General features: G+C 47.0%; 49 protein-coding genes across 49 annotated transcripts in view; 24 read left to right on the top strand and 25 right to left on the bottom strand.

The window, feature by feature from the left end:
* The window catches only part of GGS22DRAFT_40051 (putative ubiquitin carboxyl-terminal hydrolase), a 1132-nt gene extending 699 nt beyond the window's left edge, over positions 1 to 433 (bottom strand). The window contains exons 1-2 of the mRNA XM_047966995.1: positions 240 to 433; positions 1 to 174 (exon numbers count right to left, since the gene is read on the bottom strand). The exon at positions 1 to 174 is cut by the window's left edge and continues 699 nt beyond it. Of these exons, the coding sequence (XP_047816585.1) occupies positions 1 to 174; positions 240 to 267 (202 nt within the window). The 5' untranslated portion in view covers positions 268 to 433. The remainder of the gene's footprint in view (positions 175 to 239) is intronic.
* A 5111-nt stretch (positions 434 to 5544) lies between these two features.
* On the bottom strand, positions 5545 to 8386 carry GGS22DRAFT_40041 (kinesin-domain-containing protein). Its single transcript, XM_047966994.1, has 3 exons — positions 8181 to 8386; positions 5945 to 8094; positions 5545 to 5893 (listed from the first exon to the last, which is right to left on the bottom strand). The coding sequence occupies exons 1-3, from the start codon at positions 8298 to 8300 to the stop codon at positions 5671 to 5673; spliced, it is 2493 nt and encodes an 830-aa protein (XP_047816584.1). The 5' UTR covers positions 8301 to 8386; the 3' UTR covers positions 5545 to 5670.
* Positions 8387 to 9342: 956 nt separating this feature from the next.
* Positions 9343 to 10746, bottom strand: GGS22DRAFT_168625 (ubiquitin-conjugating enzyme E2 2). Its single transcript, XM_047962197.1, has 4 exons — positions 10355 to 10746; positions 10235 to 10299; positions 9940 to 10164; positions 9343 to 9876 (listed from the first exon to the last, which is right to left on the bottom strand). The coding sequence occupies exons 1-4, from the start codon at positions 10394 to 10396 to the stop codon at positions 9753 to 9755; spliced, it is 456 nt and encodes a 151-aa protein (XP_047816583.1). The 5' UTR covers positions 10397 to 10746; the 3' UTR covers positions 9343 to 9752.
* A 461-nt stretch (positions 10747 to 11207) lies between these two features.
* Positions 11208 to 13047, top strand: GGS22DRAFT_40031 (thiolase). Its single transcript, XM_047966993.1, has 3 exons — positions 11208 to 11509; positions 11566 to 12510; positions 12563 to 13047. Exons 1-3 carry the CDS (start codon positions 11357 to 11359, stop codon positions 12758 to 12760), a joined length of 1296 nt encoding a protein of 431 aa, XP_047816582.1. The 5' UTR covers positions 11208 to 11356; the 3' UTR covers positions 12761 to 13047.
* A 37-nt stretch (positions 13048 to 13084) lies between these two features.
* Positions 13085 to 15071, top strand: GGS22DRAFT_168622 (uncharacterized protein). Its single transcript, XM_047962196.1, has 3 exons — positions 13085 to 13673; positions 13727 to 14036; positions 14096 to 15071. The coding sequence occupies exons 1-3, from the start codon at positions 13345 to 13347 to the stop codon at positions 15059 to 15061; spliced, it is 1605 nt and encodes a 534-aa protein (XP_047816581.1). The 5' UTR covers positions 13085 to 13344; the 3' UTR covers positions 15062 to 15071.
* Positions 15072 to 17054: 1983 nt separating this feature from the next.
* Positions 17055 to 19009, bottom strand: GGS22DRAFT_40014 (uncharacterized protein). Its single transcript, XM_047966992.1, has 3 exons — positions 18465 to 19009; positions 18173 to 18405; positions 17055 to 18121 (listed from the first exon to the last, which is right to left on the bottom strand). Exons 1-3 carry the CDS (start codon positions 18867 to 18869, stop codon positions 17296 to 17298), a joined length of 1464 nt encoding a protein of 487 aa, XP_047816580.1. The 5' UTR covers positions 18870 to 19009; the 3' UTR covers positions 17055 to 17295.
* A 2565-nt stretch (positions 19010 to 21574) lies between these two features.
* Positions 21575 to 23174, top strand: GGS22DRAFT_40000 (RmlC-like cupin domain-containing protein). The gene has a single exon (XM_047966991.1). The coding sequence runs from the start codon at positions 21962 to 21964 to the stop codon at positions 22910 to 22912; it is 951 nt and encodes a 316-aa protein (XP_047816579.1). The 5' UTR covers positions 21575 to 21961; the 3' UTR covers positions 22913 to 23174.
* Positions 23175 to 25436: 2262 nt separating this feature from the next.
* GGS22DRAFT_168616 (phosphoglycerate mutase-like protein) lies at positions 25437 to 27619 on the bottom strand. The gene has a single exon (XM_047962195.1). The coding sequence runs from the start codon at positions 27052 to 27054 to the stop codon at positions 25594 to 25596; it is 1461 nt and encodes a 486-aa protein (XP_047816578.1). The 5' UTR covers positions 27055 to 27619; the 3' UTR covers positions 25437 to 25593.
* GGS22DRAFT_168615 (uncharacterized protein) lies at positions 27604 to 29628 on the bottom strand. Its single transcript, XM_047962194.1, has one exon. The coding sequence runs from the start codon at positions 29616 to 29618 to the stop codon at positions 27972 to 27974; it is 1647 nt and encodes a 548-aa protein (XP_047816577.1). The 5' UTR covers positions 29619 to 29628; the 3' UTR covers positions 27604 to 27971.
* A 232-nt stretch (positions 29629 to 29860) lies between these two features.
* On the bottom strand, positions 29861 to 32329 carry GGS22DRAFT_168614 (methylmalonate semialdehyde dehydrogenase). The gene has a single exon (XM_047962193.1). The coding sequence runs from the start codon at positions 31911 to 31913 to the stop codon at positions 30180 to 30182; it is 1734 nt and encodes a 577-aa protein (XP_047816576.1). The 5' UTR covers positions 31914 to 32329; the 3' UTR covers positions 29861 to 30179.
* A 52-nt stretch (positions 32330 to 32381) lies between these two features.
* Positions 32382 to 34507, bottom strand: GGS22DRAFT_168613 (ARM repeat-containing protein). Its single transcript, XM_047962192.1, has 3 exons — positions 33977 to 34507; positions 33297 to 33819; positions 32382 to 33243 (listed from the first exon to the last, which is right to left on the bottom strand). Exons 1-3 carry the CDS (start codon positions 34269 to 34271, stop codon positions 32628 to 32630), a joined length of 1434 nt encoding a protein of 477 aa, XP_047816575.1. The 5' UTR covers positions 34272 to 34507; the 3' UTR covers positions 32382 to 32627.
* A 298-nt stretch (positions 34508 to 34805) lies between these two features.
* On the bottom strand, positions 34806 to 35621 carry GGS22DRAFT_168611 (uncharacterized protein). The gene is made up of 2 exons (XM_047962191.1): positions 35232 to 35621; positions 34806 to 35165 (listed from the first exon to the last, which is right to left on the bottom strand). The coding sequence occupies exons 1-2, from the start codon at positions 35526 to 35528 to the stop codon at positions 34902 to 34904; spliced, it is 561 nt and encodes a 186-aa protein (XP_047816574.1). The 5' UTR covers positions 35529 to 35621; the 3' UTR covers positions 34806 to 34901.
* Positions 35622 to 36553: 932 nt separating this feature from the next.
* On the top strand, positions 36554 to 38185 carry GGS22DRAFT_168608 (uncharacterized protein). The gene is made up of 2 exons (XM_047962190.1): positions 36554 to 36835; positions 36915 to 38185. The coding sequence occupies exon 2, from the start codon at positions 37031 to 37033 to the stop codon at positions 38123 to 38125; it is 1095 nt and encodes a 364-aa protein (XP_047816573.1). The 5' UTR covers positions 36554 to 36835; positions 36915 to 37030; the 3' UTR covers positions 38126 to 38185.
* Positions 38186 to 39148: 963 nt separating this feature from the next.
* Positions 39149 to 40516, bottom strand: GGS22DRAFT_168605 (60S ribosomal protein L9). Its single transcript, XM_047962189.1, has 5 exons — positions 40295 to 40516; positions 40100 to 40147; positions 39770 to 40025; positions 39517 to 39694; positions 39149 to 39455 (listed from the first exon to the last, which is right to left on the bottom strand). Exons 1-5 carry the CDS (start codon positions 40338 to 40340, stop codon positions 39402 to 39404), a joined length of 582 nt encoding a protein of 193 aa, XP_047816572.1. The 5' UTR covers positions 40341 to 40516; the 3' UTR covers positions 39149 to 39401.
* A 261-nt stretch (positions 40517 to 40777) lies between these two features.
* Positions 40778 to 42716, top strand: GGS22DRAFT_39946 (vacuolar protein sorting-associated protein 26). Its single transcript, XM_047966990.1, has 3 exons — positions 40778 to 41164; positions 41266 to 41738; positions 41832 to 42716. The coding sequence occupies exons 1-3, from the start codon at positions 40951 to 40953 to the stop codon at positions 42108 to 42110; spliced, it is 966 nt and encodes a 321-aa protein (XP_047816571.1). The 5' UTR covers positions 40778 to 40950; the 3' UTR covers positions 42111 to 42716.
* Positions 42343 to 46145, bottom strand: GGS22DRAFT_168601 (nucleoporin Nup120/160-domain-containing protein). Its single transcript, XM_047962188.1, has 3 exons — positions 45418 to 46145; positions 43331 to 45361; positions 42343 to 43280 (listed from the first exon to the last, which is right to left on the bottom strand). The coding sequence occupies exons 1-3, from the start codon at positions 46040 to 46042 to the stop codon at positions 42442 to 42444; spliced, it is 3495 nt and encodes a 1164-aa protein (XP_047816570.1). The 5' UTR covers positions 46043 to 46145; the 3' UTR covers positions 42343 to 42441.
* Positions 46146 to 46372: 227 nt separating this feature from the next.
* GGS22DRAFT_168600 (DNA repair protein rhp51) lies at positions 46373 to 48085 on the top strand. The gene is made up of 3 exons (XM_047962187.1): positions 46373 to 46608; positions 46669 to 47898; positions 47949 to 48085. Exons 1-2 carry the CDS (start codon positions 46525 to 46527, stop codon positions 47626 to 47628), a joined length of 1044 nt encoding a protein of 347 aa, XP_047816569.1. The 5' UTR covers positions 46373 to 46524; the 3' UTR covers positions 47629 to 47898; positions 47949 to 48085.
* Positions 48086 to 48166: 81 nt separating this feature from the next.
* GGS22DRAFT_168599 (uncharacterized protein) lies at positions 48167 to 49899 on the bottom strand. Its single transcript, XM_047962186.1, has one exon. The coding sequence runs from the start codon at positions 49696 to 49698 to the stop codon at positions 48721 to 48723; it is 978 nt and encodes a 325-aa protein (XP_047816568.1). The 5' UTR covers positions 49699 to 49899; the 3' UTR covers positions 48167 to 48720.
* Positions 49900 to 53114: 3215 nt separating this feature from the next.
* Positions 53115 to 54248, top strand: GGS22DRAFT_39869 (Formyltetrahydrofolate deformylase). The gene has a single exon (XM_047966986.1). It carries the CDS (start codon positions 53199 to 53201, stop codon positions 54051 to 54053), a length of 855 nt encoding a protein of 284 aa, XP_047816567.1. The 5' UTR covers positions 53115 to 53198; the 3' UTR covers positions 54054 to 54248.
* A 1106-nt stretch (positions 54249 to 55354) lies between these two features.
* On the top strand, positions 55355 to 56961 carry GGS22DRAFT_39872 (uncharacterized protein). Its single transcript, XM_047966987.1, has 4 exons — positions 55355 to 55762; positions 55823 to 55851; positions 55912 to 56052; positions 56112 to 56961. The coding sequence occupies exons 1-4, from the start codon at positions 55558 to 55560 to the stop codon at positions 56481 to 56483; spliced, it is 747 nt and encodes a 248-aa protein (XP_047816566.1). The 5' UTR covers positions 55355 to 55557; the 3' UTR covers positions 56484 to 56961.
* GGS22DRAFT_39877 (TPR-like protein) lies at positions 56960 to 58468 on the top strand. The gene has a single exon (XM_047966989.1). It carries the CDS (start codon positions 57165 to 57167, stop codon positions 58317 to 58319), a length of 1155 nt encoding a protein of 384 aa, XP_047816565.1. The 5' UTR covers positions 56960 to 57164; the 3' UTR covers positions 58320 to 58468.
* On the bottom strand, positions 58469 to 59539 carry GGS22DRAFT_39876 (RWD-domain-containing protein). The gene is made up of 3 exons (XM_047966988.1): positions 59493 to 59539; positions 59326 to 59421; positions 58469 to 59246 (listed from the first exon to the last, which is right to left on the bottom strand). The coding sequence occupies exons 2-3, from the start codon at positions 59393 to 59395 to the stop codon at positions 58618 to 58620; spliced, it is 699 nt and encodes a 232-aa protein (XP_047816564.1). The 5' UTR covers positions 59396 to 59421; positions 59493 to 59539; the 3' UTR covers positions 58469 to 58617.
* Positions 59540 to 59693: 154 nt separating this feature from the next.
* Positions 59694 to 62026, top strand: GGS22DRAFT_195509 (ARM repeat-containing protein). The gene is made up of 2 exons (XM_047965679.1): positions 59694 to 60012; positions 60073 to 62026. Exons 1-2 carry the CDS (start codon positions 59763 to 59765, stop codon positions 61923 to 61925), a joined length of 2103 nt encoding a protein of 700 aa, XP_047816563.1. The 5' UTR covers positions 59694 to 59762; the 3' UTR covers positions 61926 to 62026.
* Positions 62027 to 63115: 1089 nt separating this feature from the next.
* On the top strand, positions 63116 to 63955 carry GGS22DRAFT_195505 (uncharacterized protein; the record flags this gene model as incomplete). Its single annotated transcript, XM_047965678.1, has 1 exon — positions 63116 to 63955. The coding sequence occupies exon 1, from the start codon at positions 63224 to 63226 to the stop codon at positions 63953 to 63955; it is 732 nt and encodes a 243-aa protein (XP_047816562.1). The 5' UTR covers positions 63116 to 63223.
* A 36-nt stretch (positions 63956 to 63991) lies between these two features.
* On the bottom strand, positions 63992 to 65697 carry GGS22DRAFT_39859 (RNA polymerase Rpb4). Its single transcript, XM_047966985.1, has 3 exons — positions 65145 to 65697; positions 64910 to 65037; positions 63992 to 64817 (listed from the first exon to the last, which is right to left on the bottom strand). The coding sequence occupies exons 1-3, from the start codon at positions 65327 to 65329 to the stop codon at positions 64696 to 64698; spliced, it is 435 nt and encodes a 144-aa protein (XP_047816561.1). The 5' UTR covers positions 65330 to 65697; the 3' UTR covers positions 63992 to 64695.
* Position 65698: 1 nt separating this feature from the next.
* On the top strand, positions 65699 to 66723 carry GGS22DRAFT_39857 (Sybindin-like protein). The gene is made up of 3 exons (XM_047966984.1): positions 65699 to 65937; positions 65987 to 66109; positions 66198 to 66723. Coding segments are annotated over exons 1-3 (486 nt in total). The 5' UTR covers positions 65699 to 65935; the 3' UTR covers positions 66559 to 66723.
* GGS22DRAFT_39853 (von Willebrand factor type A domain-containing protein) lies at positions 66657 to 68029 on the bottom strand. The gene is made up of 2 exons (XM_047966983.1): positions 67562 to 68029; positions 66657 to 67485 (listed from the first exon to the last, which is right to left on the bottom strand). Exons 1-2 carry the CDS (start codon positions 67850 to 67852, stop codon positions 66889 to 66891), a joined length of 888 nt encoding a protein of 295 aa, XP_047816559.1. The 5' UTR covers positions 67853 to 68029; the 3' UTR covers positions 66657 to 66888.
* A 290-nt stretch (positions 68030 to 68319) lies between these two features.
* GGS22DRAFT_39844 (Borealin N terminal-domain-containing protein) lies at positions 68320 to 69819 on the top strand. Its single transcript, XM_047966982.1, has 3 exons — positions 68320 to 68634; positions 68697 to 68985; positions 69038 to 69819. The coding sequence occupies exons 1-3, from the start codon at positions 68463 to 68465 to the stop codon at positions 69663 to 69665; spliced, it is 1089 nt and encodes a 362-aa protein (XP_047816558.1). The 5' UTR covers positions 68320 to 68462; the 3' UTR covers positions 69666 to 69819.
* On the bottom strand, positions 69785 to 71071 carry GGS22DRAFT_39821 (translation machinery-associated protein 22). Its single transcript, XM_047966981.1, has 4 exons — positions 70821 to 71071; positions 70662 to 70681; positions 70439 to 70526; positions 69785 to 70322 (listed from the first exon to the last, which is right to left on the bottom strand). Exons 1-4 carry the CDS (start codon positions 70885 to 70887, stop codon positions 69904 to 69906), a joined length of 594 nt encoding a protein of 197 aa, XP_047816557.1. The 5' UTR covers positions 70888 to 71071; the 3' UTR covers positions 69785 to 69903.
* A 1084-nt stretch (positions 71072 to 72155) lies between these two features.
* On the top strand, positions 72156 to 76221 carry GGS22DRAFT_168579 (uncharacterized protein). Its single transcript, XM_047962185.1, has one exon. The coding sequence runs from the start codon at positions 72900 to 72902 to the stop codon at positions 75894 to 75896; it is 2997 nt and encodes a 998-aa protein (XP_047816556.1). The 5' UTR covers positions 72156 to 72899; the 3' UTR covers positions 75897 to 76221.
* An 892-nt stretch (positions 76222 to 77113) lies between these two features.
* GGS22DRAFT_39747 (uncharacterized protein) lies at positions 77114 to 81534 on the bottom strand. The gene is made up of 5 exons (XM_047966979.1): positions 81023 to 81534; positions 80849 to 80944; positions 80145 to 80788; positions 79972 to 80095; positions 77114 to 79895 (listed from the first exon to the last, which is right to left on the bottom strand). Exons 1-5 carry the CDS (start codon positions 81270 to 81272, stop codon positions 77497 to 77499), a joined length of 3513 nt encoding a protein of 1170 aa, XP_047816555.1. The 5' UTR covers positions 81273 to 81534; the 3' UTR covers positions 77114 to 77496.
* A 4870-nt stretch (positions 81535 to 86404) lies between these two features.
* Positions 86405 to 87119, top strand: GGS22DRAFT_168573 (uncharacterized protein). The gene has a single exon (XM_047962184.1). The coding sequence runs from the start codon at positions 86413 to 86415 to the stop codon at positions 86626 to 86628; it is 216 nt and encodes a 71-aa protein (XP_047816553.1). The 5' UTR covers positions 86405 to 86412; the 3' UTR covers positions 86629 to 87119.
* Positions 86698 to 87119, bottom strand: GGS22DRAFT_39737 (uncharacterized protein). The gene has a single exon (XM_047966978.1). The coding sequence runs from the start codon at positions 86976 to 86978 to the stop codon at positions 86766 to 86768; it is 213 nt and encodes a 70-aa protein (XP_047816554.1). The 5' UTR covers positions 86979 to 87119; the 3' UTR covers positions 86698 to 86765.
* Positions 87120 to 89761: 2642 nt separating this feature from the next.
* On the bottom strand, positions 89762 to 91585 carry GGS22DRAFT_168568 (kinase-like protein). Its single transcript, XM_047962183.1, has 2 exons — positions 90467 to 91585; positions 89762 to 90410 (listed from the first exon to the last, which is right to left on the bottom strand). Exons 1-2 carry the CDS (start codon positions 91196 to 91198, stop codon positions 89883 to 89885), a joined length of 1260 nt encoding a protein of 419 aa, XP_047816552.1. The 5' UTR covers positions 91199 to 91585; the 3' UTR covers positions 89762 to 89882.
* A 302-nt stretch (positions 91586 to 91887) lies between these two features.
* GGS22DRAFT_168565 (uncharacterized protein) lies at positions 91888 to 94475 on the bottom strand. The gene is made up of 7 exons (XM_047962182.1): positions 94041 to 94475; positions 93675 to 93985; positions 93506 to 93619; positions 93088 to 93452; positions 93009 to 93032; positions 92670 to 92960; positions 91888 to 92615 (listed from the first exon to the last, which is right to left on the bottom strand). The coding sequence occupies exons 1-7, from the start codon at positions 94274 to 94276 to the stop codon at positions 92262 to 92264; spliced, it is 1695 nt and encodes a 564-aa protein (XP_047816551.1). The 5' UTR covers positions 94277 to 94475; the 3' UTR covers positions 91888 to 92261.
* Positions 94476 to 94936: 461 nt separating this feature from the next.
* Positions 94937 to 96306, top strand: GGS22DRAFT_39696 (uncharacterized protein). The gene is made up of 2 exons (XM_047966977.1): positions 94937 to 95271; positions 95405 to 96306. The coding sequence occupies exons 1-2, from the start codon at positions 95154 to 95156 to the stop codon at positions 95944 to 95946; spliced, it is 660 nt and encodes a 219-aa protein (XP_047816550.1). The 5' UTR covers positions 94937 to 95153; the 3' UTR covers positions 95947 to 96306.
* GGS22DRAFT_39694 (uncharacterized protein) lies at positions 96307 to 97810 on the top strand. The gene has a single exon (XM_047966976.1). It carries the CDS (start codon positions 96666 to 96668, stop codon positions 97389 to 97391), a length of 726 nt encoding a protein of 241 aa, XP_047816549.1. The 5' UTR covers positions 96307 to 96665; the 3' UTR covers positions 97392 to 97810.
* A 278-nt stretch (positions 97811 to 98088) lies between these two features.
* Positions 98089 to 101638, bottom strand: GGS22DRAFT_195502 (muts domain V-domain-containing protein; the record flags this gene model as incomplete). Its single annotated transcript, XM_047965677.1, has 5 exons — positions 100723 to 101638; positions 100440 to 100675; positions 99788 to 100387; positions 99306 to 99732; positions 98089 to 99224 (listed from the first exon to the last, which is right to left on the bottom strand). The coding sequence occupies exons 1-5, from the start codon at positions 101348 to 101350 to the stop codon at positions 98089 to 98091; spliced, it is 3027 nt and encodes a 1008-aa protein (XP_047816548.1). The 5' UTR covers positions 101351 to 101638.
* A 37-nt stretch (positions 101639 to 101675) lies between these two features.
* Positions 101676 to 102564, bottom strand: GGS22DRAFT_168557 (magnesium transporter). The gene is made up of 3 exons (XM_047962181.1): positions 102467 to 102564; positions 101839 to 102391; positions 101676 to 101780 (listed from the first exon to the last, which is right to left on the bottom strand). The coding sequence occupies exons 1-2, from the start codon at positions 102520 to 102522 to the stop codon at positions 102028 to 102030; spliced, it is 420 nt and encodes a 139-aa protein (XP_047816547.1). The 5' UTR covers positions 102523 to 102564; the 3' UTR covers positions 101676 to 101780; positions 101839 to 102027.
* Positions 102565 to 102872: 308 nt separating this feature from the next.
* On the top strand, positions 102873 to 104156 carry GGS22DRAFT_39672 (HAD-superfamily hydrolase). Its single transcript, XM_047966974.1, has 2 exons — positions 102873 to 103099; positions 103176 to 104156. Exons 1-2 carry the CDS (start codon positions 103091 to 103093, stop codon positions 103911 to 103913), a joined length of 747 nt encoding a protein of 248 aa, XP_047816546.1. The 5' UTR covers positions 102873 to 103090; the 3' UTR covers positions 103914 to 104156.
* Positions 104157 to 106872: 2716 nt separating this feature from the next.
* Positions 106873 to 107629, top strand: GGS22DRAFT_190692 (uncharacterized protein; the record flags this gene model as incomplete). Its single annotated transcript, XM_047965015.1, has 2 exons — positions 106873 to 107122; positions 107178 to 107629. The coding sequence occupies 2 exons, from the start codon at positions 106873 to 106875 to the stop codon at positions 107627 to 107629; spliced, it is 702 nt and encodes a 233-aa protein (XP_047816545.1).
* Positions 107630 to 107847: 218 nt separating this feature from the next.
* GGS22DRAFT_168551 (Methylthioribulose-1-phosphate dehydratase) lies at positions 107848 to 109169 on the bottom strand. Its single transcript, XM_047962180.1, has 3 exons — positions 108774 to 109169; positions 108074 to 108586; positions 107848 to 108011 (listed from the first exon to the last, which is right to left on the bottom strand). The coding sequence occupies exons 1-3, from the start codon at positions 108902 to 108904 to the stop codon at positions 107912 to 107914; spliced, it is 744 nt and encodes a 247-aa protein (XP_047816544.1). The 5' UTR covers positions 108905 to 109169; the 3' UTR covers positions 107848 to 107911.
* Positions 109170 to 110011: 842 nt separating this feature from the next.
* GGS22DRAFT_168550 (calreticulin precursor) lies at positions 110012 to 112589 on the top strand. The gene is made up of 4 exons (XM_047962179.1): positions 110012 to 110331; positions 110429 to 110711; positions 110771 to 111555; positions 111615 to 112589. The coding sequence occupies exons 1-4, from the start codon at positions 110209 to 110211 to the stop codon at positions 112116 to 112118; spliced, it is 1695 nt and encodes a 564-aa protein (XP_047816543.1). The 5' UTR covers positions 110012 to 110208; the 3' UTR covers positions 112119 to 112589.
* Positions 112590 to 112786: 197 nt separating this feature from the next.
* GGS22DRAFT_168548 (uncharacterized protein) lies at positions 112787 to 114283 on the bottom strand. The gene has a single exon (XM_047962178.1). The coding sequence runs from the start codon at positions 113675 to 113677 to the stop codon at positions 112925 to 112927; it is 753 nt and encodes a 250-aa protein (XP_047816542.1). The 5' UTR covers positions 113678 to 114283; the 3' UTR covers positions 112787 to 112924.
* Positions 113993 to 115965, top strand: GGS22DRAFT_195500 (uncharacterized protein). The gene has a single exon (XM_047965676.1). The coding sequence runs from the start codon at positions 114308 to 114310 to the stop codon at positions 115553 to 115555; it is 1248 nt and encodes a 415-aa protein (XP_047816541.1). The 5' UTR covers positions 113993 to 114307; the 3' UTR covers positions 115556 to 115965.
* Positions 115951 to 117172, bottom strand: GGS22DRAFT_39582 (DUF962-domain-containing protein). Its single transcript, XM_047966972.1, has 3 exons — positions 116886 to 117172; positions 116736 to 116819; positions 115951 to 116656 (listed from the first exon to the last, which is right to left on the bottom strand). The coding sequence occupies exons 1-3, from the start codon at positions 116916 to 116918 to the stop codon at positions 116225 to 116227; spliced, it is 549 nt and encodes a 182-aa protein (XP_047816540.1). The 5' UTR covers positions 116919 to 117172; the 3' UTR covers positions 115951 to 116224.
* Positions 117173 to 118645: 1473 nt separating this feature from the next.
* GGS22DRAFT_190686 (RNA polymerase Rpb7-like domain-containing protein) lies at positions 118646 to 119323 on the top strand (the record flags this gene model as incomplete). The annotated part of the gene is made up of 3 exons (XM_047965014.1): positions 118646 to 118894; positions 118976 to 119056; positions 119150 to 119323. 3 exons carry the CDS (start codon positions 118646 to 118648, stop codon positions 119321 to 119323), a joined length of 504 nt encoding a protein of 167 aa, XP_047816539.1.
* A 1302-nt stretch (positions 119324 to 120625) lies between these two features.
* On the top strand, positions 120626 to 121258 carry GGS22DRAFT_195497 (uncharacterized protein; the record flags this gene model as incomplete). The annotated part of the gene is made up of 1 exon (XM_047965675.1): positions 120626 to 121258. One exon carries the CDS (start codon positions 120626 to 120628, stop codon positions 121256 to 121258), a length of 633 nt encoding a protein of 210 aa, XP_047816538.1.
* Positions 121259 to 125576: 4318 nt separating this feature from the next.
* GGS22DRAFT_195495 (kama family protein) overlaps positions 125577 to 125740 on the top strand; it is a gene marked incomplete at its 5' end in the record, with an annotated part of 1977 nt that continues 1813 nt past the window's right edge. Inside the window, one exon of the mRNA XM_047965674.1 lies at positions 125577 to 125740. This exon is cut by the window's right edge and continues 121 nt beyond it. Coding sequence (XP_047816537.1) covers positions 125577 to 125740 — 164 coding nt within the window.

Raw genomic sequence — 125740 nt, 5'->3', positions numbered from 1 at the left:
GGCGTTCCTTGTTCCAAGCCGGGGTAAGTGGGAAAATGACCAGCAAGGCTAAAACCGGACGAGGAATATGAGCCAACAACTCGGGCTCGTCGAGCGACCAAACATCGTAGAAGGACAACTCAGAAGATAGTCCTAACTTAAGCGCCAACTGGTTCATCACCTCCGGATTATTCTCTATCATTCAACATCAGCCACATTACCTTACTTCAATACCAATTTTGCACTAATGAGCTTAATACCTAACATCACCCATGTCTTTCGCTCCATGGTAACGATGTGGTCTTGATGGCTAAATAATCCCTGTTTTGGCAATGGACGTCTTTATCTGGGTGGTTTTCGGATCAAACGTGAATGGTATAATTGTAAGATTGGCTGAGTTTAAATATTTCCAAGGTTCAATGTTCTTACTACACTACTCCAGAAGCAATCAGTTAACGGCAGGCAGCATAGATGACGTTACTGAGCTGTACCTGGCTAAGTCGTGCTTACCCCACATTTAGCCACGTGGGGGGGTTAGTTACCGATTCCACTTACTCGGAAGCCACTAGTCTACCTAGACCGTTCCTACTCCTAACCTGGAACGTTATTTGACGTCTTCCTGCTCTCATTTATATTTATCTAAGGATTTCGAAACAATATTTAATTCTAAAGTTTATACTAATAATTCTACATATTGGCCAAACTTATTCAAGTTCAACCGTACCCATTGGGTTAGTCTATCATGTCACCATAGCTTACCAGGTATGGGTCTTTAGAACACCTTCAAATGTTCTTCCTACCTCTAGGCGGAGGTTTCCTACTATTCACGGTGAATGAGTCTATAAGAATATGTAAGATTATTGCCACGGCGATTTTGATATATCCAATAGAAACTCTGAACGCTATGTTTCCTTACAAACGACCCAACTCCACAAATTGAACGACACCGATGACTGCTTGATTATCACCGAGACAAACATACATAGGTACATACAAGTATCTGCTCCTGAAAAAAGTAAATTTCTTGCAAGCTAGGATATCCTTAGGTACTAGATACACAAGTATCCACCTATCTTATAGGGAAGAGACATCAGCCCTATATATTCTGTTCTTAACAAATTGATAAATTAGCAAGTAACTAACTCCTAAAACTAGTACACTCCCAGTATTTACATGTGTGTCATAGACGTAGAATGTTGTGCATAAAGCAAGGAAACCCTCGTGAAAATTGCCTGGATAGGCGAAAGAGCGGAAATTTCCGCGACAATAGGTCTCCATAAGCCTGTTGTGTCACCTCAACTGATATGTAACACGACATCACGGGACGGGTCTCCCCAAACTAGAGTCCTTGTCCCTATGACAGGCATTACCGTCCATACTACTAACTAGGTATGTACCAATCTAAGCACGATCTTGGTCCACACCTTTAAGTTCGATTTGTTTATGTGCTGTGGAACAGATCTGATTTGCCCTTGAAGATACTGAAATCCCGAAGAGGGGAAGATCACATCCACACAGATGTCTCAGCCCTTCAATTCGCTACATGTGATGTGCTCTATATCGTAAAGCTGACCTTGTGGCTGTCTGAAAGGTGCTTAGTTCCTTATAGCTATTGGATGGCTTCAATAGAAATAAAAGCCACAGGTCTTAAGTTGTTTCAACTTGATCAGTGTCTACTGGCCATTACGTAGTACCTTGTCATAAAGGGGGAGAATGCACGTATATGAACTGAGGTGGCTGTCGTAACAGAGCTTAAAGCAGATACATCTTACCTAGTACCTACTCTTGCTCTCAATATGTATCATCACTTTAACTGTAGGTACAGGTACCTACTAAACTTCCAACACACAAGCATAATCAACCTACAGTATTACATCGTCACATAGTATGCAATGACCACACAGAATAATGATTATGTGAAAGTTATCATTCCAAGACTTATAAGATATTGATATCTCCAAATGATCATGTTATCATATCATCATATTGTAAACTATAATCGATTCGTATACATATAAGCCAAGTCAGCGACTCGACTACTAGGTATATATCTCATAAAACTGTAATTATAGATATAGGTATAGATAGGTAGGTAATTGGAACACTGGAACAGGATCTCGAAGATGCCTCACCTCGGTGGGAACCCATAGACGCGACGTTACATGCTGTCTATCGAAGTACGTACTAAGAAAGTACTAACTCGATGTCTAGGGATTCTGCCTATCGTAAATACGAGCTAAGTAAAATAATTTTGTTTTTACTTCCCGAACCGGATCTTTTTTCGGTTTTTTTTTCTTTTTCTTATTCTTTCCTCCAGTTAAGGCCTTCCCCGCAGCCTGATAGGATCGCGAGGGATGTCTAGGATGTCTAGGTACCTAGGTAGGTACCATATAACTTCCAAGGTCTTAGGAACATGGCGTCGCGGTAAATGTCTGCTTGTTTGCGGTATTGCTAGTATACTATTCGCTCGCTGCAGGGCTTTCGTTACCGCATGACGAATCTAAGTTGCAACACTACAGTGTAACTTGCTGTTGATTCAGGCCTTGGTCGATATCATTTTAATACCTGGACCTATTAAGTGATTCCAAATAAGATTTGCCAGGATCGAGCAAACAATAGAAGCGTTTTAACGAGCAGATATAGGTATTCTAAGTAGCTAGACTCACCACCGGAATATTCTTATGGTGCTTTAGTGATACCATAGTCAGGTAGGTATTTTAACCGTGAATATTGTAGATAGAAGTGAACGTTTGGTCCACTCAGTCTAGCTTTAGCATGAGAAGCGATGATCAACCTGGAGAAACCTAGCCTGTTTTGTCTTAGTAGACCCATACTGCAAATCTTTAGAGATCAGATCTTAATATGGGTAGAGGTTTTTGAAGACTCGGCCGACCATTGTAAGCGAGAGATGTGAGGACAAGGACAAGGACAAGGAAAAGGAAAAGGAAAGGAAAAGAAAAATTCTAGAATGGAGATGGCATGGTGAAAAGACTAAAGTAGAAGTATGCGCCGAAAGGGATTGTCGATAGGCACCTAGGCAATTTGGTAACTTAGCTGCAACGGTTTTTGGGGTTGCGGTCGTGTAAAAAGTTGTGTAAACCCTTGGAAGTCCAGCACACTGGATCGTTTAGCAGGGACCCGACACGGAAAAACAAAGGGTCCTTGAGGGGAACCTTGAAAGCTTTAATGACAAGGAGAGGCGAGTCTGGAGCCCCGCGCCGCTAAAACCCACTAACATCTACACTAATATCTATCAAATCTCCAAAAGCACATGATCGACCCGAATACATCCATTTCAACTTATTACGGCGTAGAATACTATTTTAACAACTTTCCTACCCTCAATCTTATAAGATCTTGAACAACATCCTACCTAGGACATTGAATGTACTATACTGTACTACCTAAGGTATCTACTTGCTTACATATGCTTAGTATCTAGTAGATGTTACATTGATATCCATTCCATAGGTACTTACTTATTCATTAGAACTTGACCTTTGTACGAGATTCTTAGCCCTATCAAATCATATCCTATCTATTTGCCTATCCGTACATCTCGTGATGCCTTGATTTCGATGATTTCCTTATATTCAGCGTAAATGTGGGCACCCTCGGCCGATATGGTCTTGGTATATGCGGCGGCGAAACCCATCTGTAGGCTGCGTCGACGATGGCCTAGATGCTTTTTTTCCACCTGTCATCGAGAAGCTTGTGCGTTTCAATTTCTCACCTCTGTCCTCTTAACCCCGAATAAGGCGCTGCAATTTCCAACGTCTCCATTTTATTTCCTATTCGTGATAATTTCCCTGCCGGGGGTTACTAAGAAGCTACCCTTTCTCAAGCTTCACAATTAGCCTCGTTATGCTTTACTGCTGATATGTTTGCTTAGCAATAGCGGTTAGCCCCTGTTAGGCGTATAAGCTCTTCCTGCTATTCGTTCTGGAGAAGCAGGCTTGCTTCCTTTTCCAAGCTCATCACCATGACATTGTTCGTCGTTAATCAAACGGAGCCCCGTCCAAGCTCGCTTGGTGGTTAGATAATATTCGTTACTAGCTCGCTAAATCCCGCCTTAAAAGAATATTTGAATAATGAGCATAGAGGCGCGAGTCGAAACTCCAATTCTTCCAGGGCAATAATTCCATCGAGAATTCTCATTTTCACCGTCTATCAATCTTTTGCCTTCATCAACATTCCACTAGATAGACCGCCTTGGGTCCGGACCAATGGCACTGATTCCGCCGTGGCGCTGAGACCGGGTTCCACCGATGAATACGACAACTCCGTCACCGCTTCATCGGTCTGTTGATAACATTTTCATCAATTAACTGTAAGAAGAGGATTAGAAGCATACCAGGGAAACGATACACTTCCCGTGCCATAAGTATGTAAACGCCGGTGACATACCCATCCTAATCTTGGATTTCTGTTATAGAGTAGTGTTCACTCTATAACATATGAGCTCAAAAGTCCAAATTGGTTGTTGTAACCCTTAGAAGCCCTTACGTATATTGATTTACCAAACACTTGTCTCCTCTCTGGTGCGTATTCTAATACGTACATACATAGCAGTTAAATCGGAAATATATAAAAAATTTTGGTGCTTCTTATACTAGTTTATTTTATTTTCATGTTTAATCTACCACATGGTTCGATCGTTATAGAAGTTTTATACTGATATGTGTAAGTAGATGTGATCATGAATAAGAAGTGTTGCCTAGTAATCACTAAATTCTACAAACTAAGACTGCGCCTGTAATACTCCGATTAAGCCTAAAAAGGACCATAATGTAATATTTACTTGCGTCCTGCCTTATAGATATTTACCTGTTGATAACTTTTTAGCTTTTCCTCAGAAGTAGCCCTTACCAATTGAAACCGTTCCTCATTTCTCTTGATGCGTTTTTTTTGAACCTCGTGTTCTATAGGTATCTAACAACCTGGTGCTGCATTTCCACCAATATATTCCCTAACTCAAGCAATGAACGATGTGATATGCCGATACGGACTGTAGGGTGCATTTTGAAAGCCTTATCAAGACTGACAACAATGTAGGGACTTTTATAATCTCAATCAATATCGAATCTATCCTTTTTGGCCAAGCTGGGTGTCTGTCTTCACATTGAACATCTTGCTATCTTGACTACCTACACAAGCAAGCAATCATACAGTCGGTTTTGACCACAGAGTATGGCATTACGCAAACTCCCCACCAACCATTCCAATGCATGCAGACAACTGCAGAACTAGTGAAAAAAAGCCATATCGTGTCGTGTCCTGTCATCATTACCCGTGCAAATAGTTTCGTCGAACCGAACTTCAATCCCTCATAATCTCCTGTCCCGCAAGCCCGATCGACCCCCAAGTCCAAGTCGGGACCAGAAACCAAGGAGGGGCGTCGGCGCGCACACACACTCATGTATATGGGGATTAATTCCATTCTGACGAAACCGCCTCTCGAGGCTCGAATATAGTCAGAGCTGCGTGGTATCGAAATAGAAAAAAAGGAACAAGGGTTAGGGAAACGCAGACTGATGATTGGGGTATAATCCTCTATCTGTACCGTGGGATGAAATCGAAACGTCTCACATGTCCTCTAGAGCATAATTGAAATCCCTACTAAACATTCTGGATTCGCCCGGCTGCTCGGTAACGACGATTTCCGTTTGCTGTGTCATTTACTCGATGTGCTTATTTCTGGAAGAACCAGCTGCTTCTCTTACCAGCATTACCTTCATTCTGCAGATTTGCAACGGTCGGGACTTGGGCGGGGGAGTCGCCACCACCACCACGAAGTGGTTTCGCGATACGGCTACCCAAGAACCCACCAGCACCGGACGAGTTCAAACCGCGCGTCGATCCGGCCTTGGCCGCCTCAAGACGCTCCTTGACGGCGGTAAGCTGAGACTCGAATCTGTTATACGTGTTAATATAAGGATAATGGCAATTAAGAAGGGCAACTGACCTGTGGTTCGCTGCGGTAAGCTTCTCTTGACTATCTTGCAACAAGCTCTCCAGACTAGAGATGCGCTCATTCCTTGCGATGAGCTTCCTCTCTGCAATGGCAACCTCTTTCTTGAGGCTGCTATTTTGTTCAACGAGCTGGCGTTGGACCTGAGTGAGCTGCTCCAGGTTCCGTTCGAGGAACGCCATCTTCTTTTGCTGGGCACGGTTGTTAGATGACCGCAGCACGTTGTTGTACTGTTCTCGCGTCTCGTCCAAGGAGATCTCTAGTTCGACAACCCTCTCGCACCTGTTTTGTAGGTCGCGCATCAAACTCTTCTTCATGACATCAAACTCGGCAATTTGTTGTTGCATAGTCTTGCCATTGGCTAGACCTGGTACACCGCTGTGAAGGGACAGCTCTGCTTGTCGTACGATACCTTGGGTCTCTACCAGCTTTGCCTTGAGTTCCTGCAAGTCATCCGGCGGGATAGGATCTCCTGAAGAGCTTTGCTCGAAGAGTGCGTCAACTTGTTGGATGGCATTTGCAATCGACTGCTCATTGGCGCTGAACACCTCTCCACCCAGGTCAAACCCGGCCATCATCTTAGCCATCTTCTCCGCCTTTTTCTTCTCCTTATCATCTAAGACGGCGCTCGTCTCTTTCGCGCTCATCTTGATATCCAGAAGTTGCTGTTTGACATCGTCGAGCTCTGTTGTAAGCTCGGAGTTCGCCTCCTTCAGAGCATCCATCGTGATCTGAGCTTCTTTACTTTCGAAGGTTAGGCGTTCCAGTTGCATTTTTGCTTCGTTGACCTCGGTTGTCAATTTCTCGTTTTCCTTGCCTAGCTTACTATCGTGGTCCTTTAAGAACGTCAGCTCTTCCTTGGATTCCTGGAGAGACTTTTCAGCCGCAGCGACAGCAGATTCCTTCTCCGCCAACTGATCCTGGAGCTCATTCTCCCTTCGAAGGAACTCTTCTCTCTCGTCCTTATCCAGAGGAAGACTTGGGGTCCCCGCGCGCTCTGTTAACGCAGGCGTTTCGGCACGGCTTTCGGGAATTAACCGCGATGGAGTAGAAGGTCGATGGGGCCTCGCGTCTGCTCTCGTACTGGCAACACCATCGGCCGCCATTGACGTGACCCATTGTGCCTTAGGAACAGTCTCTCCACCTCTCCACAACTGAAGCTCTCCTTCCAGATTCGAAATATATGTCTCAAAGGTTGTGATGTTAGATTTAGCTTTAACAAGCATAAGCTTGAGCTCTGCGGGGCTGAGTTCGGCATTGACCTTGGCCTTGTTCTTAATCGATTTGGCTCGCATACCGAATCGAAGGGTGCTCAAGGTCTCGGCATCGTTGTAACTACTCGGCGAACAATTTATGATGAGCGTAGTTCGGCTGTTTCCACCGAGCGATTCTTGTAAAATTCTCGTTAATTTCGAGTCTCGGTAGGGAACATGTGAAGATTTCCCGTCAGTAAGTGCGTTGATGACCATGCCCAGAGCACTCAAACTCTTGTTGATCTTCTTCGCCTCCTCCAAGGTTTGTCCGCTGGCGCCGGTCTTTCCCACCTTCTCACTACCAGCCAGATCAACTAAGAATAGCTGACCGCTCTTCATTGAACCAGTCTCGAGGTTCTTCTGAGAGATGGTGACAACGAAAATGGAATGCGAGCGTGATGATTCTTGGTTCATGTTGGTGGCAGCAACAGCCCTTGCGTTTCCACCCCTCTTCATAACCTCGAAGACCTCCTCTACGCTAGAGACGTAGATCTCGAGGAGTCCCTTGACGTACACACCACGGTTCTTCTCCTCGTGGACCGGTAGGTTGTCGTTCTGCGGGGCCAGAAGATCGCGGATACGCTCCATGTAAATTTCCATGTAGCTTACTCGGACAGTATACTCGATGGTCGGTGGACTAGACATGATACTACTGAAGATCTGTTCGACGATACGGGGGGTAATACCCTTGCCTTCGTCATCTTCTATACTCGTTCCCATCATCGTGTACGACTTTCCGGCACCCGTCTGACCGTATGCGAACACCGTTCCATTGTAACCGTTGAGTATGTCGTCGACGGTAGGCTTAATGGAGTAATCGAAAATATCGACCTGTTTACCTTGCATACCAAATACGCGATCAAACGTAAAAGAACCTGCGGCCTCTGCCGACTAAACTCGAAATCATATCGTTAGCACGGGTGGCGGTAAAGCGGAAGGGGGATTCCGCAGGTAGGCGGGTAGGCGGGTAGACGCACATTCAAGGTACAGGTATCGAGGCCATCAAAAGTGACGATAGGCTCTCCGCCCGATGCCAACTCGACCTTATTCTGCGGACGAAAACGGGCAACGACCTTGATACTGTTTGCGCTAGCCATGATGACGTTTTGCGTTGGTATACGGCTACACGCAGGATAATATGTACGAAGGGGGAGAGGCCTATTTCATGTTAGGAAAATAGGCCGGGTCTTGGTTAGGTACAGACGCAGCTCAGCCGACGAGACGGCGAACGGGTCAAAGAATGTCGAATAGGGTACAATAAGACTCGTCCTTATGTTGTGTTATCTTTAAATGTTATGTTTATGTTTGAATGAGGATTGTTGCTTGTTGCGGTGTTGTGAAGCGCCGCGTCAATTTTGTTGGAGTCGGTGTTCGTAGTTTGTAAATTGTAGATAGTAGATTGTAGATTGTATTGGGGGGAAAAGAGTCCTTCACGTTTTCGCTACCTAGTAGGTTTCGGTCGTGCCTGAAGTTCGAGAATCGAGCACCTAATCCAGGGGAAGTGGCAGCTGCAACCTGCAAGGAAACGAAAAGCCACAATTCTAGCGGTATTGAACATGTACTATTGCTGTACCCTCATGCGACAGTGCACCTAAGATTCACCTAAGCCAAGCTTTTAGTGACTTTTTAGTGACTTAAATGAATACAGTACATACCCCTCAGGTACGTATCCCTCAATTACGTTCCAAGGTTGCCCGGGTTGCTGCAGCAGTGAATTCAAATCTTTATTCATCCCACCTTTTAAGAAGTGACTTGGAACTTGGAACGCGTCTAATCATAACCTTGGAAACGATAAACTCAATATTTGTCAGTGATAGATGGCATGTATTTACCTTGGTAGGCATGTGAATACAATAATTGCATATCCATACGTATGGAGAACACAGAAGCATGATACAACACGCCATCCAACCCAAAATAATTAAGGACCTGACCCGGCTTTTATTAGACATGTGGACTTCTAAACCCATGCAAGTCTGGAAACTTTTTACTGCAGTTCATGCATTCATTCAAAACAACCTGAAAGCCTACTATCCGAATCGTATCTGCATACCTGGTAGGAAGTAGGAAGGTAATCAACTTACCAAGGCACAACAAGACACCAGCTGAACAATTTGCAAGGTTCATCTCCGTTCAATGTTTGGGTCATTCTTTGTAATTCATCGCGAACTAATTAACTACGAAGAAAGCATGTCCGGCATTCCCTAGCAAAGAAAGAAACAACAACGCCGGAGCTGATGCGGGGACCTAGGAAAGCAGTGGCTAATAAAATGATCATTTAAGCGTTAAGGAGAAGTCTCCCAAGAGCACAATCAGCCACCGAAATGCGATAGCCCTTCCTGTTCGACGCCTACCAAACGCCAAACCCTAACTGAAGCCCCTCGCAGACGACACTTGCCATAAGCCGAAACGGCATCGCTATATGCCACAATGTTTGTGCAAGTTCCAATGTTCTGAGCGTCATCATCCCAGCCATACATGAATCATGATCGAGAGGTGTCCTACACACCTCAAGCTGTCTGATCACTGCAGAAAGCCCAGGCTCTAGCTTAATCTTCCCAACTCTTCTCCACGGTCTCGCGGACTCGCTTGGTGTACTCCTTGCGATTATCCTTATAGAGGTTGGAAGCTTCTACATTCGCCGGGGAGCCGGTGTTGGGGTCATTGAGCAGGCTGTTCCCAATATGTATCAGCAATTGGTAAAACTAGTAGGAAAATATAGACACTCCATCTCACCTTTGGATGCTCGTGAGGACGGCTGCAACATCGTAGGTAGGGCTCCATCGGTTCTGTAGGATGTCGAGGCAAAGCTCTCCGGTCGCGTAGACGTTGGGATGGAACATCTGGCTAATAAACTTGACTGCGGGAGGCTTGTTCGGGTATTGCTCTTCGAAGTGCATCACGAGTCGGAATGTTCCATCTTCGAACGGTGTGTCGGCGGGCCCGATGATAACGGCATTCCTATATGGTACGTCATCAGTTCTAAATCGCAATATGAATAAAGTACCTAGGTAGTCATTTATAAGCTCACCAAGTCATGACATTGTCAGGAACCGGAGAAGCGGAAACGCCAGCCGGAGGGTCAGTCTGCATTCGCTATGCCATCTCGTCAGCATGGTATCTCTGCAAGTTAGAGACGTATGTAGCTAACCTTGAAGTCTCGCATCAAACGACGACGAGCGGCGGTCGACATCTTGGGTAGCTTTAGAGGGGGTGTCCTTAAAGGTGATGGTTTATGGTGGCTCTAGTAGGTAAAGAACTTTGCTGACAAATATTAATTTGCCTTAGAAGTCAATGAAGTGATGCGTAGAAGTAGAGGTGGCACTAGAATTGTCCGTAATGCGAAGAGTTAGATGAAGTAGAATTATGGTAGAATAATGAACTTTGGGCGGCGATTGCCCCAATAGAGATGGATATGGATATGTTAGGGATTGACGTGATAAGGGAAGTGTACCTGGGTACATACTAAGGAAATATGAATCGTTCGAAAGGAAAGAACTAGGGATACACGTGACTGGATTATGAACTACATACACCCCAAACTACAAACTTTCAATGACGCTAAGCTGAGCGGTAGCTCGCATGTGGTCAGTGCATATTATATACATACCTAAATAGATTTCTCAGGTACCTGCCTGTATTATCTGATTGGCTATTTATAGGGAGACAGTGATCATAACGATAAGGTCCTTTCCAGTTCAATTCTGGTTTCAATATATAATTATTTACACCATATGCACTTGTCTACATATATTGGTAGACATATTCAACTGTTCCGGAGTACTTTGCTGTCAATTAAGCTTAAATCTATCGGGAAGGTACATCGCGAAGGATGTCCAAGGAGGTACGGGAATGTAGCAGCTACTTCCCCAGATTATGGTTCCTCGGTTGATTCTTTGAGTAGAGGGGCAGCACCTAGCATTGTTAGAGGAGCATTCCGCTGTAAGCCGAGGTGCCAATACGGATTGGGGGGGATAACAACGGAATTAGAACCTAACCCGTTCGCTATTGCCATTTTACTACTTCCATGACTTTAGTTTATAATATCTCCACTAGGTCGAATTGAATTACTTTATTGGACTCTTGTATCTTCCATCTCTTGTTTAAGAATACTCCTGGCTTCTCTTCTATTTTGCATCTAGGAAGCGGCAATATGATACTTCGACCAACCGTAGCCAGGTCTGCTACTAGCTACCCGAGGATCCGAGTTTTCGGAACACCGCGTTATTTCTCAATACAGACTTCGCGACGACAAGAAATTCGAGATGCATATATCCTAAGTGCATCTAGGACACCTACTGCGAAGGTGAATTTCACTTTCCAGTCGGGTTTCGAGACTATGATAACTAATATTAAGAGCAGTTCAATGGCTCATTTCTCACGGTATCCGCCCCGCAGCTGGGCGCCGTCGCTATTAAGTCAGCTTTAGAAAAGTCCAAAGTACCAGTTGAAAAAGTGACAGATGTCTATATGGGAAATGTCCTGCAAGGATCAATTGGCCAGGCCCCTGCCAGACAAGCCGCCATATTTGCTGGTCTTCCCAAGACCGTTGAGGCGATTACCATCAACAAAGTTTGTGCCTCTGGGCTTAAGGCTGTGGTTTTTGCAGCTCAAAATATTCAACTTGGTCTAAGTGAGGTACAAATCGCTGGCGGCATGGAAAATATGTCACAAGTTCCGTATTATGTTCCCCGCAAAAGCGGGCTACCTGCATTCGGACACGTCACGATGGAAGATGGCCTTCTCAAGGATGGATTGACGGACGTATACGATAAATTTCACATGGGAATCTGCGCTGAAACAACTGCTAAAAATCACGGCATCTCCCGGGAGGCACAGGATAAATATGCTCTCCAATCTTATGAGCGAGCACAAAGTGCGTGGGATAACAAGGCTTTCGCAGATGAAATTGCCCCCGTAACTATAAAATTATGGAAGGGCGAAACTATAATCGATACCGACGAGGGTTATTTAGACGTCAAGCCAGAAAGAGTTCCCTTTCTAAAACCCGCCTTTCTTCGCGATGGGACGGGTACCGTCACTGCGGCAAATTCATCTACGCTTAACGACGGTGCTAGTGCGCTAGTACTAGGAAGCAAAGACATCGCGAGGGAATTTGGCGGCAGCTCAAGAGTCCTAGCGAGAATATGTAGCTCCGCCGATGCGGCAGTTGATCCCGTGGATTTCCCAGTGGCTCCAGCTAAAGCTGTGCCTATAGCCTTGGAGCGTGCAGGTATTACAAAAGACCAAGTTGCAGTTTGGGAGTTTAATGAGGCGTTTGCTGCCGTTATCAAAGCAAATGAGAAGGTAAATACCAAAATTCAAATTTCACCACCAAATTACTAACATAGCATAATAGATTCTTGGTCTTGATGGTGCTAATATTAATCCATTGGGTGGCGCCATCTCTCTGGGTCATGCACTAGGCAGCTCGGGATCCCGGATTCTCACAACGCTGCTACATCAACTCAAGCCTGGAGAGTATGGTGTTGCTGCTATTTGCAACGGTGGTGGAGCAGCTACTGCTATTGTAGTTCAACGCATCGACTCTGTGTAATTATCGAGTAGCACGGGATGCTTAGAAAGGAACCATGATACCAATCTAGAATATAATTCTAGTCTACCTATGCGTTAACCATCACATCCAGCGCCTACGCGAGTTGTAGAGAATATCACATGCATAATAGTACAGTGTAACTTGTTCGTGCAAGATGATGTCATATCCATATTAGATATGTACATAGGTAGTAGGTACCTTCTATAATGGAGCAGGGATATAGATTAGATTAGCCCTACAGGTTCCCCTAGAAGTTTGATTGGCTATAAGATTGCTAAGTGTCTCCACCTGTCTCCACGCTCTTCACCTACACCATATTTGTTCTCGCGTCTTCGAAGTTAGCTTCACGTCTAGTATCTACATATCAATGACTTCAACCTCCACAGGTATCTACTCAATTACCTATCACCGAGAAACTGTGCAACATTTACAGCGACGTGCCCTTTTGCATTTACCGTTTGAGCAAATACTCGACTTTCTACTCGTCATCGACTCACCGACTCACCGACCATGCAGTCTCAAATATAATGACTTAAATTAAGACAACGCTCTCCAATCTCGAATTTTTACGACAACTTCTCGCCATGTCTGTGTCAAAGCAATTTCTAGCTGGAGTACGCGAAATCCTCGTAGACCTCAATGGGGAAGGCCTGCGCGATTGGCTCAAGGTAGAGCCACCTTTGCCGCAAGAATATCTCGACCTTGCAGCTGAGCTGAAAAGTCGTTACAAAGATGACGACGCGCTCGAGAAGCTTGTCGAGTCGAGTCTACCGGAAGATGACGATGTACCGGAAGGTCAGGGAACATCATGGTTCGGTTTCAATGCGTTCATAAAGGACTATCTTCAATACTGGCGAGATGTGGATTTCGAAGACCTTCTCGGAGCCCACCAATTGCTCACTGCCTTAACCAAGTACGCCAATACGCCCATCCCGATTTCGCATCGCCGTCGGCTAATAAAAGTAGTTCATGTGCAACGGCGCTTAATAATCCCACATATGGAACGATCATGTTGCAGACGAGCATATCACTTTGCGGCTCATTCTCAACCCTGTCTATGACCTTGAATAAGCGACCGGACTTGACATCGAGGTTGGCAGCATTGCGTAGCGGCGAAGATGAGCAGAAGTCGTTCATCGAGATTACGGCCGAGATCATGCAAAAATTCTTCACGGCATGCCTCACGGATCGATCAAGCCCACGATTCGCACCGCCCACGGGCAAAAAAGTCGGCATCTACGTCTTCGCCAACAAAACCTTGAAGCTCCTTACGATGGTATGTTAAGATACATAGCTAACTTAAGCCGACGCCATACTAAATTTCCCGGCGCTCAGAACAACCGATCGTACTTGGCAACACAACTCTTGACCAATCTCATGGCAAAATCACCGCCACTCTCGTATTACCCGGCTTCTCAAAGAGTGTCATTCTTATATTTCCTCGGCCGGTTCCACTTTAACCACAATCTCTACTGGCGCGCCGCACAATGTTTCCAGGAAGCATATCTACAAACACCACCACGTTTCCAGAAACACCGGCGAATTATCCTCACATACCTAATCGCCGCAAACTTCACCATGGGCCGTCTACCCTCACAAGCCCTCCTCCAGCGACCAGAAGCCGCGTCCATGGCGCAGTGCTACTCGCAGCTCTCGTCCGCGATCCGGAAAGGCAACTATCTAGCCTTCCAGCACACGATCAAGCAGCACGAAGACTGGTTGCGCAGCAAAGGGTACCCCCTATTCATCACGTTACAATGGCGCATCCGCCCGCTCCTCTGGCGCTCGCTCTCTCGCCGCACGTTCCTGCTCACTTACACTCCCGACGAAGGTGACTCGCGCAAAGCCGCCGTCCTGAAGCTCGCCGACTTCAAGACCGTGCTCACGTACATCCAGCGCCGGCTCGAGGGCTACCTACCCGCGGCACCAACGCTAAAGACCCACCACCAAGCCAACGTCAACAGCTACCTCCTCAAAGCAGTCTCCAACAGCGCGGGCCCGCCGCTCAAGAACTCGACGCTAGCCCCGCCGCCCGGCGGCGTCAAGAAGCTGATGCCCGACGAGGGCGTGCTGACGGGCAACATGCCCATCACGGACCACCACGTCGAGACTATGGTCACGTCGCTCATAGGCCAGGATCTGATGCATGGGTATATAGCGCATACCCAGGGCGCGTTCGCGATCATGGGCACGAAGCAGAAGGGGAGTGCGGTGGCGGCGGGGTGGCCTGGTGTTTTTGAGGTTATTGAGGGGAGGTCGGCGGAGCGGGAGATTCCGGGGTGGGTTAGGGATGAGAGTTAGGAGAATGGAGAGTGGTTTAGGGGGAGGGGAGGGGAGGGAGGGAGGGAGGGAGTGCCTGGGTATAGGGGCATTTGGATTTGATGGGTCCGGTCCGTTGATGATGTTGATCTGGCTAGTCGTATAGTAGGGTTGCAAGATAGGTGGCTGATGGCTGGTGTGATGAAATTACGAATGATACCCCATACGTGCTATTTTGTGTTGAATTTTGGTGCTTGTGGGACTGGGATGTGTTGTTCATTTGACTTGGGTAGATTCTAGATGGGATGTTAGTGAATTTGCTAGTAAAAAATACCGACTAGAGATCATGAATTATCATATAGTTAGAAATGGCCATTTAGGTAAGGTTTCTGTGGAACTAACCATTCAACCAACCCCCGGCCCGTAGGGTATGTTAAAGGTTGTGGATTCAGTGCCGCCGGTACTGTTTCGTGACTTTACTTTGCTATTTAACCTTCACTCCGAAGTTGATGCCTGGCGAATGGGCCACCTGACTGTAGCCACGCTGACGCGTGACGCGTCTTTGTCGTCTTTTGGCACTGTCAACTCTCCCTGTAAATGACTGAGGTCAGGTATATGCAATATTAAATGTCTGGTTTCCTGAGCCGTTTGCATACTTGTATAACAATGCCCCTATTCCCCCTTACTACCTACATCCCTACTGAATGCTAGTACATGTTGGCCTACCTTAACATTCATCACCTGGAAGTCACCAAAATTTTTCTAATAAAGGTTTCCACTGGCTTACTCTTTTACTGCAACGAGTAACGACATGATCAATAGCATTACAGAATCAGGGGCACAATGGTCAAAGCAAAGTTCTGTAGCAATTTCTCCAAGGAAATTCTTCAGATATCCGTCTGGGTAAATAAAGGTGTACAGGCCTCCATATTTATATACTATTCCTACCAAAATGGATTAAAAAGTGTTTTGATCACCGTAATAGTTGTCGTCACCAAGTAAAAAAAAAAAGGGGGAGTGCTTAACCTAGGCCTTTCATCTCGTCTACCAGACCATTATTAAATTCCCGAGGGTTCCAGTTTACTACATACCTTGGATACCTATTAAGTGTATAACAATGAGAACTATGGCAATAATCAATTACGTGGTTCTAACCAAAAAGAAATCTCAGTATCTGAAGATAGGGGGTTTGAGGTAGTCACGTGACCCATTCAAGAGAAATGTAGAAGCCAAACAGCAACACTGCATTGGAAATATCTAGAGTGATTGGTTTATTAGTAAAGGAACGACACTAGAGCACCTACTTGGACATTATACTCATGTAAGGGGAGGGTCTCTTTAAAGACTTGACACCTAGGTGGGCAAGTACCCTCGAACTCCTTGCTTCCTTTAGTCAGTCATCAGTCATACTGTCAGCATAGTCACATGTTTAATTCAACATCAAAGACCTCTATTCAGCTTCAACCAAATCTCATTCAATGCTATCGATTGCCAACAATAGGCAAATCGGGGCAGAAGATAAAGTATATCCACAAGAGACGCGGTATCCGAATCCTAAGCCGCGTCTACTTAAAATATATATCCAAAAATCTTCCAACCCCCTTAACAAATATTTTTCCTTTTGATCCAAGACTCCCTGATTGCGGCACCCCAAAGTCAGCTATGTTCATGAGCAAAGTACAAAATCTGATTCGCGTGGCGTGTCGTCTTGGTCGTATGTATCTCTTAGCCCCCAACCCCCCATCTCTTAACAAAGCTTACTCCATCGGGAATATTCCAACCCACTTTCTCTGAATTGGATTCAGAATGTTATCTCGACAAGAATGATATAAAAAGACTTCAAACCGCCTAGCCCCAGGCGCTCCACAAAAGGGGGGTATATTGAGAAGATAAAACGTATGTAGCCCGAGATGGGTAAGAAAGATACTGATGAATGTAGTTGATAATTCCGGAGATCGTCAATCGCCGTTGAATAGATAATAAACACTATCGAATAATTGTTCGTTGTATGCAACCAGCCCTAGCTCTAGAGGGAGATATACGAGCTCCCCAAGCTGTAATATGTACGTAAATTAGTATTCATATTGCCGTTCCGGGATGGCAACATATAAATCGACAATGCCGGCAGTGATAGAGACGTCGTCGTCTCGGTAAAGGGAGTCGCTATTCCCAGCGGTGACCAAAGCATGCGAGACCCCCAAATAAAAATTAAATATATTGCTGAAATGAGATAAATTCGCGTTGGCATACTTGGTACTCGTGGCTACTCAACTACCTTAAAGTAGGTAAGTAGCAGCCACAAAAGCAACGACAAGGCCTGCCATAGCAGCACCACCTTGTCGCTGGCCCGCGCCTTCATTCTTGTTCGTTTCGCTTGATGCAGACTCCTCCCCGCTGGTAGAGCTGGAGCTGGAGCCAGCTAAGGAGGTCGAGGAAGGATTGGATGAGGAAAAGCTCAAGGTCGATGTTCCATTTTCCTGGAAAACTCCGCCATAATTCGGGGTGGGTGTAGGGCTTGTTTGTCTCGAAGACAATGAGTAAGCAGTGGTAGCAAGGTTGCTGCTTGTCGAATGAGCCGACGAGCTAGTTAAGATTGGCGTCGACAACGAGGGAGTCGAGGAAATTGAGGTTACCGACGGTATGGATGTTAAAGAAGATACGCTAATCGAGGTGGGAGCTTGGGTCAACGAAGTTGGGGGCGCAATTAGGGAGGAGCTAGAAGATGAAGAGTCCCCTCCAGATCCATCCAAATTATAGACGACGATGTTAGCTTTGCCTCCACTAGGGACTGTAACAACGCAAAAGTCCCCGCCGCCAGCACCAGATGCCTTGTTGTCGCTCGTGACGCCAGTTCCGTCAACACGGCATTTAGATCCATTGCAACCTCCTTCCGGGCATTCGACCTTTAAGCCAAATGTTGGTTTGGTACCAGAGAGCGAGGAGCTTTGCCACACTGGGTTGATTCCAAGCTTAACATATGTCGACCCGTCGGCGACGGTATTTGCTCCGGCAACAAAGGGTGACCAATTGCCAATCGGTTTGGATTCATCTCCCCAATGACATCCTTGGTTAGCATCAATACCAGGAGCATTGATGTAGTAACTGGACATGTTAGTTCAGAATCCTCGATCAAGTCTAGCAATAACCACTTACTGAGCTGCGGTTTCGTCCCAATAAGACGTACCCGGAACAGCTAGTGTAATAGTGCCAGTGACATCGTTGGGAATGATCATGTCTTCATAACCTGGCAGGCAGGTTTGGCAAAAAGACACAACTTTTCCAGCCTTGTTCACAGCTGTCACTGCACCAGTCCCATCAACACACCAGTCCTTATCCTTGAAAGGAACCTCAATTTCGCCATCGTCATTGCAGTAGATACCACCGTACTATAGTCATGTTAGCTAATTGTCGCATATCTTATGAACATATGCGGTTCGACACTAACAGTGGATTCGGGATAGGCATAAGTCGTGCCTGGTTTCCATTGCGCCATGACTTGACCAGAAGGGCAAGCAAAGGGACACCACGTGCCCGATACGCACTTCTGATCAGGGGCCATTGCCCATCCACCATTTTGTCCCGACGGAGTGACAGCAACCAAGCCCTTGTCGCTTGGGAACTTGCATGTCTTCTTGCCATCTCGCGATGAAAGTTGTGAGTTATCCCGGACGCTATACTTCGGGTTGGTGACGTTCGAGTGAGCTGAACCATGACCATGGCTATGGATATGGTTATGCTTCTTTTCAAGATGAAGATGGTGGTGCCGATGTCCAGTAGTGGCGGCGCATGACTGCGCATTCAAAAGAAGGATTGCCGACCCCAAGGCGGCCTGTATCGTAGTGATCTTCATGATATCACGTTCTCGAGGACGATTTCGTATCAAACGACAGTAGATATGTTCCGAATAGGAAGCTAAAGGCGCATGCCCCTCTGTTAGTGTAGCGCTTCGAGTGATCAACAACGCGATCAACAACGGGGACGACGATCGATCTGGTGTTTGCAAGTTTAGTCGCTGGGATGAGCTGAAAAATGAGCCTAGCTCTCAACGTGCTTCGGAATCCTTCTAGAACGAGCGTGTCGGTTTACTTTAAAAGAGTGACAGGGAGACTATTCTCCGCGATAAAGAGTGACTATTCACAATAAAAGAGAAAAAGAGCGTGGGGGAGAAGGAAGGTAATGAGGGATTTGGACCGGCTCAACTCGAAAAGGAAGAAGAGGTGGACTCCAGCAAAGGAGAAGAGAAACTGGGGGGGAAATAGAAAATAGGATGCTGACAACCGCAAGCGCATTGGGCTACAATCTCCAAATCTCCAGGGGCGCTTTAGGGCGCCTTAAGGCGTTTTTGGGGGTTAGCGCGATCCGTCGTCAATATGATTGGTCACTATCCATGAAGCTTATTGAATTCTCAACCAATGGGAGTAAACGAACAAATGAGCTAGAAGCAAGTACAGGGATAAATTTCCTAAGATGGACAGAAAGGAGCATGCAACTACCGAATTAACCTATATCAAATTTCCCTTCCTTTTTTTTCGACATTTCCACAATTTCCCAAGACCCAAGATCCTCTCCATCACCTTACTCGCCCCGACAAAACACTACTGCAAGGCACCGCTGCGCCAAGAAGGCGCGATTTCGATCAACATAACCCACCATAAATCAATAAAAATTTTGATAGTGTACCGCATAATGAATCGACGACAAAAATAATGGCAGAACGGATGTCTTCGACACGTATGTCGAATGGTTGTCCATGGCAATAGTCCAATTGTCGACTATGTTATCCCGACGAGGTAGCAGTCTTTGACGTGTTCGAAATGCAGGTACACGTAGAATGGGTGACAGGCAGCACTAAGCACAGAGACCTGGAAGCGTTTCGAATACTACCTCACGCTATGGACGCGTTTCGATTTGCCCTAGGAGTTAGACGATCCAAACCGAGGAGTTGGAGAGTTGGAGTCAACAAGGCACGAGGATACAACCTATTTTTGCGACGCTGCAAGGTACGGCAGCCCAGCTCTGTTTATATATTAATTGAGTCCGGAAATCCCCAAATTCCGAGGTCTTCCGGTTTGATTCGACGGATGACAAATATCACATGCGCCTTATTGTGGCAACTATCGCACAGCACGGCACGACACAAAACATACATACTATGTGCGATATACAGCTACAAGTCGATATCATACCGCTTGTTTGAAGATATTCAATCGCATAAGTCAAGCAAAATTGAATACCCCTTTCAGGTCTACTTGACCCCTTTTTATTCATTGGGTTCTTGGGACATGATCGTCACGTTCGAAATCTATCCTGGCTCTCATCCTACTCCTTTTCTTGACCGAAATTCAGCCGTGGCATATCGCCCATATTTTTTGAGGGGGGAATCATACGATCGTGACTGGCGGGTCATATCTAACCTAGGCATCTCTTCAATAGTATCAAGATTATTCTTGCATTACCATAGCCAGCCTTTGGCCGGAATATGAGGGTTTCTCATTGGTCTGAACCATGGTCTAATGTTATCCGAATTACGGATAGCATGAGTCAGCATTCAAGCTTGTCATGATGGCTTCAAGTCAAAAGCTGACTACAGCATTGTTCATTCAGCTGAAACCACTTACATACCCCACATTATCCATCTACCTAACTAAGTTGAACGTATATTAATTATAGCTAACTCTAGCTTTAGTATGGCGACTCTTAAGATCTCGACTATCGTACATATTTGTGATACGCCGGGATGTTTATCTGAGTCAGATCATCAAAATCACCGATTCGATCGTATGCGAATCTGAATACACTACAGCTAGCCGTTTAACTTGATCAGTCGTAGCTAAACGATGTCTCATATTGAGACTCGTTGGCTGAGTCGTAAAGTCTCCTGCCCAATACTAACAATTTAAACTATTCACAATCAAGAAACCAAATGACCAATGAGCGAGTCATAACATGAAGCCTATCACCGGACGACAGCATACATACTAGATACCAGGTAAGACCTAGGTCCTAGGTATATTAATAGCTCCCTTAAAGTTAGCTTAGTATGGCGTACTTATAACACCGTTTACTTTACTAACCTTTAGCTAGCTGAAGTAGAGGTGTGACTTCGCAGACTTGCGAAATCTCTTATATTATTACTATCTCTCATCGACATAGCCTTTCTAAGATCAAGATCCCGGGAGCAGACCCTAACGTTCTAGACTTCTCCTCCGGCATGACTTCTTCCGTTCAAAAGCTTGTCATCCTTTGGTTAACAGCACGCTAAACAGACGCAGCTAATATCTTAGCTCAGCACCAAATCACGAACAAGATTTACTCTCACCATGATTGGCTTGTTCGGACCAACCAGTTCTTACTGCTGTTGCCAACCGACTTAACAGCCTAATAACAGTGGCCAGCGACGTTGATATTTTTATATCAACATTACGCCATCATACCTGACAGCCCCGAGACCCACAACCACGTTGCGCCTTGGCATCTCTTCAACATCTACGAGATTTATCCAATCATATGCTTCTACAATTGCCTATAGCAGACCCGGGAACTTGGTAGCCGTCTTTGCTCAGCCCTGCGGAATTCATAGCATCCATGAAAAAGAGGCCCTCTCTAGCTAAAGGTGAGAGAGATGGATGTCTATTGGTCCATTCGCTTATGAGGTTTGATATGAACAGTCTGAGGTAGATATATAAGATTCAACGTGAAACCCGCAAGGGAAGACTTATATTTTTTCATCACCACCAACATCATATCCACAAAATCCAAGTCTTTCCTATTTTTCTATTTATTTTCTTATCTCTTTTGTCATCTCATTATTTCCTTATTTTCCTTAAGCCTTCGTCTACTTCTTTCTCCTACTAGTGCAGTTTGTTCTTTTGGACCGATCCTCTCCTACTATCATAATATTGAAACAGTCATATCGTCTAATTCAAGCTTAATACCGTCAAAATGCTCAAGGCCGGAACCGTCGCTGCCATCTTGGCTTTCTGCTCCGTCTCTGCGGCTGCCCCTGCCAGTTGGGGATCCGACTCATGGGGTAGCACTGGCTCCGGATCATACACCACACCTCCCGCCTGGGAAACTGCCACTGGCGGCTCATCTCACGAGACTGCCACGGCCTCGAGCTATTACACCTCTCTAAGCTACGCTCACAACAGCCCCAGCCACAGCACAGAAGCAGCAAGTGCTTCTGCTACGGGCTCCGCTGCAGGCTCCGCTTCTACCACCGTCGCAGCCAGTACTGTCGTCTCAGCCCCCTCTACACCAACAGGCCTGAGCAAAGTCCAGCAGATCCTCCTTTCCGACACTCGCGCCGACGCCGTCAACAACGTGCTCACATCCAACTCCGACTTCATCTTCGATTTCAACAAAGCGCGCAAAGGAGGCAAGAGCAGCGAGATCGTGCAAGCGAACCGCAAGGCCTTCCCCGCACTCACGGGGACCGGAATCGGCATGGCCGTAGGCTTCCTCGGACCCTGCGGCTTCAACACCCCGCACGTGCACAACCGAGCCACCGAGTTTCTCATCGTGACCAAGGGCAAGATAGTCTCGGAGATGGTGATCGAGAACGGCGTGAACAACGCCAAGGGCACGCCGAGGGACATCACGAACACGGTCGAAGAGTTGCAGGCCACGCCGTACTTCATGGGCGCCCTACACACGCAGTACAACCCCACCTGCAAAGACGTGACCTTCGTCGCGCCCCTGTCGAACGAGGACTTCGGCGCCAATACCATCGCCCAGGCTTACCTCGCCCTTAAAGACGAGACGATCGCCGGGGCCCTCGGTAACGTCATCGACGGCGCTGACATCGATAAGTTCCGCAGCTTGCTCAGCTCGAACGTTACTATTGGTGTTGAGCAGTGCTTGAAGACTTGCGGCATCTCTAAGCGCAAGTAAGGGGTTAGTGTATATATACTTTTGAAATGTATATACTACCTAGTATATTTAACGGGATACGGCAATAAAGAGGGTAGGGTTATAGGGGCATGACGGGTCTTTTGGTTAGACGACAGCGCACGTGCGATGGTTTGATGGGTTAGGGGGATTGGGCATCATCGGTCCGGAGTTCTTCATTGCATTAGTTTGTTTATTTGGTGGGTTTTGCATATTAATCGCTACTTAAAATTAGAAAAGCCACCAGTTATTGAATACACACTCGTTTCTGGTAGTATCTAGTTACGATCCTGTGCTTCGTTGTGACTAGTTGTGTGTACTACGGACTCTCCACGGACTTCTCGATCATGTCCTCTTAGCTAATAGTCGTCTGTAGATAATGAAGTATAATGTGGAAATTAATACAAGGCTATTTCACATTTTTATTGGCTCGTAGACGATGCTGTTTCCTATAAATAGGCTGTAGTGTCATGTGCGAAGCCATCCTGGCAAAAGAGAATGACTGATTTGTCACCAACAAAAGAGGATTCTCAGTCAGGAGACGAAGACTCGGCCGAAGTTTTTAAGGTCATTATCTAATAGTCAGGTTTCACTAGAATGGCATTGCCTCGTCTTTGAACCTAGAGTTCGTCTTAAACTTGACTAATCAACCATTGCCACATACTAGTTCCTATACCCCTTGCTGTTTTCAAGTTTTTGTGTCGATCCTATGAGTTATGATGCAGTCATTTCAGCCCTGGGCACGGATCTTTCTCTTCTCTTCATTCCCAACGAGAGAGAGTTAGGAAAATCGACACAGACTCGGTCATCATTGACAGCGTGTTTACTCATTATTGATAACTATCTCTTTCCGGACATCTGAAGTCGGGATACACTACCTACAATAAGATTTCAGTAGGACCTTGTTGGGTTAAGGCGTCTCAAGAGCATATATTACGACGGTTACTCGAAAAAGCTCCCTCTGTTACATCCAAGGGTAGGCTTGTCATTCTAGGTCAGGTCATTATACCTGGTATAATAGCAGCAATTTGCTAGAATAGGGATACCTTGAGTTACCCTGTTTTCCACATCATTGATAGTATTTCTTGCGGTAGAATAACTTACTATATAGCTACAATCATTATAGACATTTCAAGAGTTTTTGCAAGATTATAAGTGTTCTGTTATGATAGTGGGAAGAGTAATTATCGCATTGCAAAAAGAAAGCAAAACTTGGTCGGTGGCCGATTCGAACCCTCGCATGCACCAAATTACTACAACCTCTTATTCACTCAAATGTAGAGATATTGCGATGGAAAAAAAGGGAAATGATTTAGAAAATAGAAAAAAAAAGATCTGAAAGGTATGAATAGATGCATCTAGCAAAAGGCGCAAAAAATCGTAAAAAAATTGTTTGCTTCTCTTTGATTGAGCGTGTCATCCTTAGTGCAGGGGCCATGCTAATCTTCTCTGTATCGTTTCAAATTGACCAAATGCCCGAAGGCGAAAATTTGTAGTTTATTATGCTATATAACCCTACTAGTTTAGCCGGACTTTTGCCAATTGGCCAGCCCCACATTCGCGCACTACGAAATCCGAGTCGCTGTCACTGTTTCTTTTGTCGTATCACTTACAATATTTCTCTGTAGGAAAGAATCTAATTGGGCTTTCTTTTAGTTTTCTCAACATTATATGACTCAAAGCTCCTAAATAAAATATTCTCACACTTACTGGTAGCAAATACTGGCGAGCTCAAAGACTTGTATTGATTTAATGTAATCAAATGATGAAAGATCGTGAGATCTCTCAGTGTGGCAGCAATTACTAAATACCGAATCCTAGGCGCTAGTGAAGCCCTAGCCCTGAGAATAGCACCCTATGACAAATCTTAACTCGAAGGATGACATACTCAAACTAGAAGAAACCGACCCCTTTAAACCAGAGAATGCATCCAACAATGGATAATCACCCAGGTCATAATTACTGCTCCCAACGCTTGCCAATATCTAAATCCTCGACAACAGAGATAAATCAGTTTCTTATTACCAGGAAGATATTGACATCGATCATGTTCCACGTCGAGTTTGGCTATATGTGAATTAACCTTAGATATGGGATGAGGGTTCAAAGTCATATATGTATACCGTAACGGGAACCCCTAGATCGCGAGAATGATTTTATGAAGCTTAGAATGACTCTATCATGTTTAGAATGACTCTATTAAGTCTAGAATGATTCTAATATAAAGAACAGTTTCTCCCAATTTCTATCGATCTTATGCATGTAATGCTTCTATGAGGTTTATAATCATTCTCGCGATCCAAGGGTTCCCGCTACGGTACCTTTCTTTCATTGAGACGAATCAGAACGAACCACCTATATGAGATGTGAAGTTATATCCCTCAATAGTAGAGCCATCAAGTAGCCTGGAAAGTGCACCGACATGAAAGTCAGACCTTTTAGAAACACCAGTCTCATATTCCTAGGAGGGACCTTAGATACTGAATGATTATTTTATAAGGTAGGTATCCAATAGTTATAAATATCATTTATGAAAGACCTTATAAACATCGTCACTATATTCATTATCACTCATCGCTATATTACAGAGATAACCCGTAAATCTCATGTCGTCTCATCCTATCTCATACGTCGTCACCAGATGGTATCATCCCCCACTCCTTCCTTCTTATTAACCCCCCTCCCTAAGCCTTCGCACCCGCCGCCGCACCAGCAGCCGTAACCCCAGTCCCAGCCGCCGCCGCCGCAGCCAAAGTCGACTTCTTAACCAACTTCAAGCCCGCAAGCGCATACACTAACCCTTCCACACCCAGTATAACCACCAGCGTAACCAACGCACCAATAACACCCGCCACCGGCAACGTAACCCCATTCCCAGACTTCGTCTGCGCGGCCGTGCTCCCACCATCCGCACCTGAGGTCGAGGCAGAGGTAGCGCAGATACCCGTAGTATTGCCACAAGCCGCACACCAGGAGGTCGTGTCACCAATAGCGAACTTATTCATCTCATTCGTGAACGTACTCCACGAGATCGTCGTCTCGGTCTGCCCGAACAGGGGGTAGATCTTCGGCGCGTTAACCGCCGCGGTGCCGTTCGCCATGTAGAACCTAACGGACACGTCGTTCGTGCTGGGGTAGTTCGCGGTCGAGACGTTAGTGGCGTTGGTGACGAGCTCGAAGGCGATGGAGGAGGCGTAGTCGACTACGCCGGTGAAGTCGGCTGAGACTTTTTCGAGCTGTGCGAGCCCGAAGAAGGACATGAACGAGGCATAGGCGCCGAATTGGATGCTGACGGGCGTGCTGCCCTTTTTGTTGAGAGTTGCGTTAAGCTGCTGCACGATTTGCGCTGCGAGTGTGGCGCCTGCGATTGCGCGGATCGGGTCGCTGCTGTTGTATGCGAGGTTCCACTCGTGGTTGTCTGCGAGTGTTCTAAGTTGGAATAGTGTCTCGTTCGTGAGTAGCTGTGAGTCTGAGATGGTCTGGTTGTGGATCGTCGCTACATTAACTAAGTCGAAGATCGTGTACGCATTCTTGAAAGTCGCTTGGCTAGCGCTGAACGTCGCATTGTACACAGGGAGTAGGTCGGTATAGAAGCTCTTGGTCGAGGAGAGCAGGGACAGGTATTCCGACGATGAGAGGTAGTTATTCGAGCTCACGACAGCATTGCCGCATCCGGATCCACCCTGCAGCCATTCGCTATTCTCGGAGTTCGCGCTGCTGGCCGTGACGGAGCTTGTTGATATGGGGATGTACTGGTATCCGTCAAGCGGAGCGACGACCTCGGACTTGTTTGCTAGGATAGACACGCTGTTACTACCAGCGGGTGGGTAGATGCCCTGCAAGAAAGCCAACGCCGAGCTTTGTAGCACGGAATCGGAGGGCGAGATGACATTCAGTTGGGAGGGGACGGCGATGTCGTTGCTGAGCCCGTGGATTGGTGTGCTGGCATTGGACGAAATGTACTTGCTGCGGTAGTAAGTGCCGGACTGGAACACCTCGTCTGCGCCGAGCGCGGTTAAGTTTGTCGGCGCGAGAGCCTTGGGCGTTCTATCTCCATGTCGGTGGAAGATGTAGACGCCGAGAACAGTCTCGCTGTTAACGAGAGGGAGTGTCGCTAGCGAAAAAAGAAACGTCTTGAACGCCATGGCTTGGCTTGGCTTCACTTTGCTTTTTCAGGTACTGTCTACTTTCTTTACTTTCCTTTCTATTGAAGAAAATGTAGGTACCTAGTAAAGTAAGATGATACTTCCTAGGTAAGCCAACCAGCAGAGCAGCAATCCAACAACCCTCTAGAAAGAGAAGTGAAGATGGTGGGAAGATGCAGTCTGAGTATTGATAAAACTTCTCTCTTCCAGCCCCGCTCATCGCAGTAGGCAAGCTGGGACTGCTGGGTAGCACTACAGCAGCGATAGCCGCATACGGGAACGGCAAGCTAGGATTGATCTTGGAACGATTCGCCGAATAGTTTCTAATCATAGGCGAGAGGAAAGCCATCAAGCTCTCCACCCACCCTCATCCTTGGTCATCTTCCGCCGACCTGCCTAGTCGGGCTATCAGATGGGTTAGATGGATTAGATATCACTACACACCTAGTTCTCCGAGGTTTGTCGGGCTTGCGCCAAGAGCGGATCTATCACCGTCTAATTGCCCAATCATATCCATGAACGAGCAATTTCTTGCATCTCCGCTGCAGTCCGGGAGGGGCCGACATCGAACCTGGATCGGGGACTTACGCCCTAAATGTTGACAATTTTAAGTGACCAGTAGATAGGGCCTTGATGTGATAAAACTTATGTAAAAGTGAAAGATGGCAAATAAATGAAAATTGTATTTCCGAAAGAATTGTAAATCATAATTATACCACCCTTTCCTTGGAGGTATAGGTGAGTCCGAGGATATGATTCTAAACTGGCTGAGAGTTTTGCTTGAATCTGCGTCGAGAGCAGTATTGAAATTTGAGGTTGTTTTTTCTTATGGACACTTGCTTGCCTAGCTTCCGAATATGATCGTGATTATAAACGATCTAGATATGCACGAGGGAGCTCGGTTTGTAGCACTATCCTCAAAAGCGCAAAATAGTAATTTTCCCATCAGAATCTTCGCCAACAATCCACCGCTCATCCCCCACAATCTTCCCCCTCCCCAATAACTCCTTCCACATCTCATCCTCAAATCTACGATCCTGTTCCTCTACTTCCGAACCGCCGTTTCGCTCCTCCTGGATGCAGATCTTGGGTGGCGTAAAAGCTGACAGGGTGTCTATCATGTGGCACCGTCTTGCCACAACCCTGACACCGGCATCATAATCCACCATGTCGCTCACAGTCAGGTACGGGAACTCTTCATGCCGCCAACAGGGTGCCCAGCCAGGCCACGACTTGCTCTTGCCGCCACCGAAACCCAAGGGCCGATTCCCTAGAGCGCGCGACAGCGATCCGGCACGTGGGCAGAAGTTCATGAATACGCTGCCGTCGGTACAGCATTCATCAACCCAGCGCGGTCCGATCCCCGAAAAGGGGAACCCTGTGCAACGCACCTCATGATGACGGGGTGGTATTCGCTCATCATCCGGGACCCAGCAGTGGTCTTCTTCCTGGAAGTACACGTTTGTGTCGTCAATGAGGATTTTGAATAGGACCGGCGCTTCCCCCTGTCGTACACCTAAGAAGTCAAGATCGTCACGTGAAAATTCGTTGATGATCGTGGGTCCTTCTTCACTAGAGCCGGGCCTAGGTTTATCAATCTCTGTTAGCTCGATGGATGCCCGGTAAGAAGACGGCTTAGATATGTCCCAGATGGTAAGATATTCTTGGTGATGGCGCGGGGGGTGTTCCGAGCAATCGCGTATATACAAGTATAGGGCATAGTGAGTAGAAGTATGAGCGGAGAAAAACTGGTAATCGCTTCCAGTCGTGAAGCCAGGAGGGTAAATCCGCCATTCAGAGCGGAAGGTGATGTCCAAAGTAAATTTTATGCTCGATGATGAAGCGGCTGTATTTGAACATGGCCGCCGATCCAGGTCAAATGCCGTAACGTAATGGCGAAAAAGCATCTTGCTTCCTAATATTTTCCACGGTTCACCCTCGCACCACTCGATAATTAGCACACCACAGGCAAGCCGCATGCGCCGGATGATCATTTCCTCAACAACGAAAGGGACGGAGACTCGATTTTTAGTTTCTAAGTCATATACAACGGGCTGCCTCGTTATATGATCCTCATATACCAGCAACTCGCCATCCATGGTCCAGCTTGGCTCATTATGCTGAAAATTAGCATATTCGTAGTTCCATAACACGCCCCACAAGAAACAACCAACAGGATATAAGTCCTGCGTGATATCGAGTTTTTCAATCGACCGTGGTTTTGCGGATCGTAGATAGTAGTATCTTTCTGCTACGTTGGCGAAGATGCGAGTCCAGTTCGGTTTCTCATCCGGTTCCGGTTCCGATTCCTCGGCGACCCGCCGCATTTCGCGGGAGCGGGGAAAATACAATTTCATGAAACTCCATGAAGTGTCGGCGTTCGTGAATACCCGAAACCATAGTCGACTTACTCGACGACAAATTATAGTATCTTGAGGAGTGATGTAAGAACATATGAGGAAGAATATTTCGGTTGGTAGATCCGTCAAGTCGAACTTATTATCATGATTCTTGGTGTTAGAAAGATTGAGGCTCAGCTCAATGCTATTGTCCACCATATTCATTGTTCATAATAGATGGAATCGATGTTTTGATTCGATGAAATCAAATACAACTAACTATGGATGTATTTATAAGTAGGCATGTACATACATGTACCCAGTACGGGGTAAGTACTTACCTACCTAGGTAGGCAGCACCACGTCACTTCATGCATGTATGTGGCGAAACCCGACGGGAAGCTGCATTTGGCTATAAGCCACCGTCTTCGCCTTCCCGCCTTTTACGGTGAGAACCAACATGATTGAAGATTACAACTTGGAACTTTATACACGCCGAGTAGAGTGGCCAATTGCAATTGACCGTAACTTACATTACCTAGTTTCTGATGGATCAGTTATATAGAGGTTTTTATAGGTGGAATATCCCCCCTGACTTGTGGTTAACAAATACCTAGTCTCAGTGCATATTTTATCATTCGTCTCATTCTACCTTTTCGCATCAATGTACCTAGAATAGCACGCCAAAAACCATTGCCTTACATACCTAGGTACTAACGTATATACATACAGTAACATCACATCCCGTTTAATCGAGTCCAATCCACCAGTTCATATGCATTACCCCTAACTATGCGTAGGCATAGCCACATCCGCCTTCCTTGAAATAGCATCCGCGCTCGACCACAACGCCGTCACCGTCTTCTGCTGGGTATAGAAGTTGACCCCGGGTCTGCCGTAGAATGTGTTGGCGCCGCCTCCCGCGACACTCTTCTTGTTGCCTGTGAACGAGAACATGGGTAATGGTACCGGGATAGGCACATTGATACCCACTTGTCCTGCCTCAATGTTCTTCCTGAACGCCTCTGCCGTGGCCCCCGATCGCGTGAAGATAGCTGTGCCGTTGCCGTACTCATTGCTGTTGATAAGCTCTATAGCCTCATCCAGTGTGTCGACGTTAAGGGTCACGAGTACCGGTCCAAAGATCTCCTCCTTGTAGCACTTCATGTCCGGCGTCACGTTGCTGATGATAGTCGGGCCCACCCAATTGCCGTCGGGGTACTTAGCCGGCTTGTATCCACGCCCATCTAATAGAATCGTTGCGCCCTCTTTCTCAGCACTAGCGATCAAACTCTCGATCCGCTCTTTACTCTGCGGCGATATGATAGGGCCCAGGTCCGCACCCTTCTCAAAGCCACCGTTAACCTGAAGCTTCTTCGCGCTCTCAGCCAGCTCCGACAGCCATTCCTTGGTCTCGCCAACCATGACTAGCGTACTGAGAGCCATACACCTTTGACCAGCGGCGCCGAAAGCGGCACCTGCAACGGCGTTGATAAAGTGGTTCTTGTTGGCGTCCTGCATGACAACACCATGGTTCTTAGCGCCGAGGTTGGCTTGCACCCTCTTGCCGTTCGCGGACCCTCGAGTGAATATGTACTCGCCCGCCTTATTACCTCCCACGAAGCTAATCGCCTTGATCTCCGGGGCGTCCAGGATGAAATCAACCGTCCGGTGTGCACCGTGTACCACATTGATCACGCCATCCGGGAATCCAGCTTTCTTCGCCAACTCGACCAAGATCATCGCCGCGCCGGGATCTCTCTCAGACGGCTTCAAGATCATCGTGTTGCCGGTCACCGTAGCGATAGGGATACACCAAAGCGGAATCATAGCCGGGAAATTGAACGGGCAAATCGCGGCCACGACACCCAGCGGCTCCTTATAGCTCCTCGTCTCCATATCCTTCGCCACCTCAAGCACTTCCCCCTTCAACAGCTCCGGCGCCCCGCACGCCGCCTCCGCGACCTGTAGACCCCTCAGCACATCGCCCTTAGCATCCGCGAATGTCTTCCCCTGCTCCAACGTGATGCTCGCGGCCAGCCTGTCCCAATTCTCTCTAATAAGTGCCACGAACTTGAACATGATCTGCTGTCTCGCGAGAACGCTAGTGTCCCTCCACGCCGGGAACGCCTTCTGCGCGCTCTCAACCGCCGCCCTCAGCTCCTCATCCGTATTCTGCGGGACGCGGGTGACTAGGTGATTTGTAGCCGGGTCGCGGAGCTCGATGAACTTATCCGCCTTACTAGCCACGAACGCATTGTCGATGAAATACGGCGTATCCTCCGGCTGTGGGATGCGCTCGTGGGTCGTCGGGAAGCTGGTCGCCGTCGACGCTAGTGCGCTGTACGGCCGCAGATGCTGGGCCGTCGCTGCTATACGCCTGGCTGCCGTTGCTCTAGACGCCATTTTGGATGTCAATGTGTGAGGTGAAGTGGTTGAAGCCGAGGTAGAGTACGAGAGACGGGTGGCGGTACGGCCTGCGTTGGCAGTGATGCTTCGCGTGCGGGCGAGACGGTGCATGATGAATTGCCGAAAGAATACAACTGTAACAATTCGACTCAATTCGATAGAAACGAAACCCCTTTGTCTTATTATGAATGCTACCTAGGTGCTGGACGAAGAAACAGCCACCGAAGAGTATTGTATGTCCCAGAAGGGAAGGATAGCGTTATCGGGGTGGCCATCGCTGAGACCAATTATTTAACAAAGGAATCGGATCTGATAGGAGGGGTAGCTGCTTCACCGTGCACTTGTACATACCAACCGTGGGAAGGTGGGAAGAGTTGCCGCTGCAAGCCGAAACCCCGAATGCCGGATAGACCGTGCTAAGCAAGCTGACTGGGGTAAGCTGGGGTAATTACGTTATGGCGGAAGTAAGCAAGAGAAGCTCTATTTCGTATCGATACGTAGGTAACTAATAGATACCTAGTCTCCCCTTTGAAGACATTATTTAATAATAATCATGAATTTTTAAGATAATAGGGGCACAACGATTGAAGCTGAATGGTGCCTATGGCTAAAAAAAGTTATTAGCAATTTATACATATGTATTACCGACTTAGTTATCAGATTCGATGTCAATTGACTAAACTAGCTCGAGTCAACTGTCGTATCTATCCTATCCGATAGAATGCTATCGTCCTTGCACCCACACGCCAGTAGTGCGACGCCAATAACAATTGAAAGAATACAGTAAGGAGTATAGTCATATTTTCACAGCCGACAATCGTCTTATTAGTTGTTCTCGAAACTGTACTTGAGCCAACCACCAAGAGCTCGCAAGCTCTCCCACCGCACAGTTTCGTCTGAATCTTGCATCAGCTCCATGATGCGAGCCTTCAAGCCCAACTTCTCGAGTTGGTATCTCTTCTCCGGGACCTCTCTAACTAGATATCCAATATCGTTGCAAGCAATTGCAAGGACTGCCTTGTCATTTTCCCAAGGCTTCTTCATGATATCTGCTATTTTTCGCGGAATCTCGCCGTTCTCAAACTCAAGGATCTTCCTCGAATTCTCAGCCCAGAAGACTTCGTGACGGTGGGGCGGTGACCATCTTAGATGTCCAGATTGAACCTCAGCGACGTACTCGTCAAAGGTAGTCTTGGTCTTCTGGTATTCCTCAAGCATCTCCTTAAGCTTTTCCAAATCCTCTAGTAAATCCGGGTCTGTTAGGTGACGGCCGCCAACATTTTGAAGTAAACCGGGAAGTCTAGCGAGGACCGCGGTAGGAAGTAGCGTGGACGGGTTGGCTTCGAGAAGGTTATAGAGCGTCGATAGGAGGAGCCGAGTAGTCTTCTCTTTTGGTGAAAGTCGTAATAGTTGAGTATATAATAGAATGATGTCGTATTCACTATAATTGTGTTAGCTGTAGCTGTTAGAATATCACTATATCGTGTTTCGTACTCATTTAGGTCATCGCCAACGTCTTCTGCTTCAAAGCTCAGTTGCCATAATACAAGTAGTACATGGTATAACAGCTGCAACCCAACTCCGCCGCTGATACCTTCGAAGCCTCCGCTTCTTGTGGTTGTGTTTCCACTCCAAAGGCTGGCCGAAGACTCATCACCGACACCGGCCGCTTTTCGGAGGATTTCGATTAAGGGCGCAACAGTCTCGCTTCTTTGCTTCCAGAAGAGCTGTCGAGATGATCGCCCATATAGAAGTGACGAATACTCCATGACTGCAATGTCTTGTAACCCCGCATCGTTCGAGTTCTTTACCAAACCGCAGAGGTAGGTCAGTAAAAGAGGTAGGGCGTTTTCTGTCGCCGCAGATTCATCTCTTGAGTTGGCCATAAGCGTGGTCAGGACAGTAGATGTAAGTAGGGGGATAGGATCTTCAGAGTTGTTCGACCGCGCAAGTAGGGGTAAGAAATGTTGATACGGGTTCGAGTCTTTGAAAAGCGCTTTTGCTAGAGACGGGACACCTAAGACGACGCGAGTACGTTAGTTTGCTAGTTTAGCATGCGTAGGTATTGAGGTAAATAGCAAACGTGATGGGTATGACAGTCGCGGGTTCCTTAATGTAGCCACCTAGGTAGGTAGGTAGGTAAGACGGGTATACAGGTTAGAGGTACGACGCACCTTCGAGTAGGTCACTAAGTAAGACCAAAATGTATTGAACAACATCGGAGCGCTTGCTTGCCAACTCTAAGACACCAGGTGTGCCCGGCTCTCCAACAAATAGTATTCGGTAACTATCCAAGTCACCCTCAACTACTTGTTTTCTCTGTTCCCTTTTTACTTTGTCAACAGCCCTTATCTTAGCCAATTGAGCTTCTGTAATGGTGCGGGCCCTAGCTGCGCCATCCCAGGGAATCGGTCGCTGACGGATGTTGTTCTGAAGCGAACCGAGGTAGGGAGGGGGGTCGAGAGACATGATGGGATCGTCGAGGTTGGAGATTGGAAGTTGGGAGGAGTTTATGATGTCGAAGTCGGAAGTACTCGAACTAGAAACGAGCTCGGCGTGGCAGGGTGGATGATGATAGAGCTTCCTGTATTGTGTAGGTATTGAAGCTAGATAACCAGGTAACAACTTTGATGAGGGCAGTTCCAGGCTGCGCTGAGATTGGTGTGTTTAGATGTGACACAAGGCTTTCAAAGCTCGGAACCAGTCGACGTTTGAGAAGCTGAAGGTCTCCAGGTCCCATGCGCATTTTGCAGCGTTGCAATAAGCTACCGGCTTAAGTGGGTCTTCCGTCATAAGCACATGCAGCTGCCAACGTAACTGCCCTTAAATATCTTGAAATTTGAACTCAAATGCTCAATGGATATAAGCATATTGACTATAATCTACTAGATACTATTTACTGTATATTTTGAATAATCTCTAATACATAGTGTTTGTTTCTTAGATACGTTGTATAAAACATTTGTTCAACAGGTAACATTGAAGTTATTAATATTGTAAATAGTCGGGCGAATAGGCAATATTCCTAGCACGCATTGATGTATGACATCCATGGATATGTAGAGTCCCATTCTCTAACGACGTACAAGGCTGTACATATTATCCCATTCTCTGTTTTCTTCTTACCCATACCTCTTGATCATCTCCTTTCTCGTTGCCTACTCCGGCCCGTGTATCGGGATCGGGACGCAGTTGAACCTCCCATATACCGAGCTTATAATTGGCACGGTCTGCTTTGCCGGTAAACAGATCAAACGACCAGCCATGCTTCGGGCAGGTGATCCCAACACTCAACGTGATGCCGAAATCCTCAATATCAAATGGGATTCCTTCGGACAGCGGATATGATGAATGCGGACATCTCTTTTCTCACTCGCATTAGCAATTATATTCTCGCAAGAGTCCAAGTATATGTTTCTTATATATTACATTGTTGACAGCATGAAGCTTGCCGTTATACTTGAACACAAGCACCTGGTCTCTGAGGTCTCCTTCCTCGTGAAACATTGAATCGCCCTCGATTTGGTGTGCCTGGGAACTGTCTGTAGCGGGAACGTGGAACACCTTGCATCCAGGAACTGAATCCTGTCCGGTACAAGAACGTTGTTCGGATAGACTAGCGTTGTTAGAGTTGGTTATGTCAGGAAATGACGAGACTAGGCCAACGCAGAACCACGCATCACCTTTCCGGGATGGAGCTGAAAACACCGAAAACAGGGAAGCCATGTGGTGTTCTCAACATTTCCACGACGATGCTAAAGTGCTAAAATATATAAGATATAGTATGTCGTTTTTAAGGTCCCCCAACCTTGGGCTTGGTTCGGAGTAATTGTAATTTGGAATTTGAGAAAAGTTTACGACGGAAAGCGATAACGGGGTTCTTTTAGATAAGCACCTGTCTAAAACTCTACCTACTAAATTACGTCCATACATATTACACCTTAAGAGAGAATTCCTAGACTTCTAAAATACCCAGCTTGAAGTTTTTTTTTACGATTTTCAGCTTTTATATCTCGAGAATCATTTGTAAAGTTTCGAAACAACACGTCAAAATCGATCTTTACAAGGAATTTGTGGATCCGATTTATGGGTTTGTCCGTCCCCCTTGCACTTTCCCTCTTGCATCGGGCTTTATGTATGGTGTGTTCAGGGACAAATGTGAGTAACACATAGTAACCCTCGAGTTCGAAAAAGAATGCAGACCTTAGCGGTGATGCCCATTATCTGAGCAATGGGATGGTTTCCATAAAAGGTCAAGAACCTTGGTGGGTCGCCGATGAAGCAGGAGCCTGTGATTGGGAAAGGCGTTCCTGACTGGGTGAGGGGCGTGGTGGACCTACTTGGGCGTAATCGATTATCGCTGTTACAACGGCACGGGTCACAATCAACAAGTTTGCACTTTTCGCATTTTTCGCACTTACACTTGCATGGATCTCTGCCAACTCACCATCGCATCTACGTTTGTACATCGTACATCTTGCATATGGTGATATACCTAGTAGGGTTGATTTTTATGAACTTCTTGTTTAAGCTGTACGATCCGAATCAATTGAAGCTAAGGATAATAGTACAGAATAAAAGCGCATAAGTATCATTCTAAACCACTTGACAAATTAAAAATTTCTGGGCAGGTAGGCAGGTAGGCTATAACTTGACATCAGAGGGTGAAAACCCCTGTCGATTCCAACCACCGCTGTTTTCGACTTTCGAGAGAAAGCATCACCACCCAGCCCCGCGTCATTTCTGGCAGTCACCTCCTCGTACTTAGGAGGTTGGGAAATTGTAACCCACCAGTAAAATATCCAATGTGTTAATGCATTTTGCACCTGCATTAAGTGAACAAGCTAGAAATCTTCTTCCAGACTTTCTGCTTTCCACTTTCTACTCTTTTCACATCTTCTTTACTCTATTTTCCGTCACTTGTATTTTCTACGGAAAGGCGGTTTTTCGTGTCACCGTCAATTACTAACCCTCACAGCTAAATTCTGTTTTAAGCTTGGTGGTACAATTAAGACCAAGTTATTTTTGGGAATGTATGTCTCTTATCTTTCCTAACTTTCTTGACGAAGCCGCATTCCTCGGTTTGCAATTAATATACTAATTAAGTTTAAGTTGTTGGAGGAGGTAAAGAGGTCACCAAATCATCGGCCTTGGTGAGCAAGAGCTTGTCTCAGTCGCATTCCAATCATCCACGAGTCGAGTCCGCCTTTAGACGGAACTTAGACAAGATGCGACCCAACCAAAGCCAAAGTTTACTTCTCCCCTTATTATTCAACCTCGTTGTCGCTCACCCTTACCCGGCCGACGAACTTAAAGATGCCGGCTTTGGATACCTTATGAACCGCGCATGCGCATCGTACTGCGGCGCTGACAACCAATACTGCTGTTCCGATGGCGAATCGTGCACCACATCAGCCGGTATAGCAAGTTGTGCCGCGTACAATTTTTACACAACTACCTGGACTGAAACGAAAACGTACACCAGCACATTTAGTTCCGCCTTAGGTGCGTCGACAGCAGCAGCCGGAGGTGTGGATTGTATACCACCAGCAGGGTCCGGACAAATCGCATGTGGACCTATTTGCTGTGCGACCTGGCAGTACTGTGCTCGCAGTGGACAATGTCTGCCAAACGCCGGCGCTAGCTCTTACACCCAATGGACCTCAGTCGGCGTTATCACGACGCAATTCTCAGCGCCCTACCGAGTCACGAGCGGCAGTACCATCATACAAACTTCAGAACCTACCACTACCGGTACTGCAGCCAGCGAGACCCAGTCATCTACTACCACCGCCGCCCCTGCTCCGGTCGCATCCACTAGCGGCTCTCTAAGCGGAGGCGCAATCGCTGGTATCGTTATTGGTACAATTGCTGGCGTGCTCTTATTACTACTACTCTGCTTCTGTTGCATCGCTAGAGGGCTATGGGGTGTATTCGCGTCAGCCCTCGGTTTGGGCGGTAAGAAGAGAAGAAAGGAGGAAGTCGAGATTATTGAAGAACGATATTCCAGACGCGGAAGCAGGCACGGCAGCATGTATGGCGCGGGGGCAGGCGCCGCACGACCGGTACACCGAACATGGTTCGGCGGCGGTGGGGGCCGACCCACGTCAGCCGCCGGCCGAAAAGAAAAGACTTCAGGGAGCGGCGCAGGTTGGCTCGCCGCCAGCCTGGGCGCGGCAGCTCTCGTTTTAGGCCTGAAGAGGGATGAAAGGCGTCGCGCTAGCAGCTCAAAGCCGCCTCATGGAGGTAGCGAATGGAGTAGTTCGTACTATACTGACTCCTATTCTGCAAGCAACCCTAGTGAGTTTATCCCTCAAAGATAAACTCCAAGAGGGTTATTACTGACCAATTTTCTCACAGGCAGCCGAAGTTCGGATCGAAGAACGCGACGATCGGGTAATTCCAGAGCGACAAGAACATCGAGGCCCTCGAGGGCTTCGCGGTCGAGACGAGGCTAGAAGCAAGTTCCACCGCGATCGCGTCCTCCTGTAATTTACGAGTCTTCGGTCCTAAATTGAGTTCATAAATCCTTTTTTTGTCGCGAGATCTTTTTTTCCTTTGCTCCGACACCTCGGCATACATACCATACTATCATACGACCAATACCTTCGGCACGAAAACGGCGTTTCGGAATTCGAATTTGGGTTTTTTTTTTCATTGCTCCTTTCTCCATTTTAGACTTAATTCTTTCACGAAGATGTGCGACGACGCCCGACCAAAGACGCAACGAAAACTTGAACACATTTCATACGAAGGAATGGTATGGAAGATGAAATATGAATAGGGGGTTAAGATAAGCCTCCGAAATGAATGTACATACGAAAGATAATGAGGAAGAAGGGATTTCGAGGGCGAAGTGAGTGAGAACGGTATGATTCCCAAGGGCTAGGATCGAAGGGCCTGGCAATGAAAGGAAATGGAAACGATGTGGATGCGTAGATAGTTACGAATGGACGTTCAGTGCTGCGTGGGGTTTCCCCATGGCGAACTGAGATCGGATGAATTTTATGACTGTCAACGTGAGTTGAATTTGGTAGCCTTTGTGACGTGAAAATAGATGTCGTAATTTCTAACTACTGATTAGTCACGTAGCTTCGTTTTAGAGTTTCATTCTAGGAACTTACTGGAATTTGTACTTACCCCTATTTCGAAATCCATAAACGTTATTCATGGCACCGAGCCTGAATTATGGCGCAAATTCAGGGATATCTGGATATTTATAGACAGAAGAAGGGGAATGAGTTATAGAGTTAGTACTGTAAACTATCGTGTAATACTTGTTGACTAGAGTATGAGGGTCAAATTCGAAGTTAGAGTATCTCACAAACTGGCGAGGATTAATAGATCGCAGCCTAGTCGTATGTACTATTCGCCTCGAAAGGATTTCACGTTTTTCGTAGTTACTATGGGAATTCTAAGGAGGTATCATGGCCCCAAGCTCATAATTCAGACGAGGACCGTTGAAGAAAAGCATTTGCTCAGAATTCTTAGTATTCGGTTCCGTTTTTCGTAGCTATTTTGCTACGTGATGCACATGAACCCCTGCGACTCCGTATTGAGACCCAGAAAGCAAACAAACCATTGTGTCCATCCCCCCATTTATGCGTCATCCACGACGTTGCCCTTCTCGGAAACGTACATGCCGTCCAAGAACTAGGGATTTGTTAGCATATCAGATATAGTGAATAGGTAGGTTATAATTGGTCGAGCGCACCTTTCGGATATCCTTGTTTCGGACTCGGCAGATCTGTTGAATGTCGGCAGCACTTTGAGATACATCCTCGAGGGAGTTGCCGAGGAGAAGGAGCTCATCCTTCTGTGCTGTGGAGATCTGGACATCGACACCGGGCTGCATGACGACTCTTCGGACGAGCTTCTCGCCGATGAAGTTTCTGTTATGGATCGATTAGTTATCCCGTCCAGCTATATATCCATCTGCAATCGTTTCGCAGGAGACTCAAACATACCGGATCTCGACTTCGAAGTTGCCAGTCTCGCCGTTCTTCTCGACGTTGACGTTGATGGGGAAATGGGCATAGACGTAACGCATCTTGTACTTGAAGCCCTTGGTGACACCGACGACCAAGTTGTTGATTAGGGTTCGGACAGTTCGTAGGGTAGCGACATCCTTTCGCGATCCGTGGTGAATCTCAATGCCAATAACATTCTTCTTCGGCCGCGAGAAGTTGACAGCGATGTGGCTCAGATCCTTAGATAGCTTGCCTGTTTTCTTCATTAGATTCCTTTGCGCCTATAGAATTCGAATTGATTTTCGTTGGTAGAAGGGACTATCGTACCTCGGGGGCCCTCGACGGTGACGTTACGAGACTTGATGTGGACCTTGACTATTTCGTAGATCGCATGTCAGTATTTGCTTGATGTTATCGTAAAAAAATAATGTCCTGTCCAACCAGATCCAAAGATTTAAATATCCAGAATATCTATATGCGACAGCTGCGCTTCTAGTAAATAAATCGAAATCGTAAACGTACCTCCCTCAGGAATCTCCAAGGTCTCTAAGCTGTGAATGTATCGCATCTTGACGGTTCAGGTGAGAATGTGGCGGGGAAATGGACCTGTAAACCGGAAGAATATGTGAGTAAGTTGTGAAAATCTGAGGGCCAGCAGATGTAAAATTAACGGAATAAACAAAGATGGACGCAAATGATTGAGAATTGTATTAGGCGCGGGGGTCTTCACGTACCTGAAGTTGATGCTGTCTTGAACGGGGAGAAAAAATCACCAAGTGCCAAACTCTAGAAAATCAATTGAGGAAATTCGTTGTGGCCGGTCGCTAAGCTAAAATTGGGGTAAAACTGCGGAAATTCGGTACCTGTGTACTTAACATTTATTCAATTAGGGCTTTCGGGTTCAAGCAAGTGGCGGGGCAGTATGTGGCTAGTGCATTTCGGTCATCTGTGGCTAAATATCAATTCTCAAATTCTAATGTGAGGCTGAAGCTTAAGCCACACTAGACTCAACTTGGACCCAACTAAATTGATGAATGTCCAATCGACCCGGAATTGAATGTGGGGCCTTACAAGGCAGGAGGATAACAGTCAGTTACTTGTGAAGCCTTCAACAACGAGTGACATAACAGCGATTTCAACAGCCAATTCGCCTCTCCTTAACTCCGTAATCGCCCAAGATGTCGTACTTTTTCGCTACCCCGGTGGATATTGATATCGTCCTCGAAGACAGCGATGAGCGCCAAGTAGTCGACATAAGAGAAAAACAGCGTCGCGAGAAGGCGCCGCTGTATATGGATGGCGAGTCTGTTAAGGGGCAAGTCACAGTGCGCCCGAAGGATGGGAAGCGTTTAGAGCATACAGGAATCAAGGTCCAGTTCATCGGCACGATAGGTTTGTTATTCCCTACTATCCAGTTTATATGTTATCTCCTACCTTGGCATGGCACTGGATCGATATAAGAGCTTCCGACAGGAGCTGACGCAACCAAATAGAAATGTTTTTCGACCGAGGCAACCACTACGAATTCCTCTCGCTAAACCAAGAACTCGCGGCGCCGGGCGAGCTGCAGCACCCGCAAACCTTTGACTTCAACTTCAAGAACGTCGAAAAGCAGTACGAGTCGTACAACGGCATCAACGTGAAGCTGCGGTACTTCGTGCGCGTCACCGTCGCCCGCCGCATGGCCGACGTCATCCGCGAGAAGGACCTCTGGGTATACTCCTACCGTATCCCGCCAGAGATGAACTCCTCCATCAAGATGGACGTCGGTATCGAGGACTGCCTACACATCGAGTTCGAATACAGCAAGAGCAAGTACCACCTCAAAGACGTCATCGTCGGCCGTATCTACTTCCTCCTCGTCCGTCTCAAGATCAAGCACATGGAGCTTAGTATTATCCGGAGGGAGACCACCGGCGCCGCCCCGAACCAATATAACGAGAGCGAGACCCTTGTGCGCTTCGAGGTGAGTTTCATTCCAAGTCCTAATCTTACAAATCATATCCCATCCTTATCAAACCTGAAACTGTGACGGTTGGCTAATTCAGTATTACGATAGATAATGGACGGTTCCCCCTCCCGAGGCGAGACAATTCCCATCCGCCTCTTCCTCGGAGGCTTCGACCTGACTCCGACGTTCCGCGACGTGAACAAGAAATTCTCAACACGGTACTACCTAAGTCTGGTCCTGATAGACGAGGACGCTCGACGATACTTCAAGCAATCCGAGATCATCCTATATCGGCAGGCTCCGGATGCTGCCGCGAACGGAGACCCGCAAGGGGTAGTATCGGTTCCGGAATCAACGCGTCCGCCTCTACCACCACTCCAAGCATGAAATGGATCTAAGTGAAGAATAGGATTATGTCTGTTTTTGTTCTACTACTATGTGTTGACCTGTTCTCTGTACATTCTTATTCACCCAAGGTCGAGCATTGTCGGCACGGCGTTTAGTGGTCTTTGATTAGCATGTGATCAAGTCAGAAGAGCCAAGGCGTTACTCGTGAGGGTTGTAATTTAGTCAAGCAAAAAAATCCCGTTGCAATTCGCATTTTTTCCTACCACGCAGGCCTGAGGTCTATCTTATAGCTCAGGAGGTATCATCCAGTTAAACAAGCCATGTTATACATTTGCGATCGTTCCCCATTATGAATCGCTCTACCCTGAAATCATAGGATCTCCATCTCATCATCAGCGGCGAACCCGAATTGGTCATTGTGGATCGCTGCGATACGGTCAAGTTCGTCCTGATACTCCTTTCGGATATCAGCCAGAGTTACCACTCTCCGCTTAGGAGTGCCGTTTGTGCCCGATTTGGTTGGGTGCGGTTGACCTTCAATTGTGATCCATGCCTGCTTCGGGTCTACACAACTCAAGACATTGATAAGCATCAAGTATTGTCTCGTCACAGCCGTGTCCAGAATATCATCACCAGTTACCTGATCGCCTTCGCCGAGTTGTCTAAGCTTTTGAATGCGATCGAGTAAAATTGAGGCAGCACCGCGGTAATCATTACGCTTGATGCGCCAAGCGTAGAGGATCTGGTGATAAGGTACGCCCGTGATGACGTCAACAGTATCTTGACAATGCTGCGCAAGAATGTCGTCGACCGCAGTTTGTAGGCCCGGGAAAGTAAAATTGACAAGTTCGGAGTTGTGAAGGTTATCGCACATCCTCTGGAGAAGCGCTCGTAGACATGAGTGCTGCAGAGCGCGGTCCTTCATCGCCACCACGGTCGAATGAGCCGTCTCAAATTGCGAGGTAGCCAGCGCGCCACTAAAGAGGCGGCACTGGATTTCTGTTCGGACCTTATCCGCATCCTCGGTCGTGCGAGTGACAAATTGGAGTGACAGGCGGGCGAAATCGATAACAAAGGAGTAAGCCTTCTGGTGTTCAAAGAGGGCGACTATGTGTGCGTAATAACGTGGTAACCCGGCGAAAAGTAGATTCCATTCTGTTTCGTCAAGAAGACCGCTACTGTGCCTTTCAGGATTCGCCTGTGGTACACCTAAATCCATTATCAGCTAAGTTTTATAAGACTCGTCATTAGTCACATACTCATTCCATATGCTGCCTTCTTAAAAAAAGTGGCGGCAGTCCTAAAGTCTTTAAGAGCAAGGTATACGCGCCCTTGCACGTAAGTTGAGAATGGGTCCTGTTCGCAGAAGGGAGTTAACTCAACGGCAAGATCTGCCCTATCTCTAACGAGTAGGCCGCATTGGATGTATTGAGGTTGCAGCTCCACATTACTAGCAGGCGCACAAAGATCGGCAACAATGTTCGTGATCCAGGAAGGCATTGCGCCCGTGTGAATTGAGGCAAGACCGGGTAATTCGAGAAGGTGTCCTACGTTGCCCTCAAGAGCGGTAAGGACTCTGTGTTCCTCAACCTGTCGTTTCGAGTTTACGGGGGAGCTTCCCGACACAGAGTTTGACTTGTCGGCCTTTGGTAGCGGCGTTGTGATCTGGGTATTGGCAAGCCATCGCAGAAGTTCAAGTCTTCTTAGTATTATAAGCAAGTTGCGATATATAACGCCAACCTCGACGCTATTATGAAGAGCATCCTCTGGGCTGTCGAATTCGAATTCCATATGAACAAGAAGGATTAATTGGCTAAAGCAGATATGCCATTGCAATTCGGCCAAGTCCTGAACCGATCTAACAATGATTTTGCGCCCAAACTCCGTAAGAGGCAGTTCGGTTGGATGTGAAGGTTCCCAGGTTTCGTTGAACGTCGCCAGCACCCGGTCATATAAGCGTGTCGTTACTAAGTTGAAGTTCGGTCCTAGAGTATCAGTCACTTGGGCCGCATCTTCATCAGATATTTGTCGCCAGAATCCTGCCTTATCCGAGACGAACTGGAGTCGTTCCTGATCCGACTTCGACGACTCTTCAAACATCTCTGGCCGTAGGACGGAATGGCAAATCTGTAACATGCTATCCGAAAACCCCTCGACGAAGTTAACCCCAGAGGTAACGAGAGCGGGAACCTCTTTTGACCCCTCAAATGTCGAGTTTGGATTATGACAAATCTGTTCCAACTCACAGCATTCTCTAATTGCAGAGACGCTGTCGGCGCACACAACCCACGGCATTCCCGATTCCGATTCGTATGATAGTGACAGCGCTTCACTACGCGGCTTATCGAGCTCGAGTAGAATTCGGTAGAATTTTCGCCATTGCATCTCGCTAGAGTTTCTGAATTGCTCGTGGTCCATATCGCCTGATGATGTCTTATTCAACGACGAAGTGGAGGCGATAGCGGAGCAGATCGATTCAGCCAGGCCTTGACCATTACGCGACGAGGTACGGCCGTGTCTACCAATAGCTCCCTCGTAGGCGCCTAGCGCAGCCTCAACAGTCGCTCTTGGAAATCTTCCCGGGAAGAAAATGAGTTGAAGCCATTTTTCTGTAGGATCGGTGGGGTCGGATGAGCTAGATACTTGTGCGGTTGGTATGGCTGTGTCGGAGAAAACAGATCGCCAACGGCTCTCCCAAGCCTGTACAAGCTCTTCTAATAGGAATGTTAACTCCTGCACCCGATATGCCATGTTGTTTTTCCATAGGAGCCACATTCTGAACTCATCGGTTGCAGAGCGTTGTGCCACGCTGAAATCAGCGAGAGTCCAAACATCTGATCCGAGTGGAGGATTGGGAATGAAATTCCTGGCGGGGAAGAGATCATCCGCCTGGATAGTCGTGCCGTTATCAGATTCAATCATCCAGAACTTGAATTCTCCGGGTCCAACTGGCGAATAAGTCACACCTAATCTCCTTCCTTCAGTGTCGCCCACGATACGGATCAGGTTCGTTTGCGTCGCATCCAACTGCCACTTCCCCGTCTCCTGTGGATCTCTTGCAGAGTTGTTTAGTAGGTCTACAGCCTCTAGAATAGTACCACTATTAAGATTCCAAATTCGTAGACGATGATCGAGACAGACCGTAAACAGGAACGATGCGTTGTTGAGTCCCAGATCCGTATGGACAGCAGCGGCGGCGGCCTTGATATCTAAATCTCCCCGACCTCCCAGTAGACTTCGGAACCAGCCTTTTGCGTTATAAAAGGTCTCCTTCCATGGCATCTGAGAGGCTAGATTATCTAACGTTAGACTGATTGGTATTACGCACGGGAGAGGTAGAGCATACCGGTATGGGATGTATTCTTATCAAGGCGAATGTGGCCACCATCGGAGAGTGTTGCGACCAGCTGATCACAATTCACTGCAACAAGTCTATACGGATGCTTGAACCCCCCTCGGAAGGCATTAGGTTGGAAAATCTTGCAAGAATCTCCAAGTCCCGATTCGGCAAACGAACGCTTTCGGAAGGAGTCCGGTCGTAAAAAGATGTTGTACATTTGGTTGGCAGTATCGAGGATGAAAATACTGAGCGCATCGTGATCTGGTGGGTCGCAGAAGGCAACGCAAGTAGGTATAATCGGTTGTTGGAAGTGGAAGTTCAGAACGAGGTTTGCGTCGGAAGCTTTCTTAGGTTTGCAGATATCGACAGTTCGTATACTTAAAACAGTATCATCTTCGAGAATTCGCCAAAGGAAACCTCTAGGAAAGTTATGGTGTTTTCGGTAGTATATGGCAGAGGTGGTAGCTCGAGGGGTGTTGTTCTTGGCGATCCCTTTAGTTGACTTGCTGGGTCTTCGCGAGCTTCGTGTTTGAGAACTCGTCGAAGGGAGCTCGATGTCAACAATGTACGAACTGGAAGATGGCTCCAAGTTAAGGCGCGTCTCCTTGTACAAATATGACGTGGTAGCCATACTAAATGCGATGCCCTTCAAAACGAAGGGTCAATGTCGCTAAGAAAATTGCTTGTAGAGGAGCGCGCAATGGGAAGGAATTCGGAGCTCAAAAAACAACTTCTTAGAATTGAGAAGCGTAAATGGTTGCTGGGTACAGGCTAAACCTTGAAATGGTCCTAGCTGATCTTATCGATAAGTTTATTCGTAAATCGTGACTGCCAAGGTGCCTAGTAGGCAGTTGGTCACTGTGAGTTGATTTCTCGGCGGCTGCCTGCAGTTGTCAGTGGGTCAGCAATCTAGTTAAATTGATAAATTGTTCACGTGTTTCCGCGATTTCCAACTGTTTCCCTTGTCACACCCCGCGTCGACGCGTTCCAAGATCCTAAAATCTCAAGTTAGGCTTGCACAACCTGTGGACTTTTCCCCCTCTTGACATCGCTTGTTAGATCCATCCATATACTACCTATCTAGCCAGGATTAGATTCCAGTAATTTACAAATATGGCAGAAGAGTATGAGGAAGGTGCTGGAGATGAGAGCGGAATGACTGGCCCTGGCGCGCCGACGCCTATCTTCGCTTTAGATGTAAGGCAACTAAATCGATGAAGAATAGCATTTACATACATAAACTAACCCTTATACTAGGGCCTCGCGGGCTTAACGAAGCGCGATTGTCAGCTTCTAGCAGATGGCGGCTACCAGACTGTTGAATCAGTCGCCTATACCCCTAAGCGCGCTTTGGAATTAGTAAAGGGTATATCCGAGCAGAAGGCTACTAAGATCCTTGCAGAAGCTTCCAAGCTCGTGCCCATGGGCTTCACAACCGCAACAGAGATGCACCAACGGCGTAGTGAACTAATCTCCATCACCACGGGATCGAAGAATCTAGACACACTACTCGCCGGCGGTGTCGAAACTGGTTCAGTAACCGAACTCTTCGGCGAGTTCCGTACCGGAAAGAGTCAAATCTGCCACACTCTCGCGGTTACGTGTCAGCTTCCCTTCGACATGGGCGGCGGCGAGGGAAAGTGTCTATATATCGATACAGAAGGCACCTTCCGTCCTGTCCGTCTCCTTGCCGTGGCCAACCGGTACGGTCTCTCCGGCGAGGAGGTCCTGGATAATGTTGCGTATGCACGAGCATACAACTCCGACCACCAGCTACAGCTACTAAACCAGGCTGCATCAATGATGTGCGAGACACGGTTCTCGTTGCTCATCGTAGACAGCGCTACATCCCTCTACCGCACAGATTTCCTCGGTCGAGGAGAGCTGTCCTCGCGACAAACCCACTTGGCAAAGTTCATGCGCACCTTACAGCGACTGGCCGACGAATTTGGAATAGCCGTGGTCATCACGAACCAGGTGGTAGCCCAGGTCGACGGCGGCCCTAGTGCCATGTTTAACCCAGACCCGAAGAAGCCGATCGGCGGTAACATCATCGCACACGCCAGCACGACGCGAGTTAGTTTGAAGAAGGGCCGCGGCGAAACCCGTATTGCGAAGATTTACGATAGTCCATGCTTACCGGAGAGTGATTGTCTATTCGCCATTACTGAGAGCGGTATCGGTGATCCAGCTCCGAAGGATATGGAGAAGGATTAATAGCTCATCTTACTACTTCTATATTCAGGAATGATGGAACGGGAAACGCAACGACTAGCTACGGGATACGATTTGGCTTTTTTACTCGACAGGCATGCATGGCTTCGGCGTTCAGAAGGGGGGTTTGACTGCATGCTTGAGGCTTCGTTTTATCGCAATCGTCTATTATGCTTTCTATGTATTGGAAGCATCATATCTTAAGGCTAACAGGTGTAAGATGGCTTTGCTTTACTATCTTACCTCTGCAAGACATAATTGCTTTAATAAATTGTAAGATCATCTCCAAGATTGACTTGTGACGCCTTTACCTGACAACTTAGTATGAAGTTGATTCTCCCACCGGGGAATGTGACATGGCAGCCCGTAGATCGCACAGGGGCAGATGTCGGGCATCAGCCCCTCGCTAGCGCTTCGATAATCTGACGCCAATCTCACTAAAGATCTGGTCTAGAACAAACCTCGTAAACTAAGCGATTATGTCTTCGTTATTAAAACTAGAGGGGTTGCCATCCTTTTTACACGTACATAAGTTTTGTTACTTCTCATCCATGTGACTGCTTATAAATTCTCGTATGTGTTACTCGATGGTGATGATCAACAGCATATGATGTGGGGATTTAGGTTATACACAACCTTAGAACTTACTAACTTCGCCGCGTCATCTCGGCAACCCCCGTTTTATCTAAGCCAGTCACCAACTTCAGAGAATAAGACATCACACATACATTCCACGATCAAACGCTTCGAATTAATTATGTATACGCCCCATAACGCTCCAGCGCAGCAAGCGAGTGTTCCCTCTCTCACCCCCACTCGTTTTGCGCCCGGTATTCAGAAGATTTCAGTTAATTATTCTGTGAGATTTTCCGCTTCCCCTTCCATTCCTTCTATAAACGCCAATATCGATGCCAGCCCATTCCGTCCCGTCTTGATGTAACTACCTTCTAGAATCGCTTGAGCAAAATGCTATCTACATTCTTCCGCTATGGTATGTGGCTAGAGGCTCGAGCAACGACGTTCTAGAAACCGCTTGCGCAATGTTTAAACATCATCGTTTCCTCTCTATCTACACCCCGTATGTACAGTGCATCGTCACCTCATCTCAGTCCTATCTCTTGATGTGCGATCGCGACTTTTTTTCTGAATTTTATTATTGCTATGCCTCCTCGACTGGCTGTCTTCCATCTCGTTTTGACTATTGGACCGACTGAAAGTTCCAGCAGGTAATACTTCGAATCCCGCATTCACTTTCCTACTAGCCGTGTTTGCGTGAGAGTCGCCCGAGTATGATCGATGGGGTGTCGGTCTGCTTGCAGCTAGCGGAGGTCGAGGAACTTGTTGCTTTTCAGAAGGCGTTTCGAACGGATTTCTTCTCTGCTCGGTATATTCGCCAAAGAAATCCACGTGAGATGCTGGCGGCTCTGAGCTATCGGACGAGTTGAAGGCCTGAGGTGTAGTTATGGCGGAACGTCGAAGATGAGATACATAACGCGAGCTTGAATGGCGGGCACCCTCATCCGATGACGTTGAGCTGCGTTCTACCATCGTCCTTTGTTGCGAAGACTCCGAGGATTCTCCGCTGGAAAACGAGTTTGTCGGGATATAAGTTTCGACTTGTTGATGTCTCATCAAGTTGCGCTCGGGTCGGTCTAGTAAGTCGACGTCAGGGATATCGTCAGCGGTGATATCTGTCCTACGATGAGACGGGCCCTTTGGTCGATAGGTAGACTGTGCGCTCAAAGGAAAGACTCGAGGATGGCTAGGGTCGGCTCCAGGAAGGGTATGCCGTTGCAACGCGCTGAGGGCAGGGCTTGGCTGTGGGCTTTGTTCGGGTGTTGGTTCGACGTCGGTGTTTGTCGCAGTCGACTCCTTCTCCTTTCCCTTTAATTTGGTTTCGGTCTCGAGAGTTGACGAGGATGCGAATGATGGACTGATTCGGCCGACCTCTGTGGGAGTACCAGGACACGAGATCCAGATGCCGTCAACTTCTACGCCACTCTGTATCGCGCGTATACCGAAAGGAATATCGACTCGCTTGCCCGCAGGAAGGCCGGTCTTCGCCATTTCCATTTGCCTAGCTCTCTTTTCTAAATCAAGTACTGTATGCTTCTTGAGGTATCTACTCAACCACCATAGCTTGACCAGTCCTGCAAAGAATACCACAACTATGGCAGCAGCGAGAACCTATAGGAGTATGAGCGACACTAGAGCACGATAGCACGATGCTTGAAAGGGTTCAGGGCAATAAACTTACAAAGGTCATCTGTTGCCATAGCTCCCAGTTGGTGAAAAAGTTAATCATTTTGAAATGCTTAGGTTTGACAATGTCCAAGTCAAATTATCCAAAGCATTAAAAATGATTGATTAGAGAAAGTGATCCAACTACGCCAGAACGGCAGCGAGGGAAACGAATGTTCAAATAGTTGGATGAAGACGAAACGAGGGATGAGGTATGGGGTATGGGTTATGATGTGTAGGATGATGATGGAACAACGAATGAATTAGGCCGTTTAAAAAAAGAGTGTTAGGCCAAACGGATAGTCGAAAGTTTCAATCGAAGAAGGGAGGTGTACCTCTCGCTTCTTTCGTACCTCTTGGTACCTTTTAAAGACAACCAAAAAGAAGGTAGTTGCGATCGAGGTTAGGGGAATCAGCTAACAAACAGACTGCACAGGTCCACGGTGTCCAGGATGACGTTTTGGTTTGATTTTAGGGTAGGGAAGTACCCTCTTCCAACTTATTCGATACGGTGTCGCAACTTCCACGACTTGAATGAATGATATAATCAATCCGAAGTTCGTCCAATAATTATTCGACCGGAGTTAACCGTTGTGGTAAAAACCCTCCCTTAGCTGCGCCGACAGCGGAATACGAGGAAGCTATTCGATGCTGTGTACCCTCGATATTATTATTTTATAGGACAAGTAGGACCTTCCTTAGTCGATGGCCGCAGCTGAGAAACGCAAGGCTGGGAGCTGAATGGCAACGATTTGCCAACTTGGTGTCGATCACCTCTTGCAACGTTCCCTGAGCTAGACCAAGAGGAAAAGTCGACGGCAGAGGTAACCTTACGACGAAGGTATGACCGATATATCTAACAGGTCGGCCTGTATAAACCGTTGACTCTATCTTCCCTCTTCTTTGTTCTCGAAGCCGATTAGAAGTGGGGTTAGAAATACACTTCCCGAATTATGAACGTGAGGCTAGCTAAAGGACCGAGTGCCAGTATATTAATCGGGAGACCTGGCCCAGTTGATGTTCCAGCCAGAGGCTGTTGAATATAGCCGGGACAGAACAACGCGCGTTCTCGACAAGGGCAAAACAATCGCAAGATCCGGAGTACACGCAACAATAGAAACGAATGTGAGAAAAATAAGCATCCGGATCTCCAACGGGTACGGTAGAAGGTGCCAGGAGAAACTTTCTCATCCGTCGACGGCCAAACGGATATGCTCTTCTATGTAGGCAAGTATATACATTTTGCTTACTCTGCAGCTGAGACACGGCGTTACGGGTACCAGCATCACGATGCTAGCGATATCCAGACCGAGGTACCTACGAGCCTACCAGCACCTGCATGGACATGTATCTGTGCTCATCGCAAAGTATTGGTGGATGGTCTCTTAAAAAATCAATAATGGAGCGCTGGTGCAGGACGCCCCTTACGCATGGGCTGGCGCTGGACAACATCGTGGGGACATGCTTAGCACGGGTTGGAACCAATACTTTCGAAATAGACATCCATCACAATGAACTCAAAATCCCATGTGGGACGGTTAACTGGCGATCCGGGTTAAGCTGCATCTTTGATCTGAGCACAGATCCATTTTTACGATTTTCCATGCGACTTTGGTGCGCCAACCGGTTGAAGTCACCAGAAAGCCAGAAAGGCCTGTGCCTATACGGAAGCACGGTGCTAGTAATAATCACGTCACGGTGCCAGCGTGTTACGCAAAGTATGCAGGTTGCCGGTGAAGCAACTTACATACCACCATGTGCTCCCGACCCAACTGGTAGCAGGTAAGGTATAGACTTTACCCGGAAGCGAAGTCTAGTGCGGTCCGTCGCTCTAGGCAAAGTCGAAATGGATTAATAGACAAATAAAGCATACGTACCCCCAGACGAACCTGCTGACGAGCCTTCTACTTCAATTTCAACAATGAAACCATCGTGTGTTTAGGATGTCGCCTTTTCTCTCATACATGATACGGCCTCAGCTAGCCTCCATTCACTGCTCTACTGCTCCCTTGCAGGCGTATCTGTATCGATGACGAGAATACGAGTCTGTGGACATTAGCGGCAACTTGGCGAGTTGCCATGCTGTGTTGGCAGGTCCAAACAAACAAAACTAGATCCAGCTGGTTCAAATAGACTCTGAATCTAGTACCACACACCACAGTTAACTGCCCGATCGAATGGGTCCAGTATTTGGTGATGGATCATAAGAATCAATTTTTTTCCTTCATCGGATAAGATGTGCGTTTAAGCCGGGGTATTCCTCGCCTCAACGCGGGCGGGCGTTTTTAGGGGCGTTTACCCCCCAATACCCAATGGAAATTGTAGCTGTGGTGGTAGAAATATCGTGGTACAAAATAAAGAGATGGGATATTATTGGTTAATAAGAAAAACTCGGGGCGATTGCTCAAAATCAATATAATATGTAAGTACATACCTAGGTACATAGGTACACATGTGCATGTATGCCTGTACCATCAATGTAAGTGCTCGCATCCGGTAAAATGGTAAGTTCACCTAGTTGACAACTTAAAGTTCGGCTCGCGTTTCCGTGACGACCTAACTCAATATACGGTGGTACTTAGTATATAAAAAGAACATCGAACGGGAGAAGTTCATATCACAATTGACATGTTCTAGAAATTTGATTTTTAATACCCAGGTATCTAGTTGCCGAAGGATTCGCGGATCAAATGCCGTCCTTGCGGCCCGCTCATACATAGTAAGACATATAAGCCGACTACGCTAGGAATATTGTTGTCTAAGTCAATGGGCATATATTCTTTGACTATGAGGCTCCTATTTGGCATTTATTTAATTTCCGACCCGTGAACTACAAGCCTTTTACTGTCTTGGGACCTGATATATCATATATAGACTTAAATATGAACTTAACTTTTAAAGTATTATATCTACCTACCTACCTATCTAACATACTAGGTAATTTAAGTGTCTGATTTGTCTTCAACATACATATGCTAAATACTAAAGTTATAAAACATTTTAATGCAGTCGAGTGACGTAAAAGGCTTGAAGACATCGTCGGAGACTTCGAATATGACAGGTGTATAATAGAAAGATTTTTCATTGTCTTCGAAGCCGTATGAAGACTCTGACTCATATGATACTATATTTAATTCGATATACCCTCTCATTATTGCATATATATACTGGTTAGATACAAAAGCACTATGTATCAACCCCAATGCCGATCTCAAGCCGAAGCTAAGAATTATTATCCAGGAGTGTGAGAGGGAGAGAGTTAGTCATGTTATTGCAAAATACTAAATTTTTTGATATTATCTGGCCTCACAATTTTTAATCAATAAGAAAACATGTCTGCAAGCGACGACCATATCCTCACGCTTTCCTGCCCGGATAAGCCTGGCATTGTCCATGCTGTTACTGGACTATTAGCATCTAACGGCCTCAACATCCTAAACCTACAACAATTCTCAGATCGGGCGTCTAATAAATTCTTCATGAGAGTTCACTTTGGCCATGCTGCATCGACGGAGAACTTGAACGCCCCCATAGCCAAACTTGTATCGGAATTGAACATAGACCAATATGACTTGAGACCGGCGAGCAAGAAGCCTAGGGTCTTGATCATGGTGTCCAAGATTGGTCACTGCTTGAACGACTTACTTTTCAGAACTAAGACAAATCAGCTTGGCGTTGAGATTCCCCTGATCGTGTCTAACCACCCAGACTTCAAGCCTCTTGCCGAGAGCTACGGCATTGAGTTCCACCATCTCCCTGTGACCAAGGACACGAAGCTAGAGCAGGAACGCCAGATCCTAGACTTGATCAGACAGAACAACATTGATCTGGTGGTGTTGGCTCGTTATATGCAGGTCTTAAGCCCGGGGCTGTGTGAGGCGATGAGCGGAAAGATCATCAATATCCACCACAGCTTTCTGCCGTCCTTCAAGGGAGCAAAGCCTTACCATCAAGCGTTCGACCGCGGAGTTAAGATCATTGGCGCCACGGCTCATTTTGTAACGGCAGACCTAGACGAGGGTCCAATTATCGAGCAAAGGGTAGCGCGTGTAGATCACAGCATGAGCGCGAAGGAATTAGTCGAAGAGGGAAGCAACGTCGAGAGTCAAGTTTTGGCGGCGGCTGTGAAATGGTGGAGCGAGAAGCGGGTATTTCTAAATGGACACAAGACTGTTGTCTTCAACTAACAGCAGCGCAACTTACGTCATAATAATTTTGTCGCAATTGCATGTTGGAATAAGAGCATGTTGATTTCGAGTATGTCACCACGTATCTGTTCATCAAAATAAGCGTCATGAGCCGAGTTTCGTTTAAACTTAGGGTCTTCGAATTTCTCAAAGTCCAGGTCTTAGCGTGAAACAATTCTCGATCAAAATTAAATATTGAAAGCATAGAACGATAGGTAGTTTTCAATTTTACTTCGGCTTCGGACCGCGAAACGCTGTAAAACAAGGGAATAAGCTCAACTAGGCCTTCGGATTTCCTTGCATGCGGGAGATTCATAACGACGTAACATGTGACTCGGAGATAAGAAAGCCGGCTAACAGGGCTCTTCCGTTCCCGGGTATCAAGTATGGATGGTGTCGTTGGCCAGGCTTACTACAGGCAGACGGGGTGTACATCGATGCCCGAACACGGCGTGTTTCCTTGTCAGTGGCAAAATAAGAGCCGGGCGAAGTTTTTTATGTTGTACAGCTAGCACTGCCATGTGTAGATCATCCGCGAAGGAATCTCACTGCTTTACTATACTTAACAATGATATGCATCGATTCGAATCGTGAGATACCTGAGTAAGTAATAATCGTACTTCCGGCTGTCTCGGGTCTCTTTCGTAACACCAACTAGGCAGGCTGGCGGGAAGGATAAGAGGTAGACGAATGGATGCCGCCGAATTTGCGAATGTAGGTGTGTTGGTGGTGTAGAGGTGTAAGGGAGTTACTAGATTGGGAGGCTGATCAATACCCAATTGCTGCAAGAAGGGACCTCTTGAACATAAGGCGAATAGATGATGCAGGTCCCGACGCTCGAAAGGTAATTCTCATAGGTACCTCATGAAAGAAACTGGAATTGTTGCATGTTGTAAGAACAGGGATGCCCCACAATCAGCCCAAAGAGCCTTGTACACGTAAACGAATGATTATTGATTGGCAATGATTGCACATGCGATCGTCAGACCAAGCCTTTGACTAGATTTCCAATCTTGGTACTTTACTTGGTATGTATTTTGGGAGGTCGGAATGATCGCAGACGGTCAAGACTCGAGTTTAAAGTGAGAAATAATATAGAAAGGGAGAAGGTGAGAAGATGAAAAGGTGAGAAAGGAGAAACGGTTGCACAAATATTGAAGTCACCGCCCATCCGGGGATAGCCCATTCCTCTTTCCGTCATATTACCAGAATCCTAGTTCCGTCATACGGTTTGGAGTCAGGTGTAAGGGTACATAGGTCCAAGTTCCAAGTTTAGGAAAGCCCTGACCCGATCCGATTCTTAAAGGTTGTACTTGCCTTACTGTACGATTATTCATTCTATTGGAAGATTAGAACTCAATTGCGATCATTCATTCAATGTTCCATTGTTCCACATCGTCTCTCCTTACTTCAACGATTTGAATTCACTCAATTCACCCCTAACTATATTCGCTTGGACTTAATTGCTACATTGTTTTATTTCCCGCAAGAATAGTACTTTACAATGCCAATTCGAAACCCATTTGCAAGGCGCCCCGGCCTTCTGGGCGGTACCGAGGCCAAGGATGAGAACGTCCGACCCGGTGCGCTGGTTCCCAAGTCTGCGCAAGCAGGCTTTGAGAAGGTCGACACAATTGGGTCCAAGGCGTCTTCTTCTTTGAGCATTCGAAGTTCAAAAAGCCGAGACACCGGTGATTACAAAATGAGTGGTACGTCTGCGCCGTAGCACTTTGCGCTCGGGGAATGTAGAGTCTGACTTGTAATTCTAGTTGTCAACGACAGCGGGGTCTATCTCCCGGTACGAATTATCTATGATACGATAACGATTGTAACACCACGCTTATATATCTAATTCTAGCCTTCTCCAACCGACGACAAGGGCCTCTGGCCAAGACGTTCAGCAGCGTCCCGAACATCTATGGATACCAGAAGCAGCTTTGGTGATATTGAGCATTTCTCCATCTCCCGCGAATCGTTTGATTCTTATCGTCGGTCCTTCGTATGCATTCCCCATATCCACCTAGATACCTACACGTGGTAAGCTAATTATAATCCAAGGACATATCGGCTAGATCACCCATCATAGTCCACGATCAACCCCGCCAGAGTCTCGATTCTGCTCGATTTACTCGATCGCCACGGATGTCAATCAGAAACCGGCCTTGGGATCCACCAACCGCTGAAGAGGGATTCGAAGAAGTCGGATTGAATGATGACCAGAAGCAGCAACCAAAGAAGAGAAGTTTTTTCTCCAAATTCTCCGAGTCGCAAGAGCCGAGCGCACCGCATTCGCATACCCAGAGTACGGGTATGGGTATGTCTCGATTCATCCCGGGACGCAAACGAGCGCAAAGCGGTCAGGGATCCGAATTAGGTCATATCGACCGACCAAAGTCTCGCCAGTCCATTGATGAACAAGAGACGCAGTAGTGCCCTATGCTCTATACTTTATACCCCACGTGAGATGAATCAGTTGGAGACAATATGCATAGATGATTTTACGGAGTTTTGGGGGTACCGGATGGGGCATCACGATATCTAAGCGATCGCTTGCCCCCCTGTTTAACGGAGACTTCGATTTCTTCACGTCTAGTCGCTCGCTTCTGCACATGACGAGCTGATAGATGGTTAGGGACAAAAGACGGATGGGACAGTTTAAGCTGTGTAATCTGGGCTCCCCTAAAGGAGAAACTAATAATGAGATAAACTGGGATTGGAATGGTATAGGATATCTGGAGAATCAGATACCAGCTCTTAATGACCCGAACATATAATTTTTTGCCTCAGTACAACTATCATTCGCATGTGCTAATAAAAGTTCCAATGCAAGCACATGATGGATAAGTATTCATATTGTGGGTTTTGGTAAATTAATGGGCATTATTCGTTAAGTGAATCTAAAGATCTGATGTGCCCCACCAATTTACAGACCCCACCCAGCCCACCAACCCACGTTTAAATCTTTAGTTCGCATTAAAACACAGCTTGGAACCGATAAGACTAAAATATTTCTTATCGGCATTATATCAAGATACCGTGGACCTCGAGACCAATCCGTCTCTAACCTTCGCTCGTTACCTAGGCAATTCCGTAACTCCAACATTCCCCATCATGGCACCAAGACGGCCAGACAAAAAGTCTAAAAAACAAAAAGGCGGCATATCCCGGGCCGCGGGCGGCGACTCTAAGCCGGTCTCCTCCCAGGTCCTCGTCAAGGCCGCAGAGTTCCAGCTCCAGGAGGGGAACATTCAGGAAGCGGCAGCGCTGGCACAGAAGGCGCTCGAACAGACTACCAACGACTCCGACGACCAATTGCTTGCGCTGAACTTCCTCGGGCAGATTAATCTAGAGCTAGGCGACTTCGAAGCCGCGAGGGAACACTTCTTGCGCGCGGTCAAGATCGACGAGGATGGGAGCAAGGATGAGGAAGTCGGTGGCGGGCCTGAGAAGTTCTTGTGTCTGGCACAATTAAGCGAAGAAGGTGGGCGGGATAGTGTGACTTGGTTCGAGAGGGGGGCTAAGGCGCTTAAGGCGCAGATTGCGGCAAAAGAGGAGGCGCGAGGTTCGAGGAGGAAAAGCGATGATGCGGGGACGGCGATATTTCTTGATGAGCTGAAGAAGAAATTGGCGATGACGCTGTGCTCGGTTGCGGAAGTTTACATGACAGACCTGTCGTGGGAAGAAGATGCCGAGCAGCGCTGCGAGGCCCTTGTTACTGAAGCCACGTTAGTTGCGCCCGACTTCGCGGAGACTTGGCAGACATTGGCCAATGTGCGGATCTCGCAGGAGAGGATGGACGATGCGAAGGCTGCGCTTACGAGGAGTCTGGAGCTGTGGAAGGACTTGCCCCCCGAAGACCCATCCGTACCAGATTTCCCTAGCAGAGTCGGTCTGGCGAGACTACTCATGGAGGTGGGAATGGAGCAAGATGCGATCGAAGTTCTCGAGAGACTGGTCGGCGAGGATGACCAGAGCGTCGAGGTGTGGTACCTAGGTGGCTGGGGTCTCTACGTCATGGGCGAGAAGCAGAAAGCGGCGAAGTCTAGCGAGGAAGATTGGAAGGCCTCGTGGATATCGAGTCGCGTGTGGTTGAACCAGTGCCAGCATCTATACACATTACAAGACTACGAAGACGAGCCGCTGGGCGAGCATGCGAAGGAATTGCTTTCGCTTATTGCTAAGGATCTCGGTGAGGCGCCGATTGGAGAAGAAGGCGATGAGGATGAGTGGGAGGACGACGATAGTGATGCGGAGATGAAGGATTAGGATTCTTCATGGCAATGGGTTCACTATAAATGGAAGATACCACGAGACTTAGGGAGTCCTATCTTGGCATGAAACGGCGTTACGGATTTAAAAAGGGGCAGACTGCTTTCATCAGATCCATAAATGAATGAGACGATTCTCTGATATATTCACTAAAGATTTTCCTTCTTTGCGCCAGAACTCCGAGCCAATACTTGACCACGAATTCAAGATATCGAATGCTATGCTATGGAGGTCTTCGAGTCGGCAGTTCTGGCCATCTTTTAAACCCGCCGAGTAAAAGAGCTGTCGAATGCCATCAAGCCGCAATCTTGAGGCCCTCAACTTTTTCAGAAGGGATATCTTCATCGTCCTCGCCTTCGTCGCCTTTACCAACCAATCCACGTTCCCATAGTTGTCTTCCTGTCAACTTGACCGGTTCCTTGACCTTGGCTTTCTTTAAATCAGCCAACCTCTCGTCTTCTTCTCTCTGCGCTTTCTCCTCCATCTCCTTGATGAATCCCTCGCGCCACTTCATAAAAGTCTCAGGAGTTACCTGCGTGCCGTGGAATTTCTTATTTTCTTCACGCTCTGCTGCTAACATCGCCTCCTCGTGCTCCTTGACAGCCGCCTCCTTACGATCCGCGATCAGTTGCTCGGCCTCTTCCTTTAGCGTGTTCACGAGGGTGAATATCATGGGTATGCCCAAGTTGTCTTGGATGGTGTCTTCGAGCCCTTTTAGTAGCGACTCCTTTTCTGCAGCAACTGAGAAGTGTGGATGGGAGGCGGCATTTTGGGGCGGCGAGAGGTCGAGGATAGGGGCCTCGTCCGGATAGTTCTCGGGATAGCGCACATATAGGATGAGGGTGGGGGGTTCCGATGCTTCGTCGCCGTCTTCGTCTGGGAGGTCAAGCTTGATAGATATCCGATATTCAGTATCGGATATGTCTATACTTTAGTTAGCGACTGGAGATCCGTCGAGTAATTATCTTCAAGATGATGGCGGGGTACTGATGTGGTAACTAACCTGTGATTTCGTCCGGGAAGATGGATTCCAGAACCACTGTGCGCTCTTCTATTTGGTCTTCTCTCCCCATCTTCGCGCAAAGAATTCGATCTCTACCTAGGTACTTATTAAGAAATGAATGAAAACATTCAAAAAGACTTCATATGCAAAGCAAATGCTGAAGTTACCTATCTAACCGGCGAAATCTGTACCTGAGCTGCCGTGTATGTGCATGCGCTAAGCAATATAGTGGGGCTGCGGGGTGAAGATTGTGAAGATTGTGAAGATAATTGTCAAGATAACGCTTTACCGCCCGGCAATATAAACGGTTCCACTAAAACTTTTTTAGTTCTTGGATCGCAAACTCAAACTCTCGAGCTAATAATATTCAAGAATTATCATTCAATTAACTTTCAAGTTGTCGCTATTCTTTCTCTTTCCTGCTGCGGATTCTCACAATGGCGCCTAAAAGTGAAGCATATGGAAATAAAAGGAAGCTTGTTGATCGAAGTAAAGATCAGTCAAGCAAGAAGCCGAAGTTTGACAAGCGACAGGTGCAGAGAGAAGAACCAGAGGACGGAAACGATGGTAGCGAAATCAGCGACTTTTCGGATCTAGATGATGGCGGTGCTCCCTTGAACGACAAAAAGCCACAAAATAATGAGTGGAGGAATGGCAACGATCAAGCCGGGAAAGTTTTTGAAAAGGGTTGGTTTGAACAAGAAGAAAGAAGGCTAATAACATAACTGGCTTGCTAACTCAATACAGGCCAAAACTCTCGTGAATCCCATATCAAACAAAGGCAACTTGCTCAAGAACGCAAATCCCAGAAGCCTCTAGCCGATGACTTGCAGCGAACGAAGAAGCTCTGGGAAAGATTACGGTTGAAATCTAAAGTTCCGAAAGAGGAGAGGCAAAAGCTCGTCGAGGAGCTTTTCAGCATTACAACAGGTCGTATGAAGGATTTTGCGCTCAAGCACGATGCTGTTAGAGTTGTACAGACTGCAATCAAATATGCGACTCCTGAGCGCCGGAAGATGATTGCAAAGGAATTGAAAGGTGCTTACCCTGTCTTGGCCGAAAGCAAGTATGCCAAATTCTTGATTGGCAAGCTTCTTGTAAAAGGCGACAAGGAGGTTCGAGATATCATTGTCCCGGAATTCTTCGGCCGAGTCCGAAAACTCATCAATCATCCCGAAGCTTCCTGGATCCTAGATGATATCTACCGAGGTATCGCAACTAAGGAACAGAAGGCAATTTTGTTAAGAGAGTGGTACGGCCCTGAATTCCACATCTTCCGGCAAACGACAGAAGGCGAGACTGCTCCTTCGGGTGAACTTTCTCAAATTCTCGCAGAGGAACCAAGTAAACGTGGTCCGATCATGAAATACCTACTTGACCTGACGAACCAACTCGTCCAAAAGAAGATGACTGGCTTTACGATGCTTCATGACGCCATGTACCAGTACTACACCAACGCGAAGCAGGGCTCAGAGGAAGCTAAGGAATACGTCGAAATGATTAAGGAAGACGAGAACGGCGACTTACTAAAGAACATGGCCTTCACGAAATCTGGCGCCCGACTCGTGTGCTTGCTTCTCGCCCATGGAACCGCGAAGGACCGGAAGCAGATTCTGAAGACGTACAAGGATACCTTCCAACTCATGTCAAGCGACCCTAATGGACATTTGATTATTCTTGCTGCCTATGACCTAATTGACGATACCGTTCTAACTTCCAAATCTATCATATCCGAATTGATAGGAAAGACGGAGCAGGATGAAGTCACCAACATTGTCATCAGTATCAATGACCCGAATGCGCGCTTAACTATTCGATATCCTCTTGAGGGTGCATCCAAGGCACTGTTTGACGCTGGCCGTGCCGATGATTTGAAGCTACTTGAGGAACTCTGGGAGATTCGAAAGACTACAAGCAAAAAGGACCCCGAGATCCGCCGAAAGGAACTCGTCGCAGCATTGTCGCCATATCTATTGACTGCTATTGCCACATCGCCGCTAGATTTGATTTCCACTTCGCATGGGTCACAGATGGTTACTGAAGCTCTCCTTTCTTGCGTCGGGGACAAGTCAGAAGCGTTACAGGCAATAGCGTCTACCGCAAAGGGAAACCCCCATGAGGTAGAAGAATCTGAGGGGGTCCTCACTCCTCGAGAGCATATATCTAAAGCTTCCCACGGTGGACGCATGTTCAAGACTCTAATCTCCGGTGGACGTTTCGATAAAGCAACACGTCGCATAATACCAATTGACCCTCCCCTCAGCTTCTCAGACATACTCTATCCTACCATCAAAGATCACATCATAGCTTGGGCGACTGGGCCGAGCTCATTTGTGGTGTTGAACCTCCTAGAAGCGGATGACTTCTCCTTTAAAGACGAACTCAAGAGTATACTAAAGAAGAACAAAAAGACGTTACAGAAAGCGGCGACAGAGGAGACGCCAGAACAGAAGGCTGCAAAGGAGGCCGTACAGGAGGCCGCCGATGCGGATGGAGAGAAGAAGCCGTCGAAGAAGAAGAGTAAGAAGGCCGGGTCGAAAAAAGAGGCTCCTGTTGGCAATATGGGTTCAAAGCTGTTATTAGAGCAGATAAAGGGATAGATACGTGCCACAAATTAGATATTAGGCATAGGGCTTTCGGAATTACAAATGAGATAATGTTACAGTCTTGGTATCGCAACTCTTGATGTCTACATTTCGGCAGTAACGGACAGTGTGGCTTAGACCAATTCCAGGTGTAGTTTGGGCTCTTCGGCCTTTTTATTATGGCAACAAAATTTACTTACTGTGTATGTGAGGTGTCCCACAGGCTATGTCGTGTTTGCTCGTAGTTATAGTTCCACAGTATACTCTTTGCTACTTGGCTGCCTCCCAATTATTTAAACTCGTTATCTGAAGTAATGGGGCCGAGAGACTATCTCGATTTTCACCTTTAAGCCTGCTTGCCAATTTACGGCAGTTGATACGCAAAGTAACGAGAAAAGACATACATAAGTATAGTAGTAGAAGTATACCACATGTTTCAAACTAGAAGCAAACATCGATCCTAGCCAATTCCCCACGAAGCTAACGTCAGTTGTTTGCGGTTGTGGAGATGAAGGACAAGTTACACAGTCAACGTTTTCATGTCGGCATATATATTCTTAAGGAGGAACCACATTTGATTCTACCTACCTAGGTAGGTAGATCAGACTGCTTCAAATTTTATAGAACTAAGTACAAATGTATACTGTGCTACTAGGAGAGGGAGTGGGCGTGGGCAATCTTGCCCTGGTATCACTTCTTCAACCTCAATAATCGGTCCTTCTCTTAAAACTACACATCGATTGTCCACCTACCTGGGTACTCATATTCTACTGAAAAGTAGGTACAGAGAGAAAGTTGCACTCACAACAACCATCGGGATAACCTGAAGCATCCGACTGCCGTTGTCAGATATATGCAGTTGATCCCCAATCCAGCCCAGTTGAGTAATAGAAACCTCGAGGGTTGAGCGAAACTTTGGGAATTTCCCGGAGGGAGAGAAGGATATTTATAGGCCCATATACATAAACGTGACTTCTTCTTCTCCTTCCCAGGGAGGGAGTCATTATCGTGGTCTTCATATCCTACTAACCCCTCGGATGAGGCTCTTCACGGGTTTGCCGTTCGTCGCCTATCCAGGTACTTGGGTCACGCAGAGCCCAAGCTTCCGAGTTTCTACTTTCTACTATCTATTTCCAACCTATTTAATCATTGCCACTCTACCGTGCGCTTTGACATCTATTCTACATATTACCTACCCGTGGAGGACCGAGCAAGTCTGATCTCGCCTCTTTATCCCTTGCCGCTCACCCACATATCTTTAACTCGCCTTCGATAACATCAACAAGTACCTACCGTTATCAATCACCATCGCAATGGCGTCTTTGGGAATCTGCGAGTTCGGCTTCACATTCTATAGCTGCGACAACGGCTTTAAAGGCTGTTGTCGTGTCGATGCTTGTGGGCCAGACCAATGTCCCGAGGGGCAGCGAACGACAACCTCTTACCCGGTCCCATATATCGACTCTTCGACTACCGCGCCACCGGATGATACTGAGACGCCTGCACCTTCGCCATCTACTACCGAATCTAGTACGGATGATGGCAGTACCACTTTCGTATATCCTCTACCACCATCTACCACCGACCCAACCAGCACCACAGAGACGACAGCACAATCAACCACCCGATCATCATCTCCAACATCCTCCTCACAAACCACATCTCCCACCCCATCCTCCACCCCCCAAACCACCCCCGCGCCCCCAACCGTCTGGATCCCAATCCCAACAAGCGCACCCCAGCCCAGCAGCAGCAACGACTCGCACCCACGCCTCAGCACAACTGCCATCGCGGGGATAAGCGTAGGCGGCACCGTCGCCGCAGCCCTGCTCTCGCTATTCGGGTACCTGCTGATCCGCCGGCGCTGCATCGCGCGCCGCAACGCGCGCGCGTCCGCCGCGAACCCGTTTTCGTTTTCCTCTGGCGCCGCGGAGGGGTTCATGGCTGATCACCCGATGTGGCGGGGAGGGGATAAGGGGAAGGAAGGGGGGGAGGGCGATGCGAAGAGATCGCCGGATTTGAGGGGGTTGTGTGAGTTGCCTTAGGGGGGAGGGGGTTGGCTTGATGTTTGTTTTTTTGTGGTAGGATTTGTGGTGGTGGAATTGGTGGAGGAATGGTTTGGGGGGAGATTTAAGTGAGATGAAGGGGGAAAGAGAAAGAGGAAAGGAGATTTGACACAGCGGATCGGAATAGGGAGGATGTTTTGGGTGATTAGGTCAGTCGCTGAAGCTGAGGTTGGAGGAATACCATGATGATATCCTCACGGGTATCGTTATGCCGCGTACTATATACTCGTTACTAAATTAGCGGGTTAAAAACTTATAGCTAACTTGCTTATGCTGATTTAAATTAAAGAAACCGCATTTTCACCAACCAATGCTCCTAAGATAGACGTTGAAGCAGTGATATAGCTTGTAATTTGAGTGACAACCTTATGAGCGGAAGGGAAGACACCAGATTCGGGATCGATGGATACTTGTGGGAAATCAATCAAATGCTATTTTTGCGTCTGCCTTTATCTGCCGATCTTATGGGGGTATAGAAGAACACCAAAGGGAAACAGAAGTCTTTTCCTATCCTACGCCGTCCATGTGCAATTACCAGTCCTCTGGTCTAGTTGAAATGAAACGCCTCAAAAGAAATCTGCATAATTCCATCCTGAAACTGATTATCATCATCACGACTTCTCAAACTCGAAGCAAGTCCGTTCTAGTGCCTTCATGTCGATCTGATGAATCGTTGGAAATAACGGAGGCGGGATATCTAGAAAAGTTCGTCGAGATGATTACCGGGGCATTAACTTGTAGATCTCGTCGAGCATCTCTTGGAGTTCCTCGTCAGAGATCTTGTTCTGGAGGGAAGGAATGAGGTACTTGGCTTCCTCAGCCGTCTCGCAACAGAGAGATCCTAAGACGCGTGATTCTCATGTTAGTTCATCATTGTAACCCATGAATAACATATCTACTAAGTATTTATCGGAATAGTGGAGATGTGCATACCAAGTTGTGCTCGCTCGAACTTGTGCAGCTTGGGATATGAGCTCAAGAGACGCTCAACAGCTTCTACACTTTCCTTCTTCTTGAAGCGTGCAAACGTGTCTAGATAGTCGACAGTCTTCGTCAACATACTGAAGAAGATGAAGTTAGCATGCTTCTCCATGAACAGACTAGCACTCTTTCTCCTTTCTTCATCACCATCGTTTATCGAAGGGGAATCAAAGGGCGAAATGCGTACTCTGTCTCGTTCACGTTCTTGCGATCATTTCGGCGTTTGGCTACGAGGGCATTGATGACCAGAGCAGCTTCGGACAATGTGAGAGTATCGACATCTTGGAACTCTCCAAGCTTGAGAACGGTGGTGGCCTCTTCGGTACCAGGAGGCTCTGGCCTCGAGCGCGAGGTCGGTGCATGCTGAGACATCGTCAAGTTTGACCGATTGACTCTGTGCGATAGCAATCGCACGCGAATAAAGAATTGATTGACGATATCAAAGTTTGGTTGTGTTGGAGAATGGCGATAATTGGCAATTGTTAAATTGTATCTTGGTTGTCGCAAAAGGACGCGGTGATGCGGACGGTTGGAAGATGGAATTGCGAAAATGCGACAGGAAAGAAAGGTAAGTCAGCTTGTTAGACATGCGGCTGCCTGTGATGAACAAGGTTGCACAAGCTTTGCATGGGCGTGTTGTGAATTATGGGGATTTCGAGGAACGCTAAAGCTTGTATATAAATCCACTAACCAATTATCGTAATAGACACAGGGAATTTTCTGGATAATCTTCGGTGTTTCGACTTTGTCAAAGCCAAGATTCAAAGCGTGGATTTAATAATGTTCATAAAGACCTAGCTAGGTACGTATACTTAGGTACCTGTCGTGTGCTATGAAATATTACGTACTTTGAGAAGCCATCAATAGATGAGACCTATCTTGATGAGAAATGAGCAAGGAAATATATCTTGGACTTCTTGAACCCCTACGCCCGTACGCGAATAAGAACACACCATAGCCATCCCCCATTCCCGCATAATGTAAGCATGAAGCTACTGGAATATATGGAACCAATACTGATTTATATAGGGGCGTTTTAGCTCTCATCGTGATCAACAAGGCTGGAGGTCTTATTTATAATAGGACCTTTGGTGATGGCCTCAACCAGCTCAATACGAACGACTACCTTGTTCTTGCTGGAACTTTCCACGGGTGAGATTCTCTTCCTCGTCTCATCTTTGAAACCCATCACTCTCTTATCATGAGGTTACTTGCTCATCTCATCCTAAACTTATAACAGAGTCCACGCCATCACAGCTCGGCTCAACCCACTCAAGGGGATATTGAATTCCCAATATCAAACAGCTGTTAATGCCGCGGGTGTACCGATACCAACCAGGCCGGAGCCCCCTTCCGGCCTTGAAGTGCTCGAGTCGGAGAACTTTCGGCTGCAGTGTTTCAACACCTTAACCGGCACTAAATTCCTACTATTCACCGACACAATGCAAACCAACGTGGATTTAACCATACGCAAAATCTACGACCTATACTCTGATTACGTCATGAAGAACCCCTTCTACCAACTCGAAATGCCTATACGTTGCGAGACTTTCGACAGGAAATTAAATTCTTACATAAGAGAGATCAATAGCTCCAGATAGAATGGCGTGATACCGGGTACTCATTAGATATGTTTTCATTATGAGCTTGTCACTAGGAACGAAGAAGGTCTTGCCGACTTGATAGGGCGGGATTAAATAGATACCTATGTATGGTTATAGGTTTGCATCGTCGCACGGCGTTTGGAGTTTAGAGATTTGGTTTTAACACGACAAGGCAAAGGCCTCAATTCTTGATAGAAGAATCCACCCTGCCTCGAGAGAATGCCATTTCCCCCTTGATTCGCCGCTAGTCTATCATTACAGTACAAGTTCAACTCCGTGATCCCACGCCGACGAGAAATAGAGTTAATATGCAGTAGATAAATAAGTCTACGACATGTCCATCTTGTCATCGTCATTTTTCTTGTTGTTCTTGGAAGATCCGCTTCCACTAGGCTCTCCCTGCTCGTTCAGGAGGGGTTGGTTTTCGCCCTCTTCCTCTATGCCTTCCAAGTCTGTCTTTTTCGCAGCTTCTTCGTCTTCTTTGGCTTGCTTGGCTTGTCTAGCATTCTCTTCGTCCATACTCATGCGTAATGCCAGTGCTAACTCCGGGTCCGCACTAGGATCGAAGTCGAAATCACCGAAGTCGCCACCGCCCTCAGCCATGCCGCCTGAACTACCGGCAGCACCTTCGCCAAGTAGGATAGGTGTAGTAATGAGCTGATCGCTCAGAAGCTTCCCGCTAGGCGGAATAACGACGAGATGTGAGTTTTCGTTAGTCTTAACCGCGTTGTTAAAAGCTTCGAGCTTCTTCTGTACGTCATCATCGTCTAGATCGCCGAATAGAACGAAGTCGATATCGATATTGCCCTTCTTCATCTTCTTGGCTAAGGAAACGAGCCGCTTCTCGTCATCGGCCACAGGAGAGCACACAAAAACGATGATGCGCTGGCGTTGGGACTTGTTTTGTCGATGCTTTAGTGCTAGCTATTAGGCGGAAGAATCATGTCATTAGTCTAAGCACCCTTTACATACACTTATTAGACACGGAGGTTGAACATACACTAGCGATCTGGATGCCGGTTGCGAGATGAGAAGAACCCGAGATCTTCTTCTTCGTTCGGTGGAGGCCGTCGAGCAATTTGCCTCGGTCCGTCGTTAAAGTTGACAAGACCTCAGGTCCCTTGCCACCCATGCTCATCAAACCAACGGAGGACTCTGGATTGGACTGGGTAATACTCTCGAACATGATATTTATAGCATCGGCTTGAGCGTCAAATCGCGATGGTTGATAATCTCCATTTCGACTACTTTCGCTGTTGTCCACAACTATCATCACTGCTTGTAACGGCATATTGGCAATGGTTCTGTGCCGGGACAATTTGGTTGGTAATAAGTGGAAAGTAGAATGTTGGCCGTAGTGTAAGGCTGGGGGGAAAAGAAGTAGGGAACAGCTTTAAGGTTGTGGATTGGATGTGCTATGTAGGTAATGGATTAAGGTGTAAGGTGCAAGGTGCAGTTGCGATGATTGAGAATCGGAGTTTGAGCTCTAGGTACAATCAGATACAGCGTAAACGTCAGGCAGGTGCAGCCTGGGTAAGTACAAGGTACAATACTGTACAAGATATTTAGGCATGTAATAGTACTTGATGCAGTTAGTTGCAGTAAGCTTTAAAGCTTACCAGGTATATGCACTTACCGCCATTACTGTTTTTAGACGTCAGAACTCCACCAGAATCCCGGGTCGTCCAATTAAATCGACCACAACTCCAGGTACCTATGCTCTATCTTTCCAAGGTTTGTTTACTTGCACAATCTTTAGTTTCATCAACACCAATCCTGCATTGTACTCCATAGTACTCCATATTCAAAAAAGCACTACACGACGAACGCGTTCCGTCTTAGAATTCACCACTTATTCTCCTATCAGAACCGAACCGAATTTAATACAAATACCCAACAATATGGCACCTGTTAAGGCGACGCGAAAGCGCAAGTCGAATTATTCAGTAAGCCCCATCGGCGACAAGATCTCTCAGATGAAGCATAGCCCACACCGAAGTCCTATTAAGAGGCGAAAGTTGGGTCTCACCCTCCAGCAGAAGCAAGCTATCATCGATAATTGCCGACTTGAAGGTATGGGCATGAGTCTTAACCTGGCTATAAACATACGCGATACTAATAAACTGGAACTATAGTTACTGAGCGTGCTCGACGACTAAGGGCCCAATACAATGTGCAGGCGCAACAATTACGATCACGCGTCGAGATGCGCGTCAACCGAATTCCGACTTCTCTACGCAAGATGAAGATGGGCGACCTTCTTGCAAAATCCCTACAGCCACAACAGCCCCCTCGCCCTCCCAAGTCAACCAAGTCAACGTATGTAGCACCGCCAGTTCCACCTAAGGACGGCATATTACCCCAGCCTGTTACCCGCAAGCCAGTTCCCGCACGCAATGCAGCAGTCGGACGAAAGCGCTTGAGGTAGGATTAAATTTCTGTCTGTTCCCACTGTCTAACTAACAACAACATATAGCACGGAGAATTCGTCTGATAAAGAGAACCGTAGCAATGCTGTTGAGAATCCCAAGAAGAGACTTCGTGGTGTTCCTAATAAGGAAACTGCACCCATTCAACCAGCCAATGTCTTGTCGCCTACATCCTCGAACACCAACACCCGGCCCATTACCCGAGAGCGCCCTGCGTCTCCTACGAAGGCAATGATCAGTAGACCCGCTTCGCCTACAAAAGGTCCGCCTCCTAAGGGTCCGTCGAACATCCTATCGGGTATGGCAGATAAAGTTAGAGGAACTCGGCCCGCAACTGGCACACGCAAGGCTACCGGTACATCTACGACAAGTTCTGGCGGCGGCCCGACTACCACGCGCACGCGACAAGCCGCTGCGGTCTCCCGCCCACCAACTGCTGCCTCTACGCGTGGACGACGCAAAGTCAGCGCTGCAAGTGAGACAAGCAATGGAAGCTCGACGACCGTTGTTAAAAAGACAACTGCTTCAAGAGCTGCCAAGACTACTGCTCCTCCGGCCAAGCGGACGGTGATGAGCACAATCAAGTCGGCGACTACCAAGAAGCCTCCAGCGTCCAAGGCCACGGCTGCACCTGCAGCTACGGGGACTGGAAGAACGCTGAGAAAGAGAACATAACTTTCTCCGATGATTTAATGTGTAATTGAGGTTTGAGGGTTGATTTTTGTATGGAGTTCACGGTCGGCTGGCAAATAAGGGCCATGGAGGGTACGGTTGAATCGGGTCAATCGGGTCTCAGGTCTCAGGTTACAATGAAAAAACTTCATGCTGTCTTTTTCTATTTCAAGGACTGTTTCCTTCTGTCTCTCCCCTAATTCATGTAGGGCATACGTGACTCCTTTGTGACATAACACGCTCAGCCGGCGGCGCTGGCACTTTTCTTTTTCTTATCATCTACTAACTCGATGTTGTCTTCCGGTATATCCTTATACTTCTCTAACAGGAACTCCTCGATCTCGTCGCTCACATCTCCCTGGACTACAATCTCCTCCCCGCCGCTTGGCACCTTGGTTACCGAAGAGCCGGTGGCAAACTTCTTGCCGAATTCTTTGGCCACCTTCTTCAGGTCTAGTCCAAATGCTTCGAGACCGGACACAGCGGTTACGTATTTGCGCTTGTTCCGCTCGACGCGCTTGATGGTGACGACGCTGTTGGCGATCTTGTCGGCCTGTTTCTGCTCGGCCTTTTCTGCCTGAGCGGCTTTCTTTTGGGCGTCCTTCGCGGCTCGCTTTTGGGCTTCGACGGATAGGGAGGCGGTGGCGGCTTCTAAGGCTTCTGTGGGCGTGGATTGGTTGTATTAGTGGCGTATCTGGAGAGGACTGGAATCGAGACCTTGCAGGTGCATTTTTGGGGAATTGGAAAGACGGGTCAAGAAGAGAGATTCCACGTACCAGCGGACCATATCTGGTCATATAAGGTCGGATAAGCCTTCTGTAGCCAGTCCTGGCATTTCTTGACGGTGCCGCCATATTCGCAGTACTACTTGCTTGGCAATTAGTCTTTGTCTTGCGTACATTTGCGCCTATTCTCCACCAACAGCTACTCGAACTCCAGTCGGCGAATTTGCAGGCCATGGATGATGTATTTGTATTATTTGGGAGTAATGGATCGTACCTCTGGTGGTAAAGTGCATACTACGTTAATAGATAGATGCTGTCAGCTCAAGATCTACCAGTAGCAATACGACCACCAGTACCTCCCATTAAACAACCCCCTGCGAGGTCGCTGGTGGGGACCTGGCTGTAATTGTTTATTGTTTCTTGTTTGACTTACCGCCGCAGTAGAGCACGTGGCGGCTCTGGGGCTCGCTGGGGGCTTCTGCCTGTTCTACGTCTGCCATTCCCTGGTAATTAATTGAGATGAAAGGAAACGAACGGTGTTTCGTAGTTTAACAGCTCAGAATGGTGTTGGCCGCTGGTAAGGAACTAACTAGATAGGTATGTATTGTATTTGCAGCGCGGGGTTGTTCGTCGATTCGGTGACCAGGTATGTCTGGTGGGTTGGTGGGGTAGTTGCTTTATTATTGCAGCTTTGTACGAGTACGATCCGCGAAGACGGCGCGAACCGGAAGGAACTTAACCTAGAATTTACCTGGTTAGGCTCTTTCAAGCCACTGAGCACAGACCTCACAAGTTTTTAAGTTGAGCTTACGCCACAGTTCGTAGCTAGCTTACATTGATAGGTGGAATTGATTTGCTAAATCATCACTATAACTTTTGCCTACCTTTACAACTCACATAATAACCATGGCATTTTTCTATACCATGAATCACAATCTTGATTGGTGGTTAAAATATCAAACGATTCTAGATGACTACAATGTCTAAAGGCTGAAGCCGACGATGTCCCCTAAGATCACCATCCTACCAGCTCCGGAAGTCGATATTTATCTCTAATCATGAGTGTGTCCGACGCCCGTACTTATTGAGATACAAGTGAAATGCTTCATTTAGCATCCTCTCTCATCTACGCTGCGGAAATATAGTTACATCCGTCGGACTTCCCACTACTATAGCGTTGTGCCTTCGTCGAGGAACGACGGTTGGCCTTCTCGATCTGCATGTCTTACATGCGTCAAGAGTCCTCCAGAATTGGTCTCATCCCCGCAGACCTTGCGACATTACACTGCTTCACGCATTGCATGAGTCGACGTGTCTTTTTAATATGTTGGATCAGTGTCGATGAGAGGTAGTACGGCTGCAACTATCGAGACTCGAGAGAGCGAATACGTTAGCAACCTGCATGATGCACGGAAGCAAACAATTGGCTCTAATCCGTACGATCATCAAGGTCATCGAATATTGTCCCAACTAATACAACACTACCTAACTATGCGATACGTATATACCAAATATTCTAGGAAATTAATAAAGGAGTATCTTCCTTTCTAACTCCTAGGATACGGTACATCGGCGATATATACCCATATGAAGCGCTTCGCTTGCTAACGTCAATTCTTGCCGCCATTCATTCAACAAAAAAACCGGCTAGATCTTCAAAGAATTCTCCATGAATCGTTTCTTATGACGTTTCTTTAGATTTTATTCTCTTGTATGTTCTGGAAGTTCGGTTTCCCTGCACGATTCATCCCATCGTGGAACGCGAATGGGCCAATCACGGAGCGTCACAAATCGAGGAGGGCGGTTTAAGCGCTCAGTTCAGCGTAACCTTACCTCATTGGTCTGGAAGCCTGCAATATATTCCCAATCAGATTTTTTCTCCGTCCACCTCTCCCGCGCGCCAGTCTGACTATTGGTCCCCATCGCGGAGTTTTCTAAAATTATACCACGGACGTTCGTCTGGCTAACGACCATGATTGGATGTTGGAATCGGTAGTTCGACCGAACACCAGTCTTCTTCGTCCTCGATGTCCTCTTCCGGCACCGCTATCACAAATCCATGCCCAAACCGGCTCTAAGAGGTAGTGTGTATGGTCAAATCTGCAGTACGGGACCATGGCTACCTATGCAACCTCTTGCTACTACCCGCCCATTAACATGGCAAACCACTGGCTTGGAAGCGCTCGTCTTCCTCTCGATGAGACTATCCCCACGCGATAGCCGCTTGCCTTCCCTAAGGTAAGAGTCATAAAACTACTTGCTCCCGATCACTTGGTAGGTTTCGTTTCTTTCACTCTCTTCCCTCAAGCTTCCTTGAGGTTGCCTCATTTCATATTTCGCTTTCGTTGAACGAAGCGTTTCTATCGTTAAAGCATTTTCTTCCACTACCTTTGCTTTCAACGACGCCGGACGTCATATTTTAGGTCGTCTTACGGTTGCAACACCCCAGAATAGCTACAATCTATTTTTCCTTGAGAATCTTACTTATTACATTTTCATATATACCACCAACATGCCTGAGCTAGTACTTTTACCGTCTAGCACATACACACCTCCATCCCCTTCGCTGGCACGAAGACCGGGGAGGTCACTTAATACAATAATGGAAGAGGAGCCGGAAGCGTCCCAAAGGTTGAAGGCGTCGAGGGGTCGTAAAATGCAAGCCAGTTCCAACGATAAGATCGTACAATGGTTGTCACCACGAAGTGACCATTTCCCAACTCCGCGAGGATTTCACTTTCTATCAGCGCCAATATTACCCGAGTCTCCGTCGACTGCTTCTGCTGATGAGAGCAACTCGCCGTCAATAACGTCCTCGGACCCCTGGAACCGAGCGAGCATAAGTACTGACGTAACAGACTTTGACGATATCTACGAAGTCTCCGACGAAGAAGACACTCGACGGATTTCGAGGAAGTCCTCAATAAAACGCCGGAATAGCTCTCGACACACGATGCTAAAGCGAACCGCAACTCAATCTTCCACGTCACACCGGGCTCTTCCGCCTTTAGTTATCCCGGCTCAACAGGAACAAAATGCGGAGAGCTTGTCAGGTAGGCCGGAGTTTAAGAGGTTAATGTCACCTCTGCCTCCTACGCCACTAGCTAAGGTTGAAATGTCGCCAGCTGCGATCTCATTTTTACATGCCCAACAATCTGAGGAGGTGCCAACCATCTCCGCTCCACCGTCCCTAGATGGAAGTTTAAGCTCTGATCAAATGGCCGCTCTGTCTGCTCCACCGACACCAATCATTGGAGAGGGAGAAAGCACTACTAACACGGACTGGTCTGGAGTCCAACTACAACCTGCTGCCCTGGCTACATTGCAAGCTCTATCAGGAGGCGATGACTCCGAAGAGGAGTATCACCTAGAGCAGGTCATTGAAGTCACAGGAGGGCGAAGGCCAGAAATGTCACAGCAAACACCGCGCTTGCTCACTTCCATGTCAAGACCAATTCGAAGAGTGTCGACTCATCAGCCATCTCTCAATGGTTTAACGAGACTTGACATTCCTTCGCCCGGAGGTTTCTTTTCTGGTCTTTCTCCACGTACGAGGCATACTTGGCATCTACCTACAATGACACCTGATGAGAATGCGCCTCCTACTTCGACTACTGCAGAACAGTTCTATCGCTGCCCGTGGAATGAGCCTGCCCCTCAGGTTCCAGCTCTGCCAAATGTTCCGGTCCTACCTCCTCCTCCGCCGCGACCTGAGCGGTTTGCTGCCACGCCCATCCCATCGGCACCAGTTGAGCAATTCGTAGAAATCAGAGGCACAATGTCGGATGGCCTTCCGACTGCAAGACCAGCTGTGCTAGAACAGGTTCTCGAGGCGAGAGGTGATCTTACCGAAGAAGTAATCACAGCGCGACGCATTGAGCCAAGAAACCCCTTAACTTCCCCCACGGCCTACTATGAGCCTTCAAGCCCTCACGAGGATGTCACTGCCACAGAGATCGTTACAACTTATGATCCCGAATATACTAAGAAGCAACAAGAAGCTGCCCTGTCCAACCTGGACCGGACAGAATTATGGCTCATGGCACAGAGGGCTTATCTAAAGGGTATTCTCCCGGAGGAAGAAGTCAAGCCAACGGTTGACCCTGAACCAGAGACGCAAAAAGTCCATGTCGAAGAGGAGCCAAAGACCAAAGAGCCCGAATCTGATGTGGTATCCCCATCACAGAAGAAAAAGATGGTTCGGTTTTCCGAAGTCGTGGTTAAGACCGACATCCCAAGGACCTTGCCGCCCAAGCTTGCGCGACAAGAATCAGCTTACTACCGTGCTTTTCAGGACTATATCATTAGATCCCGTAGTCAAGATCCTTTTGTCCATCGCCTTCCTCGTTTTGAGGCATTGCAGGCTGAGCGCATCTCTTTGCGCGAGACTCACCGTAACCAGCTTCTTGGCAAGTACCAATTATCAGTGATGCCTCAGTCGGCTAAGAAGCGGATGAGTGCCAATGTGGCTCGCGGTGACGACATTCTTGTCGATGACCCCGAGAAATTGAAGCGAGAAAAGGAGCACGAGGCGTTAACCCAAATGTCCATGGCAAATTGGCACGTCGGCGCGACTAAGGCTTTGAATGGTGGGCGTCTATTTTCTGCACCAATCGCTAAACGTCTTGCCCGCCTTTCCCGTATCGGCGGCGCGAAAGATCGGGCGCGTATCCTTGACCTAGGCGGCCAGGCTGCTTGCGGCTGGGCCTGGCACTGTGCTATCATGTACCCTAACACTAAGGTATACACGGTCACGACTAAGGCTATCCGGCAGTTGTCTAACTCGAACATCCGCGGCCCGCCCAACCACCGACAGGTCGCTGTGGAACGACTCACGAAGCTGCCCTTCCCTGACGGCCACTTCGACCTAGTGTCGGCGCGTGAGCTTCACTCTATCCTCAAGTTCATCGGAGAGAATGGTGAGGATGAATGGGATAGCTGCTTGAGCGAGTGCATGCGCGTGCTCAAGCCCGGGGGGTATCTCGAGTTTTCAGTCCTCGACTCGGATATCACTAACGCGGGTCCGCTTGGCCTCGCTAAGTCTGTCGAGTTTGGGTTTGCCCTAAAAACCCTCGGCTACGACTCGTCTCCAACCCGGATGTTTATAAACCGTCTTCACCGCGCTGGCTTCGACGGCGTACGTCGCGCGTGGGTATGTCTACCCATGGGCCCGGACCCAGCCGTCCGACGTAACCGTAGGGTGGCATGTGACAGCATCACTGGGGTAGAGCGTCCGTTGGATCTGGAGGCCATGGTTTGCGGCAGCACGGAAGCCGCGGCCTCGGTGACGGGTCTCGCTGGAAGTTGGGCGTGGGAGAGGTGGCTGTTGAGATGCGAGACGGAGAAGGTGGCGAGCGAGGAACGTCTCGGGTTCTTCGAGGTGGAGGCGGAGAGTGAGAAGGCGAGCAAGTGCCTTGATGGCGTGCATGAGATCATTGAGGAAGGGAGGAAAATCGGCGCCGGATTTAGGTGCTTGAATGGATATGCTCGGAAGCCGGTCGAGAACTAGGTTGGCATACATACTACCTACCTCGGAGTTGGAGGCAACCGACGATGGAGCTAATGAGGGGGTTGTAATCAGTCTTTGTGAAGAGGTTTCTCTTATGTGTAATGCGGTTGGGTACGGATGTGTACGCATGGACGTATGTATGGATATGAGGTGCGTGTATGGCTGGTGATGATACCCCGTTCGGAAATTGGGAGGGAAAATATATATACATATACTAGAGAATGGGATATCTTCTGCTAGGCATGAATACTCGTGTAAAATGTAAGATTGGTTTAATATGTACATGTTGTGGTTTTAAATGTGATGTGCTCAAAGGCGTGAATTGTATAGAAGCTACGTGCTACCCTCTTCTCGCTACGCTTATAGAGTCCAGTTCAATCTCTCAAGAAGATCATATCGATGCATACCCGACAATCCTAAGATCACAAATTGGGTAAGGTCGTTCGTCTCTAATCGTAATCAATATTCATCAATTAACCTAACCATTCAAACGCGTCAATCGTCCCGTATCACTAAACCGCGTTGTGCGACAGAAGAATCTCTCATCCAACCCAGCCCTACTCCTACCCGCACTCCCTCTTCCCGACCCAAATCCGGAACACCACCACGGCTCCCCCAACGGAACGCTCGTCCCAGAAGCGTCGTCAAACCACGTGCGAAGGAACGCTCCCATCCACAGCGCGGTACCTACCTCCAATGTACCATATACACAAGCCGGATGAATGGTAGGTAGCATAAGTAATAGCGAGGGATGGGGAAGGGGGGGTCGAAGGAATCGAGGTAAGACGGAAGGATTTCGCTAGTATCATGAAATACCGATAGTCCTGCGCCTCACGCTCTGGCGTCGTCTGCCACTGGCGACCCAGACCCGGCAGATGAGCCGATCCGAGGTATGTATGTAGGTAGCTTTGACTGTATACCTACCTGCCTAGGTACCTAGATATGCATGCAGAAGCATGCAAGCGTCGTCGTTCGCAATCCCGGTAAGATTAAATGGCTGCATATAGCGCTATTGCTGCAAAAAAGTAAATATCAGCTGCACACCTCGGTCCTAGAAACTTGTTCCTTGCATAGATACCTAGGTAGGCATAGAGAAATCATTTATGTACCTACCTAACTGACATGTAAGTACCTAAGTAGGTAGACGTTCGTTCGAAAGCACCGGCGTCGATACTCGCGATACGATATCTGTTCTCCTGGAAGACCAAGCTGAGGTAGACTAGATCCTAAGCTAAGTTCCCGGTAAGACTGACATAGCTCAGAAACGAAAGGGCTCTGCATCTCACTCCGCGTTGAATCCTTCCCAAAGTTCCCCAATCTCTGGGCCTCGGCTTCATCCTCGTCGATCATTACTGCTAGCGAATCCGATAGTTGGATGAGCAAGCCTATCCATCACAGTCCTAACCCAATTGGTCACTGTGGTCATAGGGCATGGGTTAATATCGTTCAAGTTCCTGATATTCGTTCCAAGCTTGTATACACGAATACAACGGTCGCGCTCGTAGCACATGATATCTTCCAAACTCCTCCCTCATTTCTTTCGTTCCATCGTATATACACTACCCATATATTTCACATTCCGCATTCCACATTCCTAATCCTAGTCCGAATCCAAATCCATCTTCTCCCCTCGCACCGGCGATATCGATATCGCCTTGGAGGAGGAGACGTCGATTGCCCCTTTTGATTCAGCCCTACCCTTTTCATCTGAGTCCTCTACCGCAACGACGATGCTCCGTTCGTCGCTCTTTTGAGGCGTCGAAACCCTGTCTTTCAATGCCTTTGGCGTTGTAGGGACGATGACGTTCAGAACGCAATCGTCCAAATGCTCGTAGAACTCCTGTGCCGTCGAAAACCGTGTCTGGCAAATGGAACACTTAGCATCGCCACCATTCCGAGAACTGTTTCCAGTGATAATCATCTTCCGGCTGTTAGGGGGGGTCTGTTCAACATTGTGCACGGCCGTTAAGTGTCGTTTAAACACATCAGCCCTATTAAATGCCTTTTCATATGCTGTCCCTGGCCCTGGACAGAAAGGGCAGACCATCGTGCCCTTGTAGTGTGTTAGTGCATGCCTGTTTTTGTCGTATTTCCGGGCGAACCCTTTCGTGTGATATTCGCAACTTTCTATAGGACACTTTTCGGGCCGTTCTTCTTGGTGTGTCAACATATGTGCTGCCAAATCTTTGAACACTCGACCGCAATCGGGATGAGGACACCGGTTCCTATTGTCCTCGGCCTTCGGTATGACGGGGCTACTATGCGCAGTGCTATCCAGGGACGGTGCTATTGAAGGTGCCAGTAACGGCCCTTGAGGGGGGGCTGGCGCAAGGCGCGGAGCTTCCAAGAAAGACGACTGGCGTGGCAACGCATATTCTTCCATCATTCTTACGTCGTTATCTTCTTCTCCGCTCGACGTGTCGTTCTCGTTAATATCGATCGACTGCCGTACTTCTCGCATCCAGTCCTTCAAAACAGTCATCGGAGGCCAATCGCCACTAGCTTTGCCGCTCCTGTGTGGGTGAAAATGCGCTCTCCGTAAATGAGCTGCTGCATTGTAATAAGCGCCGTATCGTTTCTGCGTAACGCAAGCTTTGCACTTCGAGAGCGGTATTACGGGCTGCGGAGAGTTAGGACTTGCGTTCTGAGGCTCGGTACAGACCCATCTCTTGACCAAAGAGGCGTGCTTGGCATCATTGTGCCTTCGAAGTTCGTGTTCGCCGCGGAAACCCTCGGGATATTCGTTACACTTGGTACAAAATACGCGCCGAAGAGGTGGCCGTTGGTAAGAAGTCCTTAGTTTCGAAGGAGAGCTAAGACCTCTCGCAATTGCGCGTGTAAAGACAGGGTTCTCTCCTACAGTATGCCGCCTCCCAGGCTCAGGAGTTTCTATGGCATATGTTGCAGGCAGCATTTCTTGATCGTTTCGATTTGCCCAAGGGTCGATTGGACGCCATTGAAAAAGGGGCTTCCGAACATCCCCAGCTTGGCCCACGGCGGAGGGCTGCTGGTAAGAAACGTGCCGATAAATAGGTGTTCGTTGTCTAAAGAAACCATTAAACCCAGCATTACCATCTAGATAACCGCTTCCCAGGCCGAGGAGGAAATCTCTTGATGAGCGAATGCCCAATGCAATCCAGTCGTCCTTTCTAATAGCCGAAATAGTGGTAACAAATAATACACGATCGTTCCCATCCAATTCCTGAGGTGGATCGTCCAGCATCATCGGCGTCGACCAGGCGAATATGCTCACCAAGGCCTTGTAAACGCTATGCATAGCAGTGGCACCTGCGGACATAGGAAAACCAGCTTGAGCCTGGGGGGTCAGGGTTCGCGACGGCGTAGAGATCAGATCGGCCAGGATCGTCCTCACAATACTAAATATACAAAGCGAAACGAAAACAGCTAGCCAACTCTTCGGATCCGAAATAACTCTTCGCATGGTCGTACTCTCGAACGACTGCAGAAATTGAACCATGCAATTATAAATCAGTCGGTTTCGTCCTTCGTAATCTATATCGTCGGGCGAGTTTTGGGCGTTTGTCACGTTAGTTAAGTTGACTTCGGTTCGTATCGACGGTTCGGGCTGCTGCAAGTCATAGAATAGTATCTCCCTGAGAAGTAATTTTGCCCGATGAAGCACAGGATATGTCACAGCTTCCAGTTCCCTACTCTCCGACATGAAGCCCGTCAACCTGAAAAGTTCCCAAAATTGAAAGGGGACACCCTCAGCGTTCCAGCTGGCTGCTAGCACCTTCAGGACAGGCGGCGGCTTATCCTTAGGATCTTTCGAATAATTCGCCAGAGTGGGATTAGGCATTGGTAACGATGCAAGATCTTCAGTCCACCAGAACCCGTCGTCGAAGTCTATATGTGACTTCACCATATCAGACATGGTCTGGCTCACTAAATATGTACGTTCGAGATATTCGTTCATATTACGCCGCCTGGCTAGGGGCGAAGTGACAGGCGTGTGCACCTGTCTCGGCGACAGGGCTTCTACTTGAGATGTGAGTACTCCATCTTAAATATATATATATAGATCAATCGGTATTGAAGGAAGAGGGGGAAATACCTGGTAGCATATAGTCAGCTAGCGCGACCAGAGGGCCACGATGGCAACCAAGTACACCCCAAAACTCGTCATTAACAGAGTTAGGCGGTTCAGCGCAAAACGCACAGTCGTCTTTCGAATCGCACTAATCAGGGTAAGTAATAATCCGATCTATAGGAACTGGGTTTTCATACCGGCTTCGCCTGAACCTTACAGCGGAGGCACGGCCCAGCGTCGCGTGGCAGTCTAAGCTCGCCTATGGATTCAAGCCTTCCGTGTCCGACTCTACTTCGCTTCAGGGGCGGAAGCAAGGAATCGGGTTCGGAATCGACGGATCCCCTAGGCTGAGGAGGTATTTCGTTCGCAAATGGATACCCAATCGTCGATTCACGCCGGTCTCTCGGTTGGTTGGCCGTGGCTAGTGGAGGTAGAGAGGGAGGGACAGAAAGTCGTGGTAAAGTAGCTGGAGAGCTTCGGTTTATATGATCGGTACTAAATAGCCGCGACGACGCTTGGTCTGAGAAGGTAATTGGGGGAATAGTACCCACCGAAAGACCGGAATCTCTCTTTGGGGGACCGGCATGTTGTTTTATATGTTCGTCCCGGTCTTCGGTGTTGGAGAAGCCGTATATATAATACACGCATCGGTCATCCCAACATTTAAAAGAAGCCTGGCGTCTAGAAATTAAAGGTATCGTCTCTCTCATCCTCCATCCCCGGAATATGGGGTCATAAAATGAGATATTCTTATCCAGCCAAGCATCGTAGCCGGACGGTGCATCATCCTGACCGTATAACTTCAAGGCATGCAGAAATTGGCCGTCGTGAAGGTCTAGACCTATTTGCGACAGGGCGTACGTTAGGTAAGGGATGGATACTAGATGGCTTAACTACATACCTTGGTCGATTAAGAAGCTCTCGATGCATTCGCATTTATACTGCAGCGCGCGGGCTTCCTCGACTTCAGATAATATTGGAACGGTCCCTGGCAGGTCTTGGATTACATATATCAGAATTCCGTCTAACACCAACGTCGCACTACGGGATTAATATTAAAATGGAGGCAACTCACTTTGGTTCTTCACATAAGCCTCCAGTGCTCTAAGCTTCCGACGGAGCATGTCCAGCTCGAGCTTACTGTTAGGGAGATACTTGGCTGGGAGTAGAGCCGCTAACTTCGCCTGGATTTCAGCTTGTTGCTCGAACAGCTGTCTAATCGTGGGGTCCAAAGACGGGTCAAAACCGGGTGCGACTTGAGATTCCCGACCCTCGAGCAGGGAACCGCGACGGTCGAGTCGAGGCTCTAACGAGTCGGCGGCCATCACTCCTCCTCTTTCGCGCCTCGCGCCAAAATCCAGGGTCGGGTAACGGGAAGGTTTCCGAAGTTATTAATTCCTCCCTTAGTTAATTTTTTTTCTTCTTTATTTTCTTTTTAATATGCTCCTTTTATAGCTCCTGAGCCTTCGCCGCGCATATATATAAAATACGGACCGGCGACTGTGCCGCAGAAAGCGGGCGGCAGGACTAGGGCTGGGCCGCTCTCCGCCTCGTCCTGCTCACTCTTCTCACTTTCTCTCGCTCTCGCTCGCGCGCAGACTCACTTCCCGCTTGCGCGCGTGACTTAGCGGTAAACATCAACTGCGGCTTAATAAGGACGAAGAATCAATCATAAACATAAACAAGATGTTCATGACGGAAACGTCGGCCGAAGGGTGGAAGGGTTTTAGAGAAGAAGAAAAAAAAGTTAATGACTGCGCCTCGTGACGAAATGAGCCAATAGCAACAGCAAATTTTAAAGATTGGCTGCAGGACGCCTATCGGAGAGACTACGTTCGCGAGGGGTGTGGATGGTGAACTTTAGAAGAACATCTGGCCGACTACTTTTTTTTTCTTATTCTCTCTTCTTTTTTTTCCTCTTTCCTATCTTCTTGTGTGTGGGGGAAAGAATTAAAAAAGAGAGAGAAAGGGAGGGAATAAAAAGAATTGCTTTACTTTTTTCCGAAGAATTGTCTCGGTATCAGGAAAGGGTATCAAGGAAAGAGAGGAAGAGAAGAGAAAAAAAAATGAGATAGTAAAGTAACTTGGGTTTGAAGGTAAATTGGCTAATAACTTTTGGGGTCGTCGCGATCGATGAGAAAGTAGACTGATAGACAGGCATTGACAGGCGAGATACCTAGTACTAAGTAAAAAAAGGCTGGCTGGCTAGACAAGAAGGTGGGGCGACCACTACAACGGCAGATTACACACACATGGAGCCTAGCTGCACAATTATTCCCAGGGAGATACAAGAGATACAAGAGATACTTACAACATCGAATGCGAAAGAGAGAGAAAAAATTGGGAAGAACAGGCCAGCTTCGAATGTGAAGTTGGAAGGGGGTGCAAGCAGCGCAAGCAGTGCAAGGTGTAAAAGCAAGGTGCAACGCCTTACAGGGATTATAGCTCCCGGGCTGCCGGGGTATTCGGGAGGTCGGTGCGGAGCGTTGACACTTGACCTTCGACAGGTAGGTACAGCTACCTAGAATCAGGGTACCTATCGCATCATTACTTTCCTCATACATACCTGGGTACATACGTCCGGGTATGTAGGTTGGTAGCCATGGAGGTCATTCGGAGAAGGAATTGTAACTTTTAGCTACTAGGTACCGTACCTAGGTAGGCAATTACCACTAGGTAGGTATGTAACTCATGCAATATGCAATATGTAATGTCATCATCACCTATTATCATCTACTAGGTATCATCATCTACCTAGTAGTACCTACATGTAGGTCGTATGTATGTATCATATTCTATCTACTATACGAATCTGATCGATCTATAGGATTTGGGATCGTAAGCCTTGTCCAATGTTAACCGTTGACGAATTTCACTTCCATCTACGTACAGTACAGCAACTAGCTGAAATAAGAATGACAGCGACAAGGCGAACAAAATAGTACGTATGTACACAATAAGATCATCGATGCGGATGTGGATTCATATGTGGATTATCAAAATGGAGACGGCGTCCCTTTATTAGATAGTGCCAATATGGTGCATAGAATCGTACTTGCCTCAGTTAGGTACCGAGTACCTTTATTAGTCTTAGGGTCTTAGGGTCTCAGGATAGCATTAGTGCCGAGTAGTAAATTAGTATGTATATAATATACTGCGCACCTAATAAAACAAGAGGGACGAGAGACAAGACGAGAAATAAAAATAAAATAAAAAAGCCGAAAGCCGTTGTGGTGTTGGTTATAGTCGATTATGCTAATCTAGACTAATTCTGGACTAATGATCCAGCTAAAGCCTCGACTAGGTACCTGTATACATAATAGGGTAGGCGACTAATAAGATGGGGTTCTTTCTTGCGTCGTCTTTCTTCCGACAACGTGCTACTGGGACGGACCACCGTGTTAACTACTACCTTGATAGCCAAGGGTTACACATACGATACTATCATGGCTGTGCTTCTGGTCGTAATCATAACGAGTGCACCTTCTATTCCCCATACGGATATATCATATCATATATAGTACGTTTCTACATACTATGTAGTTCATACTATGTAACTAGCTATGTATGTAAAGGTCCCCGGGTACTTGAGATAAATACGTGGATGTGGACGTGGACTTGGACTTGGACTTGAACTTGAACTTGAACTTGGATCTTAGACCTGGCTTCGTAAGTCGAGTGCTTCGGTTACGCCATCTATCCCTTTCTACTTGGCAAAAAAACGTCTTACTAGATAGATCTAGATACTTGGTTCACCTTCGTCGGCAAAACGATAGTGAGCACTAATAAAGAGTACATAGTAGCAGTGCTGGAAGCACGCCACCTATCATTATCCGAATATCTTGATTCAGGCGGCTAAGCATTGCTTACGAACGAGGGTAATCGAGTCTCCATCCCATCAAGTCTCCAAGTGGGATAAGCCGAGAGCCATTGGACACATATGTGGATTATAGCGTGAGGTAGTACGCGGTTTGCATCAACCGCAGCTGCATGCATGTCAGGCGGGAAACTTTCACAGTCCCAGAGCTGGCTCGGCTGGATGTCCAGCTCTGGCTCGAGTCCATGCTGATCACTGTTAGTGCTCACAAAGTGACTGTAACTTTAACAATGTTGAGCTGTGGTACGGTGGCACAATGATATGAATGCAGAAAAGAGGGAAGAGCAAGAAGAAAAAAAGAGTTGACCGGGGGGGTATATAAGGACATGGGCCAATGAACGATACCACCTAATCACGTTACCATCGACTCCATGCCAGTCAGTTCCTCTTATCTACTATTTACATGCCTACCTACATACCTAGTAGGTAGCATCTACATAATAGCTAGCCGATGGATAGGTACCTAGCAGCCTAGGTAATAGGTATTAGCTTCTTCGGCGTAATAGTTCTTAACGACGTTAGATGTAAGAAGAATGGATGAGCTATACTATACCTAGCACGTGCCGCATGTTGCCTGAGTTCTCATACCACGCCGTATAAGCCGAGCCATCAAGTTCGAGACGGTCTAGTCAGATATGGGATCTGAATAGGATTCCCCCATTCGAGCTTTTTGGATAAGAGCCGGAGGATGGCTTGGCATGGGGTACCCCTTGATAGGTCGGCCGAGGACCGCCAGTAAGAAGTGGGTGCGGCAATCAGTATGCAGTATCTTCTTATGCTTATTAAAAGATGCAGCCTGCAGTCATATGAGTTAGAGTAGATATGTACGTAGTAAGTAATGATGGCAGGGCTTTTATCAGCACCTTAAGCAGCTGATAGGCAGGCTTGCCCGGTCACTTGTTGAACAGATTTCCTCGGGGGCACATCCGGAAAATCTTCATACTTACAGGTATGTGTATGTATGTAGGTACATGACATCCATAAGGTATGTACATCCATGGATACATTACCTACCAATAGAGAGATCTCCAACAGCCCCCAACTTCGAGGATTTCGTAGCCAGTAAAGCCTCAGCGCCAGCGCATAGTGACCACCCGACCGCCTCAGCCCGGTAATTTACTTGCCGCTAATTACAGCCTGGCATCAGCTCAAAACAACCCAGTAACTCTAACGACACGACACTTTTTCCCTAACGGCACCACACCTTCCTAATTGGGACTAGTCAATTCACCACATAATTCAGCACAATTACCTAGTCAAAAACATCAGGAATGCCCTTTTCAGCTTAGTTTCGCGCACTAACTCTAATTTGTATTGTGTACTTCTAGTATTCAGCCAATAAGCGTGCGCATTACGATACTGATGTTGAAACTTGAGTAGTTTATTTGTTTAAATTTCTAAAAATTAGAAGAATATATGAGTTTATAGCGCGCGATGAGGCCAATTGATTGATATAGTTTATAGTCTTATCCAAGGGATAATCGCTGAGGTAATTGACAAAGTGCATTCGGATGAATAAGCAATTGTGTTGACGCGATGGGTATCACGTGGCTGCATCAACGCAATCAGTCGCCCATTATAAACCCTAATATAAGATTTAAAAACCACTGCACCTAATTGAAAGTTATATAATTAGATTCGCCAAGAGAAGACCTATAATATGATATCAATTTCATCATTACTTACACTGAATAGAAAATACTATTCAGATTCAAATATCGCATTATGTAATCAATGCGGGGCACGTGTGTATTACGTAATGATGTTACCGCAGTTTTGGGTTATGTAATCACCTTTTTCGAGGTATTCAAAACTTGAAAGTTTAAATGTATAAACCAATAATCAAACGAGAAAAAGCGGGTCAACACGGTAAATTTCATTTAACCAATGAAATTACATTACACTAAGCCTAATTGAATGATTGAAAAGTATTATGTTTTTTTGGTGCGATTAAAGTAATTGTGCTGAATTATGTGGTGAATTGACTAGTCCCAATTAGGAAGGTGTGGTGCCGTTAGGGAAAAAGTGTCGTGTCGTTAGAGTTACTGAAAACAACCGTCCATGTAATTTGTTTCGGCTGACCTTTCCCACACGCTCTAGACCATCATCCCACGCCCTTCTCTCCGCTTCACCTCATCTTCATTCTCATTTTTTTCCTTCACCCACCCTAATCTTAAAAAATGATGATTATGATGATGATGATGCGGTTGTAACCGGTTTAGATGAGAAATAGTCTTATCAAAGCAACATGAATTTCCCATAAACCATGGCGGGTAGGGTAATCTGTCTGAGGCATGATCAGACATCACCATCGTCAGGACGAACAGGGTGTAAGGTTGTTCGAAAGAAAATAGTAGAAAGGAAAAATGAAAAGAATACAATAATACTTACTCTCGACCCTAACTTCCAAGCCATGCGGGAAGAGGATCGGACGTCGACCATATGATCCGGCACATGCATCGACTTTTTTGCTGATCACTTCCCAAGATAGGAACGTCATGTTTCTTAAGTGCATTGATAAGTGCCGAGATGGTCTAGGCGAAACTTCGTCTTGTCCACCGTCGCCGTTCATTGGGGAGCAGGCTATTATGTGTGGGCTAATTGAGCGTTGCAGATGGGGATGCAGGCTCCATCTCTTGCCCTTTCTCCCTTTCTCTCCTCCGCTCGTTCTACTGTTCTGTGACTTGCCTCATAAGAGACATCCATCGACAATTCGATATACCTACCTACCTACCTGGGTCTTAGGTAGGTATCCTCCGCACAGATGCACGATACATGCTGTCAGAGACGCAGCGAGTGTGTAGAGTGTAAAAGGGTTTCAGCGCTTGATGAAACCACTTTCCCTTAATAATCAACGTATCGTCAACTCCGACTTTGCATTGCCGTTTAGGGAAAGCCGCTCAGCAGGTATTCCCCGACGCAGATCTTTCTGCATGTCGGGTTATAAAAGGCGGCAGAGTTGAGAGGTCGGCGGAGGGGACTGGACGGACTGGATAGACTGGAGGGATGAAAAGGTGGATGAGGTGGCAACGAGCGAAATCGCGTGCGCGCGAATGATAGAATTGCAAGGGCAGAGGCGGTCAAGAACTAGGCGGCATGTAGGCGACATGCAAAGCTCACCCAGCACCAGACCCAGCACCAGCACCAGCAGCATCAAGACCACTCTCTGTTCGAATCATGGTTCGCGGAACAAGCTCGTCACACCTAGGATTGCGCGTCGCCAAGAGCTCTCTGCAGGTGAATAGATGGATAGATTGAACCAGATATTCCAGATATTTCAGATATTCACTCATTGATGTATTGATTTGAAAAAAAAAAAAAAAAACCACCGACAAGATAGAAAGATGGTTTCAATCGAGATAGATCGAGAATATCCTCTAGAAGAATGGCAGTCGTAAGTATATACATAAGAGAATATGATGAACCTTCTACTAGGTAGTTCCAAGTTAGAAGTCTAATAATTTGAATGTTATGATTCCTCAAGTCAATCCATGATTCTTTCCTTTCAAATATTCCCCCAACCAATTTCCATGTATCCAGGTACGTATACATGTACCTAAACCTGAAGACCCTAAAGTTTCCCTTGAATTGTAGGGTCTGCCCCACTTTACCATCCCTCGTTTTGATTCTCATTGCAACTTGAAATATTTGAACTCGTCTGATTGGCCAATCTGTAGCAGTAGCTCCATTTAACGCCTTGAGATGGTTCGCAACTTCTTATCTGTGCGTTCGGAGCGCTGCGAAGCCTGCCGCTTCCTTCAGCTCTCCCCGTTTCCCGCTCCCTCCTTCTGAGTAGGTACTTTAGGTACCTAAAGTACCTAGGTACAGCTGACTGGTGTCGCGCATTAGGGCTCGGGGGCTATGATAAGGCGATAAGGCGATAAGGCGAAACGCGGCATTCCAACATATCGTCTCCAGGCCTCGTCTCAGCTTGCCTTACTCTCAGCTGGCCCCCAAAGTCTGCCAAAACATCCCCGTTTCTTGCGCGACAACAAACCATTAAGCTCGGCACTACTTCCTTGAGACAAGCAGAGCCGAGATGGTCATACATCAGCAACTTTCGGATTCTTGGTATTCTTGATCTTCTTGACTTTCTTGACATCTACGACATAGACGCTTGGTGATGTGATAAAATCGCTTCTCTTCAGTCAACGTCGAGGACTATCCACTTGGCGAACCTTGGAATGGAACAGGTTGAATCATATTTGCCAAAGTTGGCGACATACATCCTCATGAGATACACAATCTCCCAATATCTTGCTCGGCATGACGTTGTTGTCCAATAGCCCCCTTTGCCTACAACCTGGGCAGTTAGCGAGGGAATTCGCAGTTAGTTTCGCCTTTACTACGGGCAGTAATGTACCCTTACTTGCCTAGATATCAATGTTTTATAAGTTTTATCCCCCCATGCTACCAGTGTTTGTTTTCCCTCTGCTTCTCTTTAATATCCTAAGATGTGATTCTGTGTGTCCTACCTCACACAGATTTATCCTTTAACACTCTAAAATTATCTTACTTCCTTTTTCACCCTTAACCCCTTTTTATTACAATGCTCAGATATTTCTCTAGTCTTCTACTTCAGCTGCCTTGATAAATTCTCTGAGTCTTGTTTCCTCACAAGCCTTTTCGGCATTATCAAGACTCATGCCTTCCAAATGATTAACCTAGATGCTTCTAACTCAGGCTGCTTCTCATGAGCCCTTAATGTCCTCGCCATTCTCATTTTGAGGTCTTCTTCTTTTCCTCTTTATTTATTATTTTTTTTTTGGAAAAACAAAGAAGTACAACTATATTGAACGCAGAATATATGAGCTTAATACAGTTCACCTCTAACCGTTGATGACGACTTTGGGTATTCGCACTAATCGACCAACATCTATCTTTAAACTATATGCTCTTGGTGCCTACTATACCTGAACATTATATGAGGTAGAGAATCAACCGTAAACTATACGCAATATGAAGAGCTGATCGGTACCATAGTCTAGTAGTTCATATAGCCCTGTTTACATCATGGCACCTTGCCGCCTTCAGCATTCTCACCACCATACCCAAGCACATGTTGAGGCAAATCAACAACGGAATCTAAGTGGCATCGGTGCCCAGTTTAATGGTACTAAGGTGGATTATTCTGGCATGTCCTCGGCTTTGGATACGTTTCTGGACATTCCTTCGACGGCTTCACCCCCTTTGAGGGCAGTGCTTGGACGGAATGGAAATACCGATAATGCTAGGATTCATCTTTTAGGATCTGATATTATTATAAACCTGTCTTCTGGGAAGTACAGCTGAAGTTCAAGGTGACCCGAAGAGGAAAACAAGGTATTCGCACATACTTGGCTGGACGAATGGAGAAAAGGCTGGTCGTCTAATGGAAAAGGTGATATCACATTTTTGGTACTCACACACCATCATCAGTCATTGTATAGGTATACATGTTTAACAAACAAAAACATACACTCAATACCGATACCACCTTATGCTGTTAGATGGATTGCTCGTTAAGATAGGTTAGTGATAACGTCTATCAACATTGGCTGAATAGTAAAGTGTATCAAGATATCAAAGTTTACCAAGGTAGATACTAGGTAAGTAGGTACCTTACAGGCAGTCGAAGCAAAGAAATGAAACATAGATAGTGTAGAGGGTTAAGATAGCAAATAACTCAGCCTCGAGTCTAGCCTTAGCAACTCGTCATGAACAGAAACATAGCCTTCTTCCGGGACCCAAGACCCACTAAAGGTGGTCCGGACAGTCTCACCCCTGACTCGGTACCCAAAAGCAAATCGATACCTACCTAGGTATATAGTCGTAGTTGTTGTTTTTCACTACCTGATACTTATACTTGTAGGATGTGTAGCATCTAAGTATGCCCCAAATAATATATTCGGCGAAGTGAAAATTTCGTCGCGTATAATCTCAAGTATAACGGAAACATCATTACAAGATCGTTAATTCAGATGCGCAGTAGAAGTTCTCCAAGCGCATCCTCTATTATAAAGTGGTATCTACTACAATGCTGCCATGAATACCCAAGCGCCTCCTTAGAAGATTGGATCTATTTCAGTTGCATCCATCTTTTTTCTCGTGGCGACAACTCTTTGTCAGAAGAGTTTTCCGCACTCTTGATCGCTTCTCTCCACCCCCAGTACTCTCCTAATCTGATCTCGGCATACTCGGCATAGTCGAAATCGATGTGTGAAATTGTGGCCTGGATCAAAGCCCATATTCCCCAGTAGAACCCAGGTACACCGCGGAATATATCAATTTCAGCCAGTAACTTCTGCGTTTCAGCTTCTTCGTCTATGTTGATAGGCTTATCGGGCAGTAGACTGAAATAAGTATGAATGTATTCCCGAATAAATTCTAACCGCTGCGCACGTGTTGGCAACACGTTGTAGTCGCAGTCAAAGCCCCCCCACTCCGCGAAGTGATTTGCCAAATCAAAAGCCGCGGGCGAGGGGGTGGCATACTCGTAGTCGATGAAACTGACTTCCTTCTGCTGTTCACCCCCTTCTTTGGTGTATGTACTTTGAGGCTCAATAATGACATTTCCACTCAGGAGATCACAATGTGCAAAGACAAGCTACGGATGGTTAGCGCTCGGAGTTACTGCTGGGGCTGGCCGATGGTGCCACTTACACCATTATCTCCCAACCCAGGCCGTTCGCTCAACTCCTCGATGAGCTTAGTAAGCTCCTGCTGGAGATCTGCTTGCCTAGTACGTTGAGCCTCCGTATCGGTAGGGAGAGCAAATATCCACTTTTGCATAACCGTCCATACGTTAGGAGAGGGCTTCCCGGGTGCGGCATGGGCAATGACCTTATCACGGGAAGCATTGGCATCTCCATTGACGCCGTTAGTTAGTGGGTGTGCTTCATATATGCAGGGAACGATAGCATGCCACTGTGCTAGTCGCCTCGCAACGGCCAAATATATCGGTGATTCCCTAAGGTCGGCGGGCTGTGTAACTGTGCCTCTGATATAACGGTATATCATGCCGTTATCGAAGCGAGCAAGCAACTCCGGAGCCAGGTCGTGGTTCATGAGGAGCTCATGATTTTGGGTCTCTCTGTGTCGGTCTATGAGCACGTCGGTCCCGTGTCCGTATGCTCGGAGTAAGACTGCTTCTTTGTCTACTTCGTCTTTAGACAGTCCTTCTTTCTTATTGATGGCCTTTAATAATGTGTTTGTGATGCCATCTTTGAATGATATGAATTCGATTTTGGAATCGGGACTTGACCATTCAGGACGTAGGGCGAGGATGAGGGCGCGGGCGGAGGAATCAGGGTTCTCGCTGTCGTATGAAAGAGGAATGTGTCGCAACTGGCCAAGTTGACCGTTGGCAACTCCATTCGTATTTTGTAGATGCATAGTGTTTAACTATTCGATCGATTACTTGTTGGTTTGTCCTGGACAACTGCATAGGGTCATAAGGGTTTCGTAAATGTAGGGAAGTTGGGATTTCAAGGATATTTTCTTTTGGAGTACGTTCAATTAATAGGAACGGGTTCACCGCCTAGTGCGCAAGTGATAGACTATCATAGGTGGATAGTGGATGCGTCGCAAAGGATAGCGATCTAAGAATCGTCTAACTTTCAAGCGTTAGGCAGACACATTATCGTGGGGGATATGTTGTACGGAACATCGAATTGTTAAGTTACTACTAGGTATGATGAAGAAAGTCATAAGCACACTTTATGTAAAACAGCAACGCAAACGTCATTGCCCGTGCAAGTAAGGCGAGGTGCAGAAAAAAAGGTGGTGTAACGAGATGCGCGAAGGAAGTGATCAACGAGAAAGCCGGCTAGTGTTAGTGGTCAGGGACCAACTAATAGATGGAACTAAAATCAGGGACAACAGGGGTTAGCTGCAGCCCTAGAACACGAATCTTGGGAACTGCGTGGTGGCAACTTCCCAACGTTTCCTTTCTCGATAACTAGATGTATGTACCTACTACACGCCTGCAGAATCAAACACCCAATAGGTTTGAGACGAGTTATAATAAATGATATAAACAATACCCGGTAGGCAGGAAGGCGAGGGCAAGATATTCCTATGTCATAAAATTCCATACTTATTAGTAGCAGCCTAGATAACACAACAGGGTCACGAGATCAATTGCCCCTCTAGTTCCAAAATAGCCTGGTGACATGTGAAAGCGAGTGTTAACAACGTTCAGGTGACGAATTCTTTGAATCTATCCAACCTTGAACCTTCTAATAAACCTCAAAATTAGTAAGCAACCTAGGATCTAAGGTTTGCAAGCAGGGATCCGTATAAACCTTCTATAGGCGTAGGTAGCTCATAACAGGTACCTACCTGCCTATATCTACAGGAACAATTTCAACTAAAGTTACATGATTTGTGCCACTAATAAAAAACACCAAAAATGGCACCCAAACTGATCCGTACATACATCCATCATTCATTCTCACTAATCTTCGTCTCCATTGTTAGGCTTCCATCCCACTAGCGCTTTCATGTGTCGCAAAACGTCATTGCCACGGTCTAGTATAAACGCCGCCCACTCGTCCATCATATCACTAAAGAGCATAAGTAGCCTGCTGAAGAAGAACAGGCTCACGAAAGACACGCTCGCGATAACCGCAAACGCATACCAGTACGTCTTGCCTGTCCAGTAGATGTACAGATCCTCGATCTGAACCGAAAAGTAGCTCGTCATAAAACTAATCGGTAGGAAGAAGACGCTGAGCTTGGCTAACAATGTGGCGCTTCTTGTGAGCCTAGCCGTTGCCTGCGAGTCTTTCTGTTGCGTCAAGTTGAAGTACTGTCCGGTAATTAGCTTTGTTCTCATACAGAAGAACTGGTCGTCACTCCTTACCGTTGTCGATAACGCGGCTATCTCCTCCAAGTAACCTTCGATAGTGTTCAACATAAGGTACTGAAGTCGATCCCTTAGCCTATCAAATCGACTCAGGGCAGAATTCGTTAGGAACACTTTATGATCCGCATCGAGATGAATGCTCTGAGACGAATCCCGTCTACCGACAGCCATTATCTTACTTATGAGATTCTTATAATTCTCAAATAAGTGCTTAAACTCTCTAAGATCCTTGCTCAGATAGTGCAACGTAGGTATGATCTCAGAACTCTTAGACACCTTGCTTCGACGCTGCAATAATTAGTAACGACTCACCTATTCTCAAGGAGTTCAACCTACTGTACTATCTAGAATTTTGTGAGTCTTAAAGCAACGAGTATTAGCAACGTCCCTTCGATGACACGAAAATTCGGCTCACCATCTCATCCAGTTCCTGTTCCGCGGCTTTGAGAGGGCCAGCTGCAACATAATCTTCGAATAGGTAGTAGAAAAGATTGCTTGTTCCTTCATCGGCCAGACTTCCTGCTTCACTGTTACTGAAAACAGACACTCCCGATTGTGTTCTGTTGAGATCTTTCCGGGGGTTAGGTAGCGACTCCCTGACTGAACTTTGAGCAAGTGGATTGGTTTTGTAAAGGTCGAACCCTTTAGTGGATAACTGTCGAAGAATATCCAAGATGTGTGCTCTCATCGACTCGAATTCTTCGTTACGCCAGCTTTCCTTGTTCTCCTTTTCCGGAACTGGCTCGAATAAGGGTTTCTCGTGGATTGATAAGACGGTGTCTATCTATAGCATTAGCGGCTACTTGACCATAGAATTGTAGCGTAGTACGCACGATTATTGCACAGCGCAAGCCATTGCCAATGTTTGGGTGGCATGATGCTGATTCGTGGGTGCTCAAGCTCAGGTACTGGCCGCTTATGAAGCCAATTTGCTCCGATGCAGAAGGCTTTTTGAACGTGTTAGCGTGAAAATAGGGGTGTTTGATCTATAACATAGCGCACCTTTCTGGGTTTGATCCGTCGAGAAATAGTTAACGGTATCCTTCACTTGCAGATATAGAGCTATGCTGTCATTAACTTCTGCGGAGGCCTGAGGTTTCGAGAAACTGCCATTCGTGGCTTCCCCTTTCTCCAAGTCGTTATTCGATCGTTGATGATGGCGTAGGGCGATCTTTCTCCTATGGTTATGCCGCCGTGTCCCTTCTGGTTGTGATCTTGGTGTAGTCATTAAGCCAAGTAACCTCGGCGAGAACCCATATTTCTCGCCAATGGAGGTCATAGTATCTCTTTGCGCACTGGGATCCCATACATTGCTATGATCACAATCAGTATATACGGCGTACCCGACATCTGCATCCAGTAACGTACATCCATCGGATAGGATAATCCCTGTGGTCGTCGGGGGCTTGATTAAGTAGTTGGTTCATCTCGTCATCATTCACGTCAAATGCGATCCGCGCGCGTTTGAGCCCAAATTCGACTACGAAATTCTTGCTTTCCTCATCTCTTACGTGTTTTTCAGCCTTCTGAAAGACTTCATATTGATCAAAGTCTTCAAAGGCAATCGCGATGCTCGCTGAAGCAGACTCGTCGCCGGACGCCATAATGGTAAATAAGCAAGTAATCTGAGACGAAGACAAATTACTAACCCCTACTACCTTAAGGAAAGAAGAACAAAAATCCGAACATGAAATGGAAAGGCATGAGGGAATCTGTGCGATGTTTTATCATTATTGAGACGAATAAAAATTTGACGAGGCTACGGTACTAGGTAGTTGATTTCGAATCTTGATAACATTCAGCTCTCCAACGCCTGACTCAAAGTCGTTCTCTTGAATACAAGGATTCGGTTGAGCAGGCGACACGCGCCGAAGATGCAGGTGACACGTCGGAATTGGTGGGGGTAAGTAGTACGGTCGGGGGGCTGTTATTAATGCTTAGTGGTTAACTTGGAAGCTGCTGAGGTCTCCGAACAGCGGTTGAGCGGGTAGTCCCATAAAGTTTACCTAGCTTTGACCGGTCGCCTGGGTACGACGGACTCGAACCTAAATCACAGCCCTGGAGCAAGTGCATAGCCGCTGGCCCGCTGCAAGTATAAAGATGGCGCCCGAGGGCGACTTCCCATGCACCCATACAGCACGCTCCTGAGGCTTGAACAAGCCTGCAGGCTAGCAGACTAAGTAGAGCTACTAATAGTAACTTACATAGTAGGTAGTTGACTCTTTCCCGAGACAACATCATTGATTGACTCACATCAATACTCCGAACTATTAGGTACATACCTAATATTTAATGAACAATACCCGCCTATTTCTGATGTAGAAGCTTATTCAAGGCAAATTTTACAGCGAGGCGTTCCAACTAATGGATGCCACACAGCCATATACCGCCGTACTCTCTTCCAACCCTATATTCTAAGACCAATCAGCACTCTTCTCTTATAAATACAACATCTCCAAATTTGCAGATTCTCTCGCCAACATGTCCAGTCTCGCCAAATGGAGGATCGAATTGATTTCGACGGATGATAAAGGATGCCATTTTTATCTCGACCAGTACAAACCATTCAGGCTAGCCGCCTTAAAACAAGATCCAGATGGTAGGTTTGCTTAATATTTGTAGTTCATTTAATATATATTCATCTAAGTGATACGTGTTGGAGTGTTGGACTCTTTTCGGGGGCTGATAGCTGACCCATCCATGCTCGGCCACTTACAAGTTACAACCAACAGCTTTCGGTTCGACTTACGATAGGGAAGTCAACTTCACTAAAGACGACTGGCTTAGCCGCATAAAGAACCCTCTAGCTAAGACATTCGTGGCCGTGCGGCCACACGATGGAAGGGTCCTGTCCGCTACGTCATTAATTGGACCTTTGCCGAACCCTGACCCATCAAGCAATCCGCTTCAAGTCAGTACCGAAATGAGGGATGGTGACGATCAACACCACAATTATGGCAATGCCCAGGTCTCACCACTATCATTTCAGGTTTCTGGTGTCTACACCACACCGGAAGCTCGAGGCCACGGCCTCGCAAAGGCGTTGATCAAGACCGCATCGGAGCAGGCCATCAACTCCGCGAAGGGCCAGGACAGGCAGCTCTTATTGAGTGTCGTCGTATATGCATCAAACAATGCCGCAATAGCGCTCTACAAGAGTTGCGGCTTTATAGTCGACGAGGGAGGACCAAAGAGTTCATTCAATCCTCATAAGGAATCATCCTTCGAAGAATTAGTTATGCATTATCACGAACTCCATCGGTCTCCTGAATGACGGATAGCGAAGAGCAGATAGCGAATTTTACACAGCATTTCTCCCCTTTTAACATTAACATAAAGAATTATGAGGAAAATAAAATGAAGATTACCCCAGAGATCTTCTCAAGAAACTCCACCTTTCGTTGACCTAACCGTCCATCCCAGCCAACTACAGACGATGCCCTACCAGCGCAGTCTTGGCACCATGTTCAAAGAGGCAGCTTGTGACGTCTGCGCTCGCAGGATTGGCTCGCCGCGACCCGAACTAATTAAATGATCGCCCTGGCTCACGCACCGAAACCGACTGAGATTATCCTCTGGCAGGTCGACGACCCTAGCTCGCGATGTTTCACACTATGAAATTCGCCCGCGAGGGAGGATGATCCCGGTAATCTCCTACCCGCCAGCGGGCCTCGCTGCCGAGCCATTATTTTATACATATGGACCGCACGTCGTGAAATCCCGCGTGGTTGTATCAAACATTCCACGTTGTTTGCTATCTTCCTTCTTTAGCATCCACACTTCTTTCGTTCACCGCGTTTCATCGCTCGACATAGGCTTCGCCTGCCACCTTGAAGGGATATTCATTCATTCCATCTATTCATCCATTCATTCTCACCGTCACTCTTTTTGAAGTATAAAAGTTGTATACTATATAATTAATAAAACCTCCTTACAATCCTTACCTTTTAAGGTCCCAATACTATATCTCGTTCTATACTCCGAACAATCAAGATGTTAGCGAAGCAGCAAATCCTTTACGCCGCCCTCCTCGCCGGGACCGCGCAGGCCGCCGCCCAGTTCCCGACATGCATCACAAGCTGCGTGCGACAGTCCGGGTGCGCGCCCACGGACCTCGACTGCATGTGCAAGAAGGCGTCTGGCACCTTCCTGTCCGACGTCGTGATCTGCATGAACCAGTGGTGCGATGCCAGCACTAAATTCTCCGACCTGCTCGGGCCTATCCAGGCCAAGTGCGACGTACCGGAGACCGCCATCTCGTCCGCAGAGTCCAAGGCCGGCTTCGACACTGGCTCGGACTCGACCCCGTCCGCTACTTCGAAGCCCAGCTCCACGGGATCAGGATCGTCCGCTTCTGTGACCGTGATCAAGAGCGTTGGCGAGCCCAACAAGATCGACGGGTCCACCTCCGCGCCTCAGGTCACGGGCAGCGCTACCAAGGCTAGTAGCCCCTCCAGCGCCGTATACTCGGACTCGACGGCCGTGATTACGGCGACCCCTGCGGCTTCAGAGTCTCTTCTCGTTGCCGCCACCACTCTTACCTCTGCCGCCAGTGCCGCCAGCACCTCTACCTCCGAAGACTCTAACGACGACTCCAGCTCGTCATCTGATGGCAGCCCGGCCGGTGGCCACACAGGCGATAGTGGTGCCACCACGAGCCAAGCCTCTCTACTAGCTGCTGTGTTGGCTGTCGGTGCTGCTATGGCCTTCGGCTGGTAATCACCACCACCCCTATCCCCCACCTATCCTCTCCACGCATTTATTAGGGGAGGTCTGGGTTCTAATCTTCTATCTGTATGTATTGGGAGGAGGAAGCGATGCGCTGTATAATAGATACCCCTGGATGGACGCCTGGAATCTCGGCGAGCACTGTCGCACCGGTTGTTAGACAAATTACAAGCTAGAGTCGAGACAGGACGTGGTAAAGACGAGGCGAAGGAAAGTAATGCGTATGGACGTTTACGTCACGGGATGAGACTGGCTGTGTAGGCGTGTCGCGGTAATAGGGATAAATAAAGAAGCTTGATCCAATGGTCGTTTGGCCGTGCAGGGTTCGATATACAAACCTTCGATTAATGCCTGATATTGCATCGAACTGAATTATGAACAGGCCTTAATAATCAATCCCTATCTCCTCGCTGTCAATGTTCCATAATCAATATGGTGATTGGATTAAAGGTGTTCCTGCCCCTAAATGCCTAATGCATAAGTGTCTAGGTGTCTAGTAATGATCAAGGGTTACATTGAGGGTCATGGTGGATCTGAACGACGGTAATAAAACAGGCCTACGACCGATATTTTCTACTTTACATCGAGCTGAATTAACTACCTACATACCTACCTACCTACCTACCTAGTAGGTAACATGGTATAAATCTATGAAAGTAGTGTAGAGATGCGAGTATCGGAGATATGGCTAATATTTTGCTGTGGAGTCGTCGAATGAGGAGATTTGATCAAGAATCTGCCGATACTGGGTGCCCTGAACATTTATTCCATTGCTAGGCGGCGTTCTTATATCTTGTCCGAGGAAATTACGCGCAACAACTTCAGCTTCTTCAAGCTTCTGCGTCTCCGAATCCGAGAGCTTCGAGCAGGCGACTTCGAGGTCTTCGTTTCTGGCAAGCAAGAGCATAATAGATTCGGCTCTCTCAACTACTGCCTCACCAATACCATTCATCGCCGCGCAACGACTACCGAAGCTCGCGATACTTCGGCCCGACTTCAATTGGAAAAGATATGTTACTTGATCTTCCATGATTGGAGCATCGAAATCCAATCGAACATCCATATGCCCGAAGGATAGTTCTGGGGTGTCTACTAGAAATTGGCCCTCAAATATTTCGTGGAAATGCGTGGCTGCTAAAACCTTTGGTCTCTCAGGTCCGAGAGATGTGAAATGATCCAATACCGCTGTGACTAATCCAGCGCCATCTAGACTGTTGGTGCCTTTGCCAAACTCGTCTATTAGCACAAGGCTTCTGCGAGTTGCAAAGTTCATCGCAAAAGCGACCTGGCGTAAGTCAATGGAAAATGCGCTTTCGTTCCTTGCTACGCTCTCACGTGTAGCAATACGTGTTAGTATACAATCAGTTATTCCAATCTGCGCTCGCTCAGCAGGTACAAAGCAACCGATATGAGCCAGATACACAATAAGGGCGACTTGCTTGAGATATACACTCTTGCCAGAGTGGTTGGGTCCCGTCAACACGAGCGTGCTCGGGTGTTCTATCGAGTTTCGCTCGACTTCTGATGAATTTTCATTCGCGGCACCATCATCCTCATCTTCTTCAGGCCCAGGTCCACCGGAGATACAGCAATCGTTTGCAATAAACGACGGCACTACCAATTCCTGCAAAGGATGACGACCCCCTCGGATATGTATGATATTCTGGGCTGTCATTTTAGGCGCAACCCAATTATATTGTCCGCAGCCAATTGCCAATGCAAAGAGGCTATCAAGTTCGCCGAGCACGTCCGACGCTGCAATTATGACCTCCTTCTGTGCTAGGACTTTGATTGCGAGCTCATGGATTATCTCGATCTCTCGGTCTGGTAGGTATAAGCGAGTTCTGTTAAAGCAGCATAATATATAAAAAGATGGAAGATGGAAATGGGGGTGATGGTTCTTACCTATGATCATACAATATGCGTCTCCGAAATGTTCGTCCATTTCCTTCATTTGCCGATTCTTATAATATACACAACCCTCCGCCGTGAACATACGTTCCCATACATCATTTAAACCCTCACCATCATAGTTGCCTTTCCCCGTTTCTGGGTTGACTGAAACTACTGTCAAAAATCCTAATTGTGGGAAGAAAATGCAATTTTGCACGTATCTTCTAGCCCATTCCGGTAACTCGTCCCGTAGCTTTGCTATGACATTAGTCAGGAAGTGCTCCATTCCATCGTAGCTTCGCTTCATTTCATCTAGATTAGCATCAACTCCAAGCCTGACGGCAGTTCTTCCGCGTTCCATGGACTGCTCGAAGTCGATGGTCTGGCTAATAAACTCGCCTACTTGACAGAGGACAAGTGGTTGAATAACATCTATAACCTAATGAATCTATACGTTAATTCGTAGCCTATGTAGATCATAGATAATACCTTACCTTTCTAACGATCTCGACCTTTTCTGATCCTGGTAATGTCCGAAGTGAATCTCTAAGTCGCAAGCTGTATGCAGCGAAACGTTGTAGAGAAGCCCAGACATTATTAGCTATGGATATCTTACGACCAGGAATATCAACGCCTTTTTCCAGCAGAGCTACAACTGATTTCATGTTCTTAATTTTCTTGAGCTCGTTGCTTAGCTGTATAAGAGTCTCGGCATTCCCTGGTCGTAGCAAGAATGATATCGTCTTTTGACGTGTATGGATTACATTGATATCAGTGCTTGGTCGTAGGAAGATTTGGCGGAGCTTCAATTTCCCCTGGGGAGTACGTGCTAGGTGTTGGAATAGTCCGTAAACAGAAAGACTTTCCTTCGAACCAGAAGTACTGGGACCTCTTTGGTGACTGTTCGGGTGGTGCTCTGACTGTAAAATTTGAAGAGACACTAAAGTGTCGGCATTGACGAACATCGAGTCAAACAGAGTGAACATCTCGATAGATTTGATTCTGAATGCAACTAAAGAATCGGGGTCATTTGGTAAGTAATGGGCGGTTCTCCTCCGTTGAAGGTCACCAAGCAGCGCTCCAGCACAACCAATCTGCCGCATGTTAGAGGCACGGAAACAGATCAATTGGTTGACAAGGTCTAACCGTTAGCCGACTATCAAGGTTGATTGAAGTCCCGAGACGCATTAGACGAGCCTGCTTTGAGTTTTCTTCACCGAAACCATCAGCATCATCGACAACTTCGTCAACAATAGACGTATAGAGTACGCTCTGATGGCCGAGAGCTTCGAGGTTAAGCGCTAACAACTTCGTCTTGCCGACGTCGTAACGAAAGTCGGTAGAGTTGAGATTCCTCAAGATAAAGGCACTTCGTGAATCACCTATGAGGTGTGTTAGTAGGCACTGGCATCAGGAGCCTCGATCTTACCCCGGTTCCCATCAACGCCTTGAACTCTCTTGGAAAGGTAGCTTGCTAACGCCTCGGATGCCCTGGCAGATATGAGAATGGTAGTAGGGTTGACGTGAAGAAGAAGTGTCTCGACAAGATCAATACCCGACATGGCTACGTCTTCAAGGAGAAACATAGTCTCATCTATGGCAATGTAATAAGCACAGCCAAGATTGCCATTGTCTTTCATGTCAATCGCCATGATAACTTCTCCCAATGCGTCTGCATCTTCACTGGACAGCGCATCCTCAAGGGTTGAATTATCATTGTTCCCCTGGAGAGGAACCGAATTATTCGAGGATAGCCGACTGGATGGGGGACGTAGGGATAATCTTTGTCTTTGCGGATGAGGTGGGAGCTGAGGAGATGATTGATAGGGGGATATGATGTTTGCCGTGCTTGTACGGCTTGAGCTTCTTGGCTGGCCCCTACTTGATAAATCGGGATAATTAGGGGTAGCACGTCTTTGATTAGGAGTAGAGAAGACATGGCTATCCGTTGCTGATCGAGCAAATAATGAGCTAGACTGGGTGAAGCGATGAGTGTGAGTGGACTGTGCTGATGACGAAGCTCTCGATGGAGTTTGATATCTTTGTTTAGATGTCATGTTGCTCTAACATTTTTAGAAGGTTGTATAGAAAGAAGGCGTATGGCTATTAGGTATCCTCATTACCCATGTAGCATGTTGCAGAAAGTATAGGCATATGCAGGTTACGCTGAATTGAAGGAAATTTAATAGTATGTGAGGCAAGTTAGTTTCTTCGTTTTTGGCTTTTGGATTTTAGCTTTTCTTTTCTCAGTAATAACCCTTCACACATTCAATGTGGAAGGAGCAGTTTCGGGTTGAGGCGGATAGGAAAGCATCAACTTGCGAGAATGAATAAATCTTGTCTTTACTAGTAGATAGTAGTTTCCATACCTTGTAGCTTCTATAACTTCCCAAGACTTAATAACTCGGAATACCTCGGAGGCAGCTAAGGTACCTATACTTGACGAGCCTTCAATATCGAATAGTATTCGTTTATTTCTCAAGCTACCTTTGCCAGGGTCAACTTCGTAGCAGGCGATACCCGATTTACCTAAATAGATACATACCTATCTAGGTGGAGTGTGGAAGATGTAGCGATTCAAGTCTCCAAATGTTGTACGTAGTAGGCACATGTAGCCTTAAGTACATCCATGGGTAGGTAATTCTACTTCCAACTCTCTCCAGTCGTAGCCAGTACAGTGGACCTGCTGCAATGTTGACGTCCTTTTTGATCTATAACAGCCGCTCAAATCCGTCTATTTATTTTTAACCCATTCGGCAAACTCGCTCCTCTGCTTCCGAATATTGACAAAGCCGGGCCGACTCTCTAGCAATCGGAAAGGGTTTCCGACATAGTCCTTCTCCACCTCTCCGCTGCTGTTCACAAATCCAGCTTCACCTTCTCTTTCGATCTTCCCTGCCCAGACACGCCATTGAATCGGACGTAGATTTGAGGTTCCTAACACGATTCCTAGGCAGACAACAAGGGTTGCGACGATGGTTTCGATGGTGATATCGATAGGTAATGTGCTGGATGGGGCGTTGTGTGATGCCGTCAGGGAAGAGAGGGATGCGGTTCGGTGTGTTTGAAGAACAGAATGTTCGTAAGCCGAGTAGCAGCTAAAGGATACCAACGGTTGTAAGCTTCAGAGCTCTACAATACTCTCTGATTATAATCAAAACGGGGGATCTTACGCGTCTACTAATAGGAATAACCCGAAGGTTGTTGTTAACTTAGATATCCAGGTCATCTTTGCTGCACACCTGGAGGCATATGGGATGTGTGATGGATGTTGGAAATTAGAGTAAACGAATTATTATTAATTATTGTCAGACCGAATTCGTTCAATCAATCAATACATCATTAACTCGGCCATGTGCATGAAAGTACCTTCCTAAATGGTACCTATACATGTTATGCAGAAACCGGCTATTATGATTTAAACGAATATAGCGTACAGGTTTCGGGGTACCTTAATGATGCCTATCGGTCCGTACAGGTACTAGGTAATTACCCCATCTGCCCATTTAACCTTAAGCTGCTTCCGCCGCGTGCCTTAGCGGTGCCCGGGTGCATGAGGTAGGTGCGACAGGTGCGATACCACGGCTCTCGTCGCTGAAAAAACCCCGCAATGTAAAGGGAAGCTCCCCGCAATGATCTTGCCTTACCTGCAAAGCACTTCGTCATCTTAGAACAAACTTAGAACCTTAGAACCTTGAGAAGATCCATCAACATCTTCCGCTTCTAAGACAACTTTGAAGTTGACTAATAAGTTTCTGACATAACTCGTTCTTAAGTTCCTGCACCATTCATTCAACATGCCTCGTGTAAGTTATAAAGACTTGCTTATGACATTATATCCTTTTAGGAATTTTTACTTATTTAAAAACGCCCATTTAATAGGCCAAGTACATCCTGCTCGACTGCGACAATACCCTCTGTCTATCGGAGCGTTTGGCCTTTGAGGCTTGCACCGACTTGACCAACGAGGTCTTGGAGAAGTGGGGCAGGCCGGAGCGCTACACGGTCGAGCAACTCCTCGAGGACTTTGTTGGCCATAATTTCCGTGGCATGCTCAACGGCTTGCAGAAAAAGCATGGCTTTACCATGACAGACGGCGACGTCGATGCTTATGTTGACCGTGAGCTCGGTGCCGTGACCGCGAAGCTGAGCGAGAAGTGCCAACCTTGTCCCGGCGTACCTGAGCAGCTTGAGGCGCTCAAGCAGGCCGGGTACCCCATGTCCGTTGTCAGCACGTCAGCCAAGCCCCGTGTCGTCGCCAGTATCAAAAAGGTCGGAATTGATCATTACTTCCCGGACGAGCACGTTTATAGTGCCGCTACCAGTCTAACCCCGCCGTCAAGCAAGCCTGACCCAGCTATCTACAATTACGCTTGCAAGCAGCTGGGTGTCAAGAACGAAGAGTGCGTCACCGTCGAGGACAGTAAGAGCGGTGCTACTGCCGCCATGCGCGCCGGCATCCCCCTAATCGGATACGTTGGCGTTTACGGCATCGAGGAGGGCAAGGAGAAGATGGAGGAGATGGCTAAACTTCTGACAGAGCAATGTCACGCCAAGGCCATCATGTACGACTGGAAGGAGTTTCCCGAATTGCTGAAGAAGGTCGAAGAGGGGTTGTGATATGTCAACCAACCTACACAGTAGTCGACCTAACTATCAGAAGAGCATCCTATATTGCTTGCAGCTATCATAGACGGATTGCGAACGAAGGTATCACGACTTGACGAATTTGCGCATCGGCGATTGTTTCTTTTCCCAGTTTCACGATTTTCGGGACAATGCAATTCGATTCCCGGGCTAGCTGCGAGCTTCTCACCGAGAAGTCGCCGTGGACCTTCGGTTGTTATCGAGGTGCATTTTGAACCCAACCAAAATACTGAAATCGTATTAAATATCGCACAGAAATAAATGGCTCATTCAACTTACATTAGTCCTGGTGTGATGAATACCTACCTAGTACTCATCACAAGTGAGGCAGATAATTGCACAAATCACTGCTAAGAGATTGGGGTCGGTGACGTACCCAAAGATATATGCCGGTTTGTACCTCATATACAAAAATGATCTTGAGCGATTATTTCGACGCATTTTGACCAACCTTATCCATGGCGAGGTTTTGTAGAAATGAGGTGAGTATGACTTTGTGAGTTTATGCAGGTTTAAAGAATATTTATCAGAGGTACCTAGTAGGTATGCATTTCCCCGGATCTACATACTTGTGTAGGATCGTGGGGAAATCATTTTGGAGGTTACCAAGCTCGAAACTGCCATAAATACCGTTGGCTGTCAAATCTACTTAGAACTCAATCGAGAGTTGAGATCTACCTCTCCAACAGCTTCCAGGATACCCAGTCTGTCAGTGCAGAAAACGTTGATCATGATACCGACGATCGCAAAACTTATTTATGGTTGATTCCGGATCGTCGATTAAAAGCAAGGACCACGAGTGTCTTCGCTGAGCACAGACAGAATCTCGATGACCATATTTATAGTTGGGAGTTTCGACCTTCTCATTGAGAGTGGTCAGTAAACTGTCAAAGTGAAAGTGACATTGACAGGTGAAGGGAAGGGAGAAGATCTCGGACAATGGACCTTTCATGACATATGCGCATACCTACTTATGTAAGTCCAGTAAGTCTCGTTTATTACCTAAGATTAGCTGTATTTATTCCCACTTTAGTTAGGCTGTCTTGGCCAGAAATAGATCTTTTGCCCTACTAGGTCATAGGAATATGTAACCGTAGGTTTCCAACATTGGGACAACGGACCAAACATTCCAATTCACCGCTACCAGCTACTACAGAATAGAAGCCAGCTAGCTTGCTGAGCCACTCTTTCGGAGCGATGACTGAGTTCGCCACATGGCAATGGAATACGATAAGACGGCATTGGACAGCGTCAGTTCGAAACGCATCGGAGAAGATCGCACCTCGTATTCTCTCTGGGTTTCTGAATGGTGAATACCACTAATGCCACACCTTCGCCGCACCCGATTTTAGACTACTGGCTAACGGCATTGTACCACGCCTGCACGCCTGCACGCCTGCACGTTTAACGAACTAGACGGGATTTTTTCTAGCTACTTCTCGAACTTGAGGTCATAGGCGGCGAGCTGGCAAGGTAAGTGTAGGTAGCCGACGACGATACTTTTCCCAAAGTTGGATAGCGACAAGTAGGCAGGCGGGTCAACTCCCCTCGAGTCTCGGCAGACAGCTGTGAAAATTCAATACCCATGTCTGACCTTGTGATAACGCTGCTCCTATGATGTAAAATCACAGCATATAAAAATTTACCTACGGTAGGTATGCACGTATTTACACTGTACTATGTAGACCAACACAAGGTAAACAATAATATTAGGTATTATTGGAATTTGGAAAGGGTCAGAAGACAACCATTGTATAACTCCGCAGGTCTCATTTATACGACAACTTTTTATTTATGTGTAAAATCTTTCTTCATTTCTACATGTGGACTTCGGTCAGGTTGGTGATACATAGCAGGTGAAATTTCTATTCCGAAAAAAGATCAATGTTTGTAAGACACAACATGATGTGTTTGAGATGATATTACCATCTAGTAATACCTATGTATCCAACTATTGTTCCTTTTCTTTTTCTTTTTTTCTCTTTCTTTCTCTTTTCTCCATACAGCGAATAGGTGGTCCGATCAGACCCTAGCAATGCCAAAATTGGATCACCCCCTTTTTTTTTTTTTTTTTTTTTTTTCTTCCCTTGCCTCCCTAGGTAGGTAGGTATGTACCTATGCTGCTATGCTGTAAACAGTCTTGACAGCGAACGGTTCAATGGATCGAATTCTCATACTATAATCAGGTGTCCCGTCAATTAACGTCTTTTGGCTCTGTTTTTTCTTCTATTAAGAGTCCAATTCTATTGTTGCAATATCTACTAAGTGTACCAGGTGATTCGAGTCTCGATCTGATCAAGATTGCTGTGATAACCTCTCTGGGCAGTCTGGGGTCGTTGCATAGAAAGTAGGTCGTAATTTTAATTGTACCTTGAGGCTTGGCAGATACAATGCCATCTCATCAGCAATTTAGCTACACCCCCGGTCCGGCTTGGGAACCCGGGCCAACCAACCAAGGCAGAGCATATCCTGCTTGGCTCAGATTGGACGGTCTGAGTGGTCATGCATGGCAACGCGACGGCAGACACGAAAAATTGGACAGCTCAATGACGAGGTATGGAGGCGTCTTAGCGCTCAGCGCTCTTCTTGGTGCTTGGATCAGTTGGATCTGCCCCTAGTCCAGCCGACCAGCGGCGATCTTAAGCGATCCCAAGCTGCAAAGCAGGCTTTCCCCAGGCACGCTAACAGAGACCCGTCTCGCATTCATTTCTTGTTAAATAGAGGCTTACCCAAGGTCGTTGATATTTTGGTTCTTTCCCTTGTCTTTCCCCGTTCGCTTTTGTCTTTAAAGACTTCGTCGCTCGCTCATTTCTGAATCAACTAGCTTGAAGGCTTCGTTCTACACTCGTTCCACACTCGTTCCAACATTCCTCGTACAATAGTCGCCTAATATCTAATTGTATCAACACGAGCTGTACAAATAACCGCCAACATGCGTTTCTCCGTAGCTGTCGTCGGCCTCTTTGCCGCTGTTGCGAGCGCCCAGTCCGAGACCGCTTCTGCTGTGTCTTCTGCCGAGTCCTCAGTTGCGTCTGACGTCTCCTCCATCACCTCTGCCGCATCCGGTGCCTCGTCGACCGTTGCCGCGTCTACCTCCGTCGATGTTGGTTCTCTCACCTCCGTCAGCATCGATCCTGCTCAGAGCTCGGCCCAGGCTGCCATAACCGACTGCCTCAAAGCATGTAAGTAATAATTATGGGTAGCTTTCCAAGATCGACAACTAACCCAGCAAAACAGGCTCCGCTGAAGATGTCAACTGCCAAGCCAAGTGCATTGCTGTACCCAGCCCTGACACCCAGAACGTGAACAAGACCACGGAATGTGTTGCCGCCTGCCCTCAGGGCAACGGCACCGCCACCGATAACCTCAACTACGCCAACTGCGTTAACGATTGCATTGCCCAATACTACTACACCACCACTGGAACCCCCAACCTCGCATCTAGCACCGGTGCCAGCGGTAGCGGCGCCACCGCCACCCCTAGCGTCACCCAGGTCAAGTCGACTGTCACTTCTGACGGATCGACCTTCGTCACCTCCTTCTCGAGCACTGTCGCTGCTTCCGGATCCGGCTCTGCCAACTCGGCTTCCTCTACCTCCAGCTCATCAGCCGCTGCTGATATGCTCTTCTCCCCTGTCGGTTCCGGCATCGGGCTTTTCTCCTTCCTAGCTGCTTTCCTTGCCCTATAAGTAGGGGTGGCTAAGTGAGTAATGAATGTGGACGCTATGGATAATAGGATGGGACCAGTATCAGTATCATAATGCTATATGTTGGACGATATTTTAATAGCGGGCGCAAAAGTGGTGAACGGAAAATGTCATTATTAATACCTTGGGACGTCAATATTAATTGTCTACGTAATCACGCTACATAGACGCGAATATAATTCTCCAGTTGATGGCCAATTTGCCTTGTTTTGTATGTTCCGTCTCGAGTGCTGCCACATCATGTTTAAATTCTGATTAGTTGAATCATGACCGTTGCGAAGTGGGCACAACTACTGGCACGTCGCTGAGCCATGGTAAACCAAGCTGTTTCATTTCCACCGCCAGTTGGAAAAGATAGTCGAGACTGTCAGGACGATCATGATCAGATAAGCTGGCTCCGTTGATCTACGGTGGGGAGCTATTTACCTTTCACACATGGTCTTTGCTTTGTGGACGTTATCGCCCCAGACGTAAACTCCGTGCCTACGGACTAGGACGGCGTAGGTATCCGGGTATTTTTCCATAGCTTCTTCTAGAAACTCAGTGAGATCTTCCTCGTGGGCCGTGTTCTCGATCACCGGAATGCGGAGCGTATCATGATAACCTAGGTTACCCTGCTTCTGGAAACCCTTGCCAAAACCTTTGATTTGCTCGATGTTGTTGATCTCGAACAGCTTGTCCTTGCCGGGGCCCTGGGTCTCCAGGAGTAGGGTGACCAGCACGGCCCAATGCGAATGTGTATGGATACAGCAGCCGGCCCCCCGCTTGGTGAAGGCGGCCAGGAACAGCGGTGTGCATTGGGAAGGTCTGCCGCAAGGTGGAGAGCGCAAATAGACGCGATTCTTGAGATCCGTCTGCTTAGACAGGGCGAGCACATATATATCAGTGTGCTTCATGAGCTCCTTCTGGACGCCAGATGGTGCGATATAGACCAGGTCACTAGAACACACAGTATGAGAGAATGAGCCTTTATTTATACGGACAGTTGTTGCTACATGATTAACAACAAGGAAATAGGGAAATAAAGAATAAGAAGTAATAAGCAACAAGAAAATATGAGAGATATCATGTTGACGGGTTGGATTTGCCATAGAAGTCATGGCAAAAGAGAAAGAGTGAGCCTTACTCGTTGCGAATAGAGCATCCTCCTCCCGTACCTGTGACCCAACCTAATGTCCAAAATTTGGCGCATAGAGATGGGATGAGGTTGGCCGGGTGGTCAGGATTGTCGGAGGTTATATGATGGTCGTCACTCATTTTCCCCTCCTTCTTCGTTACTTCGGGTTTCCCTAATATACCAAACAACTATACCTAGAATGCCAGAGTACGTTAAGCCCGACTGATAAGATTAGGCCAGGGTGGCCTTTTCGGAGAGGAGGAGAGTAAGATATAGTAAAAGGAAGTTGACTGGGAGGAAAAAGACAAATTGATTTATTAGCAAATAAAGCTGATGAGGCTAAAGTCAAGTATCATAACCCAAATCCTATTCCCCACTTATATAGTAGAGCACGCAAGCTTCAAGGTTGGATAGAAGGAGGTACTACCTAAGTCAGTTAGTAAGTACTAGGTACCTACTATATAGTATGTGTCTACAAGTGTGTACCTCATACCTAGTAGGTACCTAGGTATCTAAGGTAGATATCGATACCAGAGCGGCAGTTGTCCCATAAACTTGTCGATGCACAGTTCTATAATTCAACAGAGTCAATTGAACTTGCCATGTTAAGATTTCTGAGTATCTGTGTCAAATATGCCCAGGTGGATATGACTACGAGTTGACGTGTGTCTATAGGAATTATAGGTGGATATCTACCTAGGGACATAGGTATTCATCAAAGCTACCATGATTAACGTTGTCCAGGGATAATTGAAAACCTACCTATTTAGATAATGGCATAATAACCCAGATAATAAACAGTACAACGTAACACTACCTTTAGTGATAGCTTGTTGACAGATTTCATCACTTTCTACATTATAAAGTGAGCAATTTTTGTGGCCATAATACACATTCATAACACTTAATGACATCTGGAGTTAATAGTGAAAGCCAGTACATACTTCAGTATTCATGTCAACTCACCTTTAGTACAGGCTACCTACCTGCCGACTAAGGTACCTAGAAGTGAATAAAGTTACGGCACAGTCTGATGGTAACCTGTATCTTAGCCTTACGTATTGATGTATTTCAGAGAACGGATAGCTGGAGATTTCCTAGAGATTCTATCGATATCCCCGCACTCTAATGTACCCGTGGACCTAGGTACCTACATTTTTTGATCCCGAGCTTCTAGCCAATCAAAGGACGGAGCTAGCTCGCCGAAAAAGGTACGTACTGACTTTAGGCCACGTTTGACTTGGAAGGTCCAGCCAATAATTAAAAGTTCACGACGAACATTTGCAATTGCTTCTTTCCGTGCCCATCTTTTCCTTCTTATTTTTTTTCTCGTCGAGCTCTGGGAGTTCTTTCTCAACAACACTCTCCATTCAACCTCGTTTGGACGGAAGAGACTAAGAGAGACAAGTAAGAGATCAAAGCAAAGTGTTGCTAGCTTTTCACTATGAAGCTGAACTCTGCTATTGCGGCTGCCCTTCTGGCCACCGGCGTCTATGCCGATGATGCCTCTAAGGTTGACAGTGCAGAATCATCCTCTTCCGCCGCTGTCGAGGTGCCCACCTTCACTGTAAGTATATACACTCTTAATCTTATAGCTTCTTTCGTCCAATTGGCAATGTTGTCGATTTACATATAGACCCTGACTAATGTCTTTGTCTTCGCAGCCCACCACCATAAAAGCTCCTTTCCTAGAGCAATTCACCGATGACTGGGAGTCACGATGGAAACCTTCTCACGCCAAGAAGGACACGAAGGGTCAGGAAGAGGAATGGGCTTACGTTGGCGAGTGGTCGGTTGAGGAACCTTACAAATACAAGGGCATTGAGGGTGACAAAGGTCTCGTCGTCAAGAATCCCGCCGCCCATCATGCCATCTCCGCCAAGTTCCCCAAGAAGATCGACCCTAAGGGAAAGACTTTGGTCGTCCAGTACGAAGTCAAGCTTCAGAGTAAGTCGATTGATCCAGACGACGTCATGATATCATGTTTCTAATACATTGGCCTCCAGAGGGACTTGAGTGCGGTGGTGCCTACCTAAAGCTCCTCCGAGATACCAAGGCTCTCCACCAGGATGAGTTCAGCAACGCCACGCCGTACGTCATCATGTTCGGCCCCGACAAGTGCGGTGCTACCAATAAGGTTCACTTTATCTTCAACCACAAGAACCCCAAGACTGGTGAATATGAGGAGAAGCATATGATGGCTGCTCCTCAGGCCACTATCTCCAAGACTTCCGAGCTCTACACCTTGATCATCCAGCCCAACAACACATTCACCGTCAAAAGAGGTGGCGAGAGTGTCCGCGACGGCAGCTTTTTCGACCAGTTCGCGCCGGCTGTCAACCCCGAAAAGGAGATCGATGACCCTGATGACAAGAAACCCGAAGACTGGGTTGACGAGTCTCGTATCCCTGACCCCGAGGCTAAGAAGCCCGAGGACTGGGACGAGGATGCTCCATTCGAGATTGTTGATGAGGAGGCTACTATGCCCGAGGACTGGCTTGAGGAGGAACCTCTCACCGTTCCCGACCCCGAGGCTCAGAAGCCTGAAGACTGGGACGACGAAGAGGATGGTGACTGGGTCCCCCCTACCGTTCCCAACCCCAAGTGTGCCGACGCTTCTGGATGTGGCCCCTGGACTAAGCCCATGAAGAAGAACCCCGACTACAAGGGCAAGTGGACTGCGCCTTACATCGACAACCCTGCTTACAAGGGTGTTTGGGCTCCCCGCAAGATTGCAAACCCCGACTACTTCGAGGACAAGAACCCTGCCAACCTCGAACCCATTGGTGCTGTAAGTGACTATAACTCATCTTTTCTCTCAAGACATATGTAACTAATGTGTTGGTATAGATCGGTTTTGAGCTCTGGACTATGCAGAGTGACATTCTCTTCGACAACATCTACATTGGCCACTCCGTTGAGGAGGCAGAGAAGTTGGCCAACGAGACTTTCTTCAAGAAGGTTGCCGTTGAGAAGGCACTTGAAGACGCTGAGAAACCTAAGGCGGATGACAAGCCTAAGTCTCCCTCGGACCTTAAATTCTTGGATGACCCTGTTCTCTACGTTAAGGAGAAGTTGGATCTATTCTTAACCATCGCCGCGAACGACCCCATCCAGGCTATGAAGTTCGTCCCTGAGGTACCGACTACCGTCGGTGGCCTGATCGTCCTCATCATATCCCTTGTTGGTATCTTCACCATGGGAGGTAGCGCACCAGAGGCCGCCAAGAAGGCTGGCACTGATGCTAAGGAGAAGGTCAAGGAAGCCAAGGACAAGGCCGCCGAGGCTGTCTCAACTGGTGCCGAGAATGTGAAGGCGGAGGTTAACAAGCGTGCCACAAGAAGCCAGTCATAGGAAGTAGCCTGGGGGTAATGATGGGTGAGATGGAGGAGGCACTGGGAAAAGTTCGGTGACCCGTTCCAGCCTTGTAAGGACTGTTAGGGTTTCAATGCTGTCAAAGCATCCTTTGCTTTTGGGGACTTCAGAATTATTTTGCATGGCGTCAGTGTACTGTACACCCAATAAATCAAGTTAAACATCTTTTTGTACTAATCCGTGTCAATCTTTATAATTTCTTTGTATTAATCATGAGGACTTTGATGTCCGTTGACAGTGGTTGTGCATTTTGATCAGCTTTTTTCTTCTTTTTTTCTATCGAGTAACAAGTGGACTTGAGAGAGTAACTTTGCTTTAACTAGCCTACCTATTTAGGTAGTTAGGCCTAGCAAGTAAATTTACGATAAAATTTCCATACCTACCTACCTAAACATGGTAACTAGGTACCTAGGTAGCTATAACATACTAGGTAGACGATGTCTTACTGGGTAGTAGTACCTAAGAGAAATTACAATTCAATATTGTCATAAAACACTATCACATCTCCAATTAATTTTGTATGAAATTCGATTAATACTTAACTTCTAGTAGTACTTTTCTACCTGCAATAAAGGATGTAAACAGAGTAAACAAAGGTAAAACAGCAACAAACTTTTCCGGGTCCCAAAATAGAATATGGAAGAAATGGAAAAATTGAAATCATGAATTACTTACAGAAGAAATTATCATCTTCCGAATATCTGACAACATCTGACTGGCCTTTTGTGCTCACTTTCCCCTCTCATGCTTCGACTGACACTGTACATCCTGTGTTTGGATGTCTGCTAGTCAGTACGGCTCGGGCTGGCACTTCTTGAAGACGCTCTAGAAGACGCTCTAGAAGAGCGGCTCGAAGAATTGGAATCTCTCCTCGTACTCATAACAGGTCCTGGGATTTTGGACGGCTTTGGGGAATTCTGCGGCAGCTTGATATCATCCGAGCTAACCGATTGTTTCTTGTGTTCCTTGTGTTCCTTGAAAAGCCGAGCAAAGCAACGAGAACATAGGCAGTCTTCCTTGCAGCCCCTTCGAGGTCGTACTTGAGAGGAAATTTGCCCTCTAGCGGCAAGGATGGACTCTTCTTCCAGACTGTCACGTCTGTCCTGCCAGAGAAAGTCTACGTCAATATGGGGTGCCTTTGCTCGACAGCTATCGAACTCATCGCGAAGTTCCTCGTAGGTTGAGTCCCACCAAGGCTTTCGACTCTGAGTTCGAGTCTTACGAGGCTCTTGTCCATCTCTTACCACATTAGAGCTACTAGAATCGTCTGACAATCGACGAGGTAATCTTGAACGTCTAGGTTCGGCTTCGGATCTAATAAGAATCCTCTGGGGAGAACGGTGAATAGTTCGCGATATCCTAACATCATTTCTTACCATCCGGAACCGGGAACTTTCATAAACTTTTGTCCGCCCCTGAGGTTGGTAAGCTTGTACGGGTACATTGGGAACAGTACAGACCCCCTGCTGGCGGTCTTGCGTGGATAGAGACCGCTTACTCTTCTTCCGCAGAAGACTGAAGATACCGAAGCACCCCATTTCTCACAGCTAAACCAAAGCTTTTCGAACGTCAATACAAAACCACGCTATCTCTGAGAAGATAGCGTGCGAATCCTAATGAGTTTGTGCAGAAAAGGGAAATGAATGGTATCGCGGCTAGGCTAATCCGCTTATATACCTACGCCTATCTCATCATTGTTCACGAACAATGCTCTTGTTGACGAACAACGAGATGGCGATCATTATACTCGAATAGGATGATCTTGGCCACGCGCCAGCGAGAACAAGCAGGATGGCACCATTCTTTTCTCTACTGCTTTATTTGAAACATCATAGATTATTGTCTATTCGAAAGGCTGCATACTTAAAAGAATTCTAAACAATGACTTTCATTGTCCTTGGGAAGCTGCTTAGTGTTATCTCTCGACAAGCACGTTCTCGAAAGGTCTTCGAAGGCGTTCAGTTGCCTGGTTGTACTTAAGGACCGACTGTATTGCCTATCCGCGCAAATAGGCGCGCGGAACTAACAAAATCATATTCCACATTGCCCATTTTGACATATTCTGTAGTCGGAGTGGAGATTCCCCTGACAGGGCGATTAGCCACGTTCAATAATTTCGAGGCCAAAGTTGGCATGGAAATGCAGAAACTTAATAGAAATCTTCCATCATGTGTCACGACTGGAGTCAGGAATATACCGAATGTAACCACACATCTAGAAAGCTCATCAACTGCCCTACATACTACAAACAACAGAGCTCTGCGAAGGGATTCCTTGGCCGCCTATTGTACGGCAACGTCAAGAATAAGAAACACTGCGGCCATCTCATCCCTCATCATTCAGACCCAAGACCCTTTTGCGCCGAATGTAGTATCAGAGTTGACCAGCTTCGGGCTAAATACGTTGGTGAGGGCGCGATAAAAGTCTTTCGACCGGACCTAGACAATGACTTCCGTCGCCCCTTTAAGAAATACCGCGAGAAACGTAGACAGGCAGCTGAATCACCTGAACTAGAGGCTTGTGTCGAGCATGGCAAGCACAAGTGTAGAAATGTAACAATGGATACCATACATAGTGTATGGGTACCTGAACTATATCACCATCCAGAGATGTTAGCGAAGAAAAAAACATATAGCCGAACAAGGGAGGCGGCGCTACAGACGAGTTCTTCGCCGTCGAACAAGCCGTCCGCCCCGAAATATTGCTCGCATAAAACCGCCAAAAGAGAAAAAAAGCCGCGAGTGTCGCAAGTGCACGAGCGAAGCCCGAAGCAGAAGTCGAAACATACCCATAAGTATACCCGTCGTGATCCTGAAGACAAAACTTTTGTCCTAGGTCACTCACAGCTTCCCCGGGGACCAGCAAGCTCAGTACCAACGAATCGCTACCGAAATCGTAGGGATGTTACCGGAAATGGATCACCTATGTCACCTGCCCCAGAGCCTCCTCCTAAATCACCGCGTCCGCGGATAAGGTACAATGCTGGAGGTAGTTGGCCGGAGTCAAAGCAATACTCGATTTCTCGCAAACCTTTGCCATCTATACCACGACCTATCGAACTACTAAGGTCAGAGTTATCCAACGAACACCGGGGCTTGCCTCAAAATGCAGGGCAGGTTTACAGCAACAGCCCTTCAAAGCCGCCTCCTGACTCTATACCGCTACCGGCGTATCAAGTGTATCTAAACGCTCTCAGGAACCCTGGTCCAGATTTCGAGAGGATAGAACGACTGCCTAGACCGCCGCCGAAGAAGAAAAAATGCAGCCACATCACGGAAGAGTTGAGGAATTCGGGGCTGCGTAAGATGATGAGAATCGCACCGTCCAGTCCAGACTCAGCTATTAGCGATGTCAGTTTCATGTGCCAAGATTCGAAGAGGTTGACCAATGACGTGTCGGCCGCTAATAGAAGGTGAATCGAATATACCTAATTCTAACACCATTTGACCTCTGTACCATCCCATCTTCATCTAGTAAGTTTCCAATTAAAAGATTCCCTAAGACTTTCGGGTTATATAAACACAGATGAGTAACATATGGGAATTGTTGATATTTGCATACGTACATGTATACACCGTAAATAAGTTGATACCCGATCAAATCTAGATCAGATTAGTTCAATCCAATTTATACAATATATGATTTCTTGGTTTGGTCGTTGTAATATACTGGTTCAGGTGATTAGCCTAAGCTAGGTATATATTTTGGTATACCGCTCCTCTAACTCTATATACATCTGTGTCGGAGATGAAAGGGTATTGGTTAAGGGGAGAGATAGTTGAGAATAATTTCTCGATCCACCTAATTTAGCAAGAACCGCTTGCTTGTCTGCGAAGTGGCTATGCTACGTATATGTCATCAGCTAATAGCTCTACTAGATGAAGATTACCGGCCCAGCAAGTGAACTGACTCCTGAGCCTACATTATAAGCAGCATCCATCTTATCTTGGGTGTGCAAAGATATGACATTGGTTATGCCGGCCATTCTTCCTTCTTTCCCATACTAGACAGAGAAGACTGTCGTTGATGTGGATTTCCCTATCGATCCATCTCGTTCATTGAATCTTCCCATTTTTTTTCTCTCGCTATTTCTGTTTGTCACTCTCGGCTTGAATGGCTTTTCCAATACGGTCTTGTAACTCTCTTCGGTAACCGAATTTGAATAGAAGCTCGAGCCAGACGAAAAGGGGCGACAGAAAGATGGCTTGGGACCAGTTACCCAAAAACTGGGACAGCTTTCGGCCATCAAAAATACCGTGTCCGGACAGTTGAAGAAGCCAACATGTCCCTTGTATGGCAATGGCAACTCGGTTTGTCAAACCCGGATCTTCGGAAAGGGCCTTATTCGTGTACGCGGCTGCCCCGAGACATATTAGACCCAGGATAGTTCCGGCAACTGGTTCGAGCAGGACGTAGAGGCTGGCCCATATGAAAGCAGCCAATGTACCAAGGTTAAGGTCGAGATGGGGTATCGTTAAGATCGTGGGTAGAGGAATGAGCGTGCCCGTGTTTGCGGCCTGCGACAAATGGTTCTGCCCGTTAACAATGTTCACGCGATGGGGACGGCAAGGACAGAGACTGATGTATCCGACATACCAATGCAAACCCAGAGAATAGGATTAAAGGAACACATATCATATGTAACGCCATGTTGGCCTCATTCCGGTGGTAGACGCCATACTGGAAACATTTGGTCAGCATTTAGATACGCGATCGCGCAATGGTTTACCTATGCTATATGCTTACGATAATGAGTTGTCTTTCGAGATTGAGCGTCATGGTGACAAGCAAGAGGATATCGAATATGGGAAGAAAGTGCCGGTGACGATAGGCGTGTTTATTACGGGCACCCACATAGGGGAGAGGGAAGAAAAGTGGTGATCAATATTGAAATGTGAAAGAGTTCGAGATATCGTAGTAGTAGCGGTCATGTACCCAAGTACATAATCTTTTTTAATTGTCGGTCATAACGGAAAGTGAGGAGCGGTAGAAGTGGGGCAATACCACTGGGCAATACATTTTCTAGGTACATACCTGCCGAACGAACTTGAAGCTCAACATTGTTAGAGAATCAGCATAAACATAAATGGAAGCCACTAGGTAAAGCATACCTAGATACATTCAATGTTAGGTACCTACTATGTAGGTAGGTAATGTTAGGTATATGTATGCATATATGTACCTACCTAGTACATACATTACGAAGTAGGTACACAGGTACATATACTTGGATTGATCTGAAAAAATACTGCTAAGCACCTAGAAGGTAACAATGCACGTTTTTACGTTAGCTAGGTCAGCTCTACAGACATTGGAGTTCAGAATCGTCGTCAGTTGTTATGCTGCACTGAACCGAACCAGAGATATTGCCTGCATTGTAGCAGTGTAGGACCTACAAGGTGCTGTACAATACCGCATACATGTACAGAGGTGCCTTTCAAAAGATTTTACCATGCGCCAATCCTTGTCAGTTACGAAACCAGCTGTAAGCTCTTACCTGCCAGCTGGCAGATTATATCGCCCATTTCCCTCGATTACCTCTTAACCTCCAGTTAATAATTTACAACCGCCTCAAGATCTAAGTAAATAAAAACTCCTTAGAAGTATTGAATATCGAGTATTATTCGTAAATACGTTGAATTTAAAGCTTTTAAGGTCGCGTATCAGAAGAAATAAGTAGTTAAAGTTGATGATTTATTCGAGGCGACACGGCAGTTGGCGGTACAGCTGTTATGCAATCTGGCAGCTGTTCATTGCAGCTGACAGGGATTGGTTTATGGTAAAATCTTTTGAAAGGCACCTCTGTACCTGCTAATAGTACATTAGGTAGTAGTATAAGTAAACCTTAAAATAAATGGGGCATACTCCCCGGTTTGCGCTAAGATGAAAGGTAAGGTGAAAATAAGGTCAGGGTTGTTACTGCAGCTTGCTACTAGGTACTAGCCGCGTCGCGCGCCTTGTCTCTTTATCATCGTCAGAACTCCGGCTGGCTGCGACTTAAGTTTCTTCTTACTCAACTCTTGCCATCGCATCAATCACGACGGCAGCCAAAACATAGTTTCGCACCGCACAGTTGTGAACAGGGCTGCTTTTATCCATTCTTTATTGCATTTCTTGACGGTTCTATGATACCCTAGATTTCTGACTTGATTTTTTTTTCTCTTTTTTTTCTTTAGATGCGCTAGGCAGGTTTGAGGCTCAGGTTCTCACCACCTCAGCTTGCGCGGACCACCATCACCTCGTCGCCTCGTCACCTACTGCGGGTTGCGACTTGATCTTCTTTCAATCTCGTCATCTGCCACCCTTGAATAGATCCTTCCAGGCATCGCCTTCCCCCAATTGCGCCCGCGCATCTACGTCTCAGCCGATTTCGAGCATAACCGATAAATCACCATAGTGACTAAAATCAGCACACTATCATCTCTCTTGATCCCCTTTACTACTGTCATCTCGGCCGATACCTAGGTGCATAACGTCGTATAATTGTCAAACTCGGACTTGTCACCATGTTCTTTCTCTACAATCTCGAGCGTAGGGTTACCCTGCATCCATCCTACTTTGGCAAGAATATGCACGAACTTGTCACGGGCAAGCTCCTCAAAGATGTCGAAGGAACATGTACCGGTAGTTACTACATCATCTCCATCATGGATACCTTCGATATCTCCGAGGGCCGTATCCTTCCGGGAAGTGGTCTAGCCGAGTTCACCGTCGGATACCGAGCTGTGGTCTGGCGACCTTTCAAGGGCGAAACGGTAAGTTCCCCCCCGTACCTTTTTTCTACATATACTTAGCTATATAATTCCACTCTCCTAAACTTGAACTAATCAAATCAGATTGATGCCATAGTCATGTCCGTCAATCAGCATGGATTCTTCTGTGAAGCCGGTCCGCTTAGAATCTTTGTCTCTACGCATGTGAGTGTTCAGCCCCTCCCTCTCCCCCCCACCCCCTTCTTCTCTAAAGCTAGTAGCATATCTATTTAACAGGAGCTTACATATCCTATCTAGCTGATCCCTAATGAGGTCAGGTGGGACCCTAACGCCACCCCTCCGCAGTTCACCAATAACGAAGACACGACCATTGAGGTAAACACCCAGGTTCGAGTCAAGATTATTGGTACCCGAGCCGAAGTTGGTGAGCTCTGGGCTATCGGCAGTATTAAGGAGGACTATCTTGGGTAATTTGATTGCCTCTTCCCTTGGCCCACCTCAGCATCAATGCTAACAACTCACGTGACAGAACTCTTCAGAACTAGTCGCCCAGTACGTCTTGACCGCGGTGTCTTTTTCTGTGCTTGGTATTACCGTACGTGCGAGGCAGAAATGCGTTTACGCCTACGGTGAATATGCACTATAGGATAATGGATAGGACCATGTTCCCTAGGAATTGATGAATTTGGCACTGGTAGTCCTACGTAGACAACCCATATATGCAAGGTAGTCTTGGGCTCCTAAGTCTTTCGAGCTTTGGATGTGCTAGGAGCTTAGTCGCCTAAATGGCATTGAGTATTCTGCATCTGCTATAAAGTATGATCAGTCTACTCTACGGAGCACATTATTGGGCACTCTACGAGCAAATTGCCCTCAAGGAATGGCTGATTAAAGTCCTAGGATTATATTATACGTATACAGCCCTGGTTGGAAATGTGGGCTATTTCCGCCGCTGATAAGTGCCGAGTTCCAACCCTTGGTATCTTGAACTCCGACTGCGGTTGACCTACGCTTGAGATTCGGATTTTGGGTATATTAAATTGGTATCAGGCCCATCATCGATAAGCCGTCGGTCCTAAACTCCTTAGTGTAGTGCTCAAGACGATAAATGCTGACAGCGGTCCAGTAATTGGGCCAAATACTGATCCAATGCTTCCGAGGGCTCTCCTAAGTAGGAAAGCGGAAAATTACTGTGGTCGGCGAAGTATATGTTGTAATGTACTTAAAGTACTCTCTTTATGAATTAGGATGTTGTATTCGCTACTCGAAATCCGGGGATGACAGAGTGTCAAAAAAAAAAAAAAACAGCCTCTAGAGATAATCTCTAAAATAAAGGGGTAGGGGGTAATCGGTCAAGATGATTCATCTCCACAAACACTCTCCTCGTCTAGGAACAGAGCTCTAATACAGTCATATATTCAATCAACTGAACAGTCACTCCCTTGTTCTCTCCTTCTCCCTTCCATTATAAGCTATCTCGACTACAGACTATATACATCTAGCTTTATGCGCGTAGCCATCGATATACTCACCGTCAACATCATTTGAAGCTCTTCTTTTCTTGGCAGCCTCAGCAGCAGGCGGAGGACGCTATCCTACTCTACCCTATCCATCAAGAATATCCTCCGTCACAATAGCAACAAGTAACGAACATTAGCACAAAAGATAGATAGGCCCAACGACTAGCCTACCGGCCCTGGTTCCGTCCTCAGTGAGGGGCACTTCAATATTCCTGCTCCTACTTCACAAGGGGGAACCCCAGTACCCTCGACGATGGCCAAATACGAGATCACCTTGGAAGAAATACCTTCCACTTTTAACAAAACATATAAGCAAGAGGATCCAGACAAGGAAGCAAGTGAGCCAAGTAGCCTACAGAGCCAAGGGCTCACTACCACTAGGGGCACAAAGGAATTATCTAGTGCAGAGAAGCCAGAGGCTGCTAAAGACCTCCAACCTACCACTGACACAGCTTTTCAAGGCTCTGATGCTAGTAGCTATTCAAAGGCTAAGTCAGATGGCGAGCTGTCCCAAAAGTCGAGGCGCCACACCCGTCAGCGTAAGGTTGGCTCCTCATCGGATAAGAGGTCGACGAGCACCTCTCGAAGAGGAGCGAGGCTATCCCGGTCGTCTTCCTACGGAAGGCTTCTTACGGCTCCTAAGTCCTTCGGCGGTCGCCCCGTACGTAGACTGCCAAGGTGCTTATGGTCACTCCTATCTATATCCTTAAGCCCACCGGACGTCCCAGTCATCGTAGTTACGAATCCGGAGGGCGAGATCAAGTATCCCTTTGACCACAACTATTATGGGGATTCGGATAGCGAGGAAAAGGAGGAAAGCAGTTCGGACGGGTGGGAGGATATGGACGGTACTGGCATGAAGGATCAGGCTACGTGTCGCTTCTAGGATTATGATTTTGAACGGTTTCTAGAAGTTATCGGACACAGGTTAGCTTAGGCTCATGATGTGAATTAAGGTCTCTAAATACCTGTGGCGACGATTTTGATACATAGCCCACCTCGTGTGAACGAACATTGTCCTTTCTAACGTAGTTGACTAGGAAGCCAGTCATTGGAAGTCAAGTCGAATCGGGGCCAAGCCTTTCCTCAATGGAACACAAAGGAACTCAAAAAGACGGTTACAAGCTACCTAGTTTCTTAATTAATTTGGGATTGTATCGCTGGGGATTAACTGAGAAATCGCGGTTATGGGATGGCGTTGGTCGTCGTATAATCTGAGGGACTTAATAGAACATGGGCGTTTTGAAGATCTGTGAGATACCTAAAGCTCTGCTATGGCAGCAATGTCGGCAGATTATGGTTCAGGTAGGAAAGTTCGAAGAAGCTTGGACGATTACGTATCATTAAGAATGAGTTGCTGGAGTTAGAAACCTCGGTGATAACTTTGTAAATAAATCCCCTCAAGTAGGTAAGTAGAGTCAAGTAACTACCTAGGTACCTAGGTATGATACTGTTGCTACTATTTTCGTCCGTGGCTTCATCAGACAAAGCCCCTTATTACCAGTATATCTGTAGAACTAAGATGCCGCATTATACAGATGACCGTTGAACCCCAGCCCAGTCACTCTACGTTTCCACTAAAAGGGGGCTTACGGGCTTACCCAAATGAATTCAGGGGTCATGTCACTGAAATCGTAAGAGGTATTATTCTAACGAATACGATTTTTTCTTCTTTTTTCTTCTTTTGATACAGTATCACTTTCAAGTTCATATATCACAGAAACACATATAAAAGCTAAAGATCTAATGGCAAGACACCTCTTCTAATGTCCATGACCTGACTCTCTGACCCCATTGTGACCACATCTGAAGGATGCGAGTAAACGAAACGTGTATGCCTTCTAATGCGGGTGATTCAGCAGTTCCGGGTGATGTCCAAATGAAGAAAATGGGGTTACAATACCCAATTTGATGATGATAAGCGAGAGTCATCGGAAGAAGGCTGTCACTTTGTTGGCGTGTGTCCAAATAAGCGAGGCCGAAACTCACCTGCTTCACATAAGAGTCTCGCGCTTGTCAGATATCGGATCTGATAGCTCTTAGAACTTTTGTAGGTGCTTCGGCAATGATCTTTTCATGCCCCAAGAGCAAGAAACTATCACTATGATAGGTTATCAGTCGTCGGTGTACAAACCGGCTTCGCGATCTCCTACAGCATCATGATGATACCTAGATCAGATATAGATGTGTTCAAAATCATTAGGGGTCAATAAATATCTCTCTATAGAATTGCGATTCCCTTGGAAGATCATTGGAGAGAAGTCGTGAATTTCCTCATGGCTTGAACATAGGGGTCTTCTCCGGACGCGGAAAATTAGTAGGTAAGATGGGGGAACTGAATACCTACCTACTCTCTATCCTAAGGGGTTTTTTGGCTTGAAGATACTCCCCAGGTGCTTGTAGAACATCTACCGTGGTGTCTTCGTCACCCCTGTCACCATGTCGCCGATGAACTTGTGGATGAGCTGATTACAAAGGTGTCAGGGGGATAACAAGGAATATCGTGAGCCCCCAATCAAACGAGGACACATTTCGAACGGCGACGGTCGAATTCTGGCGCCAAAGTTGCCCGTAGGTCTCGCATTAAGCTATATTCGTTGAACCCTGCCTTACGGTAGGATCGCGCCTATGTGCCATGTCGGTGTGGGGGGCGATCCACCGGCTCGACATACCCAACGACGCCGTTTATCTTTCCTTCACACACACACACGCACACGCACACGCACATACGCTTTTGCTCAGTCTAGGCAACGGCTATGTCTTCTTCATCTCCACCGAAGAGCCGCTAATGCGACGTATATGCAAATAAGAACGGATTCGCCGTCACATCCGCGTCTCTTGATGTCACTAATGTTGCTATCACTCAACTTATGCGACTCCTGCCTGTTGGTTGTTAGGAATGTGATGGAGAAGACCAAGAGAGGGAGATGGGGAATAGTCGGATTCATTTGCATATGATGACTTCTTCATGACTTGTTATAGGTACCAGAGCGTCGGGGCGGGTGTTGGTCAGATGGAAACCCTTGAAAGCCGTTGAAAAGGTAGGTAAAGAAGCGGCCCGCACCGCCCGGGGATTCCTGATTCGATGTTAAGCGTAGACGATCGATCTATGGGGCCATACGGTATCGAAGTAGATTAATTTATACGCGAGATTCCCGCTGGAAGATGTACCTACCTATATAAGAGACTCCCATGAGTGTTCCTTTCCTCGAAGTTGGAGTACTTTACATTTTATTATATACTAGATACAATCGAGAATTTATATTTACCTAGGTACCTAGTAACTAGGGACTAGAAGAGGAATCCCTAATGAAAGGATCGATTCATCGATGTCTCGTTTCGAAATCGGATGTAGCCTGTCGAACTCAACCCCGTGATCGGGAAAGCTATGTTGACATTGTCCCGGGGTATGAATTTTAAAATACTACGGTGCTGTAGTAATTATTGACTGGGTGGTATCTTGGCATAAGCTACTCGACCCGACGGCACGGAACCCAATCATGTAAAGCCAATAACTTCGTATAGTGGTCAGTCATCGACGAATCATATCATACCCCGTCCTCGACCGTGTATGCAACCCTCTGCTGGCAAGCGCTCCGTCGATGGGGATCCCATATAATGCACATTCCAAGGCTTGAGTCGACCTCTCTATTCGTCATAGTCCAGCCGGGTTGCCGTCTATCTAGAAATCCTACTGCGGCTCTTTCTCCCTGGTTACACCTCTTCATCGATACCTACCCACCACCCAGTCATTTAATCATTTCCCCTCAGCCGTTATGTTGCTTTGCAAATCTGATCTGCAGCGACTTTTCAAGCCGTAATCCGGGTGATTAGAATGACGAGATCAAGTCTCCTAAGGGCTAATCTTTTTATTTTTGCTTGTCAGATATCGTTGCGATTTGGGAATGTCTAGATTCTTTACACTCAATGAGGAAGCTGGTCGCGACTCAGATCGCGTCAGCACTCAAGTTGAGAGTTGGTCAGGGGTGGTTTACCAGCAAGGCTTCCTCAGGCTGCTAAGAAGGTCACATTGAAAGAATACGTAACGAATGGTTGGTAGATGTAGTAGCCACGTTTTGCTATGTTTGTGATCGCATTAGAAAGATGGTTGGTTGGCATGGATTAGGTGAAGTGGTCAAAAAGACTATATACACATTAGTTCCTAGTTCTTGGAACATAAATGAATTGCGGAGTTGAAACATATCGAGATAGGAGTAGTTGATTCTTATGGAGTATATCATCTATCTGGTACTCTGAACTATTCCGATCGTTAGCCTCGCCATTTTCTCTGTTGGTCTCTATATGGATCTAACATGCACCATGTCATGTACATCGCTACAGGAGGCTCCTTATACATCCATGGATGTATATGGCCTCCCCGATTGGTAACCCCCTCCACGAGGACATATATACAAAATCCAAGCCGCCTATTGCATCGATGTAAGCGACTATGCAAAAGGAGACCCCGGGCGACTATTCCCCGGACCCATACAAATTCTATATGCAACGAATATGGATAGGTATTCACGTATTCACTTATTCATACAGGCCTCGTAATCCACATCCAGGAGGAGTAGCGATTTGGGCTGTCAGTAAGCGGGGATGCATGGTGTTTACCATGCAATAGCTCCCATGGAGATCCTATATACGGTACTATACATGGTTCTATACATAGTTCTAGCGAATAGATATGCTCTCATAGGCCCAGACCTCTGGGTCGGATTATAGAGGCGGGCCACAACACTACCTTGAAGTCTTTGCGTGTAAGTCGGGATCATGAACCGGGGTTGAGAAATTAAATCATGACTTACTATAGGTTCAAAAATATGACATGCCCCCCTACTCTAGTCCATATATCGGTATTGATCGTTGACCCAATCTTGTTACGGCGGGATGGCGGCATCAGAGGCACATTACGTTAATTTTGAGCATGGCTCGGCTTATGCTGGGTGGTTAGATTAAGAGAATCGGTCGATGAATCTCGATATTATATCTATGAGGTTGGAGGTTGGAGGTTGGAAGTGGAGTTAAAGTATATCACCTCTCGGAAGAGCTGTTGCGTCGGCCATCAGTACATAAAGTAGGTATATAACGCCTCCACAGGTCCCCTTTCATGGTGCCTAAACTTGATAGTCGAAATGTACGGCCAACTGTATTTGATGTATGCACATCCGTGAGAATCACAATAGTCGACCGAAACCAGAATGCTGCGACAGGCCATCACCCGTAGCAAAGGAGGTTTGGATGCGCTGGGGACTTCAACCTATCCCGTACGGGGGGTGGCTACATCGACTTCTCGCCATGCACTTGAAACACATAACTACCATAGTGTTATACTGGATCGTTCTCCTATACCTTACGTTGCGTC

This window comes from Annulohypoxylon maeteangense, assembly GCF_022496945.1.
Source record: "Annulohypoxylon maeteangense strain CBS 123835 unplaced genomic scaffold GGS22scaffold_14, whole genome shotgun sequence".
Classification (NCBI taxonomy): domain Eukaryota; kingdom Fungi; phylum Ascomycota; class Sordariomycetes; order Xylariales; family Hypoxylaceae; genus Annulohypoxylon; species Annulohypoxylon maeteangense.
The sequence above is the reverse complement of the archived record's forward strand: the minus strand, read 5'-3'. Positions and strand labels throughout refer to the sequence as shown.

Bases quoted from the DNA above. Each gene is read 5' to 3' on its own strand.
- GGS22DRAFT_39844 (XM_047966982.1), top strand. From the start codon at position 68,463: ATGGCACCTGTTAAGGCGACGCGAAAGCGCAAGTCGAATTATTCAGTA. The intron at 68,635-68,696 runs GTATGGGCATGA...CTGGAACTATAG, and splicing joins CGATAATTGCCGACTTGAAG to TTACTGAGCGTGCTCGACGA. The intron at 68,986-69,037 runs GTAGGATTAAAT...AACAACATATAG, and splicing joins GTCGGACGAAAGCGCTTGAG to CACGGAGAATTCGTCTGATA.
- GGS22DRAFT_168605 (XM_047962189.1), bottom strand. From the start codon at position 40,340: ATGCGATACATTCACAGCTTAGAGACCTTGGAGATTCCTGAGGGAG. The intron at 40,148-40,294 runs GTACGTTTACGA...TCTACGAAATAG, and splicing joins CTTGGAGATTCCTGAGGGAG to TCAAGGTCCACATCAAGTCT. The intron at 39,695-39,769 runs GTATGTTTGAGT...GATCCATAACAG, and splicing joins AACTTCGAAGTCGAGATCCG to AAACTTCATCGGCGAGAAGC.
- GGS22DRAFT_39582 (XM_047966972.1), bottom strand. From the start codon at position 116,918: ATGACGCTCAATCTCGAAAGACAACTCATTATC. The intron at 116,820-116,885 runs GTAAGCATATAG...AAATGTTTCCAG, and splicing joins TCGAAAGACAACTCATTATC to TATGGCGTCTACCACCGGAA. The intron at 116,657-116,735 runs GTATGTCGGATA...CATTTGTCGCAG, and splicing joins TATTCTCTGGGTTTGCATTG to GCCGCAAACACGGGCACGCT.
- GGS22DRAFT_168615 (XM_047962194.1), bottom strand. From the start codon at position 29,618: ATGAATATGGTGGACAATAGCATTGAGCTGAGCCTCAATCTTTCTAAC.
- GGS22DRAFT_168625 (XM_047962197.1), bottom strand. From the start codon at position 10,396: ATGTCGACCGCCGCTCGTCGTCGTTTGATGCGAGACTTCAAG. The intron at 10,300-10,354 runs GTTAGCTACATA...GAGATGGCATAG, and splicing joins GTTTGATGCGAGACTTCAAG to CGAATGCAGACTGACCCTCC. The intron at 10,165-10,234 runs GTGAGCTTATAA...CGTACCATATAG, and splicing joins CCTGACAATGTCATGACTTG to GAATGCCGTTATCATCGGGC.
- GGS22DRAFT_39696 (XM_047966977.1), top strand. From the start codon at position 95,154: ATGTCCAGTCTCGCCAAATGGAGGATCGAATTGATTTCGACGGATGAT. The intron at 95,272-95,404 runs GTAGGTTTGCTT...TACAACCAACAG, and splicing joins CTTAAAACAAGATCCAGATG to CTTTCGGTTCGACTTACGAT.
- GGS22DRAFT_39859 (XM_047966985.1), bottom strand. From the start codon at position 65,329: ATGTCTCAGCATGCACCGACCTCGCGCTCGAGGCCAGAGCCTCCTGGT. The intron at 65,038-65,144 runs GTACGCATTTCG...CATCTTCTTCAG, and splicing joins AAGAACGTGAACGAGACAGA to TATGTTGACGAAGACTGTCG. The intron at 64,818-64,909 runs GTATGCACATCT...CACGCGTCTTAG, and splicing joins GTTCGAGCGAGCACAACTTG to GATCTCTCTGTTGCGAGACG.
- GGS22DRAFT_39876 (XM_047966988.1), bottom strand. From the start codon at position 59,395: ATGGGGAGAGAAGACCAAATAGAAGAGCGCACAGTGGTTCTGGAATCC. The intron at 59,247-59,325 runs GTTAGTTACCAC...ACTAAAGTATAG, and splicing joins CTTCCCGGACGAAATCACAG to ACATATCCGATACTGAATAT.
- GGS22DRAFT_39747 (XM_047966979.1), bottom strand. From the start codon at position 81,272: ATGGCCGCCGACTCGTTAGAGCCTCGACTCGACCGTCGCGGTTCCCTG. The intron at 80,789-80,848 runs GTATGTAGTTAA...TGTCGCAAATAG, and splicing joins GAGCTTCTTAATCGACCAAG to GTCTAGACCTTCACGACGGC. The intron at 79,896-79,971 runs GTATTTCCCCCT...CATCTCAAGTAG, and splicing joins AGCTGACTATATGCTACCAG to AAGCCCTGTCGCCGAGACAG.
- GGS22DRAFT_39857 (XM_047966984.1), top strand. The intron at 66,110-66,197 runs GTGAGATTCTCT...AACTTATAACAG, and splicing joins CTTGCTGGAACTTTCCACGG to AGTCCACGCCATCACAGCTC.
- GGS22DRAFT_168550 (XM_047962179.1), top strand. From the start codon at position 110,209: ATGAAGCTGAACTCTGCTATTGCGGCTGCCCTTCTGGCCACCGGCGTC. The intron at 110,332-110,428 runs GTAAGTATATAC...TTGTCTTCGCAG, and splicing joins TCGAGGTGCCCACCTTCACT to CCCACCACCATAAAAGCTCC. The intron at 111,556-111,614 runs GTAAGTGACTAT...GTGTTGGTATAG, and splicing joins ACCTCGAACCCATTGGTGCT to ATCGGTTTTGAGCTCTGGAC.
- GGS22DRAFT_168579 (XM_047962185.1), top strand. From the start codon at position 72,900: ATGCCTGAGCTAGTACTTTTACCGTCTAGCACATACACACCTCCATCC.
- GGS22DRAFT_40041 (XM_047966994.1), bottom strand. From the start codon at position 8,300: ATGGCTAGCGCAAACAGTATCAAGGTCGTTGCCCGTTTTCGTCCGCAG. The intron at 8,095-8,180 runs GTGCGTCTACCC...TTTCGAGTTTAG, and splicing joins TCGATACCTGTACCTTGAAT to TCGGCAGAGGCCGCAGGTTC. The intron at 5,894-5,944 runs GTCAGTTGCCCT...CACGTATAACAG, and splicing joins CTTACCGCAGCGAACCACAG to ATTCGAGTCTCAGCTTACCG.
- GGS22DRAFT_168622 (XM_047962196.1), top strand. From the start codon at position 13,345: ATGTCTGTGTCAAAGCAATTTCTAGCTGGAGTACGCGAAATCCTCGTA. The intron at 13,674-13,726 runs GTACGCCAATAC...TAATAAAAGTAG, and splicing joins TTGCTCACTGCCTTAACCAA to TTCATGTGCAACGGCGCTTA. The intron at 14,037-14,095 runs GTATGTTAAGAT...CCCGGCGCTCAG, and splicing joins CCTTGAAGCTCCTTACGATG to AACAACCGATCGTACTTGGC.
- GGS22DRAFT_168614 (XM_047962193.1), bottom strand. From the start codon at position 31,913: ATGCACCGTCTCGCCCGCACGCGAAGCATCACTGCCAACGCAGGCCGT.
- GGS22DRAFT_39869 (XM_047966986.1), top strand. From the start codon at position 53,199: ATGTCTGCAAGCGACGACCATATCCTCACGCTTTCCTGCCCGGATAAG.
- GGS22DRAFT_168601 (XM_047962188.1), bottom strand. From the start codon at position 46,042: ATGGCTACCACGTCATATTTGTACAAGGAGACGCGCCTTAACTTGGAG. The intron at 45,362-45,417 runs GTATGCTCTACC...TAGATAATCTAG, and splicing joins TAAGAATACATCCCATACCG to CCTCTCAGATGCCATGGAAG. The intron at 43,281-43,330 runs GTATGTGACTAA...TAATGGATTTAG, and splicing joins GAAGGCAGCATATGGAATGA to GTGTACCACAGGCGAATCCT.
- GGS22DRAFT_168548 (XM_047962178.1), bottom strand. From the start codon at position 113,677: ATGGGGTGCTTCGGTATCTTCAGTCTTCTGCGGAAGAAGAGTAAGCGG.
- GGS22DRAFT_39872 (XM_047966987.1), top strand. From the start codon at position 55,558: ATGCCAATTCGAAACCCATTTGCAAGGCGCCCCGGCCTTCTGGGCGGT. The intron at 55,763-55,822 runs GTACGTCTGCGC...TTGTAATTCTAG, and splicing joins CGGTGATTACAAAATGAGTG to TTGTCAACGACAGCGGGGTC. The intron at 55,852-55,911 runs GTACGAATTATC...ATCTAATTCTAG, and splicing joins ACAGCGGGGTCTATCTCCCG to CCTTCTCCAACCGACGACAA.
- GGS22DRAFT_39694 (XM_047966976.1), top strand. From the start codon at position 96,666: ATGTTAGCGAAGCAGCAAATCCTTTACGCCGCCCTCCTCGCCGGGACC.
- GGS22DRAFT_168565 (XM_047962182.1), bottom strand. From the start codon at position 94,276: ATGGCGTCCGGCGACGAGTCTGCTTCAGCGAGCATCGCGATTGCCTTT. The intron at 93,620-93,674 runs GTGCGCTATGTT...ACGTTCAAAAAG, and splicing joins GACGGATCAAACCCAGAAAG to CCTTCTGCATCGGAGCAAAT. The intron at 93,453-93,505 runs GTGCGTACTACG...TGCTATAGATAG, and splicing joins GCTTGCGCTGTGCAATAATC to ACACCGTCTTATCAATCCAC.
- GGS22DRAFT_168600 (XM_047962187.1), top strand. From the start codon at position 46,525: ATGGCAGAAGAGTATGAGGAAGGTGCTGGAGATGAGAGCGGAATGACT. The intron at 46,609-46,668 runs GTAAGGCAACTA...CCCTTATACTAG, and splicing joins CGCCTATCTTCGCTTTAGAT to GGCCTCGCGGGCTTAACGAA.
- GGS22DRAFT_168616 (XM_047962195.1), bottom strand. From the start codon at position 27,054: ATGGCGTTCAAGACGTTTCTTTTTTCGCTAGCGACACTCCCTCTCGTT.
- GGS22DRAFT_195500 (XM_047965676.1), top strand. From the start codon at position 114,308: ATGTGTCACGACTGGAGTCAGGAATATACCGAATGTAACCACACATCT.
- GGS22DRAFT_39853 (XM_047966983.1), bottom strand. From the start codon at position 67,852: ATGCCGTTACAAGCAGTGATGATAGTTGTGGACAACAGCGAAAGTAGT. The intron at 67,486-67,561 runs GTATGTTCAACC...TCCGCCTAATAG, and splicing joins CCGGCATCCAGATCGCTAGT to CTAGCACTAAAGCATCGACA.
- GGS22DRAFT_39877 (XM_047966989.1), top strand. From the start codon at position 57,165: ATGGCACCAAGACGGCCAGACAAAAAGTCTAAAAAACAAAAAGGCGGC.
- GGS22DRAFT_168557 (XM_047962181.1), bottom strand. From the start codon at position 102,522: ATGACCTGGATATCTAAGTTAACAACAACCTTCGGGTTATTCCTATTA. The intron at 102,392-102,466 runs GTAAGATCCCCC...GGTATCCTTTAG, and splicing joins TTATTCCTATTAGTAGACGC to CTGCTACTCGGCTTACGAAC.
- GGS22DRAFT_168608 (XM_047962190.1), top strand. From the start codon at position 37,031: ATGCGACCCAACCAAAGCCAAAGTTTACTTCTCCCCTTATTATTCAAC.
- GGS22DRAFT_168573 (XM_047962184.1), top strand. From the start codon at position 86,413: ATGTGTGGGCTAATTGAGCGTTGCAGATGGGGATGCAGGCTCCATCTC.
- GGS22DRAFT_40031 (XM_047966993.1), top strand. From the start codon at position 11,357: ATGATACTTCGACCAACCGTAGCCAGGTCTGCTACTAGCTACCCGAGG. The intron at 11,510-11,565 runs GTGAATTTCACT...TATTAAGAGCAG, and splicing joins CTAGGACACCTACTGCGAAG to TTCAATGGCTCATTTCTCAC. The intron at 12,511-12,562 runs GTAAATACCAAA...ATAGCATAATAG, and splicing joins TTATCAAAGCAAATGAGAAG to ATTCTTGGTCTTGATGGTGC.
- GGS22DRAFT_39737 (XM_047966978.1), bottom strand. From the start codon at position 86,978: ATGCTGCTGGTGCTGGTGCTGGGTCTGGTGCTGGGTGAGCTTTGCATG.
- GGS22DRAFT_168611 (XM_047962191.1), bottom strand. From the start codon at position 35,528: ATGGCTTCCCTGTTTTCGGTGTTTTCAGCTCCATCCCGGAAAGGTGAT. The intron at 35,166-35,231 runs GTAATATATAAG...GAGTGAGAAAAG, and splicing joins AGCTTCATGCTGTCAACAAT to AGATGTCCGCATTCATCATA.
- GGS22DRAFT_39821 (XM_047966981.1), bottom strand. From the start codon at position 70,887: ATGGCAGACGTAGAACAGGCAGAAGCCCCCAGCGAGCCCCAGAGCCGC. The intron at 70,527-70,661 runs GTACGATCCATT...CCAAGCAAGTAG, and splicing joins TATGCACTTTACCACCAGAG to TACTGCGAATATGGCGGCAC. The intron at 70,323-70,438 runs GTACGTGGAATC...CCACGCCCACAG, and splicing joins TGACCAGATATGGTCCGCTG to AAGCCTTAGAAGCCGCCACC.
- GGS22DRAFT_168568 (XM_047962183.1), bottom strand. From the start codon at position 91,198: ATGCATCTACAAAATACGAATGGAGTTGCCAACGGTCAACTTGGCCAG. The intron at 90,411-90,466 runs GTAAGTGGCACC...AACCATCCGTAG, and splicing joins CTGGGTTGGGAGATAATGGT to CTTGTCTTTGCACATTGTGA.
- GGS22DRAFT_168599 (XM_047962186.1), bottom strand. From the start codon at position 49,698: ATGGAAATGGCGAAGACCGGCCTTCCTGCGGGCAAGCGAGTCGATATT.
- GGS22DRAFT_168613 (XM_047962192.1), bottom strand. From the start codon at position 34,271: ATGTCTCTCGACCCCCCTCCCTACCTCGGTTCGCTTCAGAACAACATC. The intron at 33,820-33,976 runs GTGCGTCGTACC...GCGTCGTCTTAG, and splicing joins ACTTAGTGACCTACTCGAAG to GTGTCCCGTCTCTAGCAAAA. The intron at 33,244-33,296 runs GTACGAAACACG...ACACAATTATAG, and splicing joins GTTGGCGATGACCTAAATGA to TGAATACGACATCATTCTAT.
- GGS22DRAFT_40014 (XM_047966992.1), bottom strand. From the start codon at position 18,869: ATGAAGATCACTACGATACAGGCCGCCTTGGGGTCGGCAATCCTTCTT. The intron at 18,406-18,464 runs GTTAGTGTCGAA...ACATGACTATAG, and splicing joins ATGCCTATCCCGAATCCACT to TACGGTGGTATCTACTGCAA. The intron at 18,122-18,172 runs GTAAGTGGTTAT...TAACATGTCCAG, and splicing joins TGGGACGAAACCGCAGCTCA to TTACTACATCAATGCTCCTG.
- GGS22DRAFT_39946 (XM_047966990.1), top strand. From the start codon at position 40,951: ATGTCGTACTTTTTCGCTACCCCGGTGGATATTGATATCGTCCTCGAA. The intron at 41,165-41,265 runs GTTTGTTATTCC...GCAACCAAATAG, and splicing joins CCAGTTCATCGGCACGATAG to AAATGTTTTTCGACCGAGGC. The intron at 41,739-41,831 runs GTGAGTTTCATT...GTATTACGATAG, and splicing joins AGACCCTTGTGCGCTTCGAG to ATAATGGACGGTTCCCCCTC.
- GGS22DRAFT_168551 (XM_047962180.1), bottom strand. From the start codon at position 108,904: ATGAGTGACGACCATCATATAACCTCCGACAATCCTGACCACCCGGCC. The intron at 108,587-108,773 runs GTAAGGCTCACT...TGTGTGTTCTAG, and splicing joins GGATGCTCTATTCGCAACGA to TGACCTGGTCTATATCGCAC. The intron at 108,012-108,073 runs GTAAATAGCTCC...TCGTCCTGACAG, and splicing joins GCAAAGACCATGTGTGAAAG to TCTCGACTATCTTTTCCAAC.
- GGS22DRAFT_40000 (XM_047966991.1), top strand. From the start codon at position 21,962: ATGCTCAAGGCCGGAACCGTCGCTGCCATCTTGGCTTTCTGCTCCGTC.
- GGS22DRAFT_195509 (XM_047965679.1), top strand. From the start codon at position 59,763: ATGGCGCCTAAAAGTGAAGCATATGGAAATAAAAGGAAGCTTGTTGAT. The intron at 60,013-60,072 runs GTTGGTTTGAAC...AACTCAATACAG, and splicing joins CGGGAAAGTTTTTGAAAAGG to GCCAAAACTCTCGTGAATCC.